Below are 144,179 nucleotides of genomic sequence, written 5' to 3'. Positions count from 1 at the left end.
CTCCTTTGCCTTCACAACAAAACCTTGCAGAAATTATCATAAAGTGATAAGTCTGGTGAGAAAAAAAATTTTGTCCCTTTATCCTACACAGGCAATATCCAACATTCTATGTTTAGAGGGGAACATTACAAATACTTGATTACCGTTTGTTATCTTTTGGACTAACAAAGAATTGCTTGCCTGGCATGGTGGCACATGCCTATAATCCTAATACTAGAGAAGTTGAGAGAAGAGGATCATAGGTTCAAGGACAACCTCAGAAATTTAACTAGATCCTGTTTCAAAATAAAAAAAATAAATAAAATAGGGCTGGGGTGTTGCTCAGAGGTAGAATGCCCTTAGGTTCAACTGAAGCAACCATGAAGCAAAGTAAAACAAAACAAAACAAAGGAAAGGAAAGAACAAGTAAGAAATGCTTGCAAGCCGGGTGTGGTGGTGCACACCTGTAATCCCAGCATTCGGGAGGCTGAGACCAGAGGATAGCGGTTTGTGGACAGCCTCAGCTACTTAGTGAGCACCTCTGCAACTTAGTGAGACCCTGTTTTAAAAATAAAGAATAAAAAATAGGGTAGGGAGTGTAGGTCGGAGGTCAAATGTCCCTGGGTTCCATCCCCAAACCAGCAAAAAAAAAAAAAAAAAAAAAAAAGGAAAGAAATGCTTGCAGCATGGTTTTTTAAAGTAGTTCTAGGAGGAGCTAATAGGTCTAGCAAATTAAATATAGGATATTCAGTGAAATTTGAGTTTCAGATAAATAGCGACTGATTTTTCAGTATAAATATGCTTCAAACATTTTGTGAAGCATAATTACATTAAACATTTATCCACTGATCATCTGAAATGCAAAAATAACAGATTTTCTGTACTCCAGTATTTTATCTGGAAGTAAGATAGAGAATCTAATATTCTGCAGATTCTGATTCTAACATAGTGTAGAGTTGCCAAGCATTGGCCCAGGGTGGCAATTTAGGTTCATTTGACAGGTGCTAGATTCACTAAGTATTATTAGTGAAAAAGAGCTTAACAAGGTTCATGATAAATACAAATTTTTATTCATTGATACCTCCTTAGCATCTTGACTCCTGCTTTTATCTTCAATAGCATATTTTCCTCCTTTTTCTTATCCTTTTCCTCTCACTAGTTTATTTTTCTTGAAACAATAATGTGTCTATTACCTGCATTCATGTGTTTCTATCTCCCTTTTCCCTCATCTGGTTCCCACCGTTCCCACCTGTAACTTCTCAAACCATTTGATTTCAGTTACCACTGCAGTACTATTTCCTCTTCCCTTGTTACATAGTAACTCTATATTGAAGCACTAGAGAATACGCTTTTATTCTTTACTGGGCACTGACATTTCAAGGTGTTTCCTTAAATTGTTAATACTCTCTCTCACACACACATACACACACATACACATAGACACACATAAACATACACAGATTTTTAGAGTAATTTAAATGAGAAATATGGAGTTTTCTTTGCTTTTGCTCATTTGATTTTATTTATTTAATACCTATGCCTGCTTTATGTCTGACCTGGGTTAACAATCTCAATATTCAGTATTCTCCAAACAGTCATTTCTTTTCCTTGAATTAATTAAAACCAGCTGTTCATTCACTTAATAGCATTTATCAAACACATATTACTTGCTAAGTGTTTCTTCAGTGTATGTATGTGTATATATATATATATATATATATATATATATATATATATATAGTGTGTGTGTGTCTGGGGGTGGAACCCAGGAGCATTCGACTTCTGAGCTACACCGCCCGCCCTATATTTTATTCTTTATTTTGAAACTGGGTCTCACTGAGTTACAAAGGGCCTCACTAAGTAGCTGAGGCTGTCCGCGAACTGCAATCCTCCAGTCTCATGCTCTCAAATGCTGGGATTACAAACATGCACCACCACGCCTGGCTCAGTTTTTATATTATTAAAATGTGAACTGAATAAAATTAGGAATTGTGTTTTTTTTCTATTTACTTAATCTTCAAAAAGCAGAAAATGCATGTGAGTGTATAATAACTAATATACTGAAAATACATGTCTTTCAATCAGTATTTAATGCTTTTCAAATAAACTGTATTTTATTTTTGATAGAATTTATGTGAAGTTTTTTATGGCTTAAGTATATCAGAGACAGGATTCAAAACATTTTTTAATTATTCTTGGAGGAAGATAGATTTATTTTTACTTTTTTATTTTTTTATTTTTATGTAGAACATACTGAAAATGGCATACATTCAGACTATGCTTGGTACCCTCCCCTGTACTTCCCATTCCTCTCCCAACAATGAGTGTCCAGGTTAACCATGCTATATTTATATTTTTACACAAATTCGGATATAGCTCCTTCATTAATCAACCTCAGCTTTCTTCTTCTCCTATCCTTCCATTCTAGCTTTGGTGAGGTTTCCCCTCCATTATCTGGAGTCCTTCTTGTATCCCTAATACTCCCTAGTTTGAGCATACTTAACATAATGTTTTCCAAGTCTTTCCATCTTCTTGCAAATGACATGATTTTGTTCTTCTTTATAGCTGAATAGAATTCCATTTTGTGTATTTCCCATAATTTTTCAATTCATTCATTTGTTGATGGAGATCTAGGTTGGTTACATATTTTGGCTATCACAAATTGTGCTGCTATGAACATAGGTATGCATATGTTACTGTAGATGTCTGATTTCAACCCCTTTGGATACCCAGCTGTGGTATAGCCAGATCATATGGTGGATCCATTCCCGGTTTTCTAAGGAATCTCCACACTGATCTCCATAGCAGCTAAACTGGTTTGCACTCCCACCAACATTGTAAAAGAGTTTCTCTTTCCCCACATCCTCGCCAGCAATTGTTGTTCTTTGATTTCTTTATGCTTGCCACTCTGATTAGGGTTAGATGGAATCTCAGCATAGTTTTGATTTGCATCTACCTGATGGCTAATGATGTAGAACATCTTTTCATGTGTCTATTAGCCATTTGTATCTCTTCTTTTGTGAAGTGTCTATTCTAAACATTTTATTAGAGGAAAAGAATGATGAAAAGTAAAAATGCTTTAAGCTACCAAAGAGTGGATACTCACTGAATTCTAGTCTTATAATAATATGGGGCTTAACTATCCATTCCTTTCAATTTATGATAAATTCAGACTTTCTTTTCTATTGTACTTTGTCTTTAAATGAGAATAAATTTCTCTTTTGAACAATCCCACCAGTATCTGCAATAGTTACCTTATCTTTAGTCTTAAGCTTATTGTCCATTACACAGGTTTCTACTAGGAACGTAGTGAATTTTAATGTCTTTATTTCTCTGCCATGTACCTTCTATGATGTCTTAGTAGGAAAGAGAAAAGGCCTAGCCTCTTAAGAATGTTATGTTCACAATCTTGATCTCACTCATGAGTACAGACCCATCTGTTTATTCTCCACCTCGCACTCATTTGCATCCACCAAATCCAAATTCATCTACTTTGCTTTTGATGAGGCAGTAAACAGCAATGCTGTGTGAGCTTAGGTCATTAGTAAAGGTAGGGATGCAGGTTACTGAAGATTCTGATATTTAAAAGTTCTTGAGCCATTTTGTCTAATGTTTTGCACATGTTTCTATCTAAAAGACTCTGCTCATCTTTTTTTTTTGCTAAAAATCCCTAGACTTCTGTTCTAGTTTTCTTTATATATAACTTTCTATATTATGTCCATATTTCTTCCGTACTTAAAAATAACAATTCCCTTCAGTGTATTCCTATAATATTTTTATGTTCTTATGCGTGCCAGAGTGAACTATAACCTGACATAAGCCATAACTTATTTATTCAAACTTGGTCTACCTTGGCTAGTCTCTAAGCAGAGATTTTTGTCTTGTTTATTCTTATATAAAATAGTTCCTTTAGCAAATTCTATGAACACAAAAGTTTGTGTTGTTTCAATAAGGTAAATACATTTATGAGAGTCTCATTTTGTGGTAATTATGAGTGTATTTCCTGCCAGGTTCTCAAGTGTGCAAATGTCAGGAAGATAGAGCATCCTCATACAGATTCATGAATGTAGAGAAGCTTTTTGCTTATCTCTAGATCTACCAAGGTTGTGAGTCTGAGATTACAAATATTAACTCCAAAACTCATTATTTCTTAGGTTCCTCACAGAGGTACAGTCTGTGAGAGTAGTTTAAATTAATATTTGTTGATTAGTTAAAAGCCAAAAGCCAAAGTCATATCATTGATCAACTAAGAATTAAAATTTAAATTCAAGCCAAAGACTGATTCTAAAGACTGTGCTCTTTTAAATAGACTGCTGCCTCTTAAGATGACATTATTTAATCTAAAACTAACTGCTAAGTTGTGCTGGTGGAGATTTCATACCTGCTCTATCTAATCTGTCCATTCAGACTTGCTCCTCTGATGCCATGTGCCTTATTATTCTCTTATGTAAGTGATTAATACGAATTTGCCATTTTCAAACATTATTCTAAGCATTTTACATATGTGTGATAAGAAGCTTGTTAGCACCATTCTAAAAATGATGCAGTGAGCTACTTCGAGGTTAAATAATGTGCTGGTAGGTTTGAAGCTGGCCAGTCTAGTTGCATATACTTAGACACTTAACCTCAGCACTTAGAAGAGTCAACCTGATCAGCATCTCTCAGAGTGGGGCCAGCCAGTGGCAAGCTCTTTGCTTAAGTTCAACACACCAGTTTCTGCAGGAGTACCAGCATCTTCAGAGAGGTATGAGTACCACCTCTTACCATATTGCTCTCATTAATAACATAGAATGGTGTCTCCTACAGTTTCCTTTTTTTAGCTCTGGCAACATTTCACAGGCTCCCTTCTGCTTGATCATAAATAGGTGTTAAATCTGTAAAAAAAAAAAAACTATCAGGAAAATAACATAAACATAGGCATAAAATATTTTAATGTGACATCAGAAATCAGTCCTAATATAGAAATTCATGTTGAGGTATAAATAGTTAACACATTGAATATACATGTCTTTTAAAAATCACTCAGTGCTTTAAAATAATTGATATTTCTTCCTTAGTTACATTTATGAGTTATTTATAACACTTAGTTGTGTATATTACATATTTAAATGTGGCTACTAGGGGGAAATTAATAAAATAAAAAGGCTGTTCTTATTATACTTTTATTGGTGCATTATAACTATTTATTATGTTGAGTTTTAGTGTAACAGAAACATATGTGTATACATAACACCTATTGTGTTTCCCTCCCATTTTACACTGCTTCTTATCTCTCCTTTTTTTTTTTTTTTTTTTTTTTTTGGTGGTACTGGGGATGGAACCCAGGGGCCTTCTACCTCCCAGCTACACTCCCAGACCTATTTTATATTTTATTTAGAAACAGGGTCCCTTAAGCCAGCTGAGGCTGGCTACGAACCTGCATGATCTTCCTGTCTCAGCCTCCCAAGCGAGGGGATTACAAGTGTGGGCCACCATGCCCGGCTTCTTCTTGTTAATAATACTGAAATTAGTACTGATTGCTTCATAAATGTACAAAAATTGTTTGAACTGTTTTCTTCAATGGCCTCCCTACTCCTTCCCACATTGTCCTCCCCAAATCTTTTTACTATTCTATTGACATCTTGCCTCATTTATCAACTCTTTTTTGTTTCCCAATTTCTCTCTCACTTCTACATATGAATACAGCATAATATAATATTTAATATAATAATATTATATTAAATCATATTTAATATAATATTTTCTAGTTCATTCATTGTCCTTCAAATAACATAATTTTACTCTTCTTTATGTCTGAGTAAAACTGTATTTACATGCCACAGTTTTATAAGCCATTCATCTATTGGTGAACATTTATGCTGGTTTCATATTTTGGCTATTATTGTGCTGCTATAAGCATGAATATGCTTATATCACTGTAATATTTTTATTTCAGTTCCTTTGGGAAGATCCCCAAAAGGGGTATAGTTGGGTCATGTGATGGTTCCATTCTCAGTCTTCTGAGGAATCTCCAAACTTATCTTCATAGTGGCTTTCAGATCAGGAGCTTTCAGAATAAAATAATATTTTCCACACTTTTCAGGGTAGATATTTCTAAAATCAGGAGTGTAAGGGCCATAGAAAAAAGGTGGAGTTGTCATAAAATGCTACAGATTCTATACTTGTGTTTGAGAATCATAATACCACAGAATCATGAGGACTCAGAATTGGAGTCTTGGAACTAGGCAGCCTTTTGTTTAGTTTATCATAATTTTGTGTAAACTCATCACTTACTACTCAGATACATGATAAAATTTAATTATGTATAAAATGTATGGATGTGACAAATGCAAAGCCAAGTAGAAAGAACTTCTTGTAAAACAGTCAGCGATCCACCCTATCCTTTCACTCCTAAACTAAAAAAACAACCTAAATTAATCTATTTTTAACTTTTATATACAGATTAAATTATATAAATCATTATATAAAATTATCTCTATAGAGTTAGTATACACACACACACACATATATATACACATATATATGTATATATATACATATATATACATATATAAATATTCCAATTTACCTCTCCTCACTCCCTCACTTTTGCAATTTTTGCCTCATGTTTAGATGTTTAGACTGCATATTCCTTTGCTTCCCCAATAACATAACTCACTAAAGAATGAATGGAACTGCTTTGTGTCTATTGAAACTAATCCTACTTTCTGTACGTCTCAGAAGGCAGGACATGTACATGGGAGCTGGGATCAGCTGGTTATCTTTACCACCCTGGAGTCTTGACTCTAGAGTTAGAGAAGCAGGGAGTGATTCGTGGAGCATCATCTTCTGATTCCTCTCCAGCTCTACTAGCAGCTCAGACACAGATCCAGTGCTCAGTGGGCTTGCCGCACATTGGACTTAGTCTGAGAAATCATTTGAGATGTGGCCTGAGATTTCATTATGTCATCATTTTTATTATTATTAATTCTGATTCCCTACCCTTTCTGGAAATTTTGTGAGCTATATAGAGATATTCCTACAAATTCTTTTTCTACTGAAATCAAAGAAAGAATGTGTTACTATATCTAGAACCCTTGCCTAGTACAAATTTATAAGTGACGTAATACACAAAAGTTTTTATTTTTCTGACATTTGATTTCTATGTTGATACTTATCTTGTTTTCAGCCCTTTTTCTCCCTTCTGCTTTAATCTAATTATTAGATTCTGAGTCCAAAATCTGTGGATTTCTTCTTCCCCTTGACATATTTAGGTGATAGATTTCATTTCATCTTATAATATCCTATCATTCAACTTCAAAACATGCAGTAAAATGTTTCCTGAGGGCTCTATTGCCATTTATTTTCTCTTATGAATTCACAACCTTTAAAAATTTGTTACTGTAAATTTAAAGTTAGAAAAAAAGGACATGAGCTCATGTTTTCATCTTCAATCAGTGGCTGAAATGATCTTTTATATCTGCCACATTTCAGGATTATTAAGTTCACATTAGATAAATTATCTTCAACTTTTTTTATATTTATGGCCACTTTCCTTCATTCTCACCAAATAATATTTTACATCAAGAATGACTCCAGGTAAAAAAAAAAAAGGAGATCCTATAGAGGAGCAAATAAGACAACCTAACTGTGAGGATGGGATGGGGGAAGAAGGAGACTCTGTAAAGTGCAGGATGTACTTATTCGTATCATAGTCAAGCACTAAGCCAAGCACGAGAGGGAGGGGTGGGGAGGGGTCTGCAAGGGGGCTGGCTGGGTGATGTGTGCATTTATGTTTACACAAGTTTTTTGCTTCATTATGATGTATAAATGCAATGCACTAATAAAAATTTAAAAAGAGTGACTCCCAAGTTAATCATGATCAACAAATGATTACATATCTATCTGATTAAATATAAGCTCTATAAATTTCTTTATGTCTGTTTGTTGAGTAACTTCTGGTAGGAGAAGAAAAGTTATTTACTAGATATTTCCATATCATCTGAGAATTTCATCATAAGGGCTATTATAGCACTTCTTTCCTTGTAGCAAAAGATATTAAGGAATTGTTTTTCTCTTTTTTTTTTTGAAAGTACAAGTGAGCCAGATGCAGTGGCTCATGCCTGTAACCTCAGTACTTGGGAAACTGACATAGGAGAATCATAGGTTAGAGGCCAGTGAATGACAACTATTTTACAATAAAATAGAAAAAATAAAAAAGTCTGGGGCATATAGAATTCCCCTTGATTCAACTTCCAGTACCAAAAATCAAACAACAACAACAACAACAACAACAACAACAAAACACAAGGAAACCAGGATAGTATGTTTTAAAATATATTCTATGTTAAAATTTTTTCAATATATTTCTAAATCATTAATACAACTCAATCATTCTTTACCAATATGGCCTCAACGTTAAACAATGTTAAACTAATAAACTCTCTTGATCAGTGATGAGTTTTGAATTAGCATCATTTGATTTATAATTTAACCACTATTACATGCTTTAATATGCTACTTATCTACTATTAAATACAAGTAATATTTGTATTGTCATTGTAACACTCAATGTTACTTTTGCACAGCTCATAAAAGACTCACTAGAAGTTATAGGAATAGACATCTACTACTGACCTTCACCAATTGAATCAAATTTGAGAAGTATGTGCTGGAGACAACTACATCTATTCTTATACCAATCTTCATGAACTAGATTCCTTTCTTTCCTGCCAGGCCTGGTTCTCTCAGTAGACTTTATCTTTTTTAATAGGATATATGCAATCTCTGATCTGCTTTCTCATTAGTAAAACGCATGCTAAATTAACTTATTCCAATGAATGTACTCAGTGCCTACAATGTGTTAGATATTGCTATAGTGGCTGGGAAAACACTGTAGGAAAAAAAAAATTAGAGAGTGTCTGCTGACGAGCTCACATATTAAGCTCGGGGTTGACATGTAATAGATTTATTTGGGTGGTGGTTCAGGCTGGTAGAGTGTGAATGGAGAAGGTTCATTCATGGGGGTGAGGCCTTGGGGACTGCATATGGTTCCACCTTCCTTCATTTTCTCTCTTGCTTTTGGCTTCCAGGATGTGAGAAGCAAAGCCTCATACTTTTCCTGTCTCAGATTCCCACCTCCACTCCCTGAGCTCCTCATTCAGTAGCCTTATGTGAACCGAGTTCCAAAATCTCCAAGGAAAACTGTGAGTAAATAAATCTTGCTTGTTATGTGGTCAGGTCTTTGGATTATAACAATTTAAAATTATGACTAAGGCAGGGATTTAATTATGCTGGGAATAACAAATTATAAGCCAAAAATAAGTAAAATCAGGTAGTTAAAAATTCTCTGAAGTCGGGCATGGTGGTGCACGCTTGTAATCCCTGTGCTTGGGAGGTAGAGACAGGAAGATCACGCAGGTTCAAAGCCAGCTGCGCTGGGTTAAGAGACCCTGTTTCCAAATTTAAAAAGTAAGTATAAAATAGATCTGGGAATGTATCTCGGAGGTATAGGATTTCCAGGAACATCAGTACTACCAAAATAATAATAATAATAATAATAATAATAATAATAATAATAATAAATTCTCTGAGATAAATTGGATTGCATAATAATAGGGAGTACAGCTAAATTGAAGTTAGCCATTTTAAAAGGGCAATGGTGACACATGCTGAAATCCCAGTACTTGGGAGGCTATGACAGGAGGATCACAGGTTTGAAGCCTGCGTCAGCAACTTAAAAGGATCCTCAGAGGATCACGGTTTTGAGCCCTGCTTCAGCAACTTGAAAGGTTGTGAGAAGGAAGAGTAAATTTCCCTAATGTACATGATATACATTTACAAACATATCAAAGTCAATTACTAAGTCAAACATGAGAAGAAAACAGGGGGGGGAGGGAATGAGGTGGTAATTGGGGAAGGGCAAAATAATTGATATGTGTATATGTGCCTCTTCCATGTTGTACCCCTTTAAGATGTATGATTACAATGCATCAATAAAAAATTTTTAAAAATATAAAGAGACCCTCAATGAAATAGTGAGATTGTGAATTAAAGAAAAATATAAAACAATGAGGATATACCTTAAAGATAGAATGTCCCTGTATGTACATACACACACACACACACACACACACACACACACACACACACACACACACAAACACATTCATAACTAAATGCTACTAATCAAGTGGCATTTTTAATATATAATGGAATTTTTTTAAATTTATTTTTAATTTATTTTTAATTGGTGCATTGCAGTCATATATCATTCACATTGGAGTACAAGATTTGAGAGTATATACAAGCACACATCATCCAATTAGCCCTCATCCAGCCGCCATCCCATTCCCTCCCCCTCCCTCGATCCCATGCTTGTTTGGTGATTAACTCTGATACATTTGTTTATGTACCTCCTGCATTTTAAAGAGGCTCCATCCTCCACTATTCCCTACCCTCTGATTGGTCACATTAGTTGCTTCGCTATAGGGCCCTTTCTATAGCTCAACCTCTTCCTGTTGATTAGGGGAAGCATCTGATTTATATTTTCTGCGATATTTCTCTGTGCATGCTAAGTTGCAAGTACTGATCCCACTCTTGATGGCCCCAGTAGTGGCCTGGCTACCCGGTGGTGGACTGATCCAGACCTCGCTGGCTCAAGCAGCGGCCTTGCCTCATGGGAGGCCCCGATTCTGGTCTTGTTGGCCCGGACACCAGCCTAAACCCTCAGCTGGCTCCGATCCTGGCCTCGGAGGCCCCAGTAGTGGCCTTGCCTCACGGCAGGCTCCTATGCTGGCCATTGGCCCCGGCACCGGCCTAACCCCTCGGCAGGCTCCGATTCCAGCCTCGGAGGCCCCAGCACCTGCTTAGCCTCATGGCAGGCTCCGATCCCGGCCACTCTGGCCCCAGCACCGGCCTAATCCCTCAGCAGGCTCTGATCCCAGCCTCGGAGGCCCCAGTAGCAGCCTTGCCTCCTGTCAGGCTCCGATGCCGGCTGTTGGCCCTGGCATTGGCCTAAACCCTTGGCAAGCTCCTATCCCGGTCTTGGAGGCCCCAGCACCAGCCTTGCCTCACGGTGAACTCCGATCCCGGCCTTGCTGGCCCCAGCACCGGCCTAACCCCTCAGCAGTCTCTGATCCAGGCCTGAAAGGCCCCAGGACCAGCCTTGCCTCACGACAGGCTCCGATATGGCCTCGGAGGCCTCAGCACCAGCCTTGACTCATGGAAGGCTCCGATGCCAGCTGTTGGTCCCGGCACCGTCTTAACCCCTCGGCAGGCTCCGATCCTGGCCTCAGAGGCCCCAGCAGTGGCCTTGCCTCACGGCAGGTTCCGACACTGGCCATTGGCCCCGGCACCAGCCTAAGCCCTCGGCTGGCTCTAATCTTGGCCTCGGAGGCCCCAGCACCACCCTTGCCTCACGGCAGGCTCCGATGCTGTCCTTGCTGGCCCCAGCACTGGCCTAACCTCTCAGCAGTCTCCGATCCAGGCCTCAGAGGCCCCACCCCCAGCCTTGCCTCACAGCAGGCTCCGATGACGGCCTTGCTGGCCCCAGCCCTGGTCTAACCCCTCAGCAGGCTCTGATCCAGCCTCGGAGGCCCCAGCACCAGCCTTGCCTCATGGCAGGCTCCGATGCTGGCCACTGGCCCCAGCATCGGCCTAACCCCTTGGCTGGCTCTTATCCTGCCCTCGGAGGCCCCAGCACTGGCCCCTGCCTCACAGCAGGCTCCGATGCCGGCCTCGCTGGCCCCAGCACCTGCCTAACAATTCGGCAGGCTCCGATCCCGGCCTCAGAGGCCCCAGCACCGGCCTTGCCTCACGGCAGGCTCCGATGCTGGCCATTGGCCCCGGCACTGGCCTAAACCCTCGGCAGGCTCCGATCCTGGCCTTGAAGGCCCCAGCACTGGTCTTGCCTCACAGCAGGCTCCACTGCTGGCTGTTGGCCCCGGCATCAGCCTAACCCCTTTGCAGGCTCCGATCCCAGCCTCGGAGGCCCCAATAGTGGCCTTGCCTCATGGCAGGCTCCGATGCCGGCCATTGGCCCCGGCACCGGCCAAACCCCTTGGCTGGCTCTTATCCTGGCCTCAGAGGCCCCAGCACCGGCCCCACCTCACGGCAGGCTCCAAAGCCAGCCTCGCTGGCCCCAGCACCGGCCTAACCCCTCGGCAGGCTCTGATCCTGGCCTTGGAGGACTCAGTAGTGGCCTTGCCTCATGGAAGGCTCCGATGCTGGCCATTGGCCCTGGTACTGGCCTAACCCCTCGGCAGTCTCTTATCCTGGTCTCGGAGGCCCCAGTACCAGCCTTGCCTCATGGCAGGCTCGGTTGCCGGCCTCGCTGGCCCCAGCACCGGCCTAACCCCTCGGCAGGCTCCGATCCTGGCCTCGGAAGCCCCAGTAGCGGCCTTGCCTCCTGTCAGGCTCCAATGCCGGCCATTGGCCCCAGCATCGGCCTAACCCCTCGGCAAGCTCCGATCCCGGCCTCGGAGGCCCCAGCACTGGCCTTGCCTCATGGTAATCTCCGATCCCGGCCTTGCTGGCCACAGCACCAGCCTAACCCTTTGGCAGTCTCCGATCCCGGCCTCAGAGGCCCCAGCTCTGGCCTTGCCTCACGGCAGGCTCTGATGACAGCCTCGTTGGCCCCAGCCCCGGTCTAACCCCTCGGCAGCCTCCGATCCTGGCTTCGGAGGCCTCCGTAGCGGCCTTGCCTCACGGAAGGCTCCAATGCTGGCCGCTGGCCTCGGCACTGGCATGACCCCTCAGCGAGCTCTTATCCTGGCCTCAGAGGCCCCTGCACCGGCCTTGCCTCACAGCAGGCTCCGATGCCAGCCTCGCTGGCCCCAGCACCAGCCTAACTCCTCGGCAGGCTCCGATCCTGGCCTCGGAGGCCCCAGCACCGGCCTTGCCTCACAGCAGGCTCCGAAGCCGGCCTCGCTGGCCCCAGCACTGGTCTAACACCTTGGCAAGCTCCAATCCCGGCCTTGAAGGCCTCAGTAGTGGCCTTGCCTCATGGCAGGATCCGATGCCAGCCTCGCTGGTCCCGGCACCGGCTAACCCCTCGGCAGGCTCTTATCCCAGCCTTGGAGGCCCCAATAGTGGCCTTGCCTCACAGCAGGCTCCGATCACTGTCTCTGGGGATATTATTTCAAAGGTTCCAGGTGTAACGTATCAGATCTCTGCCTCCCCTGAGTACTGGCCACTGCCATTACCACTGCCTCCACCATTTCAAATCCTTCCCAGGTGGTCTTTTTCCACTCTGAATGTTGTCCGGTGTTCATATGCATGCATGATGGTAGCATTGACATTTGGTGTAATTTCTCTAAAAAAAATATGGTTGTTAGGATCCGGTTTCTGCTTCTCCTGAATACAAGTCTCCACCCCCATTGCAGAGACCGCTTTCAACACCGCCTTTCTCCTTGGTCTCCGCTAAACTCTCTCCTTACAAGTGATATCCAAGATTCTTAACAATGTAGAGAAGCAGCAGTCCTCCTTCACGGGGAATTTTTCCATAAGTTCCAGTGCATTTAGATAAGTTTTGTCTGCATCTCCAAGTGTCCTGGCATCCGCAACGGCTTTCTTAACTCCTCTCTGTTATCTTCCTTTTTCTTTTTCTTTTTTTCTTTTTCTTTTTTTTCTTTTCTTTTTCTTTTTCTTTTTCTTTTCCTTTTATTTTAATAAGAGAAGACAGTATATATGGTTTGAGGAGTTAGTGGGATCAGGCACTCAGTAGCACTGTGACCCGGTCGGTTTCCCCATGGGTCCAGAGTGCTCCGCACTACTCTGCCTGGGGCCCAGGGTCCTGCGACCCGGCCCCGGCTGGAGTGCCCCGCGCGACCCCTGCCCGGGACCCAGGGTACTGGGCCCGGTTTCTCCAGGGGTCTGGCGTGCTACCCTCAGTTTGGCCCCGGGGCCCAGAGTCCCGCGACCCGGGCCCCCGGCTTGCGTGCCCCGCGCGACCCCCACTCGGGACCCAGCATCTTACTGTGCCCGGCTTCTCCAGGGGTCTGGCGTGCTATGCACGTTCCGGCCCGGAGCCCAGAGTCCCGTGACCCGGGCCCCGGTTGGCATGCCCCGCACGACCCCTGACCAGAACCCAGGGTACAGGGTCCAGTTTCTCCAGGGGTCTGGTGTGCTACGAGCAGTTCGGCCCAGGGCCCAGAGTCCCACGACCCGGGTCGCGGCTTGTGTGCCCCGTGCATCCCCCGCCCGGGAACCAGGGTACTGGGCCTGGTTTCTCCAGGGGTCTGGCGTGCTACCCGTGGTTTGGCCCGGGGCCCAGAGTCCTGCGACACGGGCCCGGCTTGCATGCCCCGCGTGCTCAAGTGGCATTTGAACAGAGCTTCCAGGTAGGTGAGGAAGTAAGTCTTGTAGGCTAGTGATACACTTTAACATATGAAATTACATAAAATATTAGATTAAGTACATATAAACACTAAAATAATATTTAAATGTATTCTGCTGCTCTGTTCCCCATGGGATCAGATTTTCTAATATTTCTCATAAATTTATTTATTTATTTATTTATTTTCATTTTTTTTGCAGGTCTGAGGATGGAACCCAGAGGCATTTAACCTCCAAACTACACCCCCTGCCCTATTTTTATTCTTTATTTTGAAACAGTCTCACTAAGTTGTGGAGAGCCTCACTAAATAGCTTAGGCTGGCTTTGAACCTATGTGATCCTCCTGTCTCAGCCTCCCAAGTGTTGGGATTACAAGCGTGAGCCACCATGCCCAGCTTTCTCATAAATTTTAATAGATAAAGCACAGCAGAAAGTAAAATAAAATATACAACATATGGAAATGGAGATTGGATTTTACTAGCCATAGCCAATTTGATGACAACAGATAATTACCTGAAGATGAACAGAAAATGTATACTAACCTCATTGTATCTTCTGTTTTTCTGTTGCTCATCTTCCAGAGCATAGACGTCGACAGCTTTGTAAAAGTATTAAATACATAGAAGCCTTTTTTCTTCAAGACTACAATGCTTTTAGTATCCCATAGCTTTCCTCCAAATGTTTGGATATCTCTGTCAAATTCCCTTCCTTTCTCCATAGTCGTTTTGGTAAGCATTCACACTGCAGAATGCTGTGACTACTGTTTCTAACCTGCACAACCAATAAGCCGATTTCTCCTTCTATTTTGGCAACTAATTTTTCCCCCTGCTAATCCCCTGCCACATGTATTATTTTGAACATGATGATCATATTGACAGCACATCATGTGTGAAAATTGGGATTCTCTCCTAAATCTTCTATCACTAGTAATATATTTTGATATGTTTTATTATTTCTTTTGAACAGCTATTAAATTATGCCAAGAATTATTGTAATTTTTATTTTATTAGATAATTAAATAATCTGTAGATGTGAAAATTTACAAAGTTTATTTTAGAACATCATAATGGAATATTTAGAAGTGTTTATTATGTTTTCTAAAAGTTTTTCTAATATATTCCAAAATATAGATAAAATATGAAAATACTAATAATTTTAAGATGAAAATAACGAGTATATAAATTAAACTACTCTCTTAAAATACCATGTGAATATTTATTTATAAATTATTTCCTAGAAATATATGAAACTAAATAAATTGTGGTTCATCAATCCAAGCACACTGGTAAATATAAGCATTAGCAGGCAGAACACTCAGAATTTAGGCATCTGAAAAGTTACAATCACAAACTATTGAGTTGGCAAAATTAATACAAAATAAACATAGGAAGCCATAGTGAAAATGCAGTTTGGGGGCTGATCTGGGTCTTAGATAAAGTTGTAAATTGTACTAAACTCCCAAAGTAACAGAATTCACATGTAAGTGAATGTAAATCCACTTGAGCAATGTGCTACTTTTTCTGCTCCTGAATTTTGGTAGTAGGAGGGTCACATCAAAAGAAAAAGGATAACAGCTTTTCCAGTAGTGCAATTTGCAGGTCTATCATATCACAGAAAAATTATTCCCCCTACTGAAAACTAAAACTGCCTTTAAGAATCATAGACCAGTTCCTGGGAAAAGAGAAGGTAGAGTACAATGAGGCCAGAAAGGCTGTAGTAATTTGGAGAGAAAAAACAGCAGAATTGAGTTTATGTTAGCCAAAATCTGGAATAATAAAGGGGTTTGTTTTATTTCGTTTTTATAGATGACTTACTGAAAAATAAAACATATATTAATATATACAATGTATTGTATATAAACTTATACAATAGCACCTTATACATATCTTTTTATTGTACATAAAAAGATAAAATATATAAGTTTAATTACATTTTGAAATGCATATCTAAAAGCATATATGTATCTCTGTAAGCATAAGATGAATTAGAAATCAAAACTTATGCTGAAGATGTTATGACATCTATTCAGCTATAAAATCATCAATTCAGTAGAAAGGACTTAAATTGGAGGAAATTTTGTAAAATTATAAGATTATCAAAAGGAGATAAGAATTTGGATTGGCATTTGTTAACTTCTGGTACTATTCTTTCAATAAAATATTTCTGAATATGCTTTGGAGTTTTAAGAATAATAGATGACAGATTAAACATTAACGATGATATATTCATTCTTCCAATTCATCAGTAATATTTTTGGTAGACATACTGCCAAGACTATAGATATAAAGACAAAAACAATATTTTTAGGCTCCAGAATCTATAAGAAAAAGTCATACAAGTAATTACCATGCAAGTGGAGAGGTTTTGTATAGTGTAATTTATTCATTCCCAATGATTCTGGGAGCTATTCATTTTAGACAATATAAGCTTGGATCATTTTAAAATGCAAAAGTAAGTTATGTACTAATAAGCACTGTGAAAACATAGCAGATCAGCTAAGAAAGGTAGATAGATTATATAGATCAATGCTGACTATGATAAGGAATTTGATTTGATTTTAACTCATTATTTAGGGAAAAACATTGACAGTCATTGAAGCAGAGGAGTGGTATAATCTTTTCAAGATGTTTAGAATAGGAAGAGCAACAATGACAATGGAGATATCAGATTGGGGCCTTATAGACTCAAAGTGAGTGCAGAGAGCTCTAAAACAAGAGATAAACAGATTTAGATAATCTTGGGAATCTAGGAAAGATTTTTATTACAGGCATCAATATATTTGCTTTAGGAATAAATAGGAACAAGTGTTTCTGGGAGTTCAGTAATCTTTGCTTTTAAGAGTTTTAGTAAAATATGATTGATATAAATTGTGGTACACATACTTAATATATAGGCATATGATTTGATAAACTTGATATGCTTATACTTGCAAAACTACAACCTCAATCAAAAAATGAACACGTCTCTTCCCCCCCAAAAGTTCCCCAATGACATCTTATTGTCTTGGTCTTCTATTATTTCCTCCCCATTCACAAGCAATCACCTATTTTTTTTTTGGGGGGGACTAACTAAATATTATTTTACATTATATAGAACTTTTTAAAACCATATATTATATGCTCCATTCTATCTGCTTCTTTAACTCACCATGATTGTTTTTATATTTGTTCAAGTCAAATTCATTTTTAAATTGCTGAGTAGTATTCCATTGTCTAGGTATACCATTGCTTGTTTCTCCATTGATGTTTTATTAGATATCTGTATTATTTCAGGTTTTGCTATTACAAATATAGCTTCTGCACACATTCTATACATATTTTTCAGGATATTGTGTTTTTGTCTTATGAATTAAATTAATTTTAAACTTCAATTCTCAGTTATTTCTTATATATAGAAATATACATATGGACTACAATCAAACTATATAAATATAACTGAGGAAGGAACATTTTAATGCTCATGTTTTTTAGTTTTCTTGGGTTCAGTCCATGTGACTAGCATCTTCAGAACTCAAGGCATGATAGAAGGAAGCAGAGAATAGGTATTCAAAGCTCTGCTCTCACATTATAGAGACTGGAAGCAGAGAAAGGGCAGGAGAAAAAAAAAATGAACCATATGATTCCTAAGATCATACCCCCAGGGGCTTTGTTTAGCAACGACATCTGACTTCCAACATTGGTACCTTGATTCCTTGAGGGTTAGGGGGACATTCTAAACAAAAATGATTACACACTGCTTCTGTCCTCTTAAACTTCACGGCCACCTCTCAACCCAAAGGGCATTTAGTCTGTCTTCAAAAATTTCCATAGTCTTAAAGTTGTAGCATCACTCAAAAGTCCAAAGTCTTCTCTGCAACTCAAGATAGGCTCTTGGCTGCTGTAAAGATAAAGTGCAGATTAGGCAGGCACAAACTCATGGGGTGGTGGGTCAAATATGGATCCCATTAAGCTTTATTAATACGGCCCCCATCCCCGGGATGGAGCAGAACAGGTCCAGGGGCCTGAGTCCATATAAGACTAGAAGAGGCGGGCTTTTCCTTTTAAGGTAAGCATCTCAGAGGAGGAGATTACTCCTGGGAAGCACAATTATCCCAGGTACTTCTTGGGAGGAGGGCTCTTCCTGCCTCTGGGCTCTGGGCCCCTCCCCCCAGACTTAGCAGCTGCTAGCCCCTATATAAACAAAAAGCAAGGAGCAGTGTTCCTCCCAGCACTTGTGACTTCCAGGAGGTGGCCATGGCAACTCTAGCAGCTGAAGTGAGGAAACTGAAGTCAGAGAGGTGATGTCCTGTCACTTCCCAAGATCACAGAGCTGAACAATATCCAAGAATTTAAACCCAGGATTCCCTGCTTCTGGTCCAGGTCTTTGTACTCCATACCTATCTTGTGGGTGACATGTTGGAAGAAATAAGTATTGTGAGGAACACTGAAGACTCAGAGGGACTTGAATTGGGAGCCTAGTCATCAAATGAGGAGCTTGATTCTCAAGTATGTAAATTCACTATCTGAGCCCACAATTAGCAAGGCTTTTAAAAGTTTTAGGCACCCAAGGAGAAAACACTCAGATTTAAAAGAGGAGGCTTGAAGAGAAAACACTCAGATTTTAAAGAGGTGAAGTGGGACTGGGGTCCAATGGGCCTTCAAAGTTACCAGCAAGTCTTGCTCTGTATTGCCACAGCACAAAGTCCAGTGCAGCCTGGATCCCTGAGCCCCCAGTCTCCAAAGGCATGTCCTCATCCATAATACTCTACAGCAGCAGCAAGCCACAATGCACCTGGCTCCCACATCTGCTCCACCCTATGAACTTCTCTTCCTGGGTGAGGACAATTTCTCCCTTTCTATTACTTTCTATTTTCTCCCTTTCTATTATTATTGGCTAGACACATTCATGGATGAGAGAGAAGCATCTCAGAATCCAGTAGCTTCACCTGGGCCTCCAGAACAAAGTGCTGCCCTAACCTGAGCCAGTCTTCTTAAAAGCTCTGACCTCCCGGTACCTGGGGAACTCTTCCCTGGATGACTTCATTCTGAACATTGACACGTCTGAAGTGGAAAAGGATCCTTCACTGCAATCCCAGAGCATCCTCACAACTTCTGCTGTGCTTCTAAGTCCTGGGAGTGGAATAAACTTGGTCACATCATGGAAATCACTCTGGGCTCCTAAATGATAATTTGGGAATCCTTTCTCATATCAGCCTCAGTGGGCTGGATACCACAGCTCCTGTGTGTTTTGATGAGAGGTCCAAACAGTGACTGTGGCCTTCTTTACCCCATTTTTAGGATTCCACAAACTGGCTGACATGCATGTGTCTGGTTACCTCAGCTTTCTGTGAAGGCATATCTTCCTGAATTAATTTATCTTTTCCAAATGCATTATGTGTTTCTAGGAATCTTATTTCTCACTTATACCTTTCTTCTGCCTTTACCTCTAATTCCCACTCTGCCTGTGACCACTAGGACCTCATGGAAAGGACGGCAGGGATATGCCAACACCAGGTTGCTCTGAAAACCCAGGATATACATCTTCAGAAAATGGGAGAGGCTGGTTTCCTCTCAGGTTTGACCCTAGTTTCTTGGCAAGACTGCAGCTCCAGCAGCCTCCTTGTTCATAACCAGGTTGGACCAAATGCAATAGGGTGAAAACCAAGCTTCTCCGTGCTGTATTATTTAAAAGAAAGGCAGGGTTTGTGGTGGCTTTAGTGTTGAATTTTTATAAATTCTAAATTTCAAATAAAAATATTTTGGAAGAAAAAAAAGCAAAAGCAACTTACATAGATCCAATGTACAAAGCCAAAGAGTAAACATTTCTATTGCAAAAGGGAGAAATAGGGCCAAAACTGTATTAAAGTATAGCAGGACATGCATTTGATCCTACAGTTCCATTTCTGGCATTTAGGAAAAATGGTGGTAAGATGTGATCACTAAGGGGCCTTGGCAGCTCTATGGCCTAATTGATTGCAATGAATGGCATAATAGCTCTTCTAGCCTATCTTTATGGAGTAGAAATGTTCCATTGCTGTTGTTCTGCATTTCTGGTATTCCTAAACCTCAAGTGTTTTCCTTGCAACCTTGGCTTCACCATCACAATTTCACAAATTGCCCCATGTGGGACTCCTTGCAGTGTTTCTGACCCTGCCACACACTACTTGGCTTCCTAGGCCTTCCTTTGAAAGCTGGGTGAAGACACCATGATCCCCTTTTCTAAGCAAATGCGGCATTAGATGAGCACAGAGATTGACTGTCATTAAGAAAAGTAGTTGGATCTTTTTTAGTCATTATTGCAGGGCCCATTTCAGTCACAGATATGGGGCCCGCTGCCATCTGAGCCACAATTGGCCACACTTTCATCCAGGCCTCTTTGGCCTTGTCTCCATCATGACCACCATTTTCATCTTCCTTTCATTGGTCTTACTTTCTTCCACAGCATCATATTTCTGGGCCCCAATTTTACAAATGCCTTTCTGTTCAAACTACAAATCTATAAAGTCTTCCTACTTTACTTTCTTCTCCCAAAATTGAGTGTACAGCTTTTGAACATAGAATCAATATACATAATTCCTTTTGGGTACATTATTGTTTTGGAATTTTCTCTGCCAGCTTAATCATCTAATCATCTTTAATTTCATCCTCACACAAAGTTCAAGGACATGGGAAAAATGTCTATAAATTATTTGCCAAAAAATGTCACTTATGGCCTCTATTTTGTTTTTGTATGGAGTCTTATTGGTCCTCTGAAATCTTCTGAACACATTCTTTACGGTTTAAATTTATGGTGCCATTCTGGCCCTTCCAACTTCTTTTCACACACACAAAAAAATTCTAAAGACTCATAAAATATATATATATATATATAATCAGCAACTCTACTTCTATGGTACTAATTACTGTGCCCATCAACATCTTCAATGCAATAGTGCAGAATGACTGACCACACAACATTGAGGAAGGAAGATTTAGTTGCTCACAGCTTTTAGAAGCTTTGGGGATTCTAGTCCATCTGAGGCCAGTGTCTGTGGAGGTCACAGCAGGACAATGGAAAGTAGAGAGAGGGAGAGAGCATGCACAAGACTTTGCTCTCACATTGTGAGGGGTCAAAACAGAAAGAAAGCAGGGGATGGAGAAACCAAACAGTCCCCAAGGCCACATTGCCAGGGACACCTTAGCAGCCTTGTCCAACTTCCAACATGGCCACCTTATTTCCGCGAGAGTTAGAGGACATTTTAAATCCCAAACCATTACAGTTTCCTACATAGCAAATCATATATATACCAAAAAAGAAAATTTTGTCCACTCAACTTTTTCTCCATTCTTTTATTTTTTCTTACCTATTTGCATGGGTTAAAAACTCTACCTCAATGTTAAATCGAAGTAATAAAAGCAAACATTTTTTTTTTTTGTTTCCAGTCTCATAAAATATGTTCTCATTAAATGCAGTTCAAGATAGAGCTCTTTTTGTAGATGAATTTTATCACATTCAGGAAATTTTCTTATATTTTACTTTGCTGAGAATGTGTATAAGCTGACAATGATAGATTTTTACCAACACTTTTTACATGTTCTTTAAGAGGATTTGTTTTTTTTTTCAGTTTTATATTATGCTGTTTTATATTGATTCTTTTTTTCTTGTGTAAAATAAAACTTCCTGTGGTAGGCCTTACCTGACTATAATATATGTCAATTTCTGTTCATTATTAAATTTTACTTGCTGTTTTATTTTTTAGAATGTTGCATTTGTTTTTGTTACTTCTATTGATTTGTGACTATTTTTTAGTACCATCTTCTGGTTTTGCTATAAAAAGACTAAAATTGATTGACATATTGTCCAATATTTGATTAAATGTGGCTAAAGGAAAGTATGCACATTATTCTGTAATCCATCTTTTTATAATCTTTCTTATTTCATGTTCTTGGCAAAATGCCTCACATAGACAAAGGATCATATGCCTAATAAAAAGCAAACTGTGCTTTCACTTTGTGCCAGTTATCAATTTATTGCCTTCTATGCCCAAATTCTCCCTTTTGCTACTTGTTTTATAATAATGAGCTGAGCTTTGGGGGCATTTTTTTTTTTTTTTTTTTTGCCTTTGTAGGAAGTATAGTGCTCTTTGCCACCTTGCCAACTGAGTGTGCGATCTTCTGGTAAATTGAACTGCTGACCAAAAAGGAGACACTCCAGGCCACTGCCACACTCACTGAGCAAGATTCCCTTTGTGTGCCCAGCCCTTAGACCCAGGCTGGTGTGGCCCGCATGTGGCTTCCTGTGTTACTTCCACTAAACATTGCATCTCTAGGCATGAGAACCAATGGCATGCATGCCCCTGACTTGCTAGCCTCTTTTGAGGAGACCAACCTGGTCTGCTACACCCATCACAGTGGCCTTCTCAACCACCAAGTAGTCCATTGCCACATCTTCTCCAGTGAGCTCTGATTCACACACTCTTCAAGGGCCTCTTATCCATGCAGTTACTTTCTTAGTCGCCTTTCTTCAGTTCCAGGATATTCTTTTTATTTTTTTAAATTTTATAATTAATTCACTGTCTTATTTATATTTGTCGTTATTAAACTTTTCCTGTTCAAACTTATTCCGAAGTTTGTGTATCTGGATTGAATATAGTTTGAAAAATATATACATATTTTCACAACTGCACGCCAATTCCCATTGCCTGAAAACAAATACTTCAAATGTCAAATAATTCACTACCTCACCATGATATGTAAAAGTTAAAATTGTGTTCCTCATGAAATTATTTGACTACGCTCATAATATCTGGAGGCTAAGTTGTTAATATAGTCTTATATCAAAAAATGGAAATGTTACTGTTAGTCAAACCAACACACAAGAGACAATCCAAAGGACAGAAAGTACAACTTTGCCCTTCAGCCTCAACTGCACTGTGCGGTTTGTGCAATGTCTACCTCTGCTGACAGTTTTGGAGAGGAAATTTGACATTGCTCAGCCTGTCCCACTTGTATGTAATTTGTACTTTTTGAAACTTTTTTTTTTTTTCAGGGTAGGGAACATTTTTCTAGAGGAAAGTTGCTTCTGCACTATTTCCTCATAAAACCCTGTCTCTTTAATGCTTTGGCTCTCTAAATTCTCCAGATTCCACTTTATGGTCAGGTTTCAGACATTCACTTCTGGTTTTTATTCTATGTGAAACTATAGGGAATTTGAGTATTCTGCTGGAGAAAGCAAATATCATGATGCAGAAAAAAACTAACACTGACTTTTTGGCATTGACCCAGATATATATATATAACTGGATATAACTGTGATCATTCTTGAATATAATTTTTTAAAAGGTCTCCATATTATTTTCATGTTGGAAATAATAATTAAAATGACTCTTTCTGTTAGTCTCTTTTACTTGATTTTTTTTTTTTAAGTAGTAGGGATTGCACCTGAGGCCTTCTGGACACTCTCAGGAAGCATTCTACCAATGAGCTACATCCCAAACCCTGGATCTTTCTTTTAAGTTTCTTAGTTTAGGCCCTACAAAGATACATCTGAATATGGCAAAGAGAAATAAGAGACAATATTAAAATCAATTCTATTATGGATAGTATGTTGTATCCTCTTGAAATTCACAAATTGAAGCCTTAATTTCCAATGAGGTGGTATATTTAAAAGTGGGGCCTTAGGAAGTTATTAGATTTAATTGTGATTCTGAGGGAAAAAAATTCCTGAATAGGATTAGTGTCATTACAATAAAAGACCAGTGATATGGGATTGGTGACACATAACCTGTAATTCCAGTACTTGGGAGACTGAAACAAAAGGATCACTAGTTTGATGCCAGATTCAGTTATTTGCAAGTCAGCAACTTAGTATAACATTTTTTCAAAATAAAAAGATAAAACTAGTGTGGAAGCCTAGTTCAGAAGTAGAACACCCCTAGGTTGAGTCCCCAAATAATAAAAGTAGATGGGTCTTTCTCTTTTTGATCTTCCACAAAGATACACCAAGAAGATGGCTATCTGCAAGACTGGAAGTGGGTTTTCATCAGGAATTGGGCCATGTGGCTTTTGAATCTTAGGCTTCCTAAACTCAAGAACTTATAAAGCTGTTAATTTATATAATTTAATTTTTTTTTCTTAATTTGGGTCATTCAGCCTGTGATATTTTGTTATTGCATCCAAAGACAACTAAGACACATTTTTTTTGTGTGTGTGGTACTGGGGTTCCTGGAAGCCCTTCTACCTCCGGGCTACACTCCCAGACCTATTTTATATTTTGAAACAGGGTCTCTTATGCCAGCATGGCTGGCTTCGAACCTGTGCGATCCTCCTGTCTCTGCCTCCCAAGCACGGGGATTACAAGCGTGAGCCACAACGCCCAGCCTGGTGATCAACTTTTCAAAGAAACTTTCTAATATATACATTGAATGGGTATATGATATGTAGAATTCAGATGAAAAATAAACAGAATTAGTCAAATTAAACCATCCAAAAAGCAATAATAGAAATTACCCAGGAAGAAATTTCTAAGCAGAAGAGAATAAAGAAGTTTTTCTTTTAAAAAAATAGATTGAGTATTAAGCTTATTTTTAGAAACTTATGTCAATTCTGATGCTGAGGTAGAATAATACAACCACTTTGGAAGACAATGTGGACCTGTCTTAAAAAGTTAAACATGTGCTTGCCATGCAATGCTACAACATTCTCCTAGGTATTAACTCAAGTGAAAAAAAATATGTCTTTTGTCCATCATAAAAAAAAACCTGGAGTCATCCCAAATGGACATCAATACTGAATGGATACACAGATGGTGGTTTGTAAACACAAAGGAATCCTACCAAAAACACTATGGATTATTCCTAAAATTTTTATGCATACCAATACAATCCAGACACAAAACACAAAGGATTTCTGTATAATTTCATTAATTAAAAATTATATAAAAGGCATAGTAAATGTAAAATTATACAAAGCATTTCAGTGATTTTCTATAACTTCAGAGCATAAACTATTTATTTTTGAAATGGTACAAAAATTTGGAGATAAGGCTAATGACTTATCTATTTCTTGTGTATATCTTCAGAAAAGAGCCATGTACATTTGTCAGAACTCATTTTTATATACATGTAATTGTTATATTTTATTCATATAATTATGACCTCTACAATGTCAATATAAATGAAAAGTAATATAATTCATGCATTATAATATATATTCATATTTAAATTCACATTGGTGTGTGTGTGTGTGTGTGTGTGTGTGTACGTGCATACTGGCGCTTGCTTCTTGGAATAGAATCCAGGAGCATTCTGTCTTAGCTATTCTACCAGCCCCCCCCCCTTTTTTTTTTTTGAAACAGGGTCTCACTAAATCATCACACACTGGCCTAAACCTGCTATCCTTCTGTCTCAGCCTCCCAAGTACTAAGATTACAGGTGTGCACCACCTATCTTCAATGTCAGTGTTATTTTTTATTAAGATATAATAAGTATTATAGCTTTCACTTTTTGAAAACAAGTATATGTAATTCATAAACAGTATTAGAAACCTTTAAATTGTATGCAAAATAAACAGACTCTGAAAGGTTAAAGGGATAAGGACTAGGAGTGTGGCTAGGAGATAGAATCCCCTGGGTTGGATCCCAAGTACAAAAAAGAAAAGAAAAGAAAAGAAACCAGTAGAATACACACACATTCCCCACACAGGCACACAAGTATGCATACATACATACATGTATACATACATACAAATATGTGTATAGATAGAGAATAAAAAATTTAGGTGGTTCTTAGTAATGATATGTAAGTTTTGTTAAATTATGACCATTTATTCTAGTGGTGTTGGAGACACAGAGACCCATTTAAATATTTTGTTTTAGCATGTAGTTTTATTTATTTAGATAACAGTGAATGACAGAGTATGTTCTTCCTTTTACTGAAAATGTCTTCTATATTGGAAATATGTTCTACCTTAATTTTCCAGTCTCATGACTACTGCTTAACATATATTAAAGACTTATAGCCAGGGTAATAATGGAACAATAGTAGAGGAATTCAATATACAGTAGATCAAAAAGCAGAGACAAAACAATTACTATCTGTGTAAGAACTGCATAAAAATCTCTGAGAGTCTTCCTAATACTTCTAGAACAAACAAGTAAGTTTAGCATGGTCTCAAGTTACAGCAACATGCAAAAATGATTTGTATTTTTGTATCCAAGAAATAAATATGAGGAAGATAAAATGCAGTGTCATTTAAAATATCTCAATACTTAAGTGTAATCTAAAAAAAGAACAATGGGATTTACATGCACAAACTATAAAAAGTTGAAAAAAGATCAAGAAAACTTTTAAATAATTGAAAAAATACTATGTAGTCATGACTTGACAAAATAAATCTCTTGGTTCTTGTCAAATGTGTATCTTCACAATATTTTTCACTGATATCAAAATATTCTAAAATTATTCGGTGTCAGAAAGGATAAAACAATTTTTCCAAAATACACTACAGCGGGGGATAATGCTACCAAATTTTAAGACATATACACCTAGTCAGCAAGACTGTGATATCAGTAGAAATATGATACACGGATCAACAGAAAAAATAAACAAACAAACAGAGGACACATGTAAAGCCCCACAAAAATACATTTAATTAAGTTTTTAAGGAACAAAAGCATTTCAGTGTAGAAGGATGAAGTTTTGAATAAATGGTGCTAAAAATATTAGGAATCTACAGAAATAAAGAAGATGAAATGAAAAAAGATATACCTTCATGCTTTATATACTACATAAAAATTTATGAAAATGGGTCATAAATTTAATAAAAAAATACCATAAACTGGGTTTGGTGGTGCTCACCTGCAATCCTAGTACTTGAGAGGCTGAGACTGGAGGATCACGAGTTTATATCTGATGAGAATGGCTATTCTTAGCAAGTGAAATAACTTGTTTCAAAAAAAAATAAAAACAAAATAATTTTTGATATTGGGGGATAATTCCAATGAGTATTACTTTTCCTCTGATTTACACCTCAGCCCTATATGTATTTTTTGTAACAGGGTCTCACTAAGTTGCAGAGGCCCTTGCTATATTGCTGAAACTGGCCTTGAACCTGTGGTCCTTCCGTCTCAGCCTCCCAAATACCAGACTGACAGGCATGCACCACCACACTTGGCTTGTATTTTTTAAGTTTTATATTCTGATTTTTTCTTTAGTTTTATTAAAATATATTTGAGGATTAAATACATACATATTTATGATGTGCTTATTAATGTTTTATTACAGGTACATATTGTGAAATATTTTGGGTGTGTGATATTGGGAATTGAAAAATCATTCTAACTCTGAGCCTTTTATTTTATTTTGAAATAGAGTATAACTAAATTTTCATAGGCTGATGTGGAAACTTACTTCTTTCTGTCTCAACTTCCCAAGTATTGGGATTATAAATATATACCACAACACCTGGCTTACATTGAGGAATTACTAAACAAAGATAATAATTCTATCGCAGATTTATCATTTATTTTTAATGAAAGGGATGTTTAATATCTGATTTCTAATTATATTCAATGTTTTACTCCTATAATCCCAGTATTTAGGATACTGAGACCGAAAGATTACAGGTTCAAGAATAGCCTCAGAAATTGAGAGAGACCCTCAGAAACTTAGTGAAAATCTGTTTTAAAGTAAAAAAAATAAAAATAAAGTTAAAAATTAAAAGAGATTTGAGTTAATTCTCTCTTTCTTTTGATTAGGTTGGCCAGGGATTTATTAATCTTTTCAAAGAACCAGCTTTTTGTTTGGTTGATCCTTTGAAATTTTTTTAATTCTCTATTCATTTATTTCTGTTCTAATTTTAATTATTTTCTGCCTTCTGCTGGCTTTGGGATTAGACTGTTGTTGATTTTTAGATCCTTGAGATTTGTCATTAAGTTGTTTACTTGGTGACTCTCTGTTCTTATGTGGGCTCTCAATGCTACTATAAACTTTTCTCTTAACACCACCTTCAAAGTGTCCCATAAATTTTGGTATGTTGCATTTCTATTTTTATTTTATTCCAGGAATTTCTTTATTTCTCTTCTTATTTCTGATTTTATCCACTCCTCATTCAGTAGTGTATCATTCAGTCTCCATGTATTTAAATAGGTTATTATTATTATTATTATTATTATTATTATTATTATTATTTTTTGGTATTACTGTTGCTGATTTCTACTTTCATTCCACTGTTATCTGAAAAGATGTAGGGGATTATATTACATCTTTTGAATTTGCTGGTGCTTGCTTTGTGGCCCAGAATGTGATCTGTTTTGGATAAGGTCCCATGGGTAGCTAAGAGGAATTTATATTCTGCTGTTCCTGGTTGAAATATTCTATATATGTCTATTAGGTCCATTTGGTTTAGTTTTCTTTAGTTCTGAAATGAATGAGTGGTGTTTTGGAGTCTCCCAATATTATTGTATTTGGGTTTATTTGATATCTGATGTCCTGAAGGGTTTGTTTTACAAATGTGGGTGATCCCAAATGGGTAATAAGATTTACTATCATTATATCTTCTTGCTAAATTGTTCTTTATAATAAAGGGAAGTGTCCTGCTTTGTCTCTTCTGATGTGTTTTAGCTTAAGTCTGTTTTATTGCAGACCAAAATTGCTACTTCTGCTTGTTTTTGTTTTTCATTAGCATGATATATCTTTTTTCTTCCTTTCACTTTTAGCCTATAAGTATCTTTGGCTATGAGGCAAGTTTCTTGCAAGCAACATATATTTGGATTACATTTTTTTAATACACATTGCCAGTCTATATCTTGTAATTGATGAGTTAAATCCTTTGACATTTAGTGTAATTATTGAGATATGACACACTTATAGTCAATTGATGTTTGACAAAGGGACCAAATTTATATGTTGGTAAAATGACAGACTTTGAAATAAATGATGCTGGGAAAACTGGCCACTCATTTGTAGAAAGATGGAACTAAATCCTTACCTCTCAACATGAAAAAGAATCAACTTGAGATGAATCAAAGACCCGGAAATCAGACCAGAGACGGCAAAGCTATTAGAGGAGGACATAGGCTCAACACTCCAACATATAGACACAGATAGTAACTTCCTCAATAAGACCTCAAAGCACAAGAAATTAAAACAAGAATGAACAAGTGGAATGTTATAAAACTAAAAAATTTCATCTCATCAAATGAAACCATCAAGAACCTAAAGAGAAAGCCTACAGAATGGGAGAAGATCTTTACCAGCCACCATTCTGATAGAGGGCTAATATTGAGAATATACAGAAAGCTCAAAAGACTTTACACTATCAAAACAAATAACCCAAATAAGAAGTGGGAAACTAACCAGGCATGGTTGCACACACTTGTAATCCCAGCTTTTGGGAAGCTGCCACAGAAGGATTGCAGTTTGCAGACAACCTCAGCTACTACATAATGAGGTCCTTTGCAATTCAGTGAGACCCTGCTTAAAATAAAGAATAAAAAATAGGCCTGGACATGTAGCTTGGAGGTAGAATGCCCCTGGGTTCCATACCCAATACCACAAAAAAAAAAAAAAAAGAAAAAAGAAATGAGAAATTGAACTGAACAGACACTTCACAAAAGAAAAGATACAAATGGCCAATAGATACATGAAAAAGTGTTCAACATCATTAACCATCAGGGAGATACAAATCAAAACTACACTGAGAGTCCATCTAATCCCATTCAGAGTGACAAGTATAAAGAAGTCAACAATAAATGCTAGCAAGGATGTGGGGAAATAGAAACTCTTTTACATGATTGGTGGCAGTGCAAACTATTTCAGCTGCTATGGAGATCAGTGTGGAGATTCCCTAGAAAACTGAAAATGAATCCACCATATGGTGCAGATATACCACTGTTTGGTATCTTTCCAAAGGGGTTCAAATCAGAGAACTACAGTAGCATATGCATACCCTTGTTCATAGCAGCACAATTTGCAATAACCAAAATATGGGACCAACCTAGGTCTCCATCAACATATGAATGGATTGTAAAATTATGGGAAATATATACAACGAAATTCTACACAGCAATAAAGAAGAACAAAATCATATTATTCTCAAGAAGATGAAAAGACCTGTAGAACATTATGTTAAGTAAGATCAGCCAAGCACAGAAAGAGAAGGGACATATGTTTCCTCTAATATGCTCAAGCTAGGGAGTATTAGGAATACCAGAAGGACTCCAGATAATGGAGAGGAAACCTCAGCAAAGCCAGAAAGAAGGGGTAGGGGAGGAAAAAGGCTGAAGTTAAATAATAAAAAAGCTACATTTAAATATGTGTATACATGTGAATATAACATTGTGAACCTGAACACTTATTATTAGGAGGGAGGGAAAAGGGGAAATGAAGAGCAGGGTAAGGCACCAAGTACTGTGTGAATATATGCCATTGACAACATGATCCACATTAAGATATGAGACTATAGTGCCCCAATAAAATAAAATAAAATTAAAATTAATAAATGTATTAAAACTCAAGAAAAAATAAAAAGGAAAGGGAATATATCTCAGAGGTCAATGCCCCTGAGTTCATTCCCCAGTACCAAACAAACAAACAAACAAACAACAAAAAAAAATTAGAAAACATAAAGAAAAAATCTAATCTCTTAACAATTTTTAATTATAGAACACTTTATTATTAACTATAGTCATAATGCAGTCCAATAGATCTCTAGAAATTTATTTTCTAACCCAAACTTTGACCCATTGATCAATATTAACCTATTTCGAACTCCACCAAGTCCCTGAAAACCACCACTCTACTTTCCAATCTAAAAACCATATAACTTCTTTAGATTCCATATGTATGTGAGATCCTGCAATATTTTTCATTTGTCTCTGTATCTTACTTATCATAATGTCCTTCTGTTTTATCCATGTTGTCACAAATGAAGGTTTTTTTTTTAGCATGACATAAAAAGTACAATCTATAAAAGTGTTGTATTTCACTTTACAAAAATTGAAAACCTTTTTCTGTGAAAGATTCTGTAGGATGAAAAGGTCAGCTGGAGACTAGGAGAAAATATTCTTCAATCATTTGACAAAAGTTCCTATCAGCAGTATTACAAACAGTTATAAAATGCCACAGAAAAAGTTCCAATTACAAATGGACAGGACACATGAAGACACATTTTAATGAAGAAGATAGTCACATGAAAAATAACCACATAACCATTTCTCATCAAAATCCATTAGGGAAATGATGAACTGTCACTGTGCATCCAATACAGCTGACATTAGAGCCTGTAGTCATGCCAAAGGCTGGCATGATGATGCAGAGACTGGATCATTCCTACATCATGGTAGGGATGGGAAATGTGGAAGCCACTCAAAAAAATAGGATATCTTCAAACGCACTAACTGTACACTTACTATGTCACTCAGGAATCACACTCACATGTATTTATCTCAGAGAAATAAAAAGCATTTCACACCAAGATAAGTAATCACATGTGAGTTCCCAAGATGCTCAACAGTAAGTCAATGGTTAAACTGTGCTATTCCTATATTATAAAATACTACTCATTAATAAAAAGGAATAAGTATTGACACACCTTGGTTGAATTAAGGTATTCTAATGAGTGAAAGCCTCAATTACAAAAGCCTCAATTACAAAAGATAAAATGCTGTCTGAATGCATTATTTAACAATAATGAAAAGTTTAAATATTATTTACACATTATGAGTTATGCTGTTAAAAACATAGGTATGTGTAGCCGGGAATGGTGGCACACACTTGTAATCCTAGCATTCAAGAGACTGAGACCGGAGGATTGTGATTTGTGGACAGCATTAGCTACTTAGCGAGGTACACCACAACTCAGTGAGACCCTGTTTCAAAAATAAAAAGAAATACTAAAAAACAAGTTTGAGGGTGTATAGCTCAGTGGTAGCATGGCCCTGAGTTCCATCCGCAGTACCGCAAACAAAAAACAAAAAACACAAACAAAAAATAGGTATGCAACTATGGCCATATTACTCTGTTTTATAATTTTATTAATACATTATAGCTATAATGCACCAGTAAATTATTTTAACAAGATAAAATTTAGAGGTAGGAAAAAGATCAGTGGTTACCAGTACTTCAGTATGCTAAGGATTTGGGCTGTATGTGTTTATAAAATGAATAGCTAATTAAATGTTAGCTTGATACTCTTATCCTTGGAACTCATTAATAGTGCATGTTATGGCAAAAGATAGAATTAAGTTAAAGATATTGAGAGAAGTACCTTATTCTAGATTGTACAGGTAGGCTGTACAATCTAGGATACACACACAAAAAAAATACACACACACACACACACACACACAAATACACACACACAAAGGCAAAATGAAGATGGAACCAAAAGAGATGTGGTCACAAGACAAGGAATTCCATTGTCCCCCAGACACTGGAAGAGGCAGGAGCAGAGCCTTCCCTTCATCTCATGGGAGTACAACTTTACAGATGCCTTGACTTTTGACTTTTGTCCTCCTGAACCAGGAGAAAAATTATTTCCATTGTTTTAAAGCACTGTCTTTGTGTCTGTTTGTCCAGCATCCACAGAACACGAACACAGCAGGGCAGCACAGTTGAGATCTCTATAGTGGAAGGACACTGCTTCATCCACCTTGAATGCCAGAATAGTTCCACAGATCTACACCTGTTCTAAAATGACACAATGAAGCCAGGCGTGGTGGTGCACACTTGTACTCCCAGCGCCTGGGAGGCTGAGACAGGAGGATCGCACAGGTTAAAAGCCAGCCTCAGCAACTTAGTGATAGCCTGTTTCCAAATAAAGTATAAAATAGGTCTGGTAGTAGAGCCCAGAGGTAGAAAGCCCCTGGGATCTACCCCCAGTACCACCACCACCACCACCACCACCACCACCACCACCACCACCACAACAACAACAACAACAACAAAATAACACAGTGCATGCTTTCACATTTCTTGTTTTGATTCTGTACTTGAGTAACAAAAGATATAACTAATGGTAGAAAACTGAGGGACCAAACACCATATCTCTCTATATTACTGTTTTAACTTCTGATGCCTCTATTAAAAAAAAAAGTTTAGAATTCCTATCAATATCTCATGGATAGGCAGAATAAAAAGCATCAAAATGGCCATTCTGCCAAAACTGATCTATAGGTTCAATGCAATTCCCATTAAAATACCAGTGACATTCTTCAAAGACCTAGAAAAATCAATCATGAACTTCATATGGAGAAAGAAAAGTCCTAGAATAGCCAAAGCAATTCTCAACAATAAGAAACATGCAGGAGGCATTACTATTCCAGACTTCAAACTATACTATAGAGCAATAGTAGTAAAAACAGCATGGTACTGGCACAATAACAGATATACTGACCAGTGGATTAGAATAAAAGATACAGAAACAAACCCATACATCTTTAGTCAATTAATCTTTGACAAAGGGGCCAAACACATAGGAGAAAAGACAGCCTTTTCAACAAGTGGTGGTGGGAGAACTGGCTAACCATTTGTAAAAAGATGAATCTAAACCCCTATATCTCACCAAACACAGGAATCAACTCAAGATGGATCAAAGACTTAGAAATTAGACCTGAGACTGTGAAGTTAGTAGAGGAGAGCATAGGTTCAACACTACAACATATTGGAACAGGCAGTAACTTTCTCAACAAAACCCCCAAAGCTCAGGAAATTAAAGCAAGAATAAACAAGTGGGATAACATCAAACTAAAAAGTTTCTTCTCATCAAAGAAAACTATCAATAACCTAAAGAGGAAGCCTACAGAATGGGAAAGGATCTTTACCAGCCACCATTCTGATAGGGGGCTAATATCCAGAATATACAAAGAGCTCAAAAGACTCTACACTAGCAAAACAAACAACCCAATCAAGAAATGGGCAAATGAACTAAATAGACACTTCACAAAAGAAGAGATACAAAGGGCCAATAGATATATGAAAAGATGTTCTTCATCACTGGCCATCAGGGAGATGCAAATCAAAACTACACTGAAATTCCATCTAACCCCAGTCAGAGTGGCAAGCATAAATAAATCAAATAACAACAAATGCTGGCGAGGATGTGGGGAAAGAGGAACTCCTTTACACTGTTGGTGGGAATGCAAACTAGTTCAGCCACTATGGAGATCTGTGTGGAGATTCCTAAGAAAGGTGGGAATAGATCCACCATATGATCCAGCTATACCACTCCTGGGTATCTTTCCAAAGGGGTTGAATTCAGAGAAACACAGCAACATATGCATACCTATGTTCATAGCAGCACAATTTGTAATAGCCAAAATATGGAACCAACCCAGACCACCATCAACAGATGAATGGATAGCAAAACTGTGGGAAATACACACAATGGAATTCTATTCAGCCATAAAGAAGAACAAAATTATATCATTTGCAAGAAGATGGAAAGCCCTGGAGAACATTATGTTAAGTGAGATCAGCCAAGCACAGAAGGAGAAGATACATATGTTTCCTCTAATATGCCCAAACTAGGAAACACAAAGGATACCAGTGGGACTCCAGATATTGGAGGGGAAATACTAGCTAAGTTTGAATGGAAAGATAGGAGAGGAGGAAGGCTGATCTAGATTAATGAGGGTCTACATCTGAACATGTGTAAAATTATGAATAAGACATGGTTAACCTGGACAACCATTGGTGGGAGGGGGGGAGGGAAAATGGGGGCGGGGGGGAAAGGGCACCAAATATAGTTTAAATGTATATTATTTATGTTCAATAAAATTGTTAAAATAAATAAATAAATAAATAAATACAAAAAAAGAATTCCTATCAATATAAGTTAAAATAAAATGTGAAAATTTTTTCCTCTGAAGGTTTTGTTCAGCAAAACTATTATATATAGCATGTTATAGTTTTCATATAGTATTGTTCTCATTTATATTATGTCATAAAAAATATCCTCCCTTCCTAAATCCTGAGAGTACATTACTCCTATTCCATACTGAAAAGAACTTCAACAAATAAGCTGGCTCCATGGCAAGACTTTCCATTCATGAAGGCTGGCCATTATATGACTGCTAAGCACTGAAGTGGAACCTCTCATGTTTGTTTCCATTAATCCATAATCTCCATTCACTTTTTATTTCATCCCTCTACTTTTTCCCAAAGAAAGCAATGTTGTTCTATCTTTCTGATCTCCCCCCCCCAACTTCTAACTATAATTAAAAGCTGTGTACTTAATTCCTTCAATTAATAGCTTCCTCTAATTTTATTACATTTGTGAATCAAGGGTTGGTTTTAAGTATTGCTAAAATAAAATTCTCTTAATAATTTCTGGTTTGTATATCAAATTGGATATTGAAGCATATACAGAGAAACTGTGCAGTGAAGCCTTGATAAAACATTGGAAAAACGTATGTTTGCATGAATTAACTCAGCACGTTATCACAGAATCTTGTGCATAAGAGGAAAGTTAGAAGAGAAAAACAAAACAATAAATATATTTAATTTAAATTTGGAAACACTGTAAAAAAGCAGGGACATTACTATTTGTAAAGAAAAATTCTGATACTATTAGAATAAACACCATTCATTGTATTATTTAGCAATTCCACAACATATATACATATGTAAAAATATCATGTTGGAGTGTGTGTGTGTAATAATGGTTTGAACCTAAGAACATTCTACCTCTGAGCTATACCCTCCAGATATATGTATGTATGTATGTATATGTGTGTATGTGTGTGTGTGTGTGTGTGTGTGTATATATATATATAGTTGTTGTTGTTTTTTGGTGGTACTGGGGTTCCTGGAAACCATTCTACCTCTGGGATATACTCCCAGACCTATTTTATATTTTTATTTGGAAACTGGGTCTCTTAACCCAGTGAGGCTGGCTTTGAACCTGCGAGATTTTCCTGTCTCCTCCTCCCAAGCGTAGGAATTATAAGCGTGCATCATGTTTTTTTGTGTGTTGTCTGTTTTTTGTTTTTGTTTTTGTTTTATTTTTAAACAGGGTCCCTCTAAGTTGCTGAGGAACTCACAGAGTTCCTGAGGCTGCCTCAAACCTATGGTCTCCCTGTCTCAGCATCCCAAGTAATGAGATTACAGGCATGTACCACCATGCCTGGCTCATGTTGAATTCTGTTAAAACATTGCAAATAACATAATTGTAATCCAAGTTTCTTTACAGGTTTGTGGTATGCACTGGATTAATTAAAAGAAAAACCTGGATGGGCATGATGGCATATACCTATAATTGCAGTACTTGGAAAACTGAAACAGAAGAATAGTGAATTCAAGGTCAGCTTCAGCAACTTTGTGTGGCCAGCCCCAGTCACCTAACAAGACCCTGTTTCAAAATAAAAAAATAAAATAAGACTGGCTCTAAGGTAGAATGCCCCTGGGTTCAATCCCCAATACCATATTAAACAAACATTAGTAAAAAAAAATGAATTGAAATTGTTTTAATGAAATGTTATCTTCTTAAATATTTTAAATTATATTCCTGGGAAATAAACTTTGTTTAATATTACCACTATATTTCACATTTTAATAATAAAAGATGTATTGGGGCAAATACCATATCTATTTTCTATTGGAGTAATCTATAGTAGGCATCTGTGTTTATGTAAACTTTTAAAATTTTTTTATTAGTTCATTATAATCATACATCTTGATGAAGTTTTTGGTGATAGGGACCTATATAGAAAAATGGCACTCGAGTTTTCTGAGTTCCCACCCCAATCCCTTCCCCTTCCCTTCTTCCCCTAGTCCTAAAGATGGTGATTAGTTCTGATAAGTTTGTGTAGTACATACAAACATGTACTACATATGCATACAAGTGTGTACAAGTACATACCCATGCAAGTTTGTGTATATCCATGGAAGGTTTCTGTCTTCACGTCTTCTTCTCTTCTTCCATCCTCCTCAGTTAGGTCTCTTCTCTCATTCCTTTGTCTAGAATCTCTCCTTGTCCCAATTTCTCCCTAGTTTTTATTTCATTTTTTTTTACATTGATTAATTTTGAGTTTCTTTTTTAATTTTTACTTTTTCTTATTTTTATTGGTGCATTGTAGTCATACAGGTTAATGAGATAAAAGATAGTGGAAACCTACATGCACACATCACCCATATCCCAATTTTTGCCCCATTCTTTTCCCCTACCTCCTTCCCATGCTTGGCTTAGTGACTGACTTTGATATGTTTAAGTGGATAATGTACTTCAGAGCATTTCTCTCTTCCACCTCCCATCCCGTCAATTAGGTTGCCTTAGTTGCTCATCTACAAAATCTCCTTCTTCAGCTAGAGTTTCTTCAGTTACCCATTTCTCTCTAGCTTTCACATATTAGGGAAAGCATCCAATTTCTTATTTCTTTTGTAAAAGACTAATCTCACTTAGCATAATTTCCTCCATATCCATCCATTACCCTGTAAATTATATAATTGCATTTTTCTTTATGGCTGAGTAAAATTCTGTTGTGTAAATATCTCATCCAATTTCTCTCTAGTTTTTATATAAAAAGGAAAACATCTGGATCTTTCACTTTTTGTGGCAGTCTAATCTCACTTAGCATAATATTTTCCAGTTCTACTCATGTCCCTGAAAATGACACAATTTTGTTCTTATTTATGGATGAGTAGAATTCCACTGTGTGTATATCCCATAATTTTTTAACAGGATCTCCATAAGTTACTGACAACTGGCCTCAAATCTGAATTCCAGACCCTTCTGTCTCTCCCTTTCCAGCTCTGAGATTATAGGAGTGAGTCACTGTGCTTGCCTCAAAGTGCTATTTACAATTCTTTTAGAACTCATTCAGTAAAATCAGCACACCTTGTTTTCAATGGTGATTATAGAGGGATTTTTTTGTTAACATTATTTTTGCTTATGCTTCAGAGATAAGAGTTTTGAGATCTTTCTACTGGTAAGGGATAAATGACACATCTGAATGTTTCACTTTGTGGTTTTGTTTTGGCTAAGGTTTTTATTTTTGCTGAAGGTGTATTTTGTGTAAATCCATAAAGGATCTCATCATCAAATCCATGATATAAACCTTTGTTCCTAAGGTGTATCATAATACAATTATTTAGAGGTATGATATATATGGATATTGGAAAACAAAATGGTCAAAGTTCATCTGAGAATAAACCGACAACGGGAAAAAAATCTCACTAGTCGACAAGAAAAGTGATGAAGAGAAGAAAAACAAGTTAATAACTACCAGCCGGAGGATTATGATTCTACGCTTCTCTGCCCTTGAATCTCAGAGAAGGTCACAACAGCTCTGCTACTTTTGTAATTTAAAAGCCTCTGGAGTATGAGGCTAGATAGTCACATGCTACCGCCCAGATATGCCCAGATATTGTCTTTCAGATGACAGGAGGTGAAGGGATTACAAATCAGTTGTAATCATGTGGAAGAAAGAGCATCACTGAAAGGGGAAAAATGGTGGTTCAACTGAATCAAAGCCAAAGGGATTTCCCAGTTGCTTTCTGGAAACAGTGTATGCCATGAACTTTCAGGAAATTCTAAGAAATTAGACTTCGAAGAAATGGATTCCTAAAGTCTAAACATTTTTCTCCCCAGGAAATATTTTGATGCTCTTGGGTCAGTTGAGCAACTTTTAATACTGTGGGCACCCTGGAATTTTAGAGGTTTATTTCTAGTATAAATACTTAATGTATACTCTATGAATTATATTTTATATTGGTCAAGTAAATTATAAAACATTTGATTAAAATGTCTATTTTATATTTGAATTAGTTAGAATTCTGTTACTATAACAAAGACTTGAGATGGTCAACTCAAGGTGGTCAACTCCCTGTTATAGGGAGACAAAGGTTTCTTTTAGATTTTAATTTCAGAGCTTATGTCCATGATTGGTTGAATCCATTGCTTTGGGTTTATGGCAAGGCAGAGAATCATCACAAGTATCACCTCATGGCTGAAAAGCAAAACAGATGAAGAGGAAGGGACTGGGTGCCACTACCTCCAGCAAGGGTGTACTCCCAATGGCTCAAAAACCTCCCACTAAGCCTTACCTCTCAAAGGTGTCACTACTTCCCAATATCAGCTTCCTGGGGACCAAACCTTCAAAACATGGGCCACAGGCATTTAAGATTCAAACTATAGTACTATTTCAGGAAATTTCAGGAATGCTAGGCTTGTATCATACACTTATAAATATATTAATAAGCTAATACCCTAGTGTATAATTTATGAAAGATTACGTGACTTCATTCTACAGGTGTCTCTGAGAAAGTAGGGCGGAAACTAAGATAACTGGTAGGTTAATATATACCCTTTGGGAAAAAATTAAAACTTGAAACTTTTTCTTTCAATCCCTTTGACTCCCATTTTAAAATTCTTTCTCTGTTGTAATCTGCTTTGTGGATATATTATGGATTGGAGAACAAGATAAGGAGTAGTTAATTGGAAAGATAAGGGTTTGACTAAACATTATTAAAAGCTTTCAGTAGGGCTTTTCAACAGTATTTCTGCTGCTGACACTGTGAATTGGGAAAATTATTTTGCTGTGAAAGGACGCCTGTCTGCATTGCAGGATGTTAACAGTATCCCTGTCCCCTTTCCACTAGATTTTAGTAGCCTCTACCCCACCAGCCCCATCTATTTGCAATAGCCAAACTGTCCTAACCAGGTTTTCCAAATGTACTCTTGAAGGTAGAAATGTCTTAAAAAAAAAACAGGAATTGCATTTTACTCCTTGGTGATTTATATAGGAGTAATTCGATCTAAATCAGGTTACCCTAAGATGTAAACTCAGAGAAGCAAAGAAGGGAGTAGTTTTGAGTTAGGAATAAACAGATTCAAGTTATGATTCTGTGACTGTGACTAAGTTTTAACCTTACCAAATCTCAGATGTTTTAGCTATAAGAAATAATATCTTTGTTACAGGATTGCTATGAAAATTATATACATGAAAGTAGAGATCTTAAGAGATTATTTGGGTTATAGAAAGTGCTCTATTACTAAACACTAATACCTGAGATGATGAAAACGCTTACTTATTGTGATGCAAATCAAAAGTGTTTTCTTTTTAACTCAATTGTAAAACATTGATACTACAAATTTTAAATTCATTGAAATCTCACAAAATGAGATTGTTACACTTTACTAAAATGAAAATAATTTATTTGACTTTATAATTACTATTTAATTAGTAACAGTTTCAAATATTTATAATTTTAATAGAAACATACCAGAGTAGAAATATTTAAATATCTACAATTTTGGAATATGAGATTCAGTAATTAACAAGAAGAAATTTTCTACAGATTCATAAATTGAAGATAAGTCTGCTATAAAAAGTTGTTTCATTACAATAAAAATCAGTGACAATGTGTTGCATAATTACACTCTTAAATTCCAGGAGGTAGAGAAGACATAATGCCTCAAAGCAACACTTTATACCTCTAAATAAAAGTGATTACTCTTCCTTCAAACCTCTGCATCTGAGGAGAAAAAAAGGAGAAATACTTATTGGCAAGAGATACATTAGCAAGAAAAACAAAAGCAATCAAGATAATATTCATAGAAATATAAATGAATATTTGTATGTAGGGTATCTGGCATGTTCTGAACTTCAGGTTCTTCATACATAAAAGTGAATAGAAATCTCAATAATACAGAACAACTTCTAGATTCTTACAGCTTTTTACTTTTAAAATAGTTCAAATAGCTCTCTTTTATTACTATATTCATTCTTTCAACTTTAAAGCTAGAGTCTTTAAAGAAAGGAAGGAGGCTTGAAAAAAAGAATGAAGCAGCAAACAAGAGAGAAAACCAACAAGGAGGGATGACAAAGACTCACACAGAGAGAAAGGAACAGACACAAGAGGACAAAAAACAGCCGCTACTGTGACTGCTTTCTAACTGACTTCACTGCTGCTTCAGCCATTGGAAGATGGTGCTGATTGTGCTTCACAGCACTGTGTAGTCTTGTCACAGCCACATTCACACTCGGAACATCCGTGTCATGTCTCTTGTCTCAGCAGCTAAATAAAATTAGGTAGCAATTTATTTTGACAAATGTGTTGGATAAAACTAAGTCTAGAATTTGGAAATAATTATTTCTTCATTTAGACTCCTACGTATGTTCTCATCTCAGTAACACTCACGTCCAGACTAAGTGTGGTCAGAGAGAGAGGGGTGGGGGGGGAGATAGAAAACCTTCCTTCACTTTTTCTTTTACCTTTATAATTACATGTTTAAAAATGTGAATACTTTCTGTCTTCAAAATAAAGGGCTTGTAAACCTCATATACAACAAGAACAAAACAGTGAAGTTCATCTTTTCCCAGAAGAATTAGAGAGTTGTGTAAAAGCTAGTTCTTAGGTAATGATGTGCTTAATATATTATTGCCTAAGTCATTGGAAGTCACTAACTCCCATGGTAAATTTGTTACTAAAAATCACAGTTTTTGCTTTACTATAGTTCAAATCTTTTATGAAATTTGGGCATGGTGGCACACTCCTATAGTTTTAGTATGTGGGAGACTTAGGCAGCAGAATTGCAAATTTGAGGCCAGCCTCAGCAGCTTAGCAAGACGCTTCTATTTTAAAACTAGAAAAGAAAAAAAAATAGGGCTGGGGATGTAACCCAGAGTTAGATTATTTCTGCATGCAGTCCCCACTACTCAAAAAATTAAAAAATGAAAATAAATAATTTAGATTTAGTTAAATTTGAAGCAAGAGTCTCAACAATGGATCATACTGCTATACAAACCACCTAGACTTGCACTCAAAACTCATACATTTAAAGGAATTCTAATTAATTATTACTAGATTGGAAATTAAAAACGTCTAAGATCTCGGTTAATGTGGTATTATATCATTTCTTCATGGTAACTTGATTATCCAGATTTTATTTCTCAAGGTATATAGAGTAGAATCTTTGGAAAATTACCTAAGTATTTTATATTTAAATGCTGTGTCTTAAAAAAGATTATTAGTAAAAGTAGTATATGAACATTTTACCACAGCTTTGTATTTATGCTAGATAATTATTAAGAACCATTATTGTTAATGAGAAGAGGTTCTTTGGTGAACATATTTTATAGTTTAATGTAACTTATTTAGAGATAGAAATTTATAGAAGTATAATACAGAGTGAGTTTTGTGATTCTTATATTTTTTCTTAATATGTCAAATAAAAGTACAATTTCATTCATTTCTACTGCTTTATTAAACTAGCAAGAATTCTTAAACATGTTTTGTTTCTAACAGATGTTAGAAAATTGTTTCATATCTAACAGATGCTAGAAAATTATAATATGGATTCATAATACAGCAGATATTGAAATCCTAAAACCTACTAGCATTTGCTTCAGGTAAATATTATTTATTGAAATCAGTGAAGGATATTTGATTTACATGCATATGTTGATTTTAAAAAATAGATGCTTTATTTACTTTCTGGACAAGAGCAAAATATTGGATTATCAAGAGTTATTTTTCTGGAGAAATAGAGGAGGGAAGAAGAAAGAATATGAAAGAAAGGAAAATTAACTAGATGAGAGAAAAATAAGTGGAGGGTAAGAAAGAGGGCTTAAAGAGTGGAGTAAGTAAAGGAGAAAAGGCAGAAGAATTTTGAAAGAGAAGAGAAAGGCAGGAGAGGAGAAGGGAAGAAAGATGGAAATGAAGTTTAAAGAATAAAGAGAAAATAACAAAAAGTAATAGAGTTAAATAAAGCAACTTCAGAGAAGCTGGTAGAGTGCTGTTTTTTGAGGAACCTGGGGTGAAGTAAACTTTACACAGCTCTGAATTATCGCTGTGGAGTCTTCATCAAATCACTTTTCCGTTTAACTTTGAAAATGGGTGAATAGTGAGAAAAATAAGGGGCATGTTTTCAAGCAACGATTCAAAAAATTGTTATCCAGTTCTATCTGTATTTGTCAATTAATTCTCTATTGAACTAAATGTAAAGAATAGATTCATGGGTGGTTAATATGCATTAATGCCTTCTCATTTGCTATTATTTTGCCTAACCTGGCTAAAAGTTGAACATTTTACTGTCCTAGACCTCAGTTTTATGTAAAATAGGCTGCTTATGAAGTGTAAGAGATTGTGCCCACACATTGGAATTGGTGTCATTCAGAAAAGAGCATTGGAAGGCTGGAGAAATCTTTGCTATGAGCAGGCATGGTTGTACACACGTGTAATCCTAGTACTTGGGACGCTAAGACACAAGGATTACAGGTCCAAAATCAGCCTCAGCATCTGAGGGAGACTCCCAACAACCTAGTAAGACTCTGTTTCAAAGAGCAAAAAATAAAAAAAAGGCTGAGGTTATAGCTTGGAAAAAGAATGTCTCTGGGTTCAATCCCCAATACTACTACAAAACAATAAATAAATAAATAAATAAATAAATAAATAAATAACAAGATCTTGAAAGTGAATACAAGCACTAGTTCTGTGTAGTTAGTCTTCCTGAGTATTTATATATTAAGCCACTCCCTTATTTAACTTTCTATTTTAGTAACTGTTTTTTTGCCTTTAATGATATGATTGAAGTTGATATAATTTTGCACAAATATAATCCCCTATCTCTGTCTATGTGAATTATCCCATTTTAAGTATAAATATAACAAAAATATAGGTAAATCAAGCATTCTATTATTAATATCTGAATTAGTATTTCACTGTAGAGCTGGTTGAGTTGAAGCAAACATGAAATTGGAATTCTCCTAGTTGTAAAGCCTGCTAATCTTCAATGTTTCTAAATCTTAGAATTTGGAAGCTGAAAGTGGTGTTGCACACTTATAATCCCAGCATTTGGGTTGATGAGAAAGAAGGATCGCGGTTCTAGAAGAGACTCTGATACTTAGGTCCTTTGTAACTCAGTGAGATCCTGTTTCAAAATAAAGAGTAAAAAAATAGGGCTGGGAGTGTAGCTTGGAGGTACTGGGCTAACCTCAGTAATGTAAAAAAAAAAAAAGAATTTGGAGCATGAGAAAGTTGAAAAACAAGTGGATGATTTGGAAAGAAATTTGGGTAAACAAGCTCTAAAATAACTTATATACATACCCAGGAGCTAGGAGCCAGAGTGATGATAAAAAGAAACTAAAGGAGGGCACAGACCCAAAATACTTACCCAGATGCTTGAACAAGAAGAATATTAATGTGAACAGATGGATTTCTACTTTCAAAGCAAAGACTCAAAACCAAATAGAGAAACAAACAAAAATTTCACTCACTAGGATTTTTTTTTTTTGGTCCAATAGCTATCTGGAGCATTAATGAGATAGACAGAGAACCTAACAAAGAGGTGTTCAAAATTTAACTTAGCATGGGAGGTAAGGTTACCATAATTTACCATGGGAGGTAAGTTCCTACATCTCAATAGTTGGAATTTTGGAGATGGTCTTTGTAAGTATATTTTTTCTATAGGATAGATACCCCAAGTAGTTTTGTGTTAGACTGAGTCTTGAGTGAAAATCTGACTTTGGCCTAGAGATGCCATGTTGAATTGACAGCTCTTCTGAAAATATCTTGCTCCATTGTGAGCCTAAATTAAACTTTGCAATTATGAAGTGATAGAAAGTATTTCCATAATATTAAACTGATTGCTTCACTTCTATAATATATACTCAGGGTCTTTGGTTATATAATATTGTCATATATTGACTTATCTGTCCTATATTGCCTAATGTAATACTCATGAACCATGAATGAAATGTGAAACATTTAAGACAGGAGGTCAGCTTTGTTGTTCATGACCTAGAATTGTATTACATAGAAATCTGATATAAAAACACTTATTCCTATCATTGTCATTTGAGATTCATTTTTTAATGCATTCAAGCAGATCTGTTCGTGTCACCTCAAAATCTTCAGAGGCATACCAAGGAAGATTTTCTTTTTCTTTGAGGATTAAACCCAGGGGCTCTCTACCTCTGAACTACACACCCTGCTCTTAAGTTTTTGTTTTTTGTTTTTTTTCATTTTGAAACAGTAAGTAGCTAAGGGCTTCACTAAATTGCTGATCCTGGCCTCAAACCTGTGATTCTATCTCTGCTTCCCAAGTACTGAAATTACAGGCTTGGAACATCATGTCACCATCAGGGAGTTTCAAATGCACATTAGAAGATTCTTCAAAAGTGAAGATGGTCACTACAAAAGTGACCATTTCATCCATTATATCCAATCACGATTTTTCCCCTCAAGTTAGGTGAATATGATGGGATGGGATGGTCCCTTTCTGTTCTTTAGTAGCAAAAATAAGTGTCAAACTTTTACAATTCCTGAAAACTATTTTGAAAAAATTTTGATAGCTATCTACATTATATTTATAGTAGAATTATTATTTTTTTTTTTGCAGGTCTGAGAATGGAACCCAGGGGCATTCGACATTCAAGCTATACCCCTGCCCTATTTTTTTTTCTTTATTTTGAAACCGGGTCTCACTGAGTTGCAGAGGGCCTCACTAAGTAGCTGAGGCTGTCCACAAACCACAATCCACCAGGTCTCAGTCTCCCGAATGCTGGGATTATAAATGTGCACCACCACGCCCAGCTAGAATTAATTTTTCCAAAAAAAAATTTACTTATCTTAGGCAACTGACTAGTGAATAACATAAACAAAATTATCCACTGTGTGTGTTGGTACACACATGTAATACCAGTTGGGAGGCTTAATCAGAAATATTGCAGATTCAAGGCTAGCCTCAGAAACATACAAAGACCTTCAGCAACTCAATGAGATACTATTTCAAAATAAAAATAAAATTGAGCTAGAGCTCTAGTTCAGAGAAAGAATGCCTCTGGATTTAATTACCAATGCCAAACAAAACACAAAACTCCAATAGGATGTTCTCCTAATATGTGGAATCTAGGGAGAAAATGGGTCAAAAGAGGGACTCTAGATGGAGAAAACATAGGTGAGAAAATAAGGTAATCTGAGTATAATGAGAAGGGGAAAGAGGGAAATTCCCTAATGCATATGGTGTACATTCACAAACATATTGATGTCAATAACTAAGCCGAACATGAGAAGGAGGGAGGGAGGAAGAAATGTGGTGGGAAGTGAGGAAGGGCTAAATGAGTGATGTGTGCATGTATGCCTCTACCGTCTTGTACCTCATTAAAATGTATGACTACAATCAATTCACCGAAAAAAAAAACTAGATAGTGATGATGATTGCACAACTTTGTCGATCTTCTGAAAACAAATTAAGAAATATACTTCCAAGGGTGTAAAAAATACCTCCAATAGAGGAAACTATCATTAAATAATGTGTGCACTTAAATGGTTTCAGACTCATAAAGGAGAAAGTATAGATGAGCAAATAAGGCAACCTAACTGAGGGGGATAGGAAGGGAGAAGAGGGAAATTCCCTAATGTACATGATGTACATTCACAAACATATCAAAGCCAATCAGTAAGACAAACATGAGAAGGAGGGAAGAGGGAAGAAATGGGGTGGGAATTGGGTAAGGGCTAATTGGGAAGTGTGTGTATGTATTGTATGCCTCTACCATCTTGTACTCCATAAAGATGTAATAATACAATGTATGAATAAAAATTAAAAGAAAATCTTACAAAGGACAATATTTTTGACTGGGTACTGGAAATGGAACCCAGAGGCATTTTACATCCAAGCTACCCCCAGCCCTATTTTATTTTCATTCTGAAACAATCTCCCTATATTGTGAAGGAATTTGGCTGAAGTTCTGAGAGTGGCCTTGAAAGTGTAATCCTCAAGTTATTACAAGTGTGTGGTGGCACACACTTGTATTACCAGTACTTGGGAGGCTGAGACAGAGGGATGAAAATTCATGACTAGCCTCAGCAATTTATTAAAACCCTGTTTAAAAATAAAATAATAAAATATTCTGGGGGTATAGATGGTTACTGGATGCAATCCTTATTACTACCACCTCAAAAACAAACAAAAAACTGTAATTTTGTTTCAGCCTAGCAAATACTGGGAATACAAGTGTGTACCAACATGCCTGGCTTTATGAAGGACATTTTAACCAACTATTTTTATTTTGAACATGAGAATAATTTTCAAGATTATTTTCTTTCCAAAAGACCCATTAGTTAGATCTAAGACTATCTATTACTAAAGCCAGTCTTCCTGGGCTGTGCATATGCTATTGTCTTACATATTTTTTTATTATTTAATTAATTAATTTTTACTAATTGTCTTACATAATTTTTTACTAATTATATTGGTATAGAATTGACATATGGCTTGTCAACATAAGCTTTTTATGTTAAAGCCAAGTTTCATTTACATTCACCAAATTCTGGGGCTATTAATACTTAGTATGCTGCTTCAGTGTTATTTAGAATTGTTTCAAAAGATACTTATTCTAAAGAGTTATCATTAAGATCAGGTTATTTTTATCCCCTTCATAACTATTCTATTTTAAAAGCTGAGATAGGAGAGTTGAAGGTTTGAAGTCCAGCACGTGGTAAATTATCAAGGTCTTATTTCAAAGTAAATAACAAAATATGGCTGGGGTTTAGTTCAGAGGTAGAATACTCCTAGGTTCAATCCCCAATATCACAAACAAGATTATTTTAAAATTTGGTGAAGGTGTTTCAGAAAATATACTGAGTCTGTTTTTCCCCTCACTTTTTAGGAAGTTTTCTCTTTGTACTTATACACAGGATTCAAAACTTTATCTACCCTGTGACATTTCATCATCTGTGTTTATATTTTGAGCATAGAGAGGAAGTACTATATAAGAGATTGATTTATGTATTTTTTTTATTTGTCTTATAGGGAATTACTCCCAGAGACATTCTATCTCCAAGCTATACCCCAAGTCCTATTTTTTATTTATTTTTTTTATTTTTAAAAACGGGTCTCACTAAGTTTCAGAGGGCCTCACTAAGTAGATAAGGCTGGCCACAGACCTGCAATCGTCCTGTCTCAGCCTCCAAGTACTGGGATTACAAGCATTCACCACCATGCCCGGCTTAGGAGACTTTTTTTTATTTTTAATTGGTGCATTGTAGTCATATATCAATCACATTGGAGTACAAGTCTTGAGAGGATATACAAGCACACATCATCCAATCAGCCCTCATCCAGTCCCCATCCCATTCCTTCCCCCTCCCTCGATCCCATGCTTGTTTGGTGATTAACTTTGATACATTTGTTTATGTACCTCCTGCATTTTAAAGAGGCTCTGTCCTCCACTATTCCATACCCTCTGATTGGTCACATTAGTTGCTTCACTATAGGGCCCTTTCTATAGCTCAACCTCGTCCTGTTGCCCCTTTCCTCCTAGTTATTGCTGATTAGGGGAAGCATCTGATTTATATTTTCTGTGATATTTCTCTGTGCATGCTGTGTTGCAAGTACTGATTCCACTCTTGACGGCCCCAGTAGTGGCCTGGCTACCCAGTGGACTGATCCAGACCTCGCTGGCTCAAGCAGCGGCCTTGCCTCATGGGAGGCCCTGATTCTGGTCTCGCTGGCCGTGACACTAGCCTAACCCCTCTTAGGAGACTTTAAATATCTTCACAATTAGAAAAAAAATTTGCATCTCCCTCAAACTCAAGCTTCCAACCCAGTTAGACAGGAAAATATGGCAAAATCAAAGATAAGCCTTGTGTCAAAGTGATAAAAGTAAAAAAAAAAAAAAAAAAAAAAAAAAAAAGGAAATATTTGGGGATAACCACACACACAAGAAAAAGGCAGAAAATGATGTCAAAAGGAAGTAGTTGGAGAAAGAACATAGCAGGAAAATCAATAAATAAAATGCATATGTTGTCCATTAACACATAAATGGATTACAAAACTATTGAGATATGTACACAGTGGAATTTTACTCGGCCATAAAGAAGAGCAAAATTCCATGCAAAATTATTTGCAAGGAAATGGATGGAATTGGAGGACACTATGTTGAGCAACATTATTCAGTCACAAAATGTTAAAAGTCAGATGTGCCTAATATGTGTAAGCTAGGGAGAAAAAAAGTCATAGAAGGAACTCTAGAAGAAAGAGAAATCATAGGTGAGCAAATAAGGTGACCTGAGAGGGATGAGGTGGGAAAGAAGAAAATTCCCTTATGTAAATGATGTACTTTCACAAATATAATAGTCAATCACTAAGCCAAACATGAGAAGGAGGGAGGGAGAGGGAATGGGTTGGGAAATGGGGATGGGCTAATTAATGTATGCAAGTATACTTCTACCATCTTGTACCCCATTAGGATGTATGACTGCAATGCACCAATAGAAAATTTAAGAAATTAAAGAAAGAAATATACATAAGGATGACTACATATATTTGTATTTGCATCTCACTGCTCCCTTGGGGAAAAGAGATTACATCTGTTTTCTTAGACCCCTTTTCTTCCCATTGAAACACTTGGCTATATAATCACCAATACTACCAAGATCTTTATTTTTGTTATATACATTTATTTATTTATGGTACTGAGGATTGAACCCTGGGGCATTCTACATCTGAGCTACATCTTCCAGCACTTGTAATTTATATTTTGGAGCAGGGTCTTGGTAGGTTGCTGAGCATTTTCCTACTTGCTAAGGCTGTCCTTGAACCTTTAATTTTTCTGTCTCATTCTCCCAAGTACTAGGATTACAAACTTGTGCCACCATGCCTGGTTACCAAGTTCTGTGACATGATTTTGTTCTGTGCTTCACCCAAACTCTGTTTGGAAAGTTTATGCCAAGGTTATATGGAACTGATTTCATTCAAAATATACTCCTATAATAGTGATCAAAGGGCTTAAGCTAATGGGTCCTCTTTAAGAAAAGCTTGAGCTATAATGATGCCATCAAAAGTATATGAATAGACTACGTTTTGAATTTATATGACTATAAGTGGATCTTGGTCATAAAGGGACTTTGATTATTAAGTGAATATCCACAGATGAATGGATTACAAAACTATGGGATATGTACACTATAGAATTTTACTCAGCCATAAAGAAGAACAAAATCACATCATTTGCAGGGAAATGGATATAACTGGAGAACATTATGCTAAGTAAGATTACAGTCACAAAAAATAAGAAATCGGATGCTTTCTCTGATATGAAGAAGCTAGGAAGACAATGGGTCATAGGAGAAACTCTAGACAAAGAAGGAGAAACTATAGATGAGCAAATAAGGTGACCTGAGGGGGATGGGAAGGGGGAAGAGGGAAAATCCCTAATGTACATTCACTAACTTATTAAAGTCAGTCACTAAACCAACATGAGGAGGAGGAAGGGGTGGAAATGAGGTGGGAAGTGGGTAAGGGCTAACTGAAAGATGTGTGCATGTATGCCTCTACCATCTTGTACTCCATAAAGATTTATAAATACAATGTACCATTAAAAATGTAAAAGGATGTATGATTACAATGTACCAATAAAAATAAAAATTGATTTAATAACTATAGCCTGATTAGGTAGTATGCAAATAGATTGTCTCCCAAACTTTTCAAATCACTACCAGGATTATTGACATATGACCATAAATCCAGTGGTCTTATTGAAATGTGTATGTGGTTGTATTGCAATGTAGCTGTGGAGCTTCTCCATCAATTATGATGTTTTCCTGCTTACCTCTTGCATATAGGTTGCCCATGATTTTCACTTGCTAACAGAATGAGAATGAAAAAAGGTGTGCCAAGGCCTGTGGTATTCACTCTTTCATTTGGACCCATGAGTCTACAATGCAAAAGGTGAACAGATCTAGGTGAGCCTGTGGGAGGATGAGAAATAGGGTGGCACAACATCAGTTACTCCCATTTGAAGCTCTTATACCAGCCCATCTGCAGTCAAGCAACTAGTTAACCATAGGTTCATGAAGAAGACTAGCAAAAATGTGAAGAATCTGGCACAGATCAATAGAACCATTCAACTAATTTACTGTGCTGCAAGCTAATGCTTGTTGAATTGGGTGATAATTTTTATGCAGCTATTAGTGACTGACATTGTATAGTATAATTTTTCATTAACTCAAATGTGGAAAACATTATTTCATACTGCCCTCACATCAAAAAGCAACAGCTTAAGCCAGGCATGGTGGTGTCTGTAATATAAGTACTTGGAAAACTGAGACAGGAGAATTGCAGATTCATAGCCAGCCTTGGTAACTTAGCAAGAACTGTTGCAAAAGAAAAAAAATGGCTAGGGTGTAGATAAAAGGTAGAACACCCTGAGTTCAATTTTCAGTACCATACATTAAAAAACAAAACCAAACAAAAAGTTTAGCCAGATGCCACGGAGCACACCTATAATCTCAAAACTTGGGAGACAGAGACAGAAGGATTTACCTCTAAAATTTAGTGAGACCTACAGTAACATAGCAAGACCCTGTTTAAACTTTATTTTTAAAAAAGGCTGGTTGTGGTGGCACATATTTGTAATTCCAGTACTTGAAGCTGAGACGGACCATAAAGCTGCAAATTTTCCGTCTCAGCTTCAAGTTCTGGAATTACAAATATGTGCCCTCAGCAACTTAGTGAGACCTTGTTCCAAAATAAAGGATAAAATAGGGCAGGGGGTATAGCTCAGAAATAGAATGCCCCTGGGTTCAATCCCCAGTACTGCAAAAATAAAAACAAATACCAATAAATAAATAAAATAAAAGCAAGGCCGGAGGTATACTTCAGTGGTAGAATGTGTATGAGTTCAATTGCAGTACCACCAATAAATACATACATACATATATACATACATACATACATACATACATACATACATACATAAATCGACAGCTTTGAAAATATTTGAAACTATGGGTCTAGACAAGGTTTATTGCTTATATTCTTTCTTTGCTATATATTCACAAATTCAAAGTGTTGCTCTGTCTATGCTAGGGTCAAGAGGTACAGTATTATACCATTCAGATAAAAATAGATAAATATATTTGCTAAATGTTTAAGTAAAAGCTGGTAGAAAGTTAAGTACTAAGAAGAAAAATAAAGCTGAAGAAAATGGAAAGATCAAGTATTTTCAACTTTCATAGGGCCATGAAGGAAGTCCTCACTGAAGAGTTGCATTTGGAGATAAATGTAAAACATTAAGGACTTTGAGGGAAAGTTTTACCATACTTATCTCTCCTTTGTGCAAAACCTAAAGCAGGAGATGTTGGTCTGGTGTCTTGAAGGTTCTTAGAGTAGAACAGAAGAAGGGTGAACAAATGATGCTGGGAGGGTAAGAGGAAATGAAATCAGGAAAATCATTGGGGAAAAAGATTTTTCAGATCATTCTATGGCTGTAGCATTTCCCTTTATTAAGTGAACTGCAAGAAACTTTTTAACAAAAAATGTCAGGACTTGGCTTTCACTTTATGAGCATCATTGTAGCTTTGCAGTTGAGAACCTACATAAAGGAGGTAATGGCAGAATCCGGAAGATGAGGTGATTGTCCACAGCAGTATTCCAGGTGAGAAATGCTGGAAGTGTTCACCAGGGTAGCAGTAGGAGAAAGTCAGATGAAGGGTATTTTATAGGTGGGGTTGAAGGATGTGAGGGATTCAATATAGACTACTAGAGAAGAGAGGTTTGGAGCCTGAACAAGAAATGACTGGTATCTTCTTAAACAACATGGGTTTGCTTACAGTATGCACTAACCAACTCTCAAGAAGAACTTTGATCTTTTCTCTCATAAAGAGAAATGCTTTCCTGTTGTTTGATATGGCAGGTGTTTTTCAGAAATTTAGTGCTTAGATGCAGCTGAAAATTAAATATATTTATAAAAGGATAAAATTAATTTCCATTTCTCCCCTTTCTTCATAACTCTTCAGTGACTAAAAACTGTTAATAATTATTTTTGATCATTTGAGATACTTTACATTTGAAGCCTACGTATAATGTACTGATTAAATCACATTATGTGTAGCAGAAAGAATATATTATTAAACAAATTGCACCTTTCTATAACTATGAACTGTGCATCTGTAGCAAATGGTAAAACATTTTAATAAGGAGGGGTATAATTATATTATGGTCATTACCTTTGGAAAGCTTATTGGTCTCGTTTTGGAGGTTAGTATCTTCCAATGAAGACCTTTACCATTAGGAAGGAATTCTAAATTATATTCAGTACTTATAATTCACTGGAAATATCTCTGCATAACTAATAAGGAAGTACTGAGGAGGAACTTTTGAAGAAATTATTGAATTACAAAAGAATAAATTACTAACTAGCCTTATTTTTTCCTAAATCATTTCTTTGATATCTATCCATCCACTATATTTATTTATTTATTTATTTATTTATTTATTTATTTATTGTGGGTCTGGGGATGGAACCCAGGGACATTTGACCCCCGAGCTACACCCCCTGCCCTGATTTTTATTCTTTATTTTTAAACAGGGTCTCACTAAGTTGCGGAGAGCCTCACTAATTAGCTGAGGCTGTCTGCGAACTGTGATCCTCCAGTCTCAGCCTCCCAAATGCTGGGATTACAAGCGTGCACCACCACGCCCGGCTCCATCCACTTTTTAATCTATCAATCATGTATATATTTTACTGTGAAAAGAAGACAACACAAAGTAAATAAAACAGAACAAAATCATCTTTTTTAAAAAACAGAAATGGCAGTATGCATGAAAAACTCACTAGGAACTCTCTGGTTTTGCCTTAACTCACTTATTAAAATCTCCGTACTGATCCAGGGCAGAGTTCCAGCTGAGACATCAATTTAAGAAAATTCAAAGGGGCATTTTTGAAAAATAATTTAAAAAGTCATTTTTATTATGCAAACCTATGACCTAAAACTTATAATGTGTTCAGATTAAGTGTTTCAAGATCAAAGAGAGTAATTGTGTTTCAACAAAAGATTAAACAATGCAAATCACACACTGGTGCTATGTTTGAATTTGCCTATAAAGGTTATTTTACTCTTCAAAAATGCATTCAATAAAATAACAAGACAGAAATTATAGCAAGTTAATATTTGTTTAGTTAATAGGGAAAATATCAGAAGGGGATATTATTAAGCAGTAAGTCTATACCACAATAAGAGAAGGATATTTTGAAGTTATAAGTCAATAAAAGTTTAAAAAATATTTAAAATAAGCAAAGCACATATATACAAAAAAGACCCCAAAGTAAATAAAAATAGAAAGAGATTTTTAAAAAATTTAAAATAATGTGTATTTAAAAAGTCAGCAAAACCATGGGTAATTTTGTAATTCAAATACTAGGATACTTTGATCAAAAACTGAACCAGCTTGCCCAATTCTCCATCTCTGTTTTAAACAAGATTTTTCACCTCAGGATGTACATGAACCAACAGATGATTTTCCATCTGTACTGTACAGTGTGTGTGTGTGTGTGTGTGTGTGTGTGTGTGTGTTAGTGAGAATGGAACCCAGGGATATCCAACCTCTGAGCTACACCCACAGACCTATTTTACTTTCTATTTTTAAATAGGGTCTCATGCCAGGCGTGGCGGCGCACGCTTGTAATCCCCGCGCTTGGGAGGCAGAGACAGGAGGATCCCACAGGTTCGAAGCCAGCTGCCTGCGCTGGCTTGAGACCCTGTTTCCAAATAAAAATGTAAAAGTAGGTCTGGGAGTGTAGCCCGGAGGTAGAAGGGCTTCCAGGAACCCCAGTACCACCAAAAAAAAAAAAAAAAAGAAAAAAAGAAAAAAAAGAAAAGAAAAACAGAAATAGGGTCTCACTAAGTTGCTGAGGCCCTCATAATGTTTCCGAGACTGGCCTCAAACTTGTGATCCTCTTGCCTCAGCTCCCTAGGAACTGGGATTACAGGCCTGGGCCACCATCTCTCACTGGTTTAATAATCATCTGAGTTATTTTCAGTTTCTACAGTGTACCTGTAATAGCTAAAACTTTATTAATGCAGCCGTAGCTGAGAAATACTTTTGTAGAAGATCAGGACTTTTTAAAATAGTTCTACATTTTGCAACAACTGGAAACTACTCAGACAAACAGGCTTCTCATTAAAAATTTCTAGAAGAGTTTCAAATTTCATTGATGCTGACTTATTTGTACATTTCTTTTATTGGATAATCCTTTCATAGCATGAAGAAGATTTCAAGCAACTTGGAAACACTTTCAGGTCAATTGGAATTATATTTACAAGAGGTAATGAAAGAAACAAGCAAATAGCAGATACACACACACACACACACACACACACACACACACACACATACACACACACACAGGTCTGTAATACTTATAAGAAGCATAACATACTAAGCCAAACATGACAAGAAAGCAGGGGGAATGGAATTGGATGGGAAATGAGGAAGGGCTAAATAAGTGATGTGTGCATGTATTCTTCCACCATCTTGTACCCTTTAAGATGTACAACTACAGTGCATCAATAAAAAATTTTAAAAGTCTGTTCCCCCAAAAAAATTTATAAGATTTTTTATGTTGCTCTACAAAAATCTAAAAATCCTAAACCAGTTCTAAAAAACCATTCTTCACTGGTTTTAATCCTCTGTCTCAGCCTTTGAAGTTCTAAGATTACAGGCGTACACAGATAAATGTATATAACTAGATAATATTATGCTAAGTGAGATTAGTCAGTCACAAAACGTGATGTTGTTCTGTCCCTCATATATGAAAGCTAGAGAGAAACTGGGACACAGAAGAGACTCCAGACAAAGGAGGACAAGCCTTAGCGGAGTAAAGAAGGGGACTTAACTGAGGGACATGGGAGGGGGGAAGAAGACTTGAAGAGGGAAGCACCTTAATGGACATGGTGTACGTACACAAACTTATCAAAGCCAATCACTGTGCTGGGCAAAGAAATAGGGAGGAAGGTGGAGTGCGTGGGATCTGGGGGCAAAGTAAAAAAGTACTGTATGTGTATGCCTCTATCACCTTAAACTTATCAAGATGTATGATTACAATGCAACAATAAAAATAAAAATCAACATTATGTTAAGTGAGATCAGCCAAGCACAGAAAGAGAAGAGACATATGTTTTCTCTAATATGTCCATACTAGGGAGCATTGGGGATACCAGAGGGACTCTAGATAATGGAGGGGAAATCTCAGCAAAGCTAGCATGGAATGATAGGAGAAGAAGGCTAAGGTTCATTAATGGAGGAGCTACATCCGAATATGTGTAAAAGTATGAATATAGCATGGTTTTCTGGACACTCATTGTTGGGAGGGGAGGAAGAGCAAGCGGGGGAGGGAGGGCATCAAGCACATTCTGAATGTTTACTATTTTCAATATGTTCCACATATAAATAATATTTAAAAATAAAATACTGTTTATGGTTGTTTGAATTAGAATCCTACTAAATAAGGAGAGGAGAATATTGAGTATGGTTCCTTAAATTTCCGTAACCTATGAAGAAAACAGATTGCAATAAAATGAAAAATTTGGTTGGAAAAAAATAAAAAAGACACATGACACACACAGAAAAAAACTTAGACCTCAACTATTAGATGTCTCAGTATTTAAGTTATGGGTGTTCAGGAGAAGTATGACTACTAGAAGGATAAATGTCATCTATAGATAAATATTTTGGACAAGAAATAACAGCTGCCTGTACCATGTTTGCTAACTTTAAGTCATATTAAAAAACCATAGTTATCAAAATGGTATGGTACAATCATAAAAACAGATACACAGACCAATGTAATAAGAGAGACTAGAAATAAAACCATGCATACATAGTCAACTAATCATCTCAGTGTTTTGTGCTTATTATTTGCATGGTATATCTTTTTCACTTTTAACATATATGTGTCTTTGGAGCTAGAGTTTTGCAAATAGAATGTAGATGTATTTAAAAACAACTGTCCTGCAAATCTCTATAGGTTTCCTTCCTTCCTTCCTTCCTTCCTTCCTTCCTTCCTTCCTTCCTTCCTTCTTCCTTCCTTCCTTCCTTCCTTCCTTTGTTCCTTCCTTCTTCTTTCTTTCTTTCCTTCTTTCTCTTTCTTTCTTTCTTTCTTTCTTTCTTTCTTTCTTTCTTTCTTTCTTTCTTTCTTCTTTCTTTTGTTTTTCACTGAATTGCGGAGGTTGGTCTTGAACCTGAGATCCTGAGCATTTACAGGTATTTGCCACTGTGCCCAGGTCTACACTTTAATTGGGAATATAATTTACCTCTAAAATACTTAATTATGAGAAAGTTCTTCTGTACTCTTTATTTGTTTTCTATATGCTGTCTTGGTATTAAATTCAACCAATAATTTATTCATTATGCTTGCTTTTTTATTATAGTTTATGATTTTGATTCCATTCTCATTAGTCTTATGTTTTTGTTATTTTATTGGGACTACCTTATAGATTGTAATTAATATTTTAAATACATAAGGGAAAAAAACAAAGGAAAAAAGAAGGAAGGGAGAGTAGATGAAAAGAAAACAGAAAAATATTTTCTGTACTCTTGCAGATTATGTTGGACACTCCCTGTAGTCTTTGTCCATTTTCAGTTCAGCCTTAGCTTGTACGTCTTGCTAGTACAGAGTCTGAGGTCAAGTAAGGTCGAAACTCAGTATATTTTCAGATCTTTTCTGAGTTATATCTTGCTCTGGATATGCACATGGTGCTCTAGATATGCTGGTATATTTGGAAATGTTTTAAAGATTTTATTTTTCAAAAGTCTCACCCCAGACTCTTGAATTTTCAGTATGTCAGTTATTTGCTCCAGAGAGTTCCAGATACTGCTGTAGCAGATTGCCATGTGTCTCGGTCTTTTCATAGTCTATGCTTCTATTAGAATTACCAGTTATAAAATTTCTCTTAGGCAAAAAAGGATATCTTTAGTGTTTTTCGTTGAGAAAATGCTCAGGTCAAAACAAATAGTATTTATTATCAGAAAGATCCACTCTATTGTCTCATAAACCATATAGGAATCTGGTCTAGGTGTGTGTGCCTATAATTCTAGTGCTCAGGAAGCTGAGATAGGAAGATCGCAGGTTTGAGGCCAGCCTCAGCAATTTATTGAGGCTCTTAGCAAGTTAGCAAGGCTCTGTTTCAAAACAAAACAAACAAGAAAGTAAATAAGTAAATAAAGGAAGAAAAAAAGGAGGAAGGAAAGACATAACAGCATTGGAAAGTGAGCTGCTTTTTGAAGAATAATTGAGAAGGATAAGGGAACCAGGTCAGATAAAATGATAAAAAGCTCTTATACTAAGTCTTGCTTCAATTTCTCTTGAATAATTGTTTGCTTGATAAACCTTTGACTATTTCCCTCATTTCTGGAAAGGTTCATTAGCGTTGTTTTTGGTAACATATTTTAGTGTGTCTGAGGAGGAGCAGACTGAGCTCAGGGTATTCTATTCTGCGATTTATATGGACATTATCTATATTGCATTGCTGGCACCAATTCTGTACTCTCAGGTAAAGCACAGCTCCAGTTCTTAGGTCTTCTAGTATAACATAAAGAGGTCACTTCTATTATAAAGGAATGTGCTCATGTGTGTACAATAAGCTATAATCAGTAATTGATTATAACAAGTCAGAGTTGAAGGACATATGAAAGATGAGTTAATCAAGGAAAGTGGCTTTTCTACTATTTTCAGATAGAAGGGATATAGTCCACATATGTCCTATATGATTCCATGCACAGTTCTATCTAGAAAAGAAGTTCCTAGAATGTTTTACTAGAACACATATTCTAATTTATAGTTTAGTTTTTATTGGTGAAATAAAACATATCAATGATAATATGTATTACTAGTCTTAAAGTTGAATAGCATTTGTCTTCTTAATCATGATTTTGAGAGTCTTAACACCTGATAATTTTATGAACTCATATGTAAAGAAAAGAGAAAAATATGGCTAGAGGTGTAGGTCAGTGTTGAAGGGAGGACTACAAACAAACAAAAGTATGAAAACAAAAAACCCCAAAAATGAGAGAGAAGAAAGAAAGAAAGCAAGCAAGAAAGAAGAAAAACATGTATGTTTTGTTGTTTTATTTTTTTAATTGGTGCTTTGTAGTCATACATCTTAATGAAGTACAAGATGGTAGAGGCATACATGCACACATCACCCAATTAGCCCTTACCCAATTCCCATGCCATTTCCTCCTCCCTCCTTCTCATGTTTAGATTAGTGTTTTTGGTCTTTAATAAAATTGTGTAAAAATCATATACAGGAATCTATACCGGGTGGAACTGCTATCTCCAGTACAAGAAAAAGAGGTGAGTCTTTGCAGCTTGTTCATTGCACAAAAGCTGAGTGTCAAGTTGATAGGAAAATAAGTTTTATTCAAAGTCAATTCTAAAGGAACATAGAGAAAACTTTCTGATTTCAAATCTCCATCTTCAGAGAACTCAAGGTCAAAGGAAGCTTTTATAATGGACAAAATGAGAGAAAAATAGACATGTAAATATGCGGATTAAGACAGAAAACCTATACTCTGAGTTTCCTTCATACCTCAGGCAGGGACTAGAGTGGAATAGGGTGACAGCCTTTACTGTCACCAAGAGGAAATGCAGAAAAACAAGTTATCTGGAAGCTGTCAGTTTTAGGGGAAGTCTATTTCAGAATCACAATCCAGTCATTCTCTATAAATCTTCATCAAAGTATACTGCCCTTTCATTTTCCCTAGATTTTATCATATTGTTTTTAGCATTAATTCAGAGTCCAAATATCAAAAACAATATATATATATATATATTATATATATGTATGCATGAGGGAGGGAATATGTAAAAGTAATAGTATTATCTAACAGAAAAGTTATTTGGGAAATCTTTACACAAAACAACTCATTTAACATATTGTTTATCAAAATGCAAGACGATGCTTCATGGGAGTTGAATGAGCCAAAACAGTTAAAACTTTGAGAGAAGGCTCAAATGCAGCCTAGATAGCCTCAGATTCCTGCACCCTCTTTGGTACCTTGAACCACAGTTAAACCTTATCAGAGGAGAATGCCCTGTTGACCATCATTTATCCATTTAAATCTACAAATATCCAGATTTCATCTCTTTTACATTTTTGTAACTAATTAAATTAGTTTAATTAGCTCAGTGGTGGAGGGAGTATTACAAAGAAATAAAAGCAAGACAACAACAAAAAGCTCAAACAAGCAATGAGAGAGAGAGAGAGAGAGAGAGAGAGAGAGAGAGAGAGAGAGAGAGAGATTGTTTCCAAATTATTTTAATGAGAATTATAATATCTATTCCTCTCATATCTGAGAGCAATGTAATATTACACAATAACACCTAGCTCCATCCAGGAGCTAAAATGTGGGGGGTGTAACTATCTTTGTTTTGCTTTGCTTTACTTTGAAAGTTTCTGGACAGTCCCTGCAGGCAAATTCTTAACCCGACTACATCCCCACTGTTTCTCTCCAGCATAGTTTCCCAGCTGGAGATTATTTCATGTTGGAGAGATCATGATATATTTCTAAAAGTTTGAAAAAAGACTAAATGGGAACAAAGGCTTTCCCCCCGCACTTTAATTGCTTGTAGCATACTTGCAATTTTATCTGGATGGAAAAATAAATCTCAAACATCAAATTTTGTGGTTTCAAAGCACACTGTTCATGCTTGAAGTCATTAGGAAATATCTTCAGCATTAGCAATAAATCATTTGAAATCCAAGCAGCCATTACAGATACTTTCTCCCTTTCTGATGGATAGTGGCTTGGGGATAAGTGCCCAGCATCATTATTCTTAGAAGAAAAATAATACTTGATTAATAAAATAAGACTCAAAGTTTTTTTTTAAAGACATTTAGTTACTTTTTCTGGGGAAAGAAGCATTTTGTCACTTAAAAACAAAGAAATGGATATGTGTGTTAAGTGATTTATCCCAGGTCTGACTGAAAGATTCAGGATTAGCTTCTATTCAGCTTGTGTCCATTATTTTCTGAAGCCTCAGGCAGCCCTCACAGCATATGTGAGGAACTATGGTCAGATAGCAACCACAGGGATTTCCAGGATGTCCTTGCCTGTCACCTGCCATGTTCTCTTGAGTGATCACTTTTTGGTCTTTCAGTGATGTAGCACTGAAAATGAAGTCTCATGACTTATGATAATTTAGAAGGTTCCTATATGAAATGGTTTTGTTTAAAAGTTTAATACAGGCATTATGGTATTACTTTTATACTGTGGGGCAAATTTGAAATGCTAAAGATGTTAGAAGGGCTGATGGATTTCTAAACATTTCCCCCCACTAAAACACCGAGAAAAGAGACCATATAGGATGTTGCATGCGCAGTAAGCATAAGGAAAAAAGTAGGATACTGAAGTGAAGATTGGTCAGTTGTCTTATAGATAGTTCTCTCTATTTTAGTATTATAGACCTCTGAAAGAAAATATTCTCATTTTTTCTATTATTTGCTTTTATTTTGGCACTGGGGATTTAATCCAGGGGCAGTCTTCCTCTGAGATATACTCCAACCTTCTTATTTTTTTAAATTTTGAAACAGTATAAGTTGCTGAGGGTATTGCTAAATTTCTGAGACTGGCCTTGAACCTACAAGCCTCCTGTTTCAATCTTCCAAGTACTGAGATTATAATTTGTACCACTATACCTTGCTCCCTAAATTATTCTCTATTCCATTCTCCAATCAGATATCAATGATTTTTTCTTATTTTTTTGTGGTATGTTTCTATTTTAGGTTTTGGAAATACATTAATTAATGAAATCCTTCTAGTTGGAAATAGGTGAAATCTTAGGGTAGTTTTGGTTTGCATCTCTCTGCCAATGATGTTGAACATTTTTTCACCTAACTCCAACTAAAATGGCAATCATTCAAAACACAAACAACAACAAATGTTGGTGAGGATGTGGAGAAGTGGGAACTCTAAAACATTGTTGTTGGGATTGCAAATTAGTACAACCACTTTGGAAAACAATATGGAGGATACTCAGAAGAATGGGAACAAATCTACCATTCGATCCTGCAATACCACTTCTGGGTATCTACCCAAAGAAAGGAAACCAAACTACCAAAATAATGCATGTGTATCTATGTTCATAGCTGCACAATTCACCATAGCCAAAACTATGGAAACAGCCAAGATGTCCATCAGCAGATGAATGGATTACAAAACTGTGGATATGTACACAATGGAATTTTACTCAGCCATAAAATAGCACAATTACATCATTTTCATTGAAATGGATGGAACTGGAGGACATTATACTAAGTGAGATTATTCAGTCACAAAAAATAAGAAATCAGATGCTTTCCCTAATATGCAAAAGCTAAGGAGAAATAAGTCATAGGAAGAACTCTAGATGAAAAAGCAAATCCTATAGAGGAGCAAATAAGACACCCTAACTGAGGGGATGGGAGGGGGGAAGAAGGAAACTCTCTAAAGCACACGATGTACTTAAACTTATCGAAGTCAACCACTAAGCCAAGTATGGGAAGGAGAGATGGGGATGAAATGGGGTGGGGACTGGGTTGGGGCTAATTGGGTGATATGTGGATATATGTCTACACATTTTTTTACCCCATTATGATGTATGAATGCAATGCACCAATAAAAAATTTAAAAAAAATAAAAAGAAAGCTTGTGCTAAAATATAAATGAAATCCTTCTGAGTTTTATAAGTACATTGGTATTTCACCATTTTGTATTTCCCCTCAGAAAACTATGCTTTCTACTGATAACACCTATTCTTTAGGCATAAAGCACCAGTTAAGTAACTAATATTATTTTCTAAGTGAAATTTAAACAAAAGGCAACTTTCTGAAGATGGTCCTTTCCTTCCTCTGGAAAGTGCATCGGGTGTTCTCTTGGGCTTTAGAGTCCTTATCAGTGACTTGAACAGAAATTCCTCCCCAAAATGATATTGTCAATGAACACTTTGTTTCTTTTATCTATAATCTTTGATGTAAGTAATTAAGAGGTATTACTGAGTTAACACAGTAATATGCATATGAAATAATTATGTTCATATTTATAGAGCCATGCCACCTAGGCACTGCACCTGTACTGCTCCTCATCATGTTTTATCCAATCAGAGTTATCCTCTGCCTGGTTTCTACCTTAAATCTCTAGCAAATTTAAGCCATAGAAATAGACTATGATGTCAAGAACACTAGTTTCTCCCAGAGATTTTTCAGGACACTTATATACCATTGTATAAACTAGTTAGAGCTCTCAAGTTGTAATAAGAGGGTAGAAGTAGGAAGAAAAGTGTCAGCGAATCCAGGTTCTTCTCTATTTAATCTATCTCAGTAGGGTACAAAGTCTGCAGTGTTTATATTGTCAAAATTAGAGAATGACCACTGTTGTCCAGGGGAAAGGATGATAAGCAGGGATGCCAGTGTTTCTTTTATTAATACTATCATCATGTTAACACGGTTCCATTGGACCTTACAAATATATCTGTGCATAGTTATTAATGTAGAAAACATGTCCAGAGAAATATAATCCTAGACATATTTTTAAACCTAGAGTTGCTCTTCTTAATTTTAATTTGTATTAAATTTTTCAAAAATATAATGCCGTGAAAAGAGATGAGATATTGTATTTTACTTGGAGTATTAGCAAGTCTTGTTTTATCATTTAGAAAAAATTATATCATGGATAGTAATGCCACTTGTAGGTATTTAAGTCATAAAATAACCATGAATTGAAATTTATGGGTAGCTCATAATAATAATTGTAGATACTAAAATATAATCAACATAAAAATTAGTATTGGAATATAATGAATATATTAAGTATTAATTATTTCCATAGGAACAAGCAAGTGATTGTTTCAGTTTGTTTACTAATATTGTAACGTCAAAGAATTTGCATATTATTAAGTAATTACAATAGATTATTTAAAAATTCTATTGTAGATTACTATTATGATATTATTTTATGTAATATTAAAAAGTATTTAATATTTTTTGTGTATTCCATTAGGGTCACATTGGGGCCTTTATGTCAAAAAGTTATTAAAAAAGGACATAGGGCCAGGTATGGTGGCGCACTCTTGTAATCCCCGCGCTTGGGAGAAGGAGACAGGAGGATCACGTAGGTTTGAAGCCAGCCTCACTGTCTTAAGAGACCCTGTTTCCAAATAAAAATATAAAAAAATAGGCATCTGGGGGTGTAGCCCGGAGGTAGAAGGGTTTCCAGAAACCCCAGTACCGCCAAAAAAAAAAAAAAAGGACATAAGGCCTACAAAGATTAGAAATCATACAATTGAGCATAATAGTACATGCCAGTAATCTCAATATTGACAGGCTGATACAGGAGGATCACAGGTTTGAGTCCAGCCTCAGCAACATAGTGAGACTCTCAGCAATCTACTGAGATCCTGTTTCAAAACAAAAATAAAAAGGGATAGGAGCGTAACTTGGATGTAGAATGCTCCTGGGTTCAATCCACAGCATCCCCTTACACACACACACACACACACACACACACACACACACACACACACTCATATCAGAGGAATGTGGAAAAATAAAGGGCAAAACGAAGAAAGTGTCTCATTATCTGAGACTAAATTAAAATCACAATGCTGTAAACAAGAAGATGCATAATACTCCGAGTAAAAACAATGTACCATTTGAGTAGCAACTGGAATCAGGTGGGTGGCAGAAGCAGTTTCAAGTGACTGACTGGTAAATTCTTTATTACAAATTCTGAGAATGGGGGAGGAACAATGTGATTGAGGATGGACACAGGCAGGGGCTGAAGCACTGCTGGATGAGAAGGAAAGATACATGTTATAGCCAGGGCACAAAGGGTGCTGTTTGACTTCTTTATGCTTGCCACTGATTGGGGTTAGATGGAATCTCAGTGTAGTTTTGATTTGCATTTCCCTGATTGCTAATGATGTTAAACGTTTTTTCATGTACCTATTGACTATTTGTATCTCTTCTTTTGTGAAGTGTCTATTCAATTCGGTTGCTCATTTCTTGATTGGATTATTATTTTTTTGAGCTTGTATATTCTGGATATTAACTCTTCTACACTGTTGGTGGGAGTGCAAACTGGTTCAGCTGTTATGGAAATCAGTGTTGAGATTTCTTAGAAAACTTGGAATGGATCCACCATATGATCTTGCTATGCCACTAATGGGTATCTTTCCAAAGAGGGTAAAATCAGAGAACTACAGAAACATATGCATACCCATATTCATAGCAGCACAATTTGCAACAGCCAAAATAGGAAAGCAAAATAGGTCTCCATCAACAGATGAATGGATTACAAAATTATGGGAAATACACACAATGGAATTCTACTTAGCAATAAAGGAGAATAAAATTATGTCATAGACCTCTGGAAAACATTAAAATTAGCCAAGTACAGAAAGAGATGGAACATATGTTGTCTTTAATATGCTCAAGCTAGAGAGTATTAGGTATATGAGAGGGACTTCAGATAATGGAGGGGAAACCTCAGGGAAGCCAGGAAGGAGGGTAGGGGAGGAAGAAGGCTGTGCTTTATTAATGGAAAATCTACATGTGACTATGAGTATGCATGTGAATATAACCTTGTTAACCTGGACACTCAGTATCGGGAGGGAGAAAAATGGGGAAGCGATGGAGCACCAAGTACTGTGTGAATATATGCCATTGTCAACATAATACACATTACGACTTACTGAACCAATAAAAAAAATAAATGTAAAATGTATTCATGAAGCCAGGTGTGGTGTGGTGCGCTTGTAATCCTAGTATTTGGGAGGCTGAGACAAGAAAATTGCAGGTTCACAGCCAGCCTCAGCTATTTGGTGAGATCCTCTGCAACATAGTGAGACCCTTTTTCAAAATAAAGAATAAAAATAGGGCTAGTGGTGTAGCTTAGAGGTAGAAGAATGTCCCTGGGTTCAATCCCCAACAACACAACACAGACACACACACACACACACACACACACACACACACACACACAACAGTGTTAGGGGTGTGGCTCAAAGGTAGAATGTCCCTGGGTTCAATCCCTAGCACCACAAAAAAAGAAAAAAGTTTTCATAAAAGCCTTGCTCAAAGAGCAACTAACTTGGAACAACCCATGTATCTGATAGAAAAATTGTTAGTCAAATAAATTATAATATATAGTATCTCTGCATAATAAAATGCCACGCAGCTATCAAAAAAGAAGTAGTACACCATGAGTGAATCTTAAAACATGTTGCACAAAAAGGACAGTCATAAAAAACACACATTCTATGATTCTCTTTGGAAAAATTTCCAGAATTGCAGTGTATAGATGCAAAAGATTTCCTTGACAAATGGGTAGGCACAAGATGGGGAGGTTGGGGTGGATAGGACCCTGGTGCTTCTTTTAAACGTGATAAAATGTGGTAAAATTATGGTGATGGATACACAACTCTGTGAAAAATATAAATCACATTACATTGTACACTATAAAAAAGAATACTGTTTGGAAAATCCATGATCACCAGAGGCCTGTGGCACTGAGCTCTGACTAGGGTATTTGGCCTGGTAATAACGAGACCTGAGTCACAAACTTGCCCTGCCCCAGGCTCACATCTATTATCTATTTCTTCTTTCACTTACTCCTGTGCTTTGTGCCTATGAAGCCTTTTTTTTGGGGGGGGGGGCATAAGAGGGCCACCTATCAGAATGGTTGATCCCTTTCATGTCTTTCCCTTTAGATTATTTGATTTCCACTTGGGTTACAATTTCAGAGCTGTCTCTTACCCCATCTCCAGGACATGCATTTGCTGAATGGAATACTTTGTCTAAATATTGCTTTCAAGTGTGGGGGATCTGTGAAGGCCTACATTTCTCTGGGGACAGCCACTTATAAGAGACTTTTGTTTCAGATACTGTCAAGGATGCCTTCTGGCCCTATTCTTTATTATCACCACTCTAGATCAAGAGCTCCCACACTTCCAGAGAGGTTCAAATAGGACTCTTGAAAGATGACTTACTTTTCTAGGATCTTTAGGTACCATTAAATAGATGACTGGCATATTACAACAAATTGAGGAATTTATTTCATCTATGAGCTCTGTAACTAATATGTGGAACCCATAGACAATTCTTAACAGAAGATGTTATCTAAATACCAAGTGTCATTTGCCATAAAGTGAGAGCATTGGACTAGGACAGGGGTTACAACGGTTTCTTTAAAGGAATAGATAGTAGATATTTTAGACTTTATGGGCCAGATAGTCTTGCTCACAACTACTTACTACTGCCACTGTAGTATGAAAGTAACCCTAGGCAATGTATGTGACTGAATATTTGTATGGCCATTTTACAGTTAAAGCTCTGTTTACAAAAACAGGTAATTGGCTGGATTTAACCTAAAAGGAATAGTTTGTTAACTCAGGGCTGTTACACTGACAGTTCATAATGGCCCATTGAATTAATTTGAACTTAAATGTGTTTTATCACTATTTTATTCTGGGTAGCCTATAATTAGATGCTTCCAATATAAACTTTCATTTTCCTTACCAATTTTAATCAACTTGAGCTTATGTAAGAGGGTTTCCCATATATAGCATTATGTTTTATTTGCAAAATATACATGTGTTTTCTCTTATTTTTTTCACTGTTCCTCATTCTCATATTTTCAGAATTCTTAGGTTTGTGTTTTGTTGTGTTGACATCTTTCTTTTTGTGTGTGAGTCTGGATAATCTGTCTGATCCAATCTTAGCGGTAGGGATTTATGGGTATCAGTAGGCTTATGCATGTGTAAGTAGGGAGTTTTTAGTGCTGAGGGTTAGGTGAGGGTGGAAGATCTGGGGTGATGGGTATAGGAGTAGGATAAAGTAGAGAATATGATTAAGTTGAGTAAGAATTGAAGTATAATAAGGTAGTGAGTGTCTGGTGGAGAATGAGAGATGGTAATACAGTAGGATTCATGTAATTAGTACAGAATAAGTATGAAGACATAAAATAGCTTGGGTTTAAAACAAGGAGATACAGTAAGGAAAAAATATTTTGAGCAAAGAGATTAGATAGGATAAAGGGAGGGAGCAGTTACCTTACTGTCCTGCAGACCCGGGTCTCTGGAGGGCACAGTGCACCTCTGTGGATGCCAGCTTCTGGTGAGTGCATGGGCTTTGGGATCTTTTTCTCAGTACCTGAAGCATGGTTCTGCTCACTTATGATTTTGGATCTCTGCTGCTGCTTTTTGCACTTCAAGTTCTTGATTTCTTTGCTTTTGTTTTAATATTGTTTCATAAATTGTTGAGGGAAGAAGTACTTCATTACAATATTTTAATGAATAAATAGATATTTCTCAGATTTTTCTGACAATGGAATTTCAGTAAACTTTGATCAGAAAACATTAAGAATTAAAAAATATGCTGGGTGTGGTGGTGCACGCTTGTAATCCCAGAATTTGGGAGGCTGATACCAGAGGATTGTGGTTTAAAGACAGCCAAAGCTACTTAGTGAGGCTCTTTGCAACTCAGTGAAACCCTGCTTCAAAATAAAGAATTTAAAAAATAGGGCTGGATGTGTAGCTCAAAGGTAGAATGCTCCTTGGTTCCATTCCCCATACCACCAAAATTAAAAGAATTATAAATAAATATTAAATAATTACTTTCTGCTCAACAATTCACTGACAGAAAACAAAAGTCAAAGTGACCATTTTTCTCTTAGCTCAATTCTATACCAAATGGAAATAATTTTGTATTTTGTCTAGTATTATGGCCTATTGTAAAGTCAAATGAGTTGATGAAGCGGGCTGGGGGAGAAAGGTAGTGGGGGAGGAGATGTTATGACAGAAATAGTTCAAATAATGCTATGTACATATATGAAGTTATCAATTTCAATCTCAATAACATGTTCGAGGAGGAGGAGGGAGCAGAATGGAATCCAGAGGAAAACATACCAAGTTCTGTGTCTATATATATTTCTATTACTCTGAAATCCATTATGATGAATAATTACAAAGCAAAAATAAAATCATAGTAAATGCAAAAAATCAAATGTTATATTAAATATCTATCTGCAGAGAAGTCTCTGCAGAAAACAGCCGACCTGCAGAGGCTTCTCTGCATCCATCTATTCCTATTAAATGTGGGGCATCTTTTGTTAATTTAATTTATTACTTTTGTCTTAATGCCTGTTTATCTTCATTTTTAATTTTTTAATTTGAGTATATTTTTAGTGTGAAATGATTTTCTAATGAGTATAAATAGGCATCCTTTACATTTGAATTTATTTTAGAGAATAAGCTTTATTTCTCAATAAAGTTAGTGATATCATCACGAGAAATAATACAAGGTACTGCTCATATTTTTATATTAGTTTTTCATGGAGATGTAGTATCATCATACTCTTACTAAATGGTACAAATATTAATATTTTTAAGTCTGGCATAGTACAGTCACACACCATTTCTGAGGCACCATAAAGTAATAGTTGTCTGAGAGTATTTAATTTCCTTAGAGAACTAAATCTGAGACTTTCAGTCTATTACTCAGATCCTTTATGATCAAGGCCATGACTCAAATTTATTAACCTTTCCTCATTAAGTTTACATCCTGAATTCAGAATGGCAACTCTGGTGTTTTCTTGCAAAAAGGAGGGTTACAGGAAACTCAAATATTACTTATGATATTGTTCTTAAGTAACAGATTTAGGACAATTTGAAATAAAGTAACATGTGGTAACCTCATCCTATATGCATCCTTTGAAATGCTATACATGTCCATCTTTATAATTGAATCCCAGAGAGAGCACCCATAGAACTATGATACTTTTGGAAAATAAATGAAAATTCACAATACTTGATTAACTGCTATTAATAAAAGGTTTTCATTTAATTATTTCTCCAGAAATAACTAGTACCTTCTGGCATAAATTCTTCTACTCATGTTGGAGTCTCCTGTCCCAATCCCTTTGTTATAATTCCCTTACCCATCTCCAGTTCAACTCTTCAAAGTTCTTTAGCGAGCAATCGATCAAACAACACCTCTTTCTCTGAATCCCTGGAGAGGATGTCAATTTTGGCATAATGAGTTCAGAGAAAGAAATAGCTTCCACTCTAATGGTCTGCTTTGCTTGTGAAATGCTGAGCTGTTCTAGTGAGGGCATGCACTTTAAATATAGTGGATATTTTAAGATAGTTTTGGTTCCAGAAACTAAATAGAGAGGTGGGAAATTGTTTTCTTTTTAACTGTACTGATTAAAATACTGTGAATAAAATATTTTCTAATCATTATATCCATTTCAATTATTCTTTAGTGAGTATTCTCAGATGGTTTAAAGCCATTAATGTGAAACATGGCTTTGTAAAATAACAAACTAGGGATCTCAATGACACTTAGCTCAAGGGTGAGGGTATTTTGCACTTCTCAACTGTAAAGATAGTAAAGAAAATACTTATTTTCTTATTATGGTTTGACAATAAAATGTCCTATGTTTGGAAGAAAAATATCCTGATACGCATATATCATAAGAAACAGTGGGCTATAGCCTCCTTATGCATTGGGATATTTTAGGGAGCTTCATAAATAAACAGAATCTTGTTCTGAATTCTCATGAGTAGGACCCTGGAAACTGGCTTTTTAACATTTCTCATATAGTAAAAGAAGAAACAATTTTCAAGTATACTTAAAAATAGGAATACTTTGGGGATACAAGTAGCATTATACATTCAAAATATCAAATGATATTTTATATAGTAACACTGAGTTTGTGAAATTATGGTTTCTTCACAATAAAATGAGTTATAAATGAAAGTAGAGTTTTAGAAAATGTTTAGGAAACAATAAAAATAAATTCTGAAAAATTTAAAAATAAAAAAATTGTAAAACCTGAAAAAATAGATTAAACATAATAGGAGAATACTTCTAAGATAAAAGAGAAAATAGGAAACAATAAAGAACTTCAACAATACTAATAAGTAAATCACATATAAGAGCACCAAACATTCTGACCAAAAGTCAGAAGTTGTCAAATAGGATGAAATGGGAAAATAATTACTAAATAGCCTCTATCTGTTTTTTTTTTTTTTGTGTGTGTGTGTATTTGTATATTGAATTCAGAGGTACCCTACCTCTGAGCTATACCCCAGCCTATTTTATTTCTTAGTTTGAAAGAGTCTCACTAAGTTTCTGAGAGTGGCCTTGAACCTGCATTCTTTGTGTCTAAGCCTCCTATTTACTGGGATTACAGTCCTTCCTTCCTTCCTTCCTTCCTTCCTTCCTTCCTTCCTTCCTTCCTTCCTTCCTTCCTTTTTTTAATGGACTGGGAATTAAGCCCAGGGATATTCAACCTTTGAGCTTCACCCCCAGTCCTATTTTTATTCTTTTATTTTGTTTTGTTTTGTTTTTTGGTGGTGCTGGGGCGGAACCCAGGGGCTTTCTACCTCCAGGCTATACTCCCAGACCTATTTTATATTTTTATTTGGAAACAGGGTCTCACTACGTTGCTGAGAGCCTCGCTAACTAAGTAGCTGAGGCTGGCTTCGAACCCCTGTGATCCTCCTGTCTCAGCCTCCCAAGCGTGGGGATTACAAGCGTGCGCCACCACGCCCGGCTTATTCTTTTATTTTGAAACAGCGTCTCACTAAATTGAGAAGGGCTTCACAAAGTAGTCGAGGTTAACCACCAACTGGAAATCCTCCCATGTGATTATAAGCATATGTCTCTGTGCCTTGATAAAATAAAATTTTGCTTTTATTACTTATAATACCTTATTTTGGAATCTACTTCGTTTGGTATTAGTATAGTTTCTTTAGGTACCTATGATGACTTTTGTAGGATACATTGTTTTTCATCTTTTCATAATTCAACTGGATGTATTTTCAGATTTAACTTGCTTAAAATTGTTTAGAGAAAATACGCATAGCTTGGTGTGGTGGTGCACACTTGTAATCCCAGTACTTGGGAGGCTGAGAGAGGAGTATTGCATGTTTGAAGCTAGCAGGCAGTAACTTTGGAAGACCCCTTTTCATAATAAATCATTATAAAATAAGGCTGGGAGTTTAACTCAGAGATAGAATACTTCTGTATTCAGTCCTCAGTACCACAAAAATATTGATTCTTATGTTAATACCAGTTAATCAAGAAATATAATTCTAAATGTATATACAATTAATAACAAAGCTTCACAGTGCATAAAGTAAAAAATGATGAGTCCAGTTGGAAAAATAAAGACATTCAGGAACATTGTTATGAGTTTTCTTAATTAAATTTCTTTCACTGACTACAAAAAAGACATAGAAAAAGTAATGAGATAAATTTAAACTAGCCTTAAATTTTACTTAATTGAGACTTAAAGATTACCACATATGAAAAAACTTTTAAATACACATTTTTAAGTGACCATAAGACATTTAACAAGATAGACTATATATATATATACATGTTTCCATAAAAATAACTTGATTAATTTTTAAGGTATGAGGTTGTACAAAGTATCTTTTATGATCATACCAGATGGATGTTATAAAAAATAATAAAACTATGGTTAGAAAATGCCAAAAGATTTTAAAAATTAAATTATGTAATTATAAATTATCTCTGGGTTGAAAAATATATTACTTGAAAAATTTGTAATTAATTTGGCCTAACTGATGATGAAAGAACAACACCAAAGTGAGAGGTTTGTATATACACACATACAACATATCTTGGTCAAAAAGCTGAGTTTAGAAAAAATATATACAAGTATAGGCTTGTAATTAAAAGAAGAAAAGATTTAAAATCACTTATCTACAATCTTCAGAAAATAAGAAGTTATATTAATAAAATCAGAACCATATCTTCTTTTTGTGACATAATTCTCATAATCTATTTTCAGGTTGAAAATGGAGTGTGTGTGTGTGGATAGAGGGGGGTGTTAACTGGGGATTGAACCCAAAGACATTCTACCACAGAGCTACATTCCCAGCCTTTTTAATGTTTTTGTTTAGAGACAGGGTCTCACTAGATTACTGAGGACGTAGCTAAATTCCTAGGGCTGGCTTCCAACCTCCAATCCTCCTGTCTCAGCCTCCCAAGTACTGGGATTACAGCCATATGCCGCCTCTTTGGCAGGAAATAGATTTGGTACATGGGTGACAATTTAGCTTGGAATAAGAAATGCTTGCAAGGTTTATTTAAATCAGAGATTCCATGTCACTACCCTGGGGCATTCTGTCTGAGGAAAACAAACATAAGGCTCAGGAATCTAATTTTAATCATTCGGGGAATTCTGATGCAACCAGCCTAATTTTACCATTCTGCAAGCTGCTACATGGTTCCCTTGGGCCAGTTAAATCCTCACAGCCCCATCCCCATCCATTCTTCCATCCTAACATGCTTAAATAACTTGATGCAAAAATCAAAGAGGTTGCGTTTTATAATTTTATGCAATTTTTTGAATTAACTTTTGTTAAAATAGAAACTATTTAGATTAAACAATGGATGATTTATACGTTTAAAAATAATAAAAGACTCTCCAGGTAAAACAACTTCATATTTCTTTGTATTCATATAAATAATTTTTCTATTTAAATATTGTATTTAAATAACTTATGAAAGTTTTTACTATTATCTTTCTGGACCAGTGGCTTGAGTTGATTAACCAATTTGAAAGAACACGAACATGACTCAGATGTGACCTCCAAATTAATATACTCTGTTAATGTTGTTTTTCTTTTTTTTTTTCCCAAATTAACTTATATGGCTAAGCTAAAGGTCAAATTGGATGAATGATTCATAAGGATCAGGCAAATATATCACAAAGATCAAAATAACTGTACTTTGAATCTTTTCAAACAAACCACAGAGTATTTAAAGATAAGTACTTGAAAGCCAGGCATGATGTAATCTCAGTACCTGGAAGGCTGAGATAGTAGAATCATGGGTTCAAGGCCAGTCTCAGAAATTTAGCAAGACCCTCAGCAACTTAATGAGACACTGTTTCAAAATAAAATATAAAAAGGCCTGGTAGTATAGCTGGAAGACAGAATACCCTTGGACTCAACTTATAATATAAATATACTGCAAAGGAATATGTGAGTTTGTTAAGTATAGGCTTATGATGTTTGAAATAATAGTCTTCTGAAGATAATGTCTTGCCCATTACATTTTTTACTTTTATTGGTACACTGTCGTTTCACATCATAATGTGGATCATATTGACAATGGCATATATTCACACAGTACTTGGTGCCCTCTCCTCCCCACTTCTCTTTCCCCCCTTCCCATCAGTGAGTGCCCAGATTTACCATGCTACATTCACATTTATACACATATTCCTCCATTAACCAACCTCAGCCTTCCTCCTCTCCTACCCTTCCTTTCTAGTTGTGGTTAGGTTCCCCTCCATTATTTGGAGTATCTGGTATCCTCAGTACTTCCTAGTTTGGGCATATTAGAGAAAACATATGTCTCCTCTCTTTCTGTGCTTGGCTGATCTCACTTAACGTAATGGTCTCCAGGTCTTTCCATCTTGCAAATGACAATTTTTTTCTTCTTTATTGCTGAGGAGAAATCCATTGTGTGCATTTTCCATAATTTTGCAACCCATTCATCTGTTAATGGAGACCTAGAATTTAGTTTTACAAAAAAAGAAGATGACTAGGAAATCAGAGACTATTTTTTCCATTTTTCTGAATTTCCAGTGGACCAAACATGTAATATCTCGCCTGCCTGGTTCTATTGGAAGCATGATGATCAACACCTGCAAAAAGGAAAGAAAATGAACAAAGGATGAAGAGATGGATGGTAGAGAAGCTAAAGAGACATTCCCACCCCCCACCACTTCTCACGCCACCCCACAACCACACCCCACCCCCACAAACATCCCACACCCCACACACCCCAGACATCCCCACACACCCATCTCCACATCCCATGTCCCCCACACACCCCACTCCACCACACCCCACCCCACCCCCATACACATCCCACACACCCCGATCCCCAATGCCTTCCTCTTTTACCAGTGTTTTTCCTCAACTGAATTTATTCAACAGAAGCTACAACCACAGTGGAACCCATTTCCAACAATCAAATGTAGGAAAAAAGACAAGAGAAGGAGAAATAAGAGGTTGTCCAATTATTGGCCACTATAGTTATATTAGACACAACTGTTGAGAGAGTATTGAGAATTAAAAGATATGGCTTCCTTTACATATTTAGCTTCACAAAAATTAAATAAATTATTTAAAACATTTGTTCTTTCATATCCTGATGTAGGTAGTAATAATTTCTGAAATTCTGGATAAAATTCACTTTAAAAAATATCAACATGGTGTCTTATATGGTAGCAGAAATTGAATGTCCTTAGATAAAGCCTATTGGGTTATATTCTCCTTTGGATGTACATGTCACTCAAGGCCAGAAGATGCTCCTCTCAAACTAACTGAGAAGCATGGAGAATGGAAACAATAGCAATAACCAATAGTAGCCCATATTTATTGAATATATCTTGTTAATTACCTGTGCTAAGTGCCTTATATTTTATTTATTTTCACCTTTACCTCATTACCTTACTTATCTCCTTGTTGGAGAAAAAAATAAACCGAACAGGGAATGCCCCTAAATACATGACAAATATGAATTTGATGTCATATTATGACTGTAAAATATTTTAACAAATAGTTGCTAATCCTATTCTGAAATTAATTGCTGCTAAGAAATTTATATGCCATGAGAGAAAAGTTAACTGTTTTGTGTGACAGGGATATGAAAATTTCACCCAAGAGAAAGTTATATAAAAAAGTTTTCAAAAGTCAGTGAATTTCCACAATTAGGGGAATGATAAAAGAAATTAAAAAGTAGAAATGAGGAAAATCCTGATCTTCATCCCTAATCACACACAGCACAATTCACTCTCCATTGACAGATGTATAATTCTTTTCTTTTACATATTTTACAAACTCACTCTAGAACACATAGTGCATAAGACATTCATGTATTAAATTAGTACATAGTTTTTCTTGTATCAATTAAGATTTACTTGACAAAGATAAAATAAGTCCACTGTATTTTAATTCAGTACTAGCACTTATAAAATTTCTGTTTAAATATATCAAAACTTCAAAATTATCCATTGAAATTTGTTTAATTGTTATTGTTTATTGCCTTATAGGATTGCAAACTGATTTTAGAGTTACTCTTTTACTTGCCATACTATTTTTTGAAACCAGAGATTCACAATGGTAAACTCTCAAATCTATTTCTTAGTTTTATAAGTGGTACTAGTGAATAAATCTAGAGGTATTCTACCTCTAAGCTATATACCATATCTCATTTTATATTTAATTTGAAACATATTCTCACTAAAATAGTGAGGCTGACCAAGAATATGTGATCCTCCTGTCTGAATCTCCCAACTACTGGGATAGCAGGTGTGCACCACTGTGCCCAGTTATTTTTTATGTTTAAATAATGAATGAATGAGCCGGGCGTGGTGGCACACACTTGTAATCCCTGCACTTGGGAGGCTGAGACAGAAGGATCACACAGGGTTGAAGCCAGCCTCCATTACTTAGTGAGGCTCTCAGCAACTTAGTAAGACCCTGTTTCCAAATAAAATATAAAATAGGTCTGGGAATATAGCCCGGAGGTAGAAATGTCCTTGGCTTCTACCCTCAGTACCAACAAGAAAAAAAAAAATGAATGAATGAATGTACTGAGTAAATGCTTATACTGGCTTTTTATAATAATTTTTGTGTTTTCCTTAAATGAAACTAGACTAAAGTTACAGATTTAACAATGATCAGATAGGGGAAAGGAGACCCCATTTTCAGTCATGTTGCTGCCAGAGGTTGGGTACGCAATCTTGCTTGTACAGAAACCCGTTTCCTCTTCTGTAAAATGCAGTTTGTCCTAGACTGTCTTAACAAGGTTCCTGTGAGGGAAGTTCTTATCCTTTGTTTTTTATATGGATCCTTTTAACGATATTTAAATATATACATGATTTTATGAAAAATCCTGATACCATTTTAAAGAGATTCACATACCCACTGAAGCTCATCCTGAGATCTCTAGGGATTCATAGATCACAGTTTAAGAAAAACTGTCTTACAGCACAGACATCCCAGTAAGTTATACTACTTAATAAGATCTGGCAAATCATTATTTCAGTTTGAATTTGCCCAAAGAATTAAACTGCACCAGAGTTCAGAAAGTCAAGTATAGAAATATTACCTAGAATTTTCATTAAGAATCATTTCCTGAGGATAATTCTCCTATTGTTTAAATGGTTCTTAGACTCTAACTACTTACAATATCCGTTGTTTCTATCTTTTATAGCATTGTTTTCCTAAGAACATCTGGTAATTCTCATATCATATTACCCGACAATCTGTCTCATGTTATAATCAACTATACACACACACGTACACACACTAGAAATACTTAAATAATTTTACCTACATTGTTTATTGAATATTTTTATTTATATAATTATGAGCATATCCATCTATAAGAGTTCTAAATTTGAGCAATTGTTTGTAATACAGTCTATGCATATAAAAATTGATCTATAAAAATGACTAGATTCAAGGTAACAAAGAAACTTTGTTGAAGTCTATTATGAGAAAACTTGGTGAAAAATAAAATTTCTTAATTCTGCCAAATTAAGAAAGTCTAAACTTTCTCAAATTAAAGCAGAAGTATCCTAAAAAAGCAAGCCTTAGTAAACAGACATTTGGAGAACTTAAAAATGCAAAAATATGCCAAGTGATGTTTGCATATATGTTTCTATCATTCCAAATCTAATTATGATGTATAATTACATTGCACCAATAAAAGTATATTCAAATTACTATAAAATCATCTCAGCTAGAATAAATGAATAACAGTACAGCTCATTGTTTTAAGATAACACAGTAAAAATGGGATATAATGATGTACTAACTGTGATTATTTGGATATAACTTATTTAAAAATTAGAATTCTCTTTAATGCATGCCAAAATAATGATGGAATCTCACAGACTAATTTTGGGAATATTTGATTACTCATGAAATAAATATGAGCATCAAATATGGTTCAATATTAGTTTAGCAAAGAATGAGAATGTTATTAAAATGACAGATATGATCTCAGTTACCTCCAGAGTTGAATATTCTAATATGCCTTTTGAAATATAGTTTCCATATTTAATCATACTGTGACCAAAAAAATAATTTTTTTCAGAAGTTAAGTCTTCGTTACTTATCATGTTCTTTGCTTACTGTATTCTTTCTTGATAATTTGTTCCCCAGCCTCCAGTTGGTTAAGCTTATGGATAGTAGATGGAGGAGATTAAATAGAGTGGAAGGATAGAAAGCATGTAATATTTTCCCCTGTGAACTACTATTTCTTTTGAATTTCAATTAGACAGAACTATATCCCCCTATTAAAAACCACCCTGCTTGTTGGGTTCTTCTTTCCCATGGCTAAAACTAGAAACTCAGCAATTGTTCTTTAACTTTCAATTTCAAGTGTAAGGAAGGAAATGTTCTCACAGTTAGCTATATCAGGGAATTTCCTTATTTGTTTTTGGTTTCCCATAGCCTTACCCAAACCTTATAAACCCTCCTATGAATTCATGATGTGTCAGACTTTGATTCCATCACACCACATAGTCTTTCTCTTTATAAGATGAAATATGATTGTCTGTCAATTTTTGTATGAATAAATACATTTTCAACTTATTGTATAGTTTTATTATCTCTAAAATAAACGAAGTTATGTGTTTAAAATCAGCCTCTAGAGTGAGTGGTTTATTAATTTTAACAATGACAGTGACTATCTGTGGATTTGGAATTTGGGGATTCAGCTAAGTTCAAATATATTTAGTTTCTTGAATAAATGTGGAGAAAGATCACTAGAATACTGGAAGGGTACTGGGAAAAGGAGATGGGGGTGAGGAAAATGAAGGACTAAGGAAGAAAACAGTTCAAATAATGCTTTTTCAATATATAAAGATATCCAGTTCTAAGAAGAGAGTAGCAGTATGGGATGTGGAGGCAAAAACTGTGCATGTATGTTTATATCACATTGAACCTTATCATGATGTATGATTACAGTATACTAATAAAGTAAAATATATATAAATAAAACTATTTGGGAAAAAACTGCACCTGTGATTAACATGTACAGACTTTATAAATCATTAATATTTAAAATAAAATTATGATAAGTATTTACATAGTATCTATATTGTCTTAATTATTATAAGTAGTACAGATGAGTTACATTGTATAAGAAGATGTACACCTGGGTGTGGTGATACACACTTGTAATCCCAGCATTTGGGAGGCTGAGAAAGAAGGATCGTGATTCGCAGCCAGCCTCAGGACTCAGCGAGGCCCCTTGCAACTCAGTGAGACCCTATTTCAAAAATAATATATATATATATATATATATATATATATATATATATATATATTTCAATTAAAATAGTTTGTGAATTATCAAACAACTACCATTTTTAGACTTATTTTAATTATTTGTTTTATTGCTAAATGGTAGGATAATTACTAACTTGTGTAAGTTTATATCCTGATTGTTTCACAACAATTAGCTATAATAAATCTCTAGCCTACAAGTGTTTATAGGAGTCTAGTTGAATAGGCAAGACAGACTCTTATGGAGAATACCCACCAGTGGGGTTTTTTAAGACTATATGCTTTATTTCACTACTTGGAGTCAGAGGCTTTGCTTATTCCTTATTAAGATTTTTATACTGGATTTTATAATGCAAATAAAAACATATTTGTGCTAACCTACTTACAGTAAAATTAAAAGTATTTCTAATTTTTCCAGTAGCACTCTTTTCAAATCACCAGAGCAAATAAGGAATTTGGTAGAATGTTTCATAAAACATTTTGAATATGAATAGTTCAAAATTTGATCTGCATTTGGAAGAGGTAGTGATTAAATAGACTTTCTCTTTATAAGACTTTTCTAAGTTATATAAACTCATGTGCAAATTATTTTATATATGCTTACATTCTTTTTTTGGTACTAGAGATTGAACACAGGGACATGCTACCTCCAATATATACTCCCAATAATTTTTATGTTTTTGTTTTGAAACAAATTGCTGAGAACTTCATTATGTTGCTGAGGCTGTCCTCAACCTGGAGTCTCTGTTTCAACCTTATAAGTACTGGGATTGCAGGCATGCACCTCCACATCTGGCTATATATGCTTACATTCTTTAGTCTCTAAATTTTTGTTCACACTTAGGTATTAGCATACAGTGCCAACTTATGGAAGCAGCTAGAACAATGTAAATTATTTTTTCGTTAATCAAGTTCTTGTTTCATTGGATCCTAGACAATGTTGATTCTTTTATTTCACACTTTCAATGTTGATTGTTTTATTTCCCAGCCACTTGTTATTTTCAATCCTTCTGTCATTTGTCAAATATTTTATTGTAAGGCAATATGGTAAGTAGTGCAAAGAGCTTTCATGCAAAGCATAAAAATGCTGATTTTACCATGATCTTGTGGTACAAGGAGTAATTACCAAATGGTCTTGCCCATGTTTATCTCAATGATCTCAGGAAATGCTCTTTTCTATGTGAATTCAGGCACTACTCCATAAAGCATATTTTAAAATGGCTCCTTATCTCTTCTGAATTGTAATCAGTGAATTTCAGCATAGAAAAGCAAATTTGTACCACAATTTTGGGAGAAACCTGCATATTAGTAGGCCATTTAAAATACTGGGTACTATTGAGCAGACTTTCTTCTTATTTGAGTAGCACCATTATCATCATTATTTGCTCTTTTTGTGTCACCTTTGTGTTTCTCTACGTTGTCTCTAATCAAATCTGATTATTTTACAACTAACCAGAGCTTCCTTCACATGTCCCAGACATCTCATTCTATATTTACCCACTGTATTTTATGCTTCTACTTAATTTCTCTCTCTACCTCAACACATGATTTTATCTCCTACCTCAAATGCAAAATTAAACAACTAAATTTTCTGCCCTTTGCTGAATTCTCTGTGCACAAATATATTGTTAATTTCTTCCATTTAGTCTCATGAATAAGGAATTCATATCCCTTTTTACAACTTCTAGGTAGGCAGGTCATTGAATGGGACTACAGGACTCCCCCTTCTTTTTCTCTCTCCTCCACTTTTCAACCATGTGATGAGTGGTTTTGCTGGGCCACACACTCTTTGCCTCAAGAACAACAGTAAGGGATCAATTGATCAGTACTTGTATCTCTAAAACCTTGAATCCAGATAAAAATTTTCTCTGTAAATTGCTCATCTCAGGTAATTGTTATGGTGAAAGAAAACTGACTAACACACTATATAATGCAACAAAGACCCCTCAAATTCAACAACCATTATGACAGTATCATTTGTCTGTGTATCTATTCCTCTCACTGGTTTTCTTAATTCAGTGAAATATACCTCAATCATCTCAGTCATACAGACAAGAGATTTATAAATTAGTGCCAATTCTCAGTTTATTCAAGCTCTCTTTACTATTTGTCTAATTTTTATATATTTCCTCATTTTATGACCATTTATTCACATTATCAGTTATAAACTCTGCAACTATATCCCGGAGAAAGTATTAGGTTTTTTCACTGTCTAAAACTAAGTCATTGTTATATCTTATTATCTTTATATAATTTTAATCATTATAGAAAGTAAATTCTATCATGTTGTTCTCACCTAATTCTTTGGCAAATCTTCATTCTACAGGTCAATGTCCAGGCTTAAATGTAAGGTCCTTTTAGATCTAGCTCCCATTTATGTTTGCATATTCCTACTGCTCCCAGATTTGTTCTTTTCTCTCAGAACTTTCTAACTGAGGCCCTCTTTCTTTATCATTTTCCTTCCCTCATTTATTCTTAGTCAGATTCTACAAAACATTATGTTTTAAGTTGCTTATTCCTTAGTCCTGAAATAAATTCCAGGTGTGGCCTCCAACAATGTGTTAACCACTTGGCTTCCGTGATATCCTTTATCTTGTATTACTTAGTATTTCCTATGTATGGGAGAAAAAATAACATCTTTCTCATCCATTACAAAGTTTATGGCTGTCATTTTATAAACAAAGACAGATTAACAAGAAGAAAACATAATAGTATTTTAATCAAATTTTTATGTGACATAGAAGCCTTAAGAAATGAAGACATAGCCAAGCATAGTGATATACACCTATAATCTCTGTACTCAGCAAACTGATAAAGAAGGAGGACCATAAATTCTAACTCAGTCTGGACAACTTAACAAAACTCTGTCTCAAAATAAAATACAAATGCCTGGGGATGTAGCTCAGTGATAGAACAATTACCAAGTATATGTGAGATTCTGGGTTTGGTTTGTAGTACAAGAAAGAAAAGAGAAGAAAGAAAGAAAGAAAGAAAGAAAGAAAGAAAGAAAGAAAGAAAGAAAGAAAGAAAGAAAGAAAGAAAGAAAGGCAGGCAGGCAGGCAGGCCATATTCTCAGATTTATAGTTTTATTTATGTTAAGTTTGATAAAGTAGGAGAATGCAGTGAAGAAGCATGAGATTATGATGCACTTTCAGGTTTTATTCCAGGTTTTATCCTTGCTCTGGGAAGCAAAGAAGAGAAATAAGAGATCAAGAAAAGGTAAAGAGACCCTCTTGATTTGGAGATCCTCATGTCTCCACTAGCTCAAAAATTCTCTGCAAGCCAAGGTTTCATTCTTTAAGATATCATGTACTGACCCCCTACACTTCTTGGTTTGTGAATTTCCTCAGAGATGAAATGTGTTTTTTTATTTTTTTATTTCTAATAGCTATTGCATTTTCAATACCTATTGCTCAAATATATTCTTGGATGAGTGAAACAAGATTAAAAATATTTGTATAGAGATATTGTGTAGCACAAGTCTACTGAATACCTATACTTTGGTTTCTCTAGTTAGCATTGACTTTCACAAGTTAATAATATGTTTTAAATTTTTGTTGAGCTAATGTATCCATGTCTAATTTGACATTCAGAGAAAATATCATCATGTTGTGAAGTATTCCTTTACAGAGCACTGTCTGCTTTCTAACTTGGCAAAATATGGCAAAAGATGAAAGAATACCTGACTTTATCAGATATTCTTACATAATAGGTGGGCTGGAGGAAAGAAAAACCACTGTGACCTCCCATCTGTGAGTGTGTGTGTGTGTGTGTGTGTGTGTGTGTGTGTGTTATGCACAGTGGCTCATGGACCACATAATCAGAAGTTCCACTGGACTGGCACACAAATGAGGACAAGGAGATCGGAGATCTGAGGCATACAGTTGGGTCCGCAATAGAAAAATGAGGGAAGAGTGACATACATGTCTATATGTTTATAGATAAATCTTTATATCTCTATCACCTATCTATGTCATCCATCTATCTACATGTATGCAGTCACATATATCAAAGGTAATTTGGGAAAATAGGCATATAAATATTTGAGTAAAAACTAATATGTACTTATTATTATAAAATTTACTTGTCAAGGCAGGCATGGTAGCAAATTCGTATAATCCCAGTACTTGGGAGGCTGAGACAAGAAGAATCACAGGTTTGAGCTAGTCTCAACAAATTTAGTTAGATCCTGTTTCAAAATAAAATTAAAGCTAGGGCGATAGTTTGAGGTCGCATGTCCCTGTGCTTTTATTCCCTGTACCACAAAACAGACAAACAAGCAAACAAATCCTACTTGTCCATAGCACAGAGGAAGAGTTTAATTTTAAATTTGGAAGAATTCATTTTTCCTTCCTTGATAGTAGTTTTCTATTATCAGGAGTTGGCCCATTTTTAGAGAGAAATAAGCATAAAATTAAAAAGCTATTTTTAAAAATTAAAGAGAACCCAAACATGTTGGTATACACCTGTAATTGCAGTAATCGGGAGACTGAGACTGGTTCAAGGCCAGCTCCAGAAATTTTGTTAGACTCTCATCAATCTAGAAAGATTCTGCTTCCAAATACAATAAAATAGTGGTGGAGGGTGTAGCCCAGAGGTAGAATGCAACTGTTTAATCCCCAGTGCTACTAAATAAATAAATAAATAAATAAATAAATAAATAAATAAATAAAATAAGTTAAAATAGTAGAAAATAGTTAATTTTAAAGGGCCCTTCATAATCTAAAAATTAAATAAAATATCTCTAATTAGATTTAATGTATTTAATTTTTGTGCTGACCTATGTCAATGGGGCACATTGTTATAAGACAGTGATTATTAGCACTTAAAAATCTTTGCTTATAAACCAACTTTAGCAACCTCAGTTAAACTGAAAAGGCTCTAGAAATACTCATTTAAATTATTTTACTAACAAAGTTTATTGAGGATATATTATAAACCAGAATGCTTTAGTTTCTTGGAGCTAAATACTGTTAAAAAAAAATATGTTCTCAAGGGACTTCTGAAGGTGAGTCTGAAAAAGGGGGCGGTTGGCAAAAAATAATAATAATTATATTATAGTGGGGTTTTTGTCATTACACTGCTGGCCTTGAATTTTATTGAGGGGAAAATGGAGGATATAGTGAGGTAAAGAATGGGAGTATAATTATCAAGGTAATTTAGGCTGTAAACCATACTTATATGAATTATAATGAACTGAAGCAACCCATAATTGGTTTGTTCTCTATTGTGCATTGCATACATAGCCATAATCTTAAAGCATCATTATCTTTCCTTTTGGAGTCAAACTATGAGTTGCAACTGTATGCCTCAGACCTCCAACCTTCTTGGCCCCCAACTTGTGTGCCAGCCCAGTGGGACTTCCGATTATGAGGACCGTGAGCCACCGCACATTGCGGGAACACACAGATAGGTGGCCACAGTGTATTTTCTTTCCTCCAGCCCAGCTATTATGTAAGGCACATCAGGGAAGTGTGTACAAAATTGGTATCCAGGTGTTAAGAAAAAAAGAAAAAGTACTTTGAATGTGCCAAGCTCCATTGTAGTCATTGTACTCTTGAGGAACCACTCTTGCTCCAGCTGCCTTGAGACTGTCTGGAAGAATCATCGGAGGTGGGTGAAGTATAAAGGAAGGTGAAAAGGATAATTTTCAAAAAAAATCACTCAAATATTTAGCTATCTCTGTTAGCTAACTTGAATTAAAGGCAGTAGGGAGTGTCTTATTCTTTTTTTTAAATTGCTATTATAAAGAGAAAATGACATTTTGGAAAACTGTATAAGGGATAATACCCCCATAAGCAGCTTTGAGAATTATTATTTCCCTCTGTTGTCACTACATATTATGCAGATGGTGTATTTCATAGAACTTTTCTATATTATTATCTTCTGCCCCTTTCTGCCCCCTTGCCATCCTTCTTATGTTCTCTCTCTCCTCCCCACCTTCCCTTTCTTCGCTCCTCTGTATTTCACTTTTTTTTCTTCATTATTGGCCTGTATTTAATCTTAAAATGATCTGCTATACCTGGATTTAGTTGTCGTAATCACTCTATGCATACTATTGATTGCTATTATAAAAGCTTTTCTAACCTCTGTAGTCTCAATCTGTAAAATGTGTACAGAATGGCTTGTTTCTTCAGGTGCTTCTTATAAAAATTACATGACATCATATCTGCAGTGCAATTATTTGTATAAAATGGACTCTTAGTAGTTTATGCGACTGTCATTACATAACTTCAGCTTTTCCTTCCGTTGAATATATTTCCTTGAGATAAATTACTCTAATAAAAGTTATAAAAGATTTTATATATCCTTAAATATTGCCAAAATTGCATTATAAGAGATATGCAAGTTTGATTTAACATTATGATAAAACAAGAATAGAAAAATAGCTTCTATTTCATTTCTTACACAATATTATAATCTGATTACATATTTAAATAGAGGAAATAAAATAAAATGCCTTAGAAGATACTAAAAGCAATATTTTACATAGTGTTTGCTGGAAAGAATTTTAGAAACTAGGGAACAAGAGCAGAAATTATACAGTTTGTGATTTCATTAATTTTGTTACAATTAAAACAGTACCAGCAACAACAATAAAAATTAAAAAAGGTTTCATAAAAACAGAAAGGTAAACTGAGACAAGAGGTTGACAAAATTACTGAAAAGAAAAATTATTTCTTTATATTCTAAAGAGAGTTCTTATATATCAACAACTGAAAGTAAGAAAAATTTAAAGAAGTATAAAATATTCATAGTAGTTCTAATTATTATTCATATTAAAGCATGCTTAATATTGCTAGCTACAAAATAATGACAATTTAACACATAATCAGTCTAGAATGGTGTTGGTAGAGTTGCAGAATAAAGGGGAAAATCTCTTCTGCTATTAGAAATTTATATTAGTAAATCACTTCTTAGGAATATCATGTATTTCACAAATTAATTAGAAATCTATGTGAACATTTGCATTGTGGATTATTTAGATTTTGTTATTCTTTTTCTCCACATATTTTCAGTTGTCCTTAGTAATTATAATAATAAACATATCATTGAATTCAGTAGTGAACAATATATAATTGCTTGCAACAATATTGCAAGCACTTAAGCAAATTTTTTATTAATTCATAAAAACATCTAAATAATTTTGTATTTTTAATTTTTTAATATATTTTTATTGGTGCATTGTAGTCAGACATCACAATGGAATACAAGACTTGTGAGAATATACAAGCACACAACACCCAATTAGCCTTTATTCAATCCCCATCCTATTCCCTCCCCCTCCCTCGATCCCATGCTTGCTTTAGTGATTGACTTTGATATATTTGTTTAAGTACATCATGTGCTTTAAAGAGATTCCATTTTTCTCCCTCCCATCCTCTCTGATAGGTCACTTTAATTGCTCCTCCATAGGGCCCTTTCTTCAACTAGATTTCCTCCTATTACCCATTTCTTCCTAGTTTTTGCATATTAAGAAAGGCATCTGATTTTTTATTTGCAGTGATATTTCCCTGTGGATGTCGCATTGCAGGCTCCGATCCCACTCTCAAAGGCCCCAGCACCGGCCTCCTCAAACGGCAGGCTCCGATCCAGGCCTTGCTGGCCCAAAATCGGCCTCACCTCATGGCACACTTTAATCCTGGCTTCACAGGCCTTGGCACCAGCCTCGCCACACAGCATTCTCCTGATGGGGTGTGTCATCTGTCACTGGTCTCTGTCACTGTGAGCAGGTCATCTGTCACTGGTCTCTGTCACTGTGAGCAGGCCATCTACAGATGTTCCCTTTTATCTTCCTTTTTTTTTTTTTAAATATGAGAAAGCAGTACATGTCTTTTGCAAAAGCTAGGAGTCCAAATACCTAGTGGCAATTAATTTTGTCTCCCCTCTGAAGGCAGAGGTTCACAGCTTCACTACAGAGAGCAGGCTCTGCTGCTCCATGTGCACCCTGGCCTCCCGCGCTGCGCAGAGGAGGGTGGTGGCCATGAGGGCTGATGTGCCCCGAACAAGCCGCATGGTGGCCCAACCCGGTTATGCAGGGCTTTCTCTGATATGCCCCAAACACTTACCACTTAGCATGTTGTCCAGAATTCCCGAGCACAGGGGTAGGACCAGTCTACTTTTAGGAAGATTTCCTCAAAAGTTCAAGGTGGGTTGGACTGGATCTGTCTGCCCCTCCAAGCATTAGTCACCACCGCCACAGACAACACTGCCACTGCCACCTAGGTTCTTCCTGAACACCTTTCCCACACAGCATGTTTTCCAGAATTCCCAAGCATGTGTGGCAGTAGCATTCTACCTTTGGGGAGATTTCTTCAAAAGATCAAGGTGGATTGGTTCGTATCTCTGCCTCTCCCAAATACTAACCATCGTCGCCACTGCCACCACCATCTCAGTTCTCTTCCAAACACTTCCCACACAGCATGTTGCCCAGAATTCTTGAGCATGAGCAGTAGTAGCAGTCTACCTTTGGAGAATTTCTTCAAGAAATCAAGGTGGATTGGATCAGATCTATGCTTCTCCCAAAAACTGGCCTCGGCCGCCGCGCCGCCACCACAACCACTCCTACCACCATCTCAGTTCTCTCCCAAACACTTTTCTCACACAGCATGTTGTCCAGAATTCCTGAGCATGCATGGCGGTAGCAGCCTACCTTTGTGGAGATTTCTTCAAAATTTCAAGGTGGATTGGATCGGATCTCTGCCTCTCCCAAATACTGGCCGCCGCCAACCCTGCCGCCATTGCCATCCTCCTTACATGGTATGATATCCAGAATTCCTAAGCATGTGCGGCAGGAGCAGTCCCCCTTTGCTGAGATTTTTTTCCCAAAAGTTCAAGGTGGATTGGATAGGATTTGTCTGCATCTCCTGAATACTGGCTGCCACCACCACCATCTTGGCCCCTCTTCAATATTTTTTAATAAGAGAAGATATTATGTGTGTTTTGAGGAGATTGTGAGATCAAGCACTCAGCAGAAACGGATTTTATCTCCCCTCCAAGAGCAGAGGCCCACAGCCTCACCGCACAGAGCAGGATCTGCTGTTCCGAGCACACCAAGGCCCCCAGCACAGCATAGAGGAGTGAGGTGGCCAGGCATACTGAGTTCCCCAGGATGCATGGCTTGGCTTTCTGCCCAGCACTGCTGGGATCCCTCCAACACGCCCAGATCTTTTTTTTTTTTTTTTTTTTTTTTACAAGGTACGTAGCTAAGAGTCCCTAGCATACGCAGCTGAAGCAGTCTTTAATCACTTCTGGGATGTTCTTTCAAAAATAACTTTTCTTGTGTAGCAGGCACCTCGTTGTCATCTTGCTTCTAATTCTGCCATTATCCACTCTTTCTCCTGTATTCTAGATAAAAAGTTATGGCTGGAAATGTCTCCTTAAGTTGTCCCAATCAGAAATGAAACCACAATCCGGTGTCCAGGGCTTCTCAGAGGAATGCATTTCCTATTTGGTGGCCACTGTGACCGTGGCCACTGCCATCTTGCCCCTGGGTCTAAGGGAAATATTTTAGAATGTATTTCTTTGACTATTAATCTGGTGGAGCTTTTCATGTTTTTTTGTTTTTGTGGGTCTAAGTATGGAACCCAGGGGTATTCAACCTCTGAGCTACATCCCTGCACTCTTTTTTTTCTTTATTTTGAAACAGGGCCTCACTAAGTAGCTGAGGCTGTCTCAGCCTCCTGAATGTTAGGATTATAAGCATGTGCTACTATGCCAGGCCTTCATGTTTTTTAAAATTATATTAATTTATATAACTTGAGTGTTAAGTATATGGACCAAGACATACTAAAATGCAAATAAAACAAGTAGGATACAAACGTAATAGTGATTAACCTTTTTTTTTTTTTTTCTGGTGGTACTGGGGTTCCTGGAAACCCTTCTACCTCCAGGCTATACTCCCAGACCTATTTTTATACATTTTTTATTTGGAAACAGGGTCTCTTAAGCCAGTGCAGCCCTCCTGTTTCTGCCTCCCAAGTGAGGGGATTACAATGGTGTGCCACCACGCCCGGAAGTGATTAATATTAATCATATTTGTTACTAGCATTTTTCTAGCCAAGTTTTAAATGTTATAAAATATACATATATTTAAATATTAAATACATATTTAATTATATTTTTGTAAGACGGTATATGAAAAATCTGATTTTTTTTCTTAGTTTTATCCTTTAAGAGCTGAATGTAATTACTCAGATCTTATTTGGTAGATAAAGTATATGGGCTATAATATAGTCATCTTTAAATCTTTAATAATTTAGTTATGATTTTATTCAGCAATCTATCAATTTGTCGAGGATCAGCAAAAGAAAGGCAAGCTCCTACTATGATGTGAACTTTGGCAAGGGATAGGTGATGGTGTTCACACATTTGCATATTTGCTTTCCTGGCCCAAAGCACATAATTCACATCTTTTTAAAAAATTCCAAAATCTCAAATATTCAAATAATCTCTAGACTATAAGTTATAAAATTCTATGTATGTGGATAAGATCACAATTTCCTGAAAAACTGAATGCTACCTAAGTGATCATTGTATACAAATTCAAAGAACCGAGTTTAGCCCAATTTTTTTTTTATTACTTCAGCTATATATTCGGCCTTTAAGTGCCAAAAAATGGTAGGAGAGTTCTGTTCAATACAGACAATTCTATGCATTAGAATTTGGCAGAAGCTGAGCATGGTGGTTCATGTCTGTAATCATTGTACTTGAGAGGCCAATACAGGTGGATTGATAAAGAAACACTTTAAGTAATGTTTTAAGTAAAACATTATGTATAATATATATACTATATATTTATCAATAAAAATTTTGGAAATATATAAAAGGAAGGAGAGGGAACAAGTTGAGATCCAGAAGGGAATACACTCAGTGCTATGTGCATGTATATTTATATAGCTATAAATCTCATATTATAATGAATAATTGCAATTCATCAATAAAACTATTTTAAAATATTTTAAAAGGCTCTGTGGCACAATAGTTTGTCTCATTGATATTACCATATATTTGTCTATAAACTTAAGTAATACTAGAACAATTTTGTAAGTATATATGTAAAATTTTAAAAGGAGGTAGATATAACAGTGTTAACATTTACAATTCTAAGGTATAATCCAGAGAGGCATGCATTATGAAAGTATAATCCCAGAGAGTGCTTGTCAAGGGACCTAGTCTTTTGTGAAATATAGTTATATGAATATGTGGGGAGGAAGTAGTGGTCATTTAAGATATACAGGGTCTAAGAATAACCAGGTGCTATCTGTATAACACCATGATATATAATCAGTCTTTAGTTTCTTAAGTAAATATTGGTCTTATGTAAAAAGCACATTCAGAGAGGTGAGAATTCCTTTATAGAGGAGTAAAGTTTTCTCACTATTTCCCTTTTATGGATTGAAAATTTGCTCTTACTAGGCTGTGAACCCCATATGGGCTAGACACATATTGGCATCTTTTGCATACTTCCATCCTTAGGGATGTTATTATAATGCAAACATCCTATTTTTGCTTTGCATTTCATTGAGCCCATCAAAATTAGAACATTCCAACTGGAACATACTCATGCTGTCCTCATAACTGAAAAATGTCCATAAAATTCAAAATTATATGGTTATATTAAACTCATTTTTATGTATTTTAAAATCAGAATAAGTAATTCTTAGCTCTGAAATCTATTTGTATAATCTTTGGCATTTTTTTTGCTACCAAAAATTATTATTGTAATTGCCAGAATTATTGTTTTATCATAATACTTTATTCTAGTGGGTCCTAACAACCCTGTTCAAGTGCTGACTGACTAGTAAGTGAGCTATGTTTTCAAAATTTTGTCTTACTAATTTTATTAAACTATATAATATTTAAATGGTTCTTTTAAAGGGAAGATGTCATAATAATTGGTCAATTGTTAATTCTATAACTGCACATGCAGCTGACCTCTGGAAACTGATAAAAGTTAAGTAGTTAAGCTACATAAATGTTATGATATATACAATTGCTTCTCCTTCAAATCAGATCTGACCATCAAGTTGAAAGATTGAGAAGATAAAATTTTGGGAGGAAATTAAAGTTGAAAAGGCAGAGCCCTCGTGAGTGGGATTAGTGCTATGCATTCATTCATTCATTTTCTTCCTTCCTTTCTTCCTCTTTTCATTTATTTTTTCTTTTTGTGTTTCTGAGGATTGAATACAGAGGCATTCTACCTCACAACTACAACCTAGGCTTTTTATTTATTTATTTATTTATTTATTTTTTGCTTTAGTATTGAAACAGGGTTTCACAAGTTTGCAGAGAGTCTTTCTAACTTGCGGATGCTAATTTTGAACCTGTGATCTTCCTGTCTCAATCTCCAAAATACTGAGATTAGAAGTGTGCACAACCATGCCCAGTTGATTAGTGCTCTTTAAGAGATGTCCCAGAATGCCAAGTCACCCTTCCAAAGCATGAGGAGAACACTTCATCTCTGAACCAGGCCTAGGCCTTTGCTGGACACAAAATCTGGAAGTTCTTTGATCTTGGGCTTCTCAGAGTGAAGAAATGTAATAATAATTTTCTGCTATGTGCATACCACCTAGATTATAATATTTTGTTATAGAAACCCAAATAAGATTAAGGCATGGACATTATTTAAATAAAAACATGCTTAGTGTAAGATATTCAATCTCTAGTTCTAAAATAGCAGGCATACTTGTAGAAGTTTAATCAAATTGTATGTGAGAAAGGAGAGCTGTTGATTAAGGTATGGTTCAATTCTAATGGCTTTGGGATATTGATTTTTTATAGAACTCCCCTTTCATAAGCTTACCCAGTGTTATCACATAGCCCTTTGCCCTTTGACTTCATGTTTTAGTTTTTCTTCCTTTCTAGTTGTAATTTACTATTCCATTTTGTCTTGGTAATATGTTCCATATAAGATGTGATTTTCTTGATATAATTGAGTTGACTCTACTTCCTTTCCCCATTCCATCACAGAAATTCTCAAACATTATAATCTTCTTCAATCAATTCAGTATGAAATGATTTGGAAAATATGATTATTTTCTTTAGGATACTATGAGAAGTAGATATATGCTACCATAAGGTAACAACTCTCCCATCTTTTTTTTTTTTTTTTTTTTGGCAGTACTGAGGATAGAACCCAGAGGCATTGTACCTCTGAGCTACACTCCCAGCCCTATTTTTTATTTTTATTTTTTATTTTGAAACAAAGTCTCACTGAGTTGTGAAGGGCTTTGCTAAGTAGCTGATCCTCAGATCTCTGCCTCCCAAATGCTGGAATTACAAGCGAGTACCACCATGACTGGCAACTTCCCATCTTATATATTATATTTCTTTTAGGAACAAGCAGTTGAGAGGAGAATTGGGAATTATTTTCCTAAATTACTTTTATTCTTTATCCACTTCCTAAAACCCTTCTAGATAAATAGAGACTTTTGTTAAGGCTAATTTATATAAATTTGACTTGGTGATTTTTTCCTCAATAGAATCATGGTCATTGCTGATACTGTTCTCTCATTTTCACAGAGCCTGAATAGGTATATTCAAAAATTTTCTCCCTCAACTCATGTTTTTCTTTCCATGATGATAAGACTTAATGAAAAAATAGATACAATTGTACAAGTATTAAATTATTATATAATTTAAAGATTCAAGAATAAGATACTTATGTGTTTTCTCATATCAGTATCTTGACCATTATGTTTATAGTAAATGTTATTTTTTGTTTTTTTATTAAACAGATTTTTTATTGAACATAAATGGTATACATTTAAACTATATTTGGTGCCCTCTCCCCCCCCGCCCCCGTTTTCCCTTCCCCCCTCCTACCAATGGTTTTCCAGGTTAACCATGTATTATTCATAATTTTATACATATTCAGATGTAGACCCTCATTAATCAAGATCAGCCTTCCTTCTTTCCGATCTTTCCATTCAAACTTTGCTGATATTTCCCCTCCATTATCAGGAGTCCCACTGGTATCCTCTGTGTTTCCTAGTTTGGGCATATTAGAGGAAACATATGTACCTTCTCCTTCTGTGCTTGGTTGATCTCACTTAACATAATGTTCTCCAGGGCTTTCCATCTTCTTGCAAATGATATAATTTTGTTCTTCTTCTTTTTTTTTTTTCTTTTTCTTTTTCTTTTTTATTGGTGCACTGTATTCATACATCATAGTGGGATACAAACTTTTGTAGACATACATGCACACATCACCCAGTCAGCCCCCACCCGATCCTCACCTCATTCTCTCCCCATCCCTCCTTCCAATGCTTGGCTTAGTGGTTGACATCTAGTATTATACAATTTATCCAAAATTAAAAATGATAATCTCACATAACAGTTTCATTTGTCTGATACCAAGCTTTTGATGACTTAAAGATAACATTTCAATATTTCTTTTTGCTTTCTTTCTTACCAGAGAATATTTTTTTCTATTTTTTTAGGTGAAACTATCATATATTTATATATTTGTTTTTCAGAAAAAAATCTATCCTAATATGGAATATGGATTCTTGATACCCAAAATGATCTTGAAAAAGAACAAAGCTACAAGATATATATTTTCTGGTTTCAAACCATATAAAGCTACAATAATTGAAACAGTGTAGTACTGTTCTAAAGGCAGATATATAAACCATTGGAATTAAATACAATCCTAGAGCTAAATTCTTCCCTGTATTGTCAAGTTATTTTTGGCAAGGTTTCCACGAACATTTGGTGGTGGAAATAATAATCTTTTAACTAAATATTGTTGAAAAATAATACTTACATGGAAAATAATAAAATTGGACCCTTACCTAATCCCATATACAAGTATTAACTCAAAATAGATAAAAGACCTAAATATAAATCTTAAGACTATAAACTTTTAGAAGAAAATCTGGGTCATAAAACCTCACAACATTGAAATTGGCAGTGATTTCTTGGATATGATTTCAATGGCACAGGCAACAGAAGAGTATACAAACTCCCTAAAAAATAAAAAAAAAAATTGTATATCCAAAGACAATGTAAACAGAGTTAAAAGTTACTAATAGAATGGATAAAATATTTCCAAATGCTATATCTGTAGGTATATTAATATTCCAACTAGACATCCTAAAAATTAACAACAATAAAGGCAAACAATACAATTTAGAGATAGGTAAAAGACTAACATAAATAATGAATCTCCACAGATAACCAATCTTAGTTGTCTGTTGGATGGAAAATCTTGTTTCTCTGGTTCTGGTGTGTGTTACCTATTTCTTCTTTGTAGTTAATCTCTTTGAGTATTTTCTCTAGCGCTGGTTTTGAAGACATAAATTCCTTCAGTTTCTGTTTGTCATGAAAGCTTCTTATTTTTCCATCTAATTTGATAGAAAGTTTTGCTGGATAGAAAATTTTGGGCTGGGAGTTGTTTTCTTTCAGAGTTTGGAATATGTTACTCCAAGCCCTTCTGGCTCTCATGACTTGGTTTGGGAAGTCTGGAGTGATTCTAATTGGTTTGCCTCTGAATGTCACTTGGCCCTTTGTTTTTGTTGCCTTTAAGATTTTCTGCTTGGCTTCCACATTGGTCATTTTGACAATTATGTGGCGTGGGGATCCTCTTCTCCGATCCTGTCTAAAGGGAGTTCTATAAATTTCCTGGATCTGTTTATCAACCTCTTGCTCTATGTTTGGAAAATTTTCTGCTATTACTTCCTTGAAGAGATTGTTGATCCCTTTGGTTTCACTTTCTTTTCCCTCCTCTATTCCAATAATTCTTAGGTTAGCTCTCTTAAAATGGGCCCATATTTCTTCAATGTCAGATTCCTGCTGTTGGATATTTTTTTCTAGATTAGAAACTATGCGTTCATTTTTGGAATGATCATCTTCTAAGAGCAAGATTCTGTTCTCCATGTGGTCTAATCGGTTGTTTGTGCTTTGAATTGAGGCCTTTACCTCATTAATTGCATCCTTTATCTCTTTTTGGCTCTCTCTGAGTTCTTTTCGAAGCACCTCTATTATTTCTACAGTTATTTTCCTGATTTGATCTTCTAGAAATCTCTGATTTTCTGTTTTATTGGGTTCTGATGTTTTGGGGTTGTGGGCATTCATTGCTCCAGTGTTATTCCTCTTTCCCATGATTTTGGAAGTTTGTGCCTTCTCTGGGTTCTTCCCTTGGGTCACTATGACTTCACTTAAGGTGCTCTGGATCTCGAGTCTGTAGTATCTCAGACCCCACTACTCCTTTACTGGGTTGTATCACAGAGTCTCTGACCCAGGGAGTCGATAGAGGCTGCTTTAAACTATGGGGGGTGCCAGGTTGCACGTTCTCCTATGGTGTGATATCTCTGTACCTCCACTCCCCCACTGGGTCAAGTCCCAGGGAGTACAGTACTGGGATTTCTCCTCTGGGGCCCGCAATTTGACTCACTGTTCTTGAGTTCACAGATGTAGCTGTACTGGACTCGGTGAATTCACTGCTGCTGCCGCCGGTGACAATATGGCACCGCTGCTACGCCCTCGGCCTTGAGGCTGGCTTATTTCTTCTTGGTTTTGAGTTCTACTCTGAGTCCCTGCAGCGTGTACTGAGCTCAGCCACTGGGAGCTTTAGATGCTCCCTGTGCTGAAAATTCCTGCCTGGCTCTTCCGCAGCGGCTCACCTCAGCTTGCTGTAGCTGTCCGGTGAAGTTGCCGCTGCCGCCAGCAGTATGGCGCTGCTGTCGCATCCTTGGGCGTGAGGCCAGTGTATCTCCTCTGTGGCTCTGAGCTCTGTTCTCAGTCCGCTTTCTCTCTGGAGCCTGGTGATATTTTTGTTTCTCTGGTGATGGTGTTTTCTGGCTATGAAAGGCATTGATTTTGTGGTAATGGAGATTGGTTGTTAGCAGGGCTCTTAAGCCTAGAAAATTTAGCAAGACACTGTCTCAAGTTAAATATAACAAAATATTAAGGGCTGAGATGGAGATGTATGTAAGTGGTAGAGCACCTCTAGGTTCATTCTGCAGTGGTACAAAGAAAAAGTGAAGAAAAAGTTCATATACTCATGAAGGACAAAAATAACAATTCACTGAAGAGCTAATTTAAATCAAATGACTAGCTGGACATGGTGTGATATCTGTCATCTCATTACTTGAGAGGCTGAGACAGGAAGATTATAGGTTCTAGGACAATCTCAGAATCTCAGAAATCTAGCCAGAAATTGTTTAAAAAAAAAAAACAAAGTGTCCAGAAAAATCTTCACAACTTCTATAAGATGTGCAGAACTGAAATTAACCCATGGACAATTGTCCCACAAATCAACCCACAGATTGACAAAATGTTCTTCCTTGTAAACATTACATATTAATAAAAATATTAAATGTAATAAATTTAAAAAAAAAATTTTTGACTAAAATTAGCACTGTAATGGGAGAACAGTAGTATTTGAAGTAATGGAGAACACAGTTTAAATTTATCTTGGTCAAGACAGGCCAAGATTAGATAGTAATATGTGTAAAGAACTTATTAAAACATTTTTTGTTATTTGACTTGTTTATGCTTGCTACTCTGATTGGAGTTAGATGGAATCTCAGTGTGGTTTTGATTTGCATTTACCTGATTCTAATGATGTTGAACATTTTTTCATAAATCTCTTGGCCATTTGAATCTCATCTTTTGTAAAATGTCTATTCAATTCAGTTGCCCATTTCGTGATTCATTATTTGTTTTTCTGTGCAAAGTTTTTTAAGTTCTTTGTATATGATAGATATTAGACCTCTGTCAGGGAAATAGCTGGTGAAGAACTTCTTCCATTCTGTAGGCTTTATTTTCAGACTGTTGATGATTTACTTTTTCAAGCACAGAAATAAAGGTAGATACAAAGGTAAAAGAAATTTTATAGAACCTTTTTTATACAAGATCAGAGATCACCATGCCACATAATAGTCAAACAGACTAACATAGAAGATAAGGAGAAAAGCTTAAAGGCAACAAAAATGAAAGACCAAAGGGCATTCAGAGTAAAACCAATCAAAATCACTCCAGAATTCCCAAACCAAGTCATGAAAGCCAGGAGGGCTTGGGGCAACATATTTCCAACTCTTAAAGAAAGCAAGTTACAGCCCAAAATTTTATACCCAGAAAAAGCTATCTTTCAAATTTAAGATGGAAATAAAAATTTTCCAGGACAAATAGAACCTAAAAAAATGTATATCTTCCAAGCCAGTGCTAGAGAAAATATTCAAAGAGTTTAACTGCAAAGAAGAAATAGGCAATAAATGCTAGAATGAGAGAAACAATAATTTCCACCAAGCAAACAACTAAGCAAAGAAGAACAAACACTACCTCAAATAGAAGTTAAAACTCAAAATGTTAGGAATTAAAAATCATCAGGCTGAACATAAATGGCCTCATCTCCCCAATAAAAATACATAAGGTGGCATGAATTAAAAACCAGAATCAATCTTATATGCAGTCTGCAAGAAACATCCTTATAAGTAAAAATCATCACAAACTAAAGGTGAAGGGCTAGAGCAGAGTCATTCATGCCAATGAAACTCTAAGACAAGCAGTAATAGCAGTGATGGTATCAGACAAATTATATTTCAAGACTAAGGTCATCTGAAGAGACAAAGCAAGTCACTTTTTACTGAGAAACAAAAACAGAAAGAGGAAATATTAATGGTAAACATTTATGCCCCAAACATAGGTACAGCACTTTCATAAAACAAACTCTTTGTGAAATTAAGTCACATACAGATTCCAATAAAATAATACTGGAAGATTTCAACATAACTCTCATACTGCTAGACTGATCTTCTAGACAAAAGATAAGTAAAGATGCCTCCAACCTAAAGAATACCCTAAACCAAATGGACCTATTAGATACATAAAGAATATTCCACCAACTACATAAGACTTTGTGTATTTCTCAGCTCTCATGGAACCTTCTCCAAAATAGACCATATCGTATACAATGTGAGCACTAGCAAATTCAAAAAAATGTGACATACTCTCCTGTCTTTTCATCCTAAAATATAATAAAACTAGAAATCAACTATAAGAAGACCCAGATAAATCACATAAATATGTAGAGACTGAACACTACACTGCTGAATGAGGAATGGCTTATAGAAGAAATAAGGGATAAAATTTATAAATCTTAGAAACAAATGAAAATAGAGGCACAACATATGAAAATCTGTGATTCACTGAAGGCAATATTAAAAAAAATTTATAGCACTAAATTCCTCTATAAAAAGAATAGAAAATAAACAAATAATTTAATAAAACAATCCAAAGCCCTTAAAAAATAAAAACAGTCTAGCCCCCAAACCTGTAGAAGACAGAAAATTATTAAAATCAGAGCAGAAATAAATGAAATAAAAATATAGAAAATCAACAAAATCAAAAGGTAGTTTATAAAAAAATTGATAAAATACTAACTAACCTGAACAAAAGAAAGAATCAATCCAAATTACTAAAATAAGAAGTAAAAAGAAGATATTACCACTGTACAGTATGAAAATATTGAGGATAATTAGAAACTACTTTCAAAATGTACCCCCAAAACATGAAAAATTAAGAAAAATTGAGAATTTTCTAGACACATTCAACCTTCTAAATTGAACCAAGAAGATATAGAATATTTAGACTGACCAACTGTAATCAGGGATATTGAGACAGCAATAAAGAGGCTATCATCAAGCAAAAGCCCAGGACCAGATGGTTTCCCAAGTGAAATTTATAAAACTTTTGTAGAAGAGATAATCCCAATAATCTTCAAACTATTCAATAATATAAAAAGGACTCTCCCGAATACATTCTATTACATTAACATCAAATATCACATTATCACATTAATTTCAAATAATATCACATTAATACCAAAAAACAAATAAAGACAGGTCAAGAAAAACAGCAACAAAAAAACTATAGGCCTATTTTATTGATGAACTTAGACACAAATACAAGCAGTGTACAATGAAAACCACATTAAGAAAATTATACATCATTACCAAGTAGGGTTTTTCTCAGGGATGCAAAGTTGGCTCAATATATGAAAATCAGTCCATGTAATTTGTCACATAAACAGAACCAAAGACAAAAATCACATGATCATTTCAACAGATGCTGAAAAAGCATTTGACAAAATCTAACAACCATTCATGCAGAAAGCACTGTTAAGAATAAGAATAGAAGGAACATACCTCAATATTATGAAGACAATATACAATAGGCCCACAGCCAACATCATGTTAAATTGAGAAAAACTTCAAGAATTTCCCCCTAAAAATGTGAAAAAGTCAAGGATGTCCATTATCACCATTTCTTTTCAATATAGTACTAGAGACTCTGGTCAGAGTAAGGCAAGAGAAGGAAATCAAATGAGTATAAATAGAAAAAGAGGAACTAAAACTATTCTTATTTTCAGATGACATAATAATATACTTAGAATATCCACCAACAAACTCAATAAAAAAGCTTATAGAACTGACCAACAAATTCAGCAAAGTGTCTGGATACAAAATCAATCTTAAAAAAATAAAAACTTTCCCTACACAAACTAGAAATCCTTTCAAAAGTAATTCAGAAAACACTTTACTCAGGATTTTAGGATGAAAGCCTAAACAAAAAGATAAAAGACCACTACAAACAAAATTATAAGATCTCATAAAAAATTGAAGATCTTCCATGCTCTTGAGTAGGTGGAATAAATATTATCAAAATAGCTATTCTTCCAAAAGTGATCTACAGATTCAATGCAATACATATTAAATTACAAAGGTCATTCCTCACAAACATAGAAAAAACAGTCCTTAAATTCATTTGGAAAACGAAAGACTAGAATAGGCAAAATAGTTCTCAGCAACAAGAACCATGCAGGAGGCATCACATTACCTGATGGCAAACTTACTACAAAGCCACAGTGATAAAATCAGAGTGGTACTGGTACAGAAACAGACACATAGACCAATGGAGTAAAGTAGAAAACATAGAAACACATTTGCTCTCTTATAGTCAATTGATTTTTGACAAAGGGAATAAAAACAGCAATGGAAAAATATAGCTTCTTCAACAAATGTTGTTGGCAATACTGGTTAGCCATATGCAGAAAAATGAAAATAAACCTCTTTTTCACCCTGCACAAGACTCAATTCAAAAATGGATTAAAGACTAGAAATTAGACCAGAAAACTTGCAGCTCCTTGAAGAGGGCATAGGCACAAAACTTCAATACATAGGCACAGGTAGAAGGATCCTCAACAAGACCCAAAAGGCACAAAAAACTAAAAGGTGGATCTATACTGAGATTGCATTAAACTAAAGAACTTCTGTACAGCAAAGGAAACTATCAAGAACCTCAACAGATAGCAGACAAAATGGGAGAAAATTTTTGTCAACTACTTCTTCAATAGAGAACTAATACTTAGAAATTACAGAGAACTCAAGAAACTCATAGCTATGAAAACAAATAACTTGGTCAGAAAATGGGAACATGAACTGGACACTTCACAAAAGAAATTCAAATGCCACTAAATGTGTGAAAAAGTATTCGACATCATTAGCAATCAGAGAGATTCAAATAAAAACTACCCTGAGATTCCAACTTAACTCCAATTAGACTGGCAATCATTCAAAACACAAACAGCAACAAATCCTAGTGAGGATGTAGAGAAGAAGGAACTCTAATACATTAGTGTAGTATTCTCTAGTCCCATCCCTACAAATTACATAATTTTGTTTTCCTTTATGGTTGAGTAAAACAACATTGTGGGTATATACCACATATTTGTTATCTATTCCTCTTTTGACAGACACCTTAGTAGGTTCCATAATTTATCTACTGCTAAGTTTGGAGAAACAAACATGGGTATACATGCTTTTCTATAGTATTATAACTTAAATTCTTTGGGAAAAATACTGAGTAGTAATAAAGTTCAGTTCTATTCCTTGTTTTATTTGCTAATGCTTTGTTAGAAATTTATCTATTTTATGAGTGAGACAATATTCTTTTCCTGTAATGTCTATGTCTCAATGATGTTTTATTTTGAGTTTCAATGATGCCTGATGAAATAAGTTTTCAATGGTGTGAATCCTTTTTTTGTTTTATCTAGAATATTTTTATTCTTTCTTAACAACTTGAAAAAATTTACTCATGAAGATGCCTATGCCTCAAAATATCTTGTGTCATGGAGTTTTAATTCCAATTCAATTCCTATTATAAAAATTTAGTTTTTCTAATTTAGTTTTGCATCACTGTTTTATTAATTAGGTATTTGCAGGCATTCTTCATTATGTATTAACTTAAATGGATGTAAAATATAATGGTAAAATACATTCTATGATTTTATATATTCATATATTAATAAATAAATTAATTTTTCTTTTTTTTGCAGTACTAGGGATGGAACCCAGGGGCATTATACCTTTAAACTATACCCACAGCCTTATTTTTTATTCTTTATTTTTAATCAAAATCTAAGTTGTGGAGAGTCTCACTAAGCAGTTAAGGCTGACTGCGAACTTGTGATCCTCCTGTCTCAGCCTCCCAAATATTGGGATTACAAGTTTACACCACTATGTCAGGCTTAAATTTTCTTTTAAAGATTGTTATAGAATAAAAATGTGAGGAAAATTGAATAGTTTTGTAATATAATATATGATTTTATTTCATTTTGTTTTATTTACTTTTTGTTTGTGCATGGAATTGGAGATCGAAGCCAGTGACATTTTGCCAGTAAGCTTCACCCTCAGGCCTATTCTATTTTTAGTTTGAAATAATGTCTCGCTCAGTTACTGAGAGTCTTGCTAAGTTGTGAGACTTGTCATGAATCTATGATCCTCCTGTCTCAGCCTCTAAATACTGGTGTTACAAGGGTGTTCCTTCATGCCTAGCTATGACATATGATTTTAAAATGAATATTCAAAACAATACCTGCTAACCCTCAGAGAGGACTCATGTTGAGTCTTGATTTCAGTGGCCAATTTTGTATTCAAATAAAACAGTTCTTTGCAGCAAACTTTAAATTATACTCTGGAAAACAGCTTCAGTCAAAAAACAAAATGTAATTGCCATTTAGAGAATGGTGGGCATTTAAAGAATGCAGAATCTAATAAATTATTTAAAGTTAGTTACCAATTAGGCTTAATGAAATCAATAATTAACAATGCCCCAAACTCATAACAAAGGTGTTTTATTTTTTTCAAAATGATTTTTTTCTGTTTTCTCGCTAGACACTCATCTCTGTTCTCAGAGGTAACTTGGTAGCATGTTACCCTCATTTACTGGGTGAGAAAACTGAATATTGAAGATGTGTGCAGGCAGCTTATTTATTATGTGAGGACTATGTTAAGAAATGTGATCTGATTTCTCAAGTAACTTCATCACCACAGGAGTACAGTGGAGTTCATGTAAAATCCTAACTCCTGCTTCTTGCTTCCTGATTTTTAATTCTTCCTTACAAGATAAAACCAGGTTGAGGAATGTACCATGATTAAATATAAACCAGAGAAACAAGAACATAAAAATAAAATAAAACCACAAAACCACAACTATTATGACTATGGATTGTTAGATTGCTAGCAGAAGAGAATGTATCTAGGGAGAAAAGAAGGGAGTGTTATGAGTTGAGGCAACAAGCTTCTCTTGGGCCATAGTAAAAGCATGGTGGTGCACACCTGTAATCACAGTGCTTGGGAGGCTGAGTCAAGAGGATTGCAGGTTTAAGACTAGCTTCAGAAACTTAGCTATACCCATGGCAACCTAACAAGACCTGTTTGAAAATAAAAGTTTTAATGGTCGGTGGTGTACCTCAGGTTTAGAATGTCCCTGGGTTCAGTCTTAAGTATCCCTCTAACACATACATGATAAGTATAACCCTGAGAAGATTCTTGGGAATCTTTACAAGCTATGAATAGAAAAGAAATATTTATTTTGTCCTAACCATGAGCACTACAAAATTTCAGAAATGTAATGCAAAGGAAAAAAAATCTAAAAGTATTTGATAGTATGGATAATCTAATTTTTAGTTTATTCAATTAAAGTAAATTAAAATTACATTTACTTTAAGGCTGATCTGTGACATATACTGTAGTTCAGTGATCAGCACACAGACCCCTTTGGGCACTTTGTAAGACTCAAAAGGCTGTAATGATAATAATTAAATTTTATTCCTAGAGATATATACAATGTCTGTTACATGGTAGTTGCTTAGTAAAATTGTTGAAATAATTTTATAACTAACAAATGATCAAATTAGCATATTGATGAACAATTTGCTTAAGTGATAAAAAGGTTTTTTTTTTTTTTCCTTATGGCCTATCTTGAAGCAGAGGAAACATAGGCATTAAATATGTTACATGAATTCTTGGTCTGTAATGCTCTTTTTATTACTACTTTTTAATGGGTTTTGTGGCTTAAAGGGGCTTGTATGTTTTTCATTGAATTTCTAATCAAATTTAGAATGGTACAGGCATCTACTATGAATCAAAACCTAATTTCTGGTGTTTCTAGATGAGTTGGTAAATCTGCAAAAGTCTGTATTATTAAATGCAGATATTTCCCTCTTCTATTTTCCTCTCCAGAAACCAGAGCTCTCTGGTGAAGGGTAGTATTCAAGATTACTATGTCCTCAGCACTATTTTACCCTTTATTCCAGATAACAAAATATCTGAAAAATCATTTGTAAAAATTTCCAAAGAAAACTATTCTTTAGTTTCTTTTGATAACCCTTCATAGTATACAATAGTCTTTATAAATAGGAAATTTATATACCATTTTACATAAACCTCCAGATTCTACAGTTTTAGGCTGAATTCATCCTTTCTATCCTCTTAGATAGATAAAAGAACCCATCTTTTTACTGTATACAGTGTAAAGATCTTTGATATTTGTAAAGAAAAAATAGTTTCCCATTCCCATCTTTCTTCCAATACATATTATTTTTGGACCATGGAAGAGGAAAAGCCCCAGGCTCACAAGAAGGCTATGCACAAGAAGAAGAGATCGGACATCCTCAGTGACACCATGGCCTTCATCCTGCAGTGGCTCACACATCTTACTTTCACAGTTATATTTGATTCTCGGGTTGACCACTTTGTTCTGCCTCTGAACTATAATTACTGAACTTTGATGGTATTTCCTACTGTCTCTGCCTCTGCCAACTCCCGCATCTCTAATTTTAAAAAATAATGCCCCAGGGGGAATGTGGTATGTGAAGAGAAATAACACATTTCATCAGACATGACATTAGTCAAAGTCAAAACCTTAAAGAAATATTTCTTTAAGGGGCATACAACTGTTTTTGAGGCTGTCACCTCTATGTATTCTCTACTGCTTTGTATTTGAGATGGTCCTTTGTGAATATGTATTTTTCACTCTCACTCTTAAAATATAAATAACAATTTTATTTTAATATAATTTTCAAAATTTTGCCTTTGCAAACCTTGTGCCAAGCATCTTATTTTTAGTTGAACATTTAATAAGTTAGCAATTTCCCAGAATACTTAAAAGAGCTAGGAACTTATACAGTTGATTCACTTTAACAATTACTAAGCAAATGTTTCTAGTGAAACACTTTTGAGAAAACAAATAGTATACTGCCTTACTTATTATAATTAGTAAAGAGAAGGAAATAAAGTGCTATAAATAAGAAGTCAAATTATCATTATTTACAGATGATATGACCCTGTACTTAGAAGTTCCAGAAAATTTCACCAGAAGTCTAGACCCCATAAACAAATTCAGCAAAGTAGCAGAATACAATGTTATAAGAAAGCAATAACTTTCCTATACACTGATAGTAAATTTGTTGAGAAAGAAATCAGAAAAATTCCATTTTAGAGTTTAAACCTATAAAGAAAGAATAATTCAACAAAGATGTATTTATGTTGTAAATACATATCATGACAATCTTTTTCTCTATGTTAAGACATGTAGTTGTTAATATTAACGTGAAAAAAATCAGCCAACAATGCTTGTGTTTCTAAAGCAATAATTACTTCATGTAGTCATTAAGATTTGGATTTTGACTTGCATATATAATTATTATTATTATTATTATTATTATTATTATTATTATTATTATTATTTTGGTGGTACTGGGGGTGGAACCCGGGGCTTTTCTATCTCTAGGCTACACTCCCAGACCTATTTTTCTATATTTCATTTGGAAACAGGGTCTCACTAAGTTGCTGAGAGCCTCACTAAGTAGCTGAGGCTGGCTTAGAACCTGTGTGATCCTCCTGTCTCCGCCTCCCAAGCGCGGGGATTACAAGCTTGCACCACCATGCTCGGTTTAAGTATCAATTTATATTACTCCTTTATAATATTAATCTGTAAGCATATTTGTACTTTACTTTCATGACCTCAAGGTCACATTTCAATCACTTGCTTTTATTGTTTAACCTATTTTTTTATATTATAAAAATATTTTATATTTACTCAGAAACTAAAACAGAGAAGCTGCTTTTACAAAGCTAAAAATTAAATAAATCCATTGTAAATGAAGGCATCATTTCCTGTATATATGACCAGAGACTTAAGAAAGGATAACATTTTTTAAACCAGAATGTGAAAATAAAACAAAACAGGCACTTAAAAATCTGGATGCAATGTATCATTATGCAAATTACCTTTTTCCTTTTTTCACATTATTTGTGCTCTTTTTTTGGGGGGGGGGTACCAGGAATGGAAGCCAGGGGCTTATATACCTCCAAGCTATATCCACCGAGTGGCAAAGGGCCTTCCTAAGTAGCTGAGGCTGTCTGTGAACAGCAATCCTCTGGTCTCTGCCTCCTGAATGCCTGGATTACAAGTGTGAGCCCCCATGCCTGGCATTATTTGTGCTTTTATTGGTGCATTATAGTCTCCTATTTTAATGTAAATTATGTTGACAATGACATGTATAACACAGCACTTGTGCCCCCCCATCTCTTCATTTCCCTTCCTCCCAATACAGAGTACCCATATTGGCATTGGTATATTCATATGTATATACATAGTCCATGGTAGTGTTTTGATTAATGAACCTCAGTCTTCCCCCTTTCCTACCCTAGATTTTCCTCCCTGGTTCCACTGAGGCGTTTCCTCTATTACCTGGAGTCCCTTTTATATCTCAATTACTCTATCCTGCACATATTAGAGAAAACATATGACCCTTTACTTTCTGTGATTGGCTAATCTCACTTAACATAATATTCTCCAAGTCTTTCCATCTTCTTGCAAATTATATATTTTAATTTTTTTATTGGTGCATTTAGTCATTCATCTTACTGGGTTACAAGATGGTAAGGGCATACATGCACACATCACTCATTTAGCCTTTCCCCAATTCTCTCCCCATTCCCTCCTTCTTCCCTCCTCCTCATGTTTGGTTTAGTGATTGAGTTTGATGTGTTTGTGAATGTACATCATGTACATTAGGGAATTTTTCCCCCTCATACTCCTCAGTTAGGTCACCTTATTTGTTGATGTATGGATTCTCTTCCTTTGTCTAGAGCTCCTTCTATGACCCATTTTCTCCCTAGCTTCTACATATTAAAGAGAGCATCCAATTTCTTACTTTTTGTAACTGACTAATCTCACTTAACATAATATTCTCCAGTTACAATCCATTTCCCTGTAAATGATATAGTTTTGTTCTTCTTTATTGCTGAGCAAAATTCCATTGAGTAATTGCTCATTATTTTGTAATCCATTCATCTCTTGATGGACACCTAGCTTAGTTCCATAATTTGCCTATTGTGAATTGTGCTGCTATGAACATGGGTATGCATATATTACTGTCATTATTTGGTTTCAAACCCTTTGAACAGATACCCAGTAGTGATATAGCCAGATCATATGGTGGACCCATTTTCAGTTTTCTAAAGACTTTCTACACTGATCTTCATAGTAACTGAACGAGTTTGCAGTCTGGTGCAATAGTGTAGAAGGGTTTCTATTTCTCCAAATCTTTGCCAACATTTATTATTATTTAACTTCTTTACAATTGCTATTTTGATTGAAGTTAGATGGAATCTACATGTAGTTTTGATTTGTATCTCCCAGATTGATAATGATGTTGAAAATTTTTTCATGTGAATTTTTCAAGTTTCTGTATAGTCTAGATATTAATCTTATGTTAGAGGGATAGCTGATAAAATATCTTTCATTCTGTATGCTTTTTGTTTAAACTCTTGATGATTTTCTTTGATGAACAGAAACTTTGTAGTTTGATGCCATTCCACTTATTAATTCTTGTTTTAATTACATGAGCTTTGATGGGTCTTGTTGAAAAAGTTTCTACCTGTGCCTATACGTTAAAGTGTTGAATTTATGTTCTCTTCTAATAGCTTCTCATTCTCTGATTTAACCTCCAGGGCTTTGGTCCATCTTGGGTTGATTCCTATGCAGGGTGAGAGGTAAGGATTTAGTTCCATTTTTATAGAAATGTATATACAGTTTTCCTAGCACTATTTGTTGAAAGGTCTGTATTTTCTTCAACATATATATTTAGCTGCTTTGTTGAAGATCAATTCACTATTATTGTGTGGAGTTGTTTATCTTCTATTCTGTTTCTTTAGTCTGTGTGCCTATTTTTGTGCCAATATCATGGCACGTGCTATTTTAATTATTATAGCCCTGCAGTGTAATTTGAAGTTAGAAATTGTGATGCCTTCTGCATGGTTTAGTCCTGAGAATTACTTTGGCCATTCTGGTTCTTTTGTTTCTCCATCAATGCAATCACTATCAAAATATCAATGTCATTCTTCATAGACCATTTCACATTAAGAAATACTTTACAAATACAAGGAAGACAACAAATATTCCATCAAAATATAAAGAGATAAAAATTACCAGTATTTTCACATACCTGAGAAACAAAATCTTGGTAAATTTTTCTTTTGACATTATAATGTTTATAAGTTTAAGAGCCTTCTAAAGAGTAATGTTCAATACCCATCAAGGGGAAGAGTAGAATAACCTCTCAACTAGACCTTAGTGTAAAATCTCTCATCTAAATGCTCCCAGCAATGTTTTTGAATAGTATTTAGTAACCAGGTTTACCCAAAGCACAAGCATATTGAGCTGTTTTTTTTTTTTTTTTTTTCTTTTCTCACCTTAACATTAACAACGGGGGATGGAACCCAGGGACATTCTATCTCCAAGCTATATCCCCAGCCCTATTTTTATCCTTTATTTTGAAACAGGGTCTTACTGAGTTGCACAGCCGAAGCTGGCTGTCTCAGCCTCCCAAACGCTGAGATTACAAGCATGCACCACCAAGTCCGGCTAATTCTATGAATTTTTAAATTTCAATTTTTTTGTGTGTAGGGTACTGGTATTAAATCCAGAAAAATTCTTCCTGTCAGCTAAACTTTTTTCCCCTCATTTTAAACAGAATCTTGGTAGGTTTCTGAGTGTCTCACTAATCTGTTATCTTCTGTCTCAGGCTCCAATGTACTGGGATTGCAGTTATGCACTACTATGCCTGGCTTCTACTGATTTCTTTAACGAGTCACTAATCATTAAACAAAATGTACATTTCTATCTCCATGTGCTTGTATATTTTCTATACTTTTTCTTATGGCCAATTTCTAATTTTATTCTACTATAATTTGATAAGATGCAAGAAAATATTTAAATTTTTTTGTGTGTGTGTATTTTCTAAGGCTTGCTTTTGGCCAAAGCTATGATTTATTTTGAAAACATTTTGGTCAGCTGAAAGAAATATGTATTCAAGCCGGGTGTGGTAGCAGATGCTTGTAATCCCCACGCTTGGGAGGCTGAAACAGGAGGATCACACAGGTTTGAAGCCAGCCTCAGCATACTTAGTGAGGCTCTCAGCAACTTAGTGAGACCCTGTTTCCAAATAAAATATAAAATAGGGCTGGGAGTGTAGCCCAGAGGTAGAAAGCCTCTGGGTTCCACCCCTAGTACCACCAAAAACAAACAAACAAAAATATGTATTCAGCTGTTGTTAGATAAAATATTCTAAAGCTGTTAAAACAATTTGATATACATTATGCTTTAATTTCATTGTAAGTGTTGATTTAAAGTTTGGATGACCTATTATTGAATGATGTATTGAAATTACCAAAATTATTTTACTGGTGCCGGGCATGGTGGTGCATGCTTGTAATCCCTGCACTTGGGAGGCGGAGACAGGAGGATCGCACAAGTTTGAAGCCAGGCTCGCTGGCTTAAGAGACCCTGTTTCCAAATAAAAATATAAAAATAGGTCTGGGAGTGTAGCCCAGAGGTAGAAGGGTTTCCAGGAACCCCAGTGCTACATATATATGTGTGTGTGTGTGTGTGTGTGTGTGTATGTGTATATGTATATATGTATGTATATATGTATATATGTATATATATATATGTATATATGTATGTATATATATGTATGTACTGCTACACACATATATATGTATGTATATATGTATATATGTATATATGTATATATGTATATATATGTATATATATGTATGTATATATATGTACGTGCTGCTACACACATATATATATATGTATGTATATATGTATATATATGTATATATATGTATATATATGTATGTATATATATGTATGAATTTTTTACTGGGGACTATCTGAACGGTTATGTTGAATAGTGGTTTAGTTTATATAATTAGGTGTGCTAACATTTGCTACATAAATACTATTGTTATATCTTGTTTGATTAAAATGTTTATAAATACATAATGACATTTTATTCAGGTTTAAAGAAGAATGAAATTATGTCATTTGCAGAAAATGGATGATACTGGAGAGCATGATATTGAATGAAATTAGCTACACACAGAAAATCAAGGATTATACATACACTCATTTGTGGAAGCTAGAGAGAAAAAAATGAAAAAAAAATAATATCATAAAAATAGGAAAAAAACCCAGCAGGTAAAGGGAAGATATTAGGGGGATAAAAGAAGGGAGGGCAAGAAAAGGTACTGAGAAATATTATGTTATGTGCATGTGTATGTGCATAAGAAGCCCGTCATTCTATATAATTTTTATGCATTGATACTTTTTAATAAATAATATTTTGTAAAAATGGTGGCAAGGAGAGTTACAAAGAGTCAAGAAGTCTACTGATTTTCATTGTCACTGATGATCACAACCTTCTGGTTTTCCTTCATGATTCCTCCTGCCTCCGTAAAATAAACGGCAGCTCTCTTTATTATTCAGTCATTGTCGCTAACAAAAGTGAGATCTGTAGTTCTTATATTCCTCATCTTAACTTTCTTTTTCTACTGAAGTTATATATTCATAGGTGTCACTTTCTGAAATGGTGCTGCAGAGCAAAGCAACAAAAATGATAAACATAGGATAGTTTAAACCTTCATCATGAAGTTAAGAGCAAAAAAAAATGGTTGAAAATATTTTTTTCGCCTTTGCTATTTCACATAATCTGATACTTTGGAGGGAAAAGAGCACTCCCTGAGGTTTTTTGCTGCATCTATCTTATAAATGATTCTCTTTGATCAAAATCTAGCGCAAGCCCTCCTTTTCTTAGAATTATAGAGACAATGATTTCATATCATAGTATTTCAACTCTTGACAGCTCAGTGGGAGTGAGGAAAGGAGGAGGGAGATTATCGAAAGGAGAGAAAAGGTGGGGGAAAGACATTCAAAGTCAGGCCAAGATGACAGGCAGCGACTGGGAGCAGCTGTACAAAATGTTACTTGATCTCTTCCAGAGATTGCTATGCTAGGTTGAATGACAACTTCTAATTAAAACAGAGACTGATTATCATGTAAGAAGTGACAAGATTTGTCTAAGACCTGGAGTTGAAGATGAATCACTTTTATTTGTAGAAAAATCTAATTTAAAAATATGCATTTTTAGATGAACATCTGTGGTATGTGTTTTGAGGGGAGATGTGCAGTAATTAAACTCTTTTTATTTCATGGCTGAGATGTTTATATTGTATTTTCCATGAGTTAATTTTTATATTTCTATAAACAAGAATGAGGTAAGTTTTGTTCAAAAGTTAGAAGTTAGAATTTTATGAGTAATTTGTTCGTGTATGCCTCTACTAGGTTATACCGCATTAAGATGTATGATTCCAATCCACCAGTAAAAAAAAAAAAAAAAGAAAGAAAAGAAAAAAATGTTTACACAATTTAAAATTTTTGAATCTGTCAAATTTATATATTTATATCATGTTTTTAAGTTTATATTCTACCAAATCCCTGTTGGAGTATTGATTTTCAAAGCTAAATGATCTCTTCAGTGGAGTTACATCTATTAAAGTTGATTCACAGGCCTTTTTTGGGCAAATTACCTGATTTCCTCAAAACACCCCATGCCAAGTAGCCTTTAACTTTTGAAGGCTTGAACATTGACAGCCATGGTTTTGTTCTATTTAATGAATATCTTTCACTAGTGAGAGAATCATTTCCATGGTTATATATGCAAGGAGTGATTTTACTGTTCCAAGAGAAAGATGAACCTTTCTTATTATATAAATTCTTTATTATTTGTCAGAAAGTATCTAGTAACGTTGCAAAATCCAATATATAAATCCAGAAATGCCTGGAAGACAATGTCATATCAAATTAAACACATATTAGCATATAAATGGTCTACTAATTAATTAATTATATAATATATTAAGTATTATATAAATATAATTATTGAATAAAATATAAATTATTATATTTTTGTCTAGGCTTATTTACTTATATACACACATCCCATAAATATCAAACCACGGCTGTGACAAATAATTAACAATCTTCTCATGTAAATCTCCTCTAATTTGGGTTCTGTACACATTGGTTCTTCAAATACATATTACACAATTGGGTTATTTACAGGGAAATGGAAGTGGAGAACATTATACTAAGTGAGATTAATCAGTATCCAAAAGTAAGAAATAGGATGCTCTCTCCAATATGTGGAAGCTAGAGAGAAAATGGGTTATAGGAGAAACTAGATGAAGGAGATACTATATATTCGCAAATAAGGCAACCTAACTGAGGAGAAGGGAGGGTAGGGAAGCAGGAAGAGGGAAATTCTCTAATGTCCATGATGTACAGTAACAAACATATCAAAGTCAATCACTTAGCCAAACACGAGAAGGGGGAGGGGAAGGAATGGGGCGGGAATTGAATAAGGGCTATTTGGGTGACGTGTGCGTGTATACCTCCACTATCTTGTACCCCATTAAGATGTATGACTACAATACACCAATAAAAAATTTAAAAAATATATACAAATATTAAATAGCATTATTCATTAAAAGGTAGAAATGATCAAACTTTTCATCAGCAAAGAAATTAAAAATTGTGATACATTGATATAATAGAATTTTATAAAAAATAAACAGAAATTAAGTACTTACATATGCGACAACATGGATGAACCTTGAAACATCACGCTATGTGAAAAAAGTTTCATGATGCCATATATTTTATGATTCTATTTATATCAAATATCTAGGATAGGCAAGTCTACAAGGGCTGAAAGAATATCAGAAGTTTCCTAGGAATATGAATGAGGAGTAATGGCTAAAGTATACAGGGTTTCTAGTTGGAGTTGGTGAATATATTCTAAAATTGATTGTGGTGGTGATTTCATTATAGTTTCTTTTTGAAATATATTTTGTTGTAATGAGTTACTGCATCAATAGAATGTAGGCTTTGAAATAATTCCAATCCATATTTGTATTCCATAAATAGACTCATAAATAACCTAACATAAAGAAAATAATCTTAAAGTCAAACTTTAAATCCATTAAGAGTGACCTTAGAAGATGTAGGCAAATTTAAGATTTTTCTCTTCACAATAGCAGTAGCAAATGAAAAAGAGGAGGAGAACAAAAACATTTCCAGGGTTATATCCAGATTTTTTAGACAAATAAAAATGCTTTTTCCTCTAACCTGAATCTAGTTTTAAAATGGTTTGAAGAGATCATTCCATGAATCAAGATTAATTAAAGATGAAAAACAGGATAAAACATTTTGTTTACCATACCTTGTATAATCTATTATTTTTAAATTTAGTCCACGCCATACGTCAGGCCTGAAAGTTAAATGAGTAACACATTATTCTTGGTCTAAAGTGTCTGAGAGTTTACTGTGTGTATGTGTACATACACACTGAATGCATATTAATCTCAAAAGCATGTAGCTGCCGCTCATTCACTACAGAATGATCAACTTTATCTAAAGTTAAGGGGGAAAGTGGGAAAGAAAATACACGTCATATAAAGGATACTTCTTAATGTAGGTTTTGAAAGACAGTTAAGAATTCATTATATCGATAAGGTTTCGAAACAAAATTCTAGGTAAAACAAATCCACGTACACATGGAGGCTTTAAGAAAATTACAAATTAACTTATTAATGAGGGGAAAAAAAGAAGTTCAAGAGAGAGCACAAACCAGGTGTGTTGGTATATACCTGTAACCTCAGTACTTAGGATGCTAAGAGAAAACGGAAAATCACACATTTGGTGCCAGACTCAACAAATTAGGGAGAACACAACTGTTAAAACCCTATTTTGAAAATAAAAGTAATAAATTAAGAGTGGGTTAGCATACTTCTGGGTCCAATTCCCTGTGCCAATGAATGAATGAGTGCGTGATTGGAAGAAATAGAGAGCACAAAAATAAATAAGGCAAAATAGTATGTAGAAGTCGGTGTTAAAAGATCTGGAAGGATGATGGTATACAAGGTATGCACTTTATGCTATTTCAGTGTTTACAAATTTCCAAAAGTTTTAAATTAAGTACTGGTATAAGATTCTAGTTATAAAATAAGAAGCTAGTAAAATTTTCAGACTATAAATCAAACAAGCAAAATAATAGAACTATTGTATAATAATTAAATTGGACAGCATTTGAGGTACTCTAAGTGAAATATTGCTAATTTTCCAACAGTTCAGTATTAGGTGAGAAATATATGCAGGCCCATATAAGCTCTTCTTTCAAGATCATAGAGATAATAGGATATACATATACACATATATATCCATGTGTGTGCACAAACACTAATACATGCACACATATCAAATAAACTTGAGCAAGCAATTAATTTCTCCGAGCCTTCTTTCTTTTAATTTCTTAAAATAAGACAGTAATACTCATTTAAAAAGTTTGTCGTAAGAGTCGGGCGTAGTGGCTCAGGGTTAAAATCCCAGCAGTCGGGAGGCTGAGACGGGAGGATCGCGGTTCGCAGACAGCCTCAGCTACTTAGTGAGGTCCTCTGCAACTCAGTGAGACCTGGTTTCAAAATAAAAAATAAAAAAATAGGACAGGGGGTGTAGCTCAGATGTCATATACCCTGGGTTCCATCCCCAGACCTGCAAAAAAAAAAAAAGTTTGTTATAAGAAAACAAAGAAATATTTTTTATTATTGAATCATAAAACACAAAACATAAGATTATTGGTATAAAAGCAGAATGAATGTCAATATTAGCAGTTGAAAGTTATAATAAGGTATGAATAAGAACACATACTTTAATATAAAAATGTTTTTACTCAAATTCAGACTAGATACTATACTCAGTTATAAATTCAAATAATAACAAAGGTATCCTGCATTTTGTTTTACACTGTGTGTAGTATTCTACACTGAAAGAATAATCAAGATGAAAGTAGTTGGCAAGTGAATATCGATGCCTGGGAGAGAAAAAAGCCTAGCAAAACTACAGTTTATGTTATATAAAATATTATAATTTTCTGGGCTTGATAGCACATGGCTGTGATACCAGTACTTGGGATGCTGAGAGAGAAGGATTCCAGGTTCAAAGCCAGTTTCAGAAATTGTCTGAGATCCTGTTTTAAAATATAAAATAAAACAAGGCTTGGAGGGTATAGGTCTGAGGCTGAATGCCCCTGTACTCAATTTCCCCTACTACATACACATAGAAAAGGCAAAACCAGAGTAAATCACTAACCCTATAAGAAGATGAATATACTGAAAGTGAAGGAATATTTTATGAAAAGAAAATAAAGAATAAAGTAGGAATTTTCATAATTATATCAGATATCTTTAAATCAAAGTCAGGAAGATACAATAAAGGTCATTATTGTCATGATGATAAAATGTTTAAGCAAGAAGAAATAATATATAATGTGTATCTACCTGATATCAGAGCAACAAAAAACAAATACTGATACATCTAAATGGAGAGAGATTCCAATAAGATATTAGGAGAGGATTTTTAAAGCTCAGTTTCATTAATGAATAGGTAATACAAACAGAAATACAATTAAGAATATCAGGATTAAATTTTACTCTAAAGTCAGATGTGGTGGCACATGCCTATAAAACCAGTACTTATAAGGCTGAGTCAGGAGAATCACAAGTTCATGCTCAGTCTCAGAAATATTGTGAGACAAGCCGGGCGTGGTGGCGCACGCTTGTAATCCCTGCTCTTGGGAGGCTGAGACAGGAGGATCGCACAGGTTCGAAGCCAGCCTCAGCTGGCTTAAGAGACCCTGTTTCTAAATAAAATATAAAATAGGTCTGAGAGTGTGGCCCAGAGGTAGAAGGCCTCTGGGTTCCATCCCTAGTACTGCCAAAAAAAAAAAAAGAAAGAAACATTGTGAGACCCTGTTTCAATATAAAAAAATAAAAAAGTCTTGGGATTTATCTCAGAGATAGAGTTTTTCCTAAGTGCAATTCCGAATTAGAATATATTTTAATATATAAATATGTTAAGTATAACATAACAATGTAATATAGAGCATATAAAATAATATATACTATATATTAAAATATTATATATGTAATCTCCTAGAGCAAAGAGACTAACATGCATCTACAAAACAAACCATTCAGTGGCCACTGAATGCATGATTTTCTCACAAGAACATATTTAAAAATAAATCATATAAAAGGAAACACATGTTTCAAAAACTTAAAAATTGAAATCATGTCAAATATTTTTATAAGGAGACTGAAATATAAGTAGAAAACAATAATAAGAAAAACATTGGAAAATATACAAATATATCCAAATTAAAGAAATTGCTTTTGAAAATCCAATGAATCAACAAAAAAATTAATAAGAAAATTAAAACATATCTTGGCAGAGGAAAAAAAACAACACAGCTTGTTCCCTACTTGTATTCATTTGCAGAGACCAGACTCATCTGCAAATTGCAAAGACCTTTTCAAATAATTTCTGAGCCTTTACTTATAATTGGATTTTTTAGAATAGTTAACACTCCTACATAATTTTCAACACATTCACCTTAGTCTTGTTTATTTAATGCATTGTCATGGACTATAAACTTTTAATATTTACTTGTTGAGTCACGACTTTAATGGTGAAGTTCAACATGCATTTCACAATGACACATAAAACACTTAATTATGATTTCCATTGCACTAATTAAGATCCTTATCCATCATGGTCAAAAAGCAATAATTATTCTCTTTATAACATTGCGTGAAGCTATCCTTAGTCCTTTAAATTCCAAGTATAAGATGTTAGCACTCAAAAATACCTTAAAAATATGTATATAATATATGTCTATAGCATTGATGTTAAAAACCGATTTACCTTCCAGAAAGCAAAATAACAATGTAAAAATTATAGTTGTAAAAACATATTTTAGTAATTTAATGTACCACAGTGTGAGAAATTTGATGTAATATTCCTTTTAATAGCCAACTTCTTAATAAAATTAGCATTTTCTCCTGCAACCATCTCAGTAATTCAGGAAACATTTTTATTTAACTAATTCCTAGTTATTTGCATATTTTAAGTCAAAGAAATAGCATGTTCTTGAATTATGTCAATATGTGTTAATTTTGGGGGTGGGTACAGGGAATTGAACCCAGGGGCATTCTACCCCTGAGATATACCACTATTCTTCTTATTCTATTTTTTTTTTTTTTTTGGTGCATTGTAGTCTACCCTGAAATATACCACTATTCTTCTTCTTCTTCTTCTTCTTTTTTTTTTTGGTGCATTGTAGTCATACATCTTAATGAGGTACACGATGATAAAGGCAAACCTACACACACCACTCATAGCCCTTCTCCAGTTCCCACCCGATTCCTTCCCCCTCCCTTCTTCTCATGTTTGGCTTAGTGATTGACTTTGACATGTTTTTAGATATACATCATGTACATTAGGGAATTTCCCCTTTCCCCCCTTTAATCCCCCTCAGTTCTCATTATTTGCTCATCTATAGATTTTCTTTCTTTGTCTAGAGTTCCTCCTATAACCTATTTTCTTCTTAGCTTCCACATAGTAGGGAGATCATCCAATTATTTACTTTCTGTGATTGACTAATCTCACTTAGCATAATGTTCTCCAGTCCCATCCGTTTCCCTGTAAATGATGTAATTTTGTTCTTTCTAGCTGAGTAAAATTCCATTGAGTACATATCCCAGAGTTCTGTAATCCATTCATCTCTTGATGGACATCTTGGCTGGTTCCACAGTTTGGCAATTGTGAATTGTCCAGCTATGAACATAGATACACATGCATTAGTTTGGTAGTTTGGTTTTCATTCTTTGGATAGATACCCAGAAGTGATTTACTGGTAGGTTCATTTACATTCTTCTCAGGATCCACCATACTGTTTTCCAAAGTGTAAGCACTAATTTAAAATCCCACCAGCAGTGTATTAGAGTTCGCACTTCTCCACATCCTCACCAGCATTTGTTGTTGATGTTTTTAATGCTTGCCATTCTTATTGTAGTTAGGTGAAATCTCAGGGCAGTTTTCATTTGCATCTCTCTAATTGCTAATGATGCTGAACATTTTTCTATGCCTTTATAGACCACTTGAATTTATTCTTTATTGAAGTGTCTATTTAGTTAACTTACCCATTTTTTAATTGGATTATTTGTTTTTTTTAACACCAAGTTTCTTGAGTTTTCTGTATAGTCTAGAGATCAGTCTTCTATTGGAGGCATCCTTGGCATAATTTTGTAAAAGCTATAAAATGTTTTTGCAAAAGAAACAAAGAAAAAAAAAAGAATGCTTTAAAAAGAAGAGGGCATTTGAGCAAATAAAGAAAGTCTCTTTTAGCTTCCTCAGTATAACAACAGCAACTGCTTTATCATGTCATGAATTATCATCAGTATTCTAGAAAGCCGTTACCTTACTAGGTACTGGGCCACATACTAAACATAGGCAAACAACTTCACTCTTTCATTATTGGCTTTTGAAACTTTAAATAATTGGCTTAACATAATCAAGTCTATATTGTGACAATGAGGAGTAGAAGTATTGTTTGCATGCAAAGCCTCTGCTTATAATTACATTTCCCCAAGGATTTTAACAATTTGGAACAAACACATAATTCTTATCTGAGTTAGTTTTCCATGGTACCTATTTAATTTAAAAGAGAGAAATGTTTACTTATTTTAGGGGTGTGTGTGTGTGTGTGTGTGTGTGTGTGTGTGTGTGCATATATACATGTGTATATATGGGCTTATATAATCAAAAGTAACCAGCTGGGCATAGAGGTGGGGGGCATGCCTATGATCTCAGTATTGGGGATGCAGAGACAGGAGGATTACAAGTTTGAGGACAGCCTCAGAAATGTAGTGAGACCCACAGTAACCTGTTTAGATCCTATTTCAAAACAAAAAATAAAAAGTTTTGAGTTGTAGCTCAGAAGTAGAATGCCCCTGGGATCAATTCTCAGTAAAATATAACAAAATATAATCAAAATAATTGTGTAAAGTATTTAAAATTAGAAAAAATGACACATATAAGATAATTTGAATTTTCAGTTGTTTCAAAAAGTTTATTTTTAAATACATTTATGAATTTTCTGTCATCTACTACATAATTTACTATCTTGTTTTGGAAAAACAAAATCAGTAACTTTTCAAAAGTATTATCTGCTTCCACTGTATTTTTGTTTTGCTTTTCTATGTGCCAACTATTAAAATATGGTGAATATATATTTATAGCCCCCCAATTCTAAAAATAATGACTAAACCAGTCTGCTGAAATCTGAGAAAAACTAACCTGTACTTTCAAATATATGCTTTGATGCACTCTCTCTTTCTACAAAAGAGAGATTAAATGTTAATTGATCCTCTTAAGTTATAACAAAGTTCTTGATCATAAAGTTTCAGAGATACATTTTATTGTTCATCTGAACATCTGGCATAATGTCAACAAAAATACTCTATTTCTAAATCTTTACACTTGGTCTCATGATGTAGACAAAGCCAAAATATGAAGTTTAGTTTTAGAAAAATTAAACATCGGGTGATGATTTCTATATTCTTTGTACATTTAGTTTCATCATTGGCTGTAAACCACGTGAAGAAAAATCTTTATATTGGCTAAATCTAACATAAATAGACATACTGTGCCAATATTGCAGTATGATTTTTGGCCATGAATCTTAACTCTTTTTCTCATCTCATATTTGGCTCTAAATGAATAAATTAATAACACAATTATAGGGTAATTATTAGTCATCCTTTTGAAGTTTGTAGAAAGATATAGATTTTATTCACTTTTTCTCCAATGTCATAGACTAACCATTTTTGTAAAGTATTGAAATCACTTTTTTATTTTATTTTTTTAATGAATCAATAGGAGAGGAAAAAGTAAAACAAAAAGTGAAGGAGGAACTTTTTCCTGAAAAAATACATGCATTTTAACTAAAAAATTAAAAAGCATGGCTGTGGAATAAACAGATCTTTCTCATATATATACAAACAAATGCACAAAGTCTGTGCCAAAAATGTATAAATTACTGCTAATTACTTAGAAGTGATACTTGGTAACCTGATGTTATTTCTCCTGTCATCCTACCTGGAGTTTTTTTGTACTTTTTTCAGTGAATGATCAATTTGAGAGTAATATGGTAGCTAAATTGAGGGATTCATCAAATATGGCTGAAGTCTAAATTCCTTGTCAGTGAAACCATGTTTTTTTTTTTTTTTTTTTTTTAAATAACTTACCTAACCAGCACCACCAAGGATGTGTCTTCCCCAGAAGAGAGTTTTTCTCAGATTTTAAAGAACCAGTCAGAGGGAGGCAGCTGAAAGTCTCTTCCTTTCCCATCAGGAGCAGATCTCAGATAAATAGCTTATTCCTTTGCCAACCAGGATTTGGAGTAGATTTCACTCTAAGCCAGTTGCTGCCTACTGAAACATCTTATTTTTTCTGCTGGCTTCTCATATCGGGCACATATATTGGTTCACATTACATTAAACCTAACTATAATATCTTTTAATTTGACCCTTCTTTCCTCCAACTAAGTTAAAATGTCTGTATTGTTGTAAGAAAGAGACACCACTATACCAAGTTCAAGTACTAAGTCTGTGAAGAAAAGTCAAACAGCTGCTCATAAAGAGTACAAGAAGATTGCTAGAACTAGGTGCAGTGGTGTAGGCCTCTAATCCTTGCTAATTCTTGGGAGGCTAAGAGAGGATTGGAGATTGGAGGCCAGCCTCAGAAATTTAGACTCTTTTTGAAAATAAAAAACAAAAGGCTAGGTGTATATCTCAGAGGTAGATAGCCCCTGGCTTCATCACCGGTACCAAAATAAAATAAATAAACTAATAAAATAAAAATGTGGCCAGATAACCAAATTCTGAGGAAAGTAGTCTGCTGTTTGTGATTTCTCTTACCAATTTAACAAGCATGTCAAGAAAACCTAAATAAAGTATATAGGCACCTTGAGCTAGTAAATATATGTGTGATCATTTATACCAACTTTGTTAAATCATGAATGCTAATTTATTTGCATTAGTATCTATTAATTATCAATTTATTATATTATGTTAATTTTGTTAAATATCATAGGTAATAAATATATGTAGTTATATATGGTTTATATTACTTATCAATAATTTATAAAATGATTTTGCATTATTTCTGTTACTATTAAAGCAGAATATTTCTTCTTTTTTTTAATTTTATTTTATTGGTGCACTGTATTCATACATCATAGTGGGATACAAACTTTTGACATACATGCACACATTGCCCAGTCAGTCCCCACCCGATCCCCACCCCATTCTCTCCCCATCCCTCCCTCCCATGCTTGGCTTAGTGGTTGACATCTAGTATTATAGCAATATCCAAAATTAAAAATGATAATCTCACATAACAGTTTCATTTGTCTGATGCCAAGCTTTTGATGATTTAAAGATAACATTTCAATATTTCTTTTTGCTTTCTTTCTTACCAGAGCATATTTTTTTCTGTTTTTTTGGTGAAACTATCATTTATATTTATTTTTCAGAAAAAAATCTATCCTAATATGGAATATGAATTCTAGATACCCAAAACGATCTTGAAGAAGAACAAAGCTAGCAGATATATATTTTCTGATTTCAAACCATATAAAGCTATTTCTTCTTGTTTCAGCTTTTAAATGTGATTTCTCAAAAAGAGGGAACTCCTCAAAAACATATTAAACTTTAAAAAAATAGAAGAAATCACATAATTATGTTATTCAGCATTATATGTTCAAAGACACTATATATGACTATGTGAAGAATATCTAACTGGGATTGTTCTGACCTAGGAAAGAGAGTTTAATTTTTTGTGTCTTGTTTTTTACTGTTTCTTTTTGTTTGTTTGTTTCTATTTTTGTTTTTGTGTTTTTACTCAGGGTTACTGCTTTCTTCACATACTGTATCATTATTTTATTTTATTTTATTTTTTTTTAATTAATTTATTTTTTAAATTGGTGCATTGTAGTCATATATCAATCACATTGGAGTACAAGACTTGAGAGGATATACAAGCACACATCATCCAATTAGCCCTCCTCCAGCCCCCGTCCCATTCCATCCCCCTCCCTCCATCCCACACTTCTTTGGTGATTTACTTTGATACATTTGTTTATGTACCTCCTGCATTTTAAAGAGGCTCCGTCCTCCAGTATTACATACCCTCTGATTGGTCACATTAGTTGCTTCACTATAGGGCCCTTTCTATAGCTCAACCTCTTCCTGTTGCCCGTTTCCTCCTAGTTATTGCTGATTAAGAGAAGTGTCTGATTTATATTTTCTGCGATATTTCTCTGTGCATGCTGCGTTGCAAGTACCAATCCCACTCTTGATGGTCCCAGTAGTGGCCTGGCTACTCAGTGGACTTATCCAGACCTCGCTGGCTCACGCAGCGGCCTTGCCTCATGGGAGGACCCAGTTCTGGTCTCACTGGCCCCTGAACCGGTCAAACCCCTAAGCTGGCTTTGGTCCCGACCTTGGAGGCCGCAGGAGTGAACTTGCCTCACGCCAGGCTCCGATGCTGGCCATTGGCCCCTGCACCAGTCTAACCCCTTGGCAGGATTCCAGTCCCGGCCTCGGAGGCCCCAACACTGGTAATGCCTCACGGCAGGCTCCGATGCCGGCCTCACTGGCCCCAGCACCGGCCTAACCCCTCGGCAGGCTCTTATCCTGGCCTCGAGGCCCCAGTACCGGCCTTGCCTCAAGGCAGGCTCCGATGCCGGCCTCGCTGGCCCCAGCACCGGCCTAACCCCTCAGCAGGCTCTTATCCTGGCCTCGGAGGCCCCAGTACCGGCCTTGCCTCACGGCAGGCTCCGATGCCGGCCTCGCTAGCCCCAGCAGCGGCCTAACCCCTCGGCAGGCCAAGATCCCGGCCTCGGAGGCCCCAGCACTGGTCATGCCTCAAGGCAGGCTCCGATGCCGGCCTCGCTGGCCCCAGCACCGGCCTAACTCCTTGGCAGGCTCTTATCCTGGCCTCAGAGGCCCCAGTACCGGCCTTGCCTCACGGCAGGCTCCGATGCCGGCCTCGCTGGCCCCAGCACCGGCCTAACCCCTCGGCAGGATCTTATCCTGGCCTAGAGGCCCCAGTACCGGCCTTGCCTCACGGCAGGCTCCGATGCCGGCCTCACTGGCCACAGCAGCGGCCTAACCTCTCGGCAGGCTCCGATCCCGGCCTCAGAGGCCCCAGTACCGGCCTTGCCTCACGGCAGGCTCCGATGCCGGCCTCGCTGGCCCCAGCAGCGGCCTAACCCCTCGGCAGGCTCCGATCCCGGCCTCGGAGGCCCCAGCACCGGTCATGCCTCAAGGCAGGCTCCGATGCCGGCCTCGCTGGCCCCAGCACCGGCCTAACCCCTCGGCAGACTCTTATCCTGGCCTCGGAGGCCCCAGTACCGGCCTTGCCTCACGGCAGGCTCCGATGCCGGCTTCGCTGGCCCCAGCACCGGCCTAACCCCTCGGCATGCTCCGATCCCGGCATCGGAGGCCCCAGCACTGGTCATGCCTCACGGCAGGCTATGCTGCCGGCCTCGTTGGCCCCAGCACCGGCCTAACCCCTCGGCAAGCTCTTATCCTGGACTCGGAGGCCCCAGTACCGGCCTTGCCTCACGGCAGGCTCCGATGCCGGCCTCGCTGGCCCCAGCACCGGCCTAATCCCTCGGCAGGCTCTTATCCTGGCCTCGAGGCCCCAGTACCGGCCTTGCCTCAAGGCAGGCTCCGATGCCGGCCTCGCTGGCCCCAGCACCGGCCTAACCCCTCAGCAGGCTCTTATCCTGGCCTCGGAGGCCCCAGTACCGGCCTTGCCTCACGGCAGGCTCCGATGCCGGCCTCGCTAGCCCCAGCAGCGGCCTAACCCCTCGGCAGGCTCCGATCCCGGCCTCGTAGGCCCCAGCAATGGTCATGCCTCAAGGCAGGCTCCGATGCCGGCCTCGCTGGCCCCAGCACCGGCCTAACCCCTTGGCAGGCTCTTATCCTGGCCTCGGAGGCCCCAGCACCGGCCTAACCCCTCGGCATGCTCCGATCCCGGCCTCGGAGGCCTTAGCACTGGTCATGTCTCACGGCAGGCTCCGCTGCCGGCCTTGTTGGCCCCAGCACCGGCCTAACCCCTCGGCAAGCTCTTGTCCTGGCCTCGGAGGCCCCAGTACCGGCCTTGCCCCACGGCAGGCTCCGATGCCGGCCTCGCTGGCCCCAGCACCGGCCTAACCCCTCGGCAGGATCTTATCCTGGCCTAGAGGCCCCAGTACCGGCCTTGCCTCACGGCAGGCTCCGATGCCGGCCTCACTGGCCACAGCAGCGGCCTAACCTCTCGGCAGGCTCCGATCCCGGCCTCAGAGGCCCCAGTACCGGCCTTGCCTCACGGCAGGCTCCGATGCCGGCCTCGCTGGCCCCAGCAGCGGCCTAACCCCTCGGCAGGCTCCGATCCCGGCCTCGGAGGCCCCAGCACCGGTCATGCCTCAAGGCAGGCTCCGATGCCGGCCTCGCTGGCCCCAGCACCGGCCTAACCCCTCGGCAGACTCTTATCCTGGCCTCGGAGGCCCCAGTACCGGCCTTGCCTCACGGCAGGCTCCGATGCCGGCTTCGCTGGCCCCAGCACCGGCCTAACCCCTCGGCATGCTCCGATCCCGGCCTCGGAGGCCCCAGCACTGGTCATGCCTCACGGCAGGCTATGCTGCCGGCCTCGTTGGCCCCAGCACCGGCCTAACCCCTCGGCAAGCTCTTATCCTGGACTCGGAGGCCCCAGTACCGGCCTTGCCTCAAGGCAGGCTCCGATGCCGGCCTCGCTGGCCCCAGCACCGGCCTAACCCCTCAGCAGGCTCTTATCCTGGCCTCGGAGGCCCCAGTACCGGCCTTGCCTCACGGCAGGCTCCGATGCCGGCCTCGCTAGCCCCAGCAGCGGCCTAACCCCTCGGCAGGCTCCGATCCCGGCCTCGTAGGCCCCAGCACTGGTCATGCCTCAAGGCAGGCTCCGATGCCGGCCTCGCTGGCCCCAGCACCGGCCTAACCCCTTGGCAGGCTCTTATCCTGGCCTCGGAGGCCCCAGCACCGGCCTAACCCCTCGGCATGCTCCGATCCCGGCCTCGGAGGCCTTAGCACTGGTCATGTCTCACGGCAGGCTCCGCTGCCGGCCTTGTTGGCCCCAGCACCGGCCTAACCCCTCGGCAAGCTCTTGTCCTGGCCTCGGAGGCCCCAGTACCGGCCTTGCCTCACGGCAGGCTCCGATGCCGGCCTCGCTGGCCCCAGCACCGGCCTAACCCCTCGGCAGGCTCTTATCCTGGCCTAGAGGCCCCAGTACCGGCCTTGCCTCACGGCAGGCTCCGATGCCGGCCTCACTGGCCACAGCAGCGGCCTAACCTCTCGGCAGGCTCCGATCCCGGCCTCAGAGGCCCCAGTACCGGCCTTGCCTCACGGCAGGCTCCGATGCCGGCCTCGCTGGCCCCAGCAGCGGCCTAACCCCTCGGCAGGCTCCGATCCCGGCCTCGGAGGCCCCAGCACTGGTCATGCCTCAAGGCAGGCTCCGATGCCGGCCTCGCTGGCCCCAGCACCGGCCTAACCCCTCGGCATGCTCCGATCCCGGCCTCGGAGGCCCCAGCACTGGTCATGCCTCACGGCAGGCTCCGCTGCCGGCCTCGTTGGCCCCAGCACCGGCCTAACCCCTTGGCAAGCTCTTATCCTGGCCTCGGAGGCCCCAGTACCGGCCTTGCCTCACGGCAGGCTCCGATGCCGGCCTCGCTGGCCCCAGCACTGGCCTAATCCCTCGGCAGGCTCTTATCCTGGCCTCGAGGCCCCAGTACCGGCCTTGCCTCAAGGCAGGCTCCGATGCTGGCCTCGCTGGCCCCAGCACCGGCCTAACCCCTCAGCAGGCTCTTATCCTGGCCTCGGAGGCCCCAGTACCGGCCTTGCCTCACGGCAGGCTCCGATGCCGGCCTCACTGGCCCCAGCAGCGGCCTAACCCCTCGGCAGGCTCCGATCCCGGCCTCAGAGGCCCCAGTACCGGCCTTGCCTCACGGCAGGCTCCGATGCCGGCCTCACTGGCCCCAGCAGCGGCCTAACCCCTCGGCAGGCTCCAATCCCGGCCTCAGAGGCCCCAGCACTGGTCATGCCTCACGGCAGGCTCCGATGCCGACCTCGCTGGCCCCAGCACCGGCCTAACCCCTCGGCAAGCTCTTGTCCTGGCCTCGGAGGCCCCAGTACCGGCCTTGCCTCAAGGCAGGCTCCGATGCCGGCCTCACTGGCCCCAGCAGCGGCCTAACCCCTCGGCAGGCTCCGATCCCGGCCTCGGAGGCCCCAGCACTTGTCATGCCTCAAGGCAGGCTCCGATGCCGGCCTCGCTGGCCCCAGCACCGGCCTAATCCCTCAGCAGGCTCTTATCCTGGCCTCGGAGGCCCCAGCACCGGCCTAACCCCTCGGCAGGCTCTTATCCTGGCCTCGGAGGCCCAAGTACCGGCCTTGCCTCATGGCAGGCTCTGATGCCAGCCTCGCTGGCCCCAGCACCGGCCTAACCCCTCAGCAGGCTCCGGTCCCGTCCTCGGGGGCCCCAACACTGGCCTTGCCTCACGGCAGGCTCTGATGCCGGCCTCGCTGACCCCAGCACCGGCCTAACCCCTCAGCAAGTTCCGGACCCGACCTCGGAGGCCCTAGCACAAGCCTTGCATCATGGCAGGCTCCAATGCCGGCCTCGCTGGCCCCAGCATCGGTCTAACCCCTCTGCAGGTTCCAATCCCGGCCACGGAGGCCTCAGTAGTGGCCTTGCCTCACAGCAAGCTCCGATGTCGGCCACTGGCCCCGGCGCCCGCCTAACCCCTCAGCAGGTTCCGATCACTGTCTCTGTGGTTATTATTTCAAAGGTTCCAGTTGTAATGTATCAGATCTCTGCCTCCCCCGAATATTGGCCACTGGCATTGTCACTGCCTCCACCGTTTCAAATCCTTCCCAGGCTCTTTTTCCACTCTGAAAGTTGTCCAGTGTTCCTAAGCATGCGTGATGGTAGCATTCGACATTTAGTGTAATTTCTCCAAAAAAATAAAGTTGGTAAGATCCGGTTTCTGCTTCTCCTGAATACAAGTCTCCACCACCATCGCGAAGAACTCTTTCAACACCGCATTTCTCCTTGGTCTCCGCTAAACTCTCTCCTTATATGTGATGTCTGAGATTCTTAACAATATAGACAAATAGCAGTCCTCTTTCACGGCGAATTTTTCCATAAGTTCCAGCGCATTTAGATAAGTTTTGTCTGCATCTCCAGTGTCCTGGCATCCATAACGGCTTTCTTACCACCTCTCCGATATTTTTCTTTATCTTTTTCTGTTCTGGGCCCGGTTTCTCCAGGGGTCTGGCGTGCTACTCGCAGTTCGGCCGGGACCCAGAGTCCCGCGATCCGGGCCCCAGCTGGCGTGCCCTGTGCTAGACCCCCGCCCAGAACCCAGCGTCTTACTGGGCCTTGTTTCTCCAGGGGTCTGGCGTGCTACTCGCAGTTTGACCTGGGGCCCAGAGTCCCGCGACCAGGGCCCCATCTGGCGTGCCCAGCCCATGACCCCTGCCCAGAACCCAGCGTCTTACTGGGCCTTGTTTCTCCAGGGGTCTGGCGTGCTACGCGCAGTTCGGCAGGGGCCCAGAGTCCCGCGACCAGGGCCCCATCTGGCGTGCCCAGCCCGCGACCCCCGCCCAGAACCCAGCGTCTTACTGGGTCCGGTTTCTCCAGGGGTCTGGCGTGCTACGCGCCTTTCGGCAGGGGCCCAGAGTCCCGCGACCCGGGCCCCGGCTTTTGTGCGCCCCGCGCAACCCCTGCCCAGAACCCAGCGTCTTACTGGGCCTGGTTTCTCCAGGGGTCTGGCGTGCTACTCGCAGTTCTGCCTGGGGCCCAGAGTCCCGCGACCCGGGCCCCATCTGGCGTGCCCAGCCCGCGACCCCTGCCCAGAACCCAGCGTCTTACTGGGTCTGGTTTCTCCAGGGGTCTGGCGTGCTACGCGCAGTTCGGCAGGGGCCCAGAGTCCCGCGACCAGGGCCCCATCTGGCGTGCCCAGCCCGCGACCCCCGCCCAGAACCCAGCGTCTTACTGGGTCCGGTTTCTCCAGGGGTCCGGCGTGCCACGCGCCTTTCGGCAGGGGCCCAGAGTCCCGCGACCCGGCCCGGCTTTTGTGCGCCCCGCGCAACCCCTGCCCAGAACCCAGCGTCTTACTGGGCCTGGTTTCTCCAGGGGTCTGGCGTGCTACTCGCAGTTCTGCCTGGGGCCCAGAGTCCCGCACCTGTATCATTATTTTAATATCACCTTAGAGGAAAGTGGGTTCAGAAGTTTCCTTGTTGCCTAAATCTTAAGGATTTTGACCTACCTACAAATTTCTCTTAAATTTTATAGATTTATGTAAACCACTGGCAATTTCTTTGCCTCAAGGTTCTCACCAGAAGTCCACCTGATCTCTTCTATTTCACCTCTCATTAGGATTATATAATTTTCATGGAGATGACCAGTAAACCACAAGTTAGTTCCAGGATTCTGATGTGAAAGTTCTATTCTCATTTTAAGAATATCTGTTTTCTCATGTAGAAAATTAGAAAATTTGTACCCATTCTGGATTTCTCATCAAGTTGAAGATATTTTAATTAAGTGAAAGGGCTGAAGAGAAACCAAGGAAGTAATGAGACTTCATGAAAATAGTGAAAACCTCACAAAAGAAGAAATTCAAAAGACCAACAAATATATAGAAAAATGTTCAGCCTCATTAGCAACCAGAGAGATGCAAATCAAAACTACCCTGAGATTTCACCTAACTCCAATTAGAATGGCAATCATTAAACACACAAACAACAACAAATGCTGGCAAGGCTGTGGAGAAGTGGGAACTCTGATACATTGTTGGTGAGATTGCAAATTAGTGCAACTACTTTGGAAAACACTATGGAGGATCCTCAGAAAAATGGACATGAACCTACCATAGGATCCAGCTGCACAATTCACAATTGCTGAACTAAGGAACCAACTAAGATGTCCACCAACAAATTAATGGATTACAAAACTATGGAATATGTACACAATGGAATTTTACTTAGCCATAATCAAGAAGAAAATTAAGTCATTTGTAGGGAAATGGATGGTACTGGAGAATATTATGCTAAGTGAGATTAGCCAATCACAAAAGGTAAAAAAATCAATGTTGTTCCTAATATGCCAAAGCTAGGAAGAAAAGGGGTTGTAAGAGGAACTCTAGACAAAGAAGAAGAAACCATAGATGAGAAAATAAGGAGGAGATCTGAGGAGGGTGGGAAGGGGAAGAGGGAAATTCCCTAATGTATATGATGAACATTCACGAACATATCAAAGTTAATCACAAAGCTAAACATGAAAAGGGGAGTGGGAGGAAAGAATGGGGTGAGAATTAGGTAAGGCTAAATAAGTGATATGTGCATGTATGCCTTTACCATCTTCATCTTGTACTACATAAGATTCATGCCTAAGCATAGTCGAAATGTATGCCAATTTCAACATGACCCACATAAAAATGAAAATAAATTAAAAATAAATAAATAAAATGAATAAAGAAATGAATAAATAAAGTAAAATAGGTCTAATGGTATAGCTCAGAGGTTGAATGCCCCTGGTATCAATATACAGCACCAACAAATAAAATAGTGGAAGGAATTTGGAGTATGGAGGAAGAAAGAGGAAAAAGGCTGGATCAAAGACACACACCAAATAATGTTATGTTTGCATGTGAATGAGTCACTACCAGTCTCATCAGCATTCAAGGGGAGGAAGAAAGGAGGAGGTGGGATGCAGAGAAAAATACAAGAGATTTTCTGTGCATATATGAATGGATTACAGAATTGTAGGATATGCACACCATGGAATTTTACTCAGCCATAAAGAAAAACACAATTATATCATTTACAGGGAAAATGAAGAGAACTGGAGCACATTATGCTAACTGAAATTATTCAGTCACAAAAAATAAGAAATCAGATGGTTTTCCTAATATGTAAAAGCTAGGGAGAAGTGGGTAACAGGAGGAAATCTAGATGAAGAAAGAGATTCTATAGAGAAGCAAATAAGGCGACCTAACTGAGGGAATGGGAAGGGGGAAGAGGGAAACTCTCTAAAGCACATGATGTACTTAAACATACCAAAGTCAATCACTAAGCCAAGCATGGGAAGGAGAGATGGGGAGGGGATGGTGCAGGAATTGGGTAAGGGCTAATTGGGTGATGTGTGAATGTATATCTCCACCATCTTTTATCCCATTAAGATGTACGACTACAATGCACCAATAAAAAATTTAAAAAAGGAAAAAAATAAATCTTACTAAGGTGTGTAACTACATTGCACCAATAAAATTTACATAAAAATGATGTGTAATTTATGTTTCTATATTCTGATGAAGTGGTAAATACTTTCCACTATCCCCCAACTGCATCCAATAACCTTTTGAAATAAGGTCTTGCTAAGTTACTGATGGTCTCACTAACTTGCCATGGCTGGCCTCAAACCTATGATCCTCCTATCATAGCCTACAAAATACTCTTATTGTGAGAGCATACCATTGTGCCTGGCATATTCATTAGCTTTTACTAAAAAGACTTAAGTGTTTTTATACTATACAACCTCCAAATGATTTTCTACACATGTATTTCTTCTGTTACTTAATTAGTCTTCTTTGGGGCCTGATGGGTATAAAGGCCTTTGAGATCTACTATCAAATTTTATCAAGGTAGACATAGTTATTTCTTCATTTTTACCTACTACTGAATATTTTATTTATTGAATATCCTATGTCTGGGCAACACTCACCTAAAGACATTTAGTACTGTAGTTAGGAGAAAAATGGAGGGAGTATGAGCAAATGTAAGAAAAGACAGGAATGGTACTATGCTTTTTGCATATTATTCTGTTTCCACATAAATGTCACATATACACACAGGTTTATAAATCTATTAAACAGATAAGGTCTGAAAGAGCATTGTGTATTATGAAGGCATTACCTATTTTAAATATATAACTAATAATATTAAATATTTAATGTGCTCTTTCTTTTTTATGGTACTAGGAATTAAACCCAGAGGCATTCTACTTCTGAGATATATGTCCAGATCTATTTTTATTCTTTATTTTGAAAAATGGTCTCACTAAGTTGTAAAGGTTCTCACTAAGTAGCTGAAGCTGTCAGCAAACCTGTGATCCTCCTGTCTCAGCCTCCCAAATACTGGGCTTACAGATGTGTGGCACTACACCCAGTGTTAATGTACTCTTCCTATAAAATATATTCTAATAAGCAGATGCATATGGTGTCACTAAAATTATGAAAAGAGGCCATGGTATGTGACTTATTCTAATCATTTAGGAGATAAAGTGATTAACAATAAGATGACTTGCCCACACTTATTTGCCTTGTGTAGGGGCTACAATTTTAGTCCAGGTTTGTTTAAAGATAAATCTTACAGTTTTTTTTACCTGTTTCTTTTAATATTAAATATTCTTTTTAAAATTTGTTATTTGTGCATAGTAGACATACATCTTAATGGGGTACTAGATGGTAGAGGCATATATGCCCACATCAGCTTTTTTCTAATTCCCTCCCCATTCTCTTTCTCTTCCCTTTTATTCATGTTTGGCTTAGTGATTGACTTTGATATGTTTGAAACTGTACATCATGCACATTAGGGAATTTCCCTCTTTCCCTTTCCATCCTCCTCACTTGGGTCATCTCATTTGCTCATTTATAGATTCTCCTTCTTTGTCTAGAGTTTCTGCTATGACCCATTTTCTCCCTAGCTTCCACATATTAGGAAGAGCATCTGAGTTCGTACTTTTTGTGACTGACTAATCTCACTTACCATAATGTTCTCCAGTTCCATCCATTTCCCTGTAGATGATATAATTTTGTTCTTTTTCATGACTGAGTAAAGTTCCATTGAGTACATATTCCAGAGTTTTGTAATCCATTCATCTGTTGATGGGCATCTTGGCTGGTTCCGTAGTTCAGCAATTGTGAATTATGCAGCTATGAACATAGATATGCATGCATTATTTTGGTATCTATCTTTCTTGGAAAGATAACCAGTAGTGGTGTTGCTTGATCCTATGATAGGTTTATTTCCATTATTATGAGGATCCTCCATACTGTTTTCCGAAGTTGTTGCACTAATTTGCAATCCCACCAACAATGTATTAGAGTATCCACTTTTCAACATCCTTGCCAGCATTTGTTTTTGTTTATATTTTGAATGCTTGACATTCTAATTGGAGTTAGGTAAAATCTCAAGGTAATTTTGATTTACATCTCTTTGATTGCTAACTATGTTGAACACTTTTTCATACATTTATTAGCTATTTGAATTTCCTCTTTTGTGAAGTATCTATTTAGTTCACTTACCCATTTTTTCATTGTTTTTTTTTTCTTAGCACTGAGTTTCTTGAATTCTCTGTATATTCTGGATATTAGTCCTCTATCAGAAAAAAAAATTTTTTTCATTCTGGCGACTCACTGTGAGGTTCTTGATAGTATTCTTTACTTTACAGAAGCTCTTCAGTTTAATGCTATCCAATTTATTGATATGTCTTTTAGTTTTGTGTGCCTTTGAGATTTTTTGAGATAGTTTTTACCTGTTCCTGTGTGCTGCAGTGTTGGACCTATACCCTCTTTAAGGAGCTTCAAGGTTTCTCATATAATTTCCAAGACTTATTCCATCTTGAATTGATTATTATGAAGGGTGAGGAAGTGGGGTTTATTTCCATTTTTCTGCATATGGTTTACTAGTTTTGCCAAAACCATTTATTGAACAAGCTTTTTTTCAGTGTATGTTTTTGACCCCTTTGTAAAAAAAAAAAATTGTAAGTATACGGATTTGTTTCTGCCTTTTGCCCCATTGGTTTATGTATCTGATTTATGCCAGAACCATGCTATTTTTATGAATATGGCTTTGTACTATAGTTTGAAGTCAGGTATTTTGGTACTTCATGCTTTTTTTGTTGCTAAGAACTACTTTGACTATTTTTTGTTTGTTGTTGCTATTGTTGTTCCAAATAAATTTAAGCATTTTTTCTTTGTGAGAAATGAACTTTTTAATTTAATGAATATTGCATTGAATCTGTAAACACTTTTGGAAAAAATGGCCATTTTAATGTTAATGTTCAGCCTATCCAAGAACATAGAAGATTTTTCAATCTTCTATGATCTTTTTTATTTCTTTTTTTTGATGTTTTATAATTTTGTTTGTAGAGGTCTTTTACCCACATGCTTAGATTTATTCCTAAGTATTTTTTTTGAGGGATATCCTGAGTGGAAGTGTTTTCTGGATTTTTCTGTGTTTTTATTAGTATTTTTAAAAATTTATTATTAGAGGGACCATTGACTCTATATCTTGAAAGAAGAACTATTGTAATTCCAGTGTAATGCCACTATTTGAGAGGCAGAGATAGGAGGATTGCAGGTTGAAAGTCAGCTTTAGCAATTTAGTGAGGTCATCATCCACTTAGTGAGATGCTGTTTCCACATAAATTTAAGGCTAGTAGGAAAGTTTAGAGGTAGAATACCTCTAGGTTGAATCCCCAGCGCGCACACACACACACACACACACACACACACACACACACACACACACACACTACAATACACTCTAACTCCTAACCAAGTGCTAGTTATTTCCATTCACTTATTATCAAAAAATTCTTATTACAGGTGTTCATAGGGAGACCTTACTCAATTATGACATGCTTATTCCTTTATGTCACCAATTTATCAAGGAATGGCATATAACCTAGTACTGGTGAAGGAATTATAAGAAGCCTGCTCTTCACTTCTAGCAAACTTCTGTGCTGATAAGCAAGAAAACTTAGGATATTCTGCCTCAAATCTAGAACTTCTACTTCCTAAGCTGTTGTTGTTGTTGTTGTTGTTGTTGTTGTTGTTGTTGTTGTTGTTATTTTGTGGCTCTGAGAATGGAACCCAGGGAAATTCTACCTCCAAGCTGCACTGCAAGCTCTATTTTTATTTTGAAACATCTCACTAATTTGCAGAGTGCCTCGCTAAGTAGTTTAGGCTGTTCATGGACCCACAATCCTCCTGTCTCAGATTCTCAACCACAGGAATTAAAAGTGTGCTTCACCATACCTGGATCTCCTATGGTATTATTGATACAACATTTGTTTTTATTATTTAATATTTTATATTTCAGTTTTTCTACCACTCACTGCTAAACATATTACAGTTTTATAAAGGCCTTCAACAAATTAAAGAGGGATGATTATTCTATAATTAAAATAATTCATAATTTGATAAAGCTGTAAAGTCTTATTTTTGAAGTTACACACTTGGACTGCTGTTTTAGTTTCCAATTATAAAAATCCCACATCTTCATTTTTACTAAAACATAATAAAAGTAGAAATTCATTCCTTAGTAAATATTTATTTATTTAACAAATATTTGTTAGTTACTACTATGCATTGATTATCTGGGGAAATTAGCATGGAAAAATATACAGAATATCATCTCACAATGAGTTTATGTCCTAGGATATATGACTGAGACAAATATATAATAAATGAGTATCATTTGTAATATATAAAATATAATAAAACTACAGAGAAATAGAGTGGAAACTGGGTTGGAATTCTGGAATGGGTGGAATTACAATTTAACTAGAATGGACATGAAAGACTTTACTGAGAAAGAAATGTTTAAGATCTGAAAAATGTAAAGGGTATTTGAGGAATACATAGAACTTGCATAGGCAACAGAAAATACAGGTACCCTGAATTAGGTATCTACCCAGCTTCTACAAAGTATGAAAAAGAGTAGTCACAGATAAGTGAGTTAAGGTGAGGTCAGAGAGATGACCTGATATGAGTACATTTTTTATGACCTTAGGGCTTTTGTGAATACTTTGATTAACTTTGATTTTTAGAAGAAAGAGGAGCCAGATGGGGGATTGGAATAGAAGAGTAATGTCATCTTAGCTGTGATTTTAAATAATTATTCTGTCAGTGCAGTTAAGATAGATTGTATAGTCATACAAGGACAAAAATAAAAAGAACAGTTGGGAAACTATCGCAATAATCTAAGTGCCAGATGGTGGCATTTTGGGCCAGGGTGGTAGCAGTAGAAATAATATAAATTGGTCAAATTCTGGTTGTATTTAAAGTACATTAAACATACCTCGATGCCAGATTGAATGAAATGAAAGAAAAAGTGAAGAAGTCCATGATAACTTCAATGTTCTTGGCTTATGTTACTAAAAATATGAAATCATTGCAAGAGAAGCAGTCTTGAGGAGATGTTGACACACTCAATTGTTTCAGTTGAAGTGCTTTCTATCCAATGGAGTTTCCATAAAAAGAGCCTGGCATATTAGAGCAGGGAATTATTAAGAAAGGCTGCTGTTGGATACAAGCATTTTAGAGTCTTTCTGGAATGTATGGAAAAGTCATGAATCTGGGAAAGATAATCTAGGGCAGAGTCCAGGTAGAGAACAGAAGTGGCCAAAAACTGAATATCACAGCTCTCCCAAATCAAGAGGTCTTAGAGATAAAAGTTAAATGGAAGAGTAGACTGAAAGGAAAGGCAAAGGTAGTAGGAGAGAAACTGGAAGACTTTGGTGTGATGATGCCCTGTGAAAAACCAAAATGAAAGGACCAACAACATTAAATATACTAGTGGTTCAAGGCAAGTGAAGGTAGAGTATCTATATTGATTTTCTTATCATCAAGTTTTTATTTTGTGTTCTCAAGAGGAGATTCATAGAAACACAAAGTCTGATTCGGGTGGTTAGTTTTTATAAAGAACGAAATGAGCAGAACTGTAGGAAGTAAGTACAAAAACCTCTTACACATTTTTCTATCAGGCCTGTAGAGAAAGAGGGCATCAGGTCCGGAAGGAAGTACAGTAAGTAGAAACATTTTAAGGTATATGTAATAATGAAAAATTTTCAAAAAATGGAAATAACCAGGTAAAGAGGAAAATTCAGGATGCACTTTTTCCAAATATGGCACTTTATGAATTAATAAACTTTTTCACTTGATTCTTATACCTCCCCAAATTCTAATGTAAACTATGTTATAAAGCGTCTCTGCTTAAGAGGGAATTAAAGTACACAAATAAACAAATGTTTTTTTTGTCCCAATGCTAATGAAGTAATAGAAATTAGATTACATAATTCTAACTTTATATCTTTCAACCTTAGTTTCATTTAGACTTTATATTCTATTTGTGTAGTGTGGTTTGGAGAAAAAAATCAAAGATGTTTTACAACAAATTGTTTTTGAAATTTTAAAAGGAAGTACTTTGATGGATAAAGTACACACCTATCTATTTATTTCAGACCCAAACACATTTGGTTTAAAAATGCCTGATACTTTATAATTATTAAATATCTATTCTCTATTTGAAATCTGACATGTTTATTTTATTTTATTTTTTGTGGAACTGAGGGTGGAACCCAGGGACATTTCTATCTCCAGGATATACTCCCAGATCTATTTTATACTTTATTTGGAAACAGGGTCTCACTAAATTGGTGAGAGCCTCACTGAATAGATAAGACTGGCTTCAAACCTGTGTGATCCCCCTGTCTTAGCCTCCTAAGCACTGAGATAACAAACGTGTGCTATCATGCCCGGCTTGAAATCTGACATGTTTAGAGAAAAGAATATCAAATCCCAAAACACAAAGTCAATATATTTCTATATACCTGTATATAAATGTGAATATATTTCTATGTAATACTATGAAAAATAACATAAGTCATATTAACTAGGGAATTTTAAATGCTTTCATTATTTTAAGTGTTATACAGAGAAAAGAATAAAATGAAGAGCCAAAAATCTAGAAAAGCAGAGTAAAGTTCTTGAAAAATCAGCCCATATAGAAGAGCAATAAGACCATTGCACATGTGAACTTTTACAGATATTGGGACATTAATCAGAGACATCCAATAATCCAATAATTGCATATTCAAGAAGTCTTCTGAAAGTCACTATGAACATAGGCTTTTAAATGTTTTTAAATGTGCTTTTATAGATGCATTATAGTCTCACATCATAATGTAAATAAATCATGTTCGCAATGACGTACATGCACATAGCACACCATACCCCATAACTCTTCATTTTCCCCCTTCCTGGTATAGAGTATTGACATTGGCCTTGGTATATTCACATATATACATATAGTAGATAGTAGTACTTTCATTAATGAACCTCAGTCTTCCTCCTCCTCTTGACTTATTCTTACTTCCTGGCTTCACTGAGGTGTCTCCTCTATTATCTAGTCTTTCTAGGATCCCAGTTACTATCTAGCTTGCATATTTTGGAGAAAACATGTGACCCTTCATTTTCTGTGATTGGCTAATCTCACTTAACATAATATTCTTCAGGCACTTCCACCTTCTTGCAAATGACATAATTTTGTTTTTCTTTATTGCTGAGTAGAATTCTATTGTGAGTATTTTCCATAATTTTGTAATCTATTGATCTGTTGATGGATACCTGGGTTGGTTGCACAATTTGGCTATTGTGAATTATGCTGCTGTGAACATGGGTATGCATATATTAGCGTAGATCTTTTATTTCAACCTCTTTGGAAAGATACCCCAAAATGGTATAGCCAGGTCATATGGTAGAGCATTTCCAGTTTTCTAAGGAACCTTCACACTGATCTTCATTGCAGATGAATTAGTTTGCAATCATACTAAAAATGTAGAAGAGTTCCTATTTCCCCACATCCTCACCAACATTTATTTTTATTTGACTTTGTGATTGCCATTTTGATTGGGGTTAGATAAAATCTCAGTGTAGTTTTGGCTTGAATCTCTGCTAATGATTTCTTTAAAGTATCTACTGACTTTCAGGTAGCCTTAGAAATAAGTAGCTCACAGTAGTCATGAAACAATCAGCAAAGCAACCAAAAGAGAGAAAATAAAATGGTTGGTTTGTCTCAAACAGTCCCATCTCCAGAGTTTTCTTACTATTTTAACTGTTTGGAAACTTCCTGAAGAAAGTTCTAGTCATAAGGTAAAACATTATTTAACCTTATTTCAAATTTGCTCAGTGAAAAAAAAAACCCTATTTTGTAAACTATTAAATTATATTAAACATGTTTTTAAATGAAAAATATATATTCATGGATTTTAGGAAATTATTTTTAAATCCATGAATATATTAGATATTTAGCTCAACAATTCTAAATAGCAAGTTGTTAAAATCATAAGAGAACTTAGAAAATTTGGGGGATAAATTAAAACAAATAGAAAATACTAAAATGCATTGATGGGAAAAGGTAGAAAAATCATTCTCTGGGTAAATTTGATAGCTATAAAGACTTATGTTAAAAAGAAAATCTTTTAAATCAGTATTCTCTGTCCTCACTTTACGAATCAGAAAAAAATTAAATTAAACCAAAGTAAGTAAAAAGAGCAGAATAAATACTATTGTGGAGATGGAAAAAAAAACAGAGAATATAAGACTACAGAAAAATTTAGGAAAGCCAAAACATGATTCATTGAAAGATGAACAAATTTGACAAAATTTTAGCTAGGCTAAGCACAAAAGAGAGAAGAGTCAAATTACTAAAATCAGGAAAGAACAGAAGATATCACTATCGATCTTACAGAAATAAAGAAAAATTAATACTGATTCTCTGTATGTGCTTTCAAGATATTTCAAGATGTGAGTAATATCCTAATACCATGTTTAGACAAAGATAACACAAGAAAAAAAAACAAGATATCGATATATTTTATTAATAAAAATGCAGTAATCCCCAAAACACTGGCAAACCAATATAGTAACATATAAATGGAATTATAAACCTTGACTAGGTGGGAACTATATTTGAAAGAAAAGATTGATTTAACAAGCAACATTCAATCATTGCAATAAGTTCTATTAATAGATTACAAGACAAAAACCAATATATCTTACCAGACTAAAATAAAACAATATGTGATTATGAATAAAAATATTTTTACAAGATGCAACATACTTGAATAATAAATATTTTTACCAAAATGATGGTGATGAAAATATTTTCAATCTAATAAGACATTTGAAAAACAAAACAAGACAACCAAAAATAGCCACCACCATGATATTCAGTGATAAAACACTGAATACATTCTCTCTAATACAAGATGCAAGATAAGAATGTACTCTTATTAAAGTTCATATATAGGGTAATGATCTTTTATATAAAAATATTAAAGAATATAAACACACATGCACACAACTATTAGACTAAGAAAAATGTGCAAAAAGGTTATAGACACAAAATTAATAAACACATTTAAATGCATTTCTGTATAATAATAACAAACCAAAGGTAGAATTACAAAAACCATTATACCTATAATAATATTAACAGTAAAATACTTTTGAATAAATTTAACAAATGAAACATGTTATATACATTAGACACTATTTAATATTGCTGAAAAAAATAAAAGAAAATCTAAATTGGTAAATATTATTTCATGATTTTGGACCAGATTATTTAACATTATTTATGAGCAATAGTTTCTTTATAGATTCAACATATTAAAAATCAAAATTATAGCCAAATAATTTATAGTAATTGATAAATTTACTAAAAATTCATAAGGAAGTGATTCAAAAACTAATAAGTAAGTGTGAGGTACCCAAACATCTTTAACCAATCTTGAAGAAAAGAAGATAGTTAAAGTACTCATACTTCCTGATTTTAAACTTACTGCAAAACTAAGTAATTGACGCATAGTGTTACCAACACAAGGACAGACAAGTAGATCAGGACAATAAAATTTAAGGTTAAGAAATAAAACATTGCATTTGAGGCAAACTGATTTTGACAAGGAAGATTAGCCTAGACAATTCAATGTGGGAGAGAACAGTCTTTCTAAAAGTTAATCTGGGAGAAATGGATTTCTTTGCACAAAAGAATGAATTTGAACCCACTAATCATGCCATATACCAAAATTAACTTGAAATGGATCAGTGATCAGAGTGTCAGAGCTAATCTTATAAAATCATAATAAAAAACTTAAGAATATTTGTGAATTGTTTTAGGAAATATATTTTTATATTTAAAACCCAAAGCCAAATAATAGGAGAAATAATAGACTTTATTAATATTGAAAACTTTTATATTTCAAATTTTTAAGAAAATACAACTTCAATACAGATAAAATATTTGACAATATATACCAGATAAGGGCTTGTTATTCAGAATACAAAAATAACTCTTACATCTCAGCAAGAAGAAATATAACCTAAATTTTTGAAATATGAAAGGTTTTGAAAGGTTGTTTTTGCAAATAATATGTAAAACAATTAACATCATTAATCATTAGAGAAATAAAAATCAAAACCATAACATACCACATCACATTCACTAGAGTGGTAAATATCTACAGAAAAATATAGCAGTTTTTGGTAAAAATTTGGAGAAATTGAATTTCTCATTTAAATTGGTAGAGCCACTTTAAAAACTGTTTTGCAATTTTTTTTATCAGTACACTTTAATAACATACTTTGATCATATCTACCTCCATTACCTTCCTTTACCTTTCCTCCTTCCCTTCCTCTCTTGACCTCCTTCATCTTTGCTAAATTTGGTTACTTTTTTCCATCCCTTTCCTTAGATTTCCATTGAGGCAAAACATATGATAGTTTGCTTTCTGTGTCTACTTATTTCATTGAATATTATTATCTCATTTCCATCCATTTTCTTGCAAACAGCATGATTCCAGTCTTTTATTTATTTATTTATTTATTTATTTATTTATTTATTTATTTATTATCTCCAGGCTACACTCCCAGACCTTTTTTTTTTTTTTTTTTTTTTTTTAAACTTGGAAACAGGGTCTCTTAAGCCAGGGAAGCTGGCTTCCAGCTTGCGCGATCCTCTCTTGTCTTTGCCTCCCAAGCACAGGGATTACAAGTGTGCATGCGCCACCACACCCGGCATCAGTCTTCCTTTTGAGCCAATAAAATCCCATTATTTGTATGTACACCACATTTTCTTTGTTCATACATCTGTTGTCAGGCACCTAGACTTATTCCCTCACTTATGCAGGTATCTCTATAGTATACTGACTTCACTTCTTTTGGGTATATACCGAGGAATGGTTTATCTGGATCCTATGGTAGTTCTATTTTTTTATTTTTCAAAATAGTAAACAGAATTATCACTTGACTTAGTATTTCCAGGTATAGGTATATATCCACAATCAAAGAAAACACTCACGTAAAAATGTGTGTGATGATATTATTGATGCATATTTCTTTCATTAAATTTTGTGAATTAAATTTTACTGGGTCCTACCCATGCTCATCATCAAATGTGATTTTCTATAGATTTTTTGCGGCGAGAGTGATAGAGTTCAACCATTATGGCACTGATCTTGGAAGCCTCAAGCCTAAATATTTGCTATGTAAATTTCTTCAGTAAATGTTTGCTGACTCCCAATTTAGAGCTAAAGGCTTTTCTCACTTAACCAGAAAACTAATTTAAAACAGTCAGATCCCAATATTTGCCACTTAGTGAAATCTAAAAATAAAAGCCATTATGACCTCATTCTAACCTGGGATTGTATGACTATTTTCTAAAAAATATTATTACTGCAGCTGTTTTATAGCACACTCATTGTCTCTATATTAAAACCCTTTATCCACTCAGCAAATATTTATTGAATGACTAGTATTTGCCTCTGGCATCTTAATGGAAATCTGTCATTATTTTATGTTAAGAAATTAACTTCCTCCTGGAAGATAAAAATAAAAGTGTGATATGTGTTGCGATGGACATATGCCTAGGGAAGGAGTGGAAATGCAAGAATACTGAAGTTAACTACTATGCAAGAGTAAATGGACTTCAAATAGCTATAAACAAATGAACTGAAGCTTGAAAAAAGAATAGGAATCAAAAACATTTCTACAAGATAGCAAGTGAGGTTTGATTAAAGGGGGAAAATAGCTGTGATACACAGATGTTGAAGACACAGCCAAAATTCAAGTTGTAAGAGACAACTAAGATAAGTGAGTTGGAGTGATAGATTAGATAAAAAAATATCATCATGAGATGAACTGGATGAAACTTGTTGTTGATAAATTGACGTAAGAGGAAAAGAAATATTTGTGATAATATGAAGTCTAGCTTGACAATCTAGTAGGTAAATGGTGATACATTAGTTGGCAATCTGCAGGTGATGATCTAGTAGGTAAATGGTGATTTTATTTTTTTGTTTTTTTATTTTTAGTTTTTTTGTGGTACTAGAAGTGGAACCCAGGGGCTTTTTCTATCTCCGGGCTATACTTCCAGACCTATTTTAAACTTTATTTGGAGACAGGGTCTCACTAAGTTGCCGAGAGCCTCACTAAGTAGCTGAGGCTGGCTTCAAACCTCTGTGATCCTCCTGTCTCAGCCTCCCCAGGGCTGGGATCACAAGCGTGAGCCACCACGCCCAGCTAAATGATTTTAATCACATTGGTTCAAAGTACAAAGAACAGCCTGGCGAGGTGGCGCACCCTCCTAAACCCTGCACTTGGGAGGCGGAGACAGGAGGATTGCACATGTTCCTAAGCCAGCCTCAGCTACTTACTGAGGCTCTCAGCAACTTAGTGAGACCCTGTTTCTAAATAAAGTGTAAAATAGGTCTGGGAGTATAGCCTGGAGGTAGAAAAGCCGCTGGATTCCACTCTCAGTACCACAACACACACACACACACACACACACACACACACGTACAAAGAACAATATATTAGAAAAATGCCTCAGTTTTCTTCTTTTTTTCAGCAATCTTTGAAGAAATTAATTTGCTTCCAAGTGGACTAAACATTTAAATTATTTCTTAAAATTATTTATATTTAAATTATTCACTTGTACAAAATATACAGTGAACCATATACTGTCAGGTACTGGAGAAGATATATAGAATTAAAGCCAAGGAAAAATGAGCCAAGCAAGTACTTATGATAGAGTTGATAAATCTTTAATTGTTCCATTAAATCAACATTCTAAAAGCAAGCATTTCTTTTTCTACATAGAATTTTCTTAAGTCTTTGCAGAATTTTTAATTTTATACAAGAGCAGAAGAACTATTTCTTGTCCCTTGAAAAGTGGAAAATTTAATCTTCACTGATAATAATCTTTACTGATAATAAGGACAATAGGTAGTTACTCTCTTAACAGTAAAGTTCTCACAGCTGCCAAACTCACATTAAACTATCCCTGGAGATCAAAAGCTCTGGAGAAAACAGGAAAAAAAAATGTTTAACTTATGAGTAAAAGTCAAGTATGCTCATTCTCCAAATGCCAAATCTAAAAAAGACTGCACAGAAGAGCTTATTTTACAATCGTGTATAAATGCCTCAGTAAAACACCAATGGATTTTTTTTTGTGTGCTTGCTCATAGTAAATGTTATTGTTGTAGGTGCTATTTCTATAAAAAAAAAATCTCTCACCATTAAAACTTTTAACATATATCAAGGGCTGGAAATAAGAACTTCAAATGGGAATGGGTGCTGGAATTTTATGCAGCAGCCTACATGTGAAGTATTGGCTACTGCAGTATAATATAAACAGACTATTCACAAGGGAAAGCAAAGTAAAAGAAAAAAAGCAAATAGTATATAACACTTATCTTCTATATTTTATTATAGAGCATTCAAAAGACTGCTTGTATCAAAATTGGAAAGATCTTTGATACTAATAGGTCTCACAAATATCTTGAACATTTTCAAAACATAATGTTAACGTTTCCTTTTGATGTAAACAATGCTATGGCCTTTCATGAATATCTCTGTGAAGAAAAATGGTTTCCATAATAGTTTTATATTTCTGTGAAGTAAGAAAGTAGGCATAGCAGTTGGTTGAAAATGAAAATTTTGGATTCATGTCTATTCTGGCAGTTGGCTAGAGAATGCCTATCAAAGTTTGATCTTAGAAAGGCAAAATAATAATAATAATAGAAAAACAGCAGATCTAAGATTAGCTCAAGACAATGTGAAATACTTTGGTTAATGTGCACATCTTCAGAAGTGCAGTTGGTAATCTTAGTATATAGAAGAAGAAAATTGTCTTTGGTCACATAGAGACCATTTATGTTTTTATCAGATTATTAATAAAAGATAAATAAACACAATTTATTGTAGTGAATATTCCTGAGAACAGTATAGAAGACTTAGGTATCCTTTAAAGGGTACCATTTTCCAGATGCAAACAAAATTT

The 144,179-nt window shown here is 36.3% G+C and overlaps 1 pseudogene across 1 annotated transcript; it reads left to right on the top strand.

The window, feature by feature from the left end:
* Positions 1-18,271: 18,271 nt before the first annotated feature.
* On the top strand, positions 18,272-19,455 carry LOC308258505 (SERTA domain-containing protein 3-like; annotated as a pseudogene). Its single transcript has 2 exons — positions 18,272-18,339; positions 18,857-19,455. The product of its transcript is annotated as an SERTA domain-containing protein 3-like (transcript).
* The last annotated feature ends 124,724 nt before the right edge of the window (positions 19,456-144,179 follow it).

Source organism: Muscardinus avellanarius (genome assembly GCF_963383645.1).
Source record: "Muscardinus avellanarius genome assembly, chromosome: 1".
Taxonomy (NCBI): domain Eukaryota; kingdom Metazoa; phylum Chordata; class Mammalia; order Rodentia; family Gliridae; genus Muscardinus; species Muscardinus avellanarius.
Note: the sequence above shows the minus strand (reverse complement) of the source record. Positions and strands in the feature narration are given on the sequence as shown.